Consider the following 144,179-nt stretch of genomic DNA (forward strand, 5'->3'; position numbering starts at 1 on the left):
CTGTCGCGCAGCTCGCACACGCTGTGCGCGGCACCCGCGCATGCAGAGATTCCATCACTCCGCTGCACAATAGGATTCACCTGTTTGTTTAAAGCAGCCAACCACAGCCGAGCATACTAGGGAGTATGCTTCCTCTTCATTGTTCTGTTCTCCCTATATATGCTCAGCCTGCCCTCTTGATAGATTTATTATAAATCATTCTTCCTGGTAATGTACAGGTTATTAAGAATTTATATTAGTGTTAGGACCCTTGAGAAGTGGTCTGCCTTGGAGGGGCTCAAGGGCTTACGACACTTTGGCCAAAGAGTTAAACTAAAAGACCATTTTATTCAAAAGATATATATATATATATATATATATATATATATATATATATATATATAAAAAAGAGAGGAGAGAGCGCACACCCCATAGTGTAAAACCGTACATTTAATGTTGGGAAGGGGGGGAAGGGGGAAGAAAATTACTCACAAGGGTACAAGAATAAAAAGCGTTTTGTGAAATATCACCACCATCCGGTGTCCGTAGCAGGATCTACAGTCCAACAGCCTCACGAATAGAGGGGAGGTGATCCGTCAGGAATCCCAAGGTGCCTCGGATTTTCCACAGGTAACGTCCTAGGAGTTCCAGAGAATGTCTCCTACGCTGGATGGCCGCTCTGCTGTTTCGCGCTTGAACCGGCCTGTTCTTGTGCATAGGAAAAAAGGTGGAGAATGACCTCCCGTGATCCAAAACTAAATAATCACGTATAGGTATATAGGCAAGTATCTTAGCCACTGTCCAGGTGCAACAAGGGAAGTGGTCTCAATGCAGGTATATAATGATAATAAAGTAAGGGGTGGCTTCTTAGTATAAATAAACCAACCGGGGGCCCGATAGCAAATAGGAACTAGAGGTACATAGTAATGTGACCGCAGAAACCCCACTTGTAAGCTCAATACATGTCCCAAATAGATGCTGCCCATAGCCGGTTAGAAAACCTGCCACCTCAACAGCTGAGCTGTGTGAATGAACTAAACACCCGTAACCTGTAACATGCGGGTACACGGCTGCTGGAACCAGGAAAGCAGGGCGCTCCTGCGCAAGGTTCTAATGGATGCCTCTACCGCTCTGCTGTCTGGCAGTCGCACCAACTCCCCAGCCGGTCGATGGAGATGACGTCACGGGAACAATCAGCTGCGCTTAACTGGAGACCCGGCACACAGTGCACTCCGGCCTGTAGTTCGTCTAGGGCCTCGTCCAGGGAGCCAACAGCTGTGTTCTGACTGGGGATCCAGCATGCAGTGCGCTCCGGCACATAGATCGTCAGGATACCACCTCTGCTGAATAATGATGATCAGCACCTGCTAACATAATGAGACCTCTGTGTGCTCCATTCCGAGTTAATAAATAAGGTTGAAAAAATTAATGGTCACTACTCCCTTGTACGGACACAAGCTTGGTAAATTAAAAAATAAATTTTATTACAAAAAAAGACTGGACATCATGGACACCCCTTACCCTATAACTTTATTATCATTATATAGCTGCATTGATACCACTTCCCTTGTTGCACCTGGACAGTGCCTGTATACTTGCCTATATACCTATATGTGATTGTTTAGCATTGGAACACGAGAGGTCATTCTCCACTTTTTTTCCTGGATACAGACTGTTTTTCCGTTTGCTCATCATGTTTTTGTTCTAAAAGGTTTATTATTTTTTTTAAATTTTTGAATACTTGAATATTTGAAACTTTTTATATCTGATATTGTTCACTGCGGACTTATTATTATTTTTTTTGGCTACAACCACTTGAACAGGACTACTTAATCAAGCTTTTTTTGATATTATTTATTTATTCATTCATTTTTTGTAATATTATTTTCATTTATATACCATGGAAGAGTTTAATGAGGATGATAATGTTTTAGTAGATGATGATGACAGTACATATGTTTATTCTTGTGGGGATAATACTAGACGCTTCAAAAAAGCAGCACACCTTTTTGATGGGGTCTTAGATATTACATATGATGAACCGTCTGACTTGACACACCATTTTGTCAAATTAGAAAAACTTCTTGTTATGAATATAAGACACTGGTGGGATAGTACCTCACTAGAGAATTATATAAGATGTAATAGAATCCCTAGGGGATTGCGTGTTAAAAAGGTGCCTTCATTTGGTTTCTTGAGTAATAAATTTGAACAAATTGGGTTAAAATCCTTGACACTTGCTCAAAACAACTTATGGAGCTCATTATCCAACAGAAGACATCTGAAAAATCAAAGCTTATGGAAGAAATTGCAACTCTGCAAAAAAAATTAAAACCATTTTCCAAAATGGAACAATTTATTAAAAATTATAAAACCCTTTCTTCTAATGTACAATAAATTGAGGAAATTATTAGTGAGAAGAAACACTCTAAATTTGAGAGAGATCGCATTGACTATACCAAAAGCCAAATATATTGTTGGCAGACCACAAGCTACTAGAGAGTTTACTAGTTCAAGTACACCAAGGGGTAAACAGCAACAATCAAAAAAATGGTTTAAGAAAAATCCAAATAAATCTATCTTAAAGAACACCAGAATTGAGACTTCTAGTTTTGACTCAGATGTTTCTGACTATGAGACAAGATCTCAATCTGTGTCCTTTGATAGATTTACTGGCCATTCTAGAGATGACCGGGGAGCTACTAATTATGATGATAGAGCTTCAACTTTTCAACCAAGGGTTTCTAAATCATCTGGTCAACCCTCATCGGCTTTTTTACAGTCAAATCCCAAAGGCAGGGGAGAACATAAAGGTCACAGAGGAAACGACGAAAGCCGAGGCAGATCCAAGAGGAAGAAATATGAATGAACTCTCCTGACAATGTCATTAATTTATCAGGTGTAGATCTTTCCTTGGATCAACTGACGCTCTTAAATAAAGGATTAGGTTTTGCACCCACACAGAATTTCCATTTATTCCAAACTGTTATAGATCTCCAAAAATTTACACGTAAACTTTCTCTAAAGAAACTATTTGCTTCAAAAAATCGTTTATTGGGAACACAAACAAATACGGATTCTATTGAACTTGTACAGTCTGATTCTATATTTAATGAGAATTCACTAAATTTTCAAGAAAAATGTGTTATCTCTGATATGGATGCCTTTAACCACACATACTCGGCCTTTCTTTGGTTCCGTAGATTCTGGTTATCGGAAGAAGTCTATATTTTGCCCCAATTACAACAGGGGCCCTTCTATTACTACATTTGAATGTTTAGTTGAACGGGATCTGAAATTACTTTCACAGGGTTTTTCATATTCTAATACTAAATCTGGGAATTTGACTTACACTGAGGTACAACAAATTGACCAAATTAAGAAAAACTTAAACATCATGATTAGGAACGCGGATAAGGGGGGTGCCTTGGTGGTACTGTCTTCTAATCAATACAAACAGGAAGCACTTAGACAGTTACAGGGCCCCAACTTTTATCAGGTCCTTAAAGAGGATCCTACATCTCTGTACTCTTTCGAGTTGACTGAATTGTTATCTTTTGGGAGAATTCTCAATGTTATTAGTCTTAAGGAATATGAGTTTCTCAATTGTCCACATCCCGTGATTCCGGTATTCCACCATCTCCCAAAGATCCATAAATCGCTGGTCGATCCTCCGGGAAGACCAATAGTGGCGATTGTTGGATCTTTGGGAGATGGGTAATCGCGTATGTGGCCAAATTTCTACAGCCCCTGGTATTTCAACTTCCTTCCTATATTAGGGATACAGCGGACCTCATTCTCAATTTACAGGATCTTAAATGGCATAAGGAATATAGGTGGGTCACATTAGATTTGACCTCCCTATATTCAATTATCGATCACAATCACGGTCTTAAAGCTATACGACACTTTCTTGATTTATCCACTTTATCTATTTCACATTGCACTTTTTTACAAGAATCTATATTATTTTACTCACTCAAAACTATTTTCTATTTGATTCACGTTTTTATTTACAGAAATTGGGCACGGCTATGGGCACGAGTTTTGCACCGTCATATGCTAATTTGTTTATGGGTTTTTGGGAGTCACATTTTATTTATCACATCAACAATTCTTTTCGTCAATATATCGTCTTTTTTAAGAGATATATTGACGATCTGATTCTAATTTAGAAAGGGGATGAGCACTCTTTATTTTCTTTTGTTCATTATTTAAATACTAATGATTATAATATTAAATTCACTTTTGAGCACAATATTAATCACATTCATTATTTAGATTTGACCCTGTACATTGACAGTGATATGAATATCCAGACTGATATTTATCGGAAAGAGAATTCCAGGAAAATGCTTCTCAATGCACGGAGTTGTCATCCCCGTTCATTGATTAGGAATATTCCTGGATCTCAATTTATGAGATTGAAGAGACTTTGCTCTAATAATGATATTTTTCTATCAAGGTCCAAAGAAATGTTTGACAGATTTTTGGCCAGGGGCTATTCTACAAAGGACATAGAGGCAGTCTTTGTTAGAGCTGATTCTATGGACAGGGATGTTCTCATTCGGAAGACTGGATCTAGGTCCAAAACATCAAAGATGTCATCATATAATGTTACACAGAGTCCATTCTTTATAACTACCTATAGTTCACAATCATCTCAAATTTCAAAGATTATATCCAAACATTGGCATACACTTTTGTTGGATGAAGATATTGGCACTTTATTGGAAAATGGACCTAGATTCACTTTTCGTAGGGCTAAGACTTTGGCCTCCCACCTATTACCAAGTCTTTTTGACTCTAATTCAGGTTGTCCTAACATTACAACTAAACCAAAGGGTTTTTATAGTTGTGCCAACTGCTCTATGTGTCAGTATGCATTAACTGCAAAATTTATAACTTATGCGAATGGTATTAAAAAGTATTATATTAAAAATGTTCTGAACTGTAACACAATTTTCGTTGTGTATGTTCTCTTATGTGCATGTGGCCACAGATATGTGGGCTGCACTATTAGACCTCTTACACTTCGTATAGCTGAACATACATGTTTAATTAGAAAGAAAGATCTTGTCCATCCAGTGTCCAGACACTTCTGCCAATGCCCTAAGGGGGGCATTGGAAATTTTTCCTTTTCTGCCATTGAACATGTACCCCGTCACCCCAGGGGTGGTAATAGGGAGAATATATTAAACAAAAAGGAGATGTACTGGATATACACTCTCAGCACTCTCCATCCCCTTGGAATCAATTTGGATTGGGAGTTGAAACATTTTCTACATGATTGAGGGAATGGAGAGTGCTGAATTTTGTATTATAACATTATGTAAATATTGATGATGTATATGTTTTTTCTATTGGATTGTCGTTTCATTCAGGTTATGTGTTACTACATATATTTTGTTATTATTATTATTTATTTTATATTATAATATATTGGTTTTCATTATCATTATTTTGCTTCCATGATTAATTGTTCATTCATTTATTAATAGTGCTTGACATCATGATCTTTGTTTTTAACTTTTTGTTTTTTTATTGTGTGTTTTTTTTATATGGATATATATGCATATGGTTGACCTTTTCTGTGAAGACTAGTCAGTGTTAATGTGTCACCAATTACATATGTTTCTACTCTAATGTGATTATTTGTATCTGCTGAGTCTGATTTGTAGCCATCCAATCAGATCTTGGCCGCTTCTATATAGATGTGTCTGCTATCAGGAAAATGTACTCTTTGATAAAGTCCCATGTCGGGATGAAACGCGTCAGAGTGGTCTTATCCATGATGTCCAGTCTTTTTTTGTAATAAAATTTATTTTTTAATTTACCAAGCTTGTGTCGGTACAAGGGAGTAGTGACCATTCATTTTTTCTACCTTTTTCTTGTGCATACGTGATGACGTAATGTCCGTGCGTAATGCGTGATGACGCTCCCGGACGCGTTTCGTCGCCCGTGTGCGACAAAACGTGTCAGAGAGCATCATCACGCATCACGCACGGACATTACGTCATCACGTATGCGCAAGAACAGGCCAGTCCGAGCGCGAAACAGCAGAGCGGCCATCCAGCGTAGGAGACATTCTCTGGAACTCCTAGGACGTTACCTGTGGAAAATCCGAGGCACCTTGGAATCCATCTCTTGCAGTCCCCAGGATAAGGGGAGAAATCCCTGCTTGATAGTCTCTTTCTCCTTCTTCCTGATAGATTTCAGTCTCAGGCCAGAAGTATATTAAACAGGATCACTTTATTCTTTATGCACACGACACAGCAGTCAATCAACAGCATATAGGGCCTGCACCCTTAGAATGTTCCTGGATGTACACTCCCAGCCAGTGGGCACCAGGAGCAGTCCTACCTTTTCCCTTACTCTCTGGTAGCGTAAGGGGAACAGTCTCCCACCGCTCCCCTAAGGGAGGGCACACAGTATGCAGAGCCCTGCACACTGCTCAAGGGTAGACTATGCCTCTCTTAAGGTAGAGGTAGACTGATTAAATTGCGGAAGTGCAGCCCCTGAAGTACAGATCCAGCAGGAACCAGACTCTTGCCCGATTGGACACCAGGCCTGATTACACTACCTTCTCTGTAACTCACTGAGCTGCAGAGGTGTGGGGAAAACCCATGATTACTCCTAGCAACCAGCTCTTACCAGGGATTACTGACAGGAGGAGCCCAAACCCAACCAGGGCTACATATCCTACGTAATTACTTTGATAGTGTCACAAATGTTATTGCACAATTTAATAATTGTCATTTAGCTTGCATTTAATATAACAATGTAGGTGTTATGTCATTTTCAAAATACTGTACATATTAATATGAGATTCTTAGTTTGTAAGCACTTCCTTGTTTATGTTTATTTGTTTTTCTGTGGCTTAATGTGTATTTAGTGGTAATTTTTTCTTTTGTCTTTGATGGACTTGAGTTGTACGTGTTTGTGTATGTATGAAAAGGTTTCCCCTGTGTGTGTGTTATGCGAAGTAATGTCCTCTGGGGATATTTACAGCAGCAGACATGGAATGGTCACTGTGTTGAATTGAATATACATTGATCACATCTCTAGATTGATATGCAATGATATTATTGGTTTCGCAGACCTCAGACCTCTTGATAATTGTGTACGTTTTATACACTAGCTTTAAGACTTTCTTCACTAATGTCACACTTGGAAAATTTGGAAAATGTATCTTAACTGAGGTAAGTAGAAATAGTCATGTTAGTCCAGTTGCGGTTGTGCAGAGTAAATGAATACTACAGTATTAGGTGATACCTTTTTTTATTTGGACTAACAATTGATATTACAGTATAAGACAAGCTTTCGAGAGTTTTCTCTCTTCGTCAGGTTTACATATTCTGATTTACCAACTGAGCAAAATCAAGATTTTATTTAAGGGCCTATCATTATGAAGACTACATTATTTTGGATACATAGGGATTTGTGGTATTTAAAGTTGACTTCTTTAAACATTGTTGTGGAGAAAATGCATTGGATATAAGGACATCAATTTTCTTAAACACATTATATAATGCGTACATACACTTGCATGTGCAATCTTTTGACTGCTATTATGAATTTCATGGACAATGTCTTACTTGACACCTTTAAGGGTGTTCATCAAATCATTAAAGTTACTGGCGATGTTCATGTATAAATAGGTCCATGGCGGTACTTTACATATTTGGCTGTGTAGTTTGTGTGTTATCACTCACAGGTTCCGTTTTATTTTAGATTATCTTCTCAAGTGCCTTGTATATGTGAGAATGACGGATTTATATATGGGGATTTGCTTGATGAAATCTGCACTACCACATCAATAATCTTAAAAAATATAATAACAATTTTACAACAAAAGACAGGGGTTATTTAGTAAATAACCAAGTAATTACTATTATTATTGAAGTATTTAAACGTTATACTTATTACCATATATGTTTTGTCAATTTGATGTAGCATTGGGAACCCCAGTCTTTTGTTGTATACATTTGCCACACTCAGTAGCACTCATTTTGGCATAAATATATGTTCATGATGTGGTGGGTGTAGGAGTTTGAGCTAGCTGGGAATGTGTGTGTAATAACAATTGTAACAACAATAACAATAATAATAATAATAATAATAATAATAATAATATTGTAACATATTAAAACCCTCAAATTGAAATATAACATTACTTTACATATAGTGTATAATTTTAAGGTTGCTTTTTACAGGAATCATGTTTTGTTAGTGTTTTTTGGAAACATTATTAAAGTCAAACATTGTACTCTATTACTGTACAATGGTCATGTCATACTTATGTAGCCCTGGTAAGAAATGGGGCTATATGCCTTTCCTCCTGCTGGTATAAGTCCTGGTAATGGCAGGCTGCCAGTAGTTAACATGGGTTTTCCCCACATCAAGCCTTGCTCTGAGTGGTGGAAGTAGGTCACCTGACCCTGTGTGGAAGGCATAGATACAGGGGTGGTACCTGCTGATGTCATGAGGGGTAGGGCTGTCTCTATTTAGTGTGCCTGTTCCTGTCAGTGACAGTTGAGTACAGGTTCAGTCTGTTCATTTAGTGTCAGAGTGAGAAGTGCATGAAGTGCACAGCTGGAGGAGGAGAACTGGCAGGCCCTGTTTAGAGCTGCTAGAACTATAGGGAGCTATAGGTGGACCAATACCTCTCACCCTGCATAGGGTGTGAGGGAAGAGCTAGCCCCACCCTGGGTGCCCATGACCTGGGGTGGTGGCAGGGAACCAAGAGACCAACCTGAAGGAGAGCAGTTTGAGGAGAGAGACCAACTGTATCTGCCTGTGTTCCTGCTGCTATTCTGCTGTGCGGTGTGAATAAAGAGCTGCTGCTTCTTCTAAGTAAGAGACTGTGTGAGACTGAAATCTCTCGTCCCTGATTGGGGGACTCTCTGGAAGGATTTCACCCTAGGCTCCTAGGGCTTACCAGAGATGGAAGTGCTGCACCATTAAGTGAGATGGAGGCATTCACCCCAGTAACCTGGTCCTGTTATCCCCCATACCATCGTGGGAGACTCAGGCCCTCCTGTTGCCAGCAGGTATGCACTACATACATACACGTAGCCAGACCCTAGTACAGAGGGGGGGGCCCGATCTGCGATTGGCCCCGGGACGAGGGGCTACACTTACATGACAAAAACATGCACATTATGATATCATTACATTAGCTTTTTATATATATATATATTGACTATGGACTGTATCAATAGTGTGATATAGAACCTAATTACATAAAAAATAAACATATAGGGCATGCGCATATGTACATTTATAATTGACCCTATACAGTGGTGCAATCAGAAACTCTGATGGGGGATGCAGTGTTTACCTTGCCCCCCCCATCGACGTAATATTGTCATGTGATGCAGCATCATCATGAGGTCACTGGATCACATGGCGGCATGTTGCCATGGCAATGCGTCATCATGTGATGTCACTGTGTCACGTGGAGGTGCATTATCAAGGCAACGCATCACCATGATGACGCAATGTAACATGACGCCAATGAGGAGAGCTGCTCTGTTACAGAGGCCTTCTTCTCCCCCAGCAATCAGTTAATAGTGTGCAGTGAATCTGTAAGTGCAATACCAATTCTTGGGGGGTGCAAATCCCCCTCACACTCCCCCCCTGGATGCACTGCTGACCCTTTATGGGGCTATGGAGCATTATGTGAAATCATGGACCATGATTGAGCCATTGTCCTATATTTGTTGCTGATACCCTTAATGTAGCTATTATACAATATGTATGTATGTCCTATCACATTAAATGTGAAATATGTAATTGCGTTTTCAGCATTGGATAGTTTTTGGTGGTGTAACAGTGTTTCCCCCACCCCCTGGGAGATTCTGCCATTACATGGTGTGTGGTGCATACCTTCTGGCTTACAATAGATCTGAGACTCCGTTGATGTTGTTGGGGAGAACAGGACAGGTTTCTGGGGTACATTACAGTTGTCTATTCATGGGTACACAGCGCCTCCATCTACTGCAGGCTCCAGATACATGGAGGCAATATCCCACAGAAGAACATTCTCCTTTCCCCCCAGTAAGAGTACATACTAGGCAGGAGGTATAGATAACTGGGACAGGTTTATTGGTCCTCTGCTGACACAGTATCACAGGCTACTGTCCAATACAGTTCACTGCAGGTCTTCAAATTCCAGATGGTCCCTGGAACTCCACTCTGGGCCAAGGGCACCGGAAGAACTCCTTGCTGTTCCCTGCCCCTATTGCAGGGACAGGGGAAAGGTATTCACTAACTCTCCCCCAAGGGGAAGAGGGACAGGGGGTGCTATTGCACAGCAATCCTGCATGATATCTGTCTCGCTCAACGGTAGAGACCCTGCTCAATTTGGGTGGTGCAACCCCTTAAATACAGTGGGAGGACGGTACAAGGTCTGAACCCATGATTGGGCAGAACTCAGGCCTTGTCCCACCTCCTCTCCTGTCACTCAAGGGAGCTGCCTCTCTAGGGAAGTTGGTCCTGACACTGCCTGCTCTTACCAGGGCTTGCATGTCAGGGAGGGCAAACTGGTAGCCAAACCAGGCATGGCTACAGTAGCAATACATAATATACTGTAGGCATTGCAAAGTGTCACATATAATCTCAGTATATGACTGACTTTTGCAAAAACAGGTGATATTTTAACACATTTTTTTTTTACCTTGTCTATTTATAGGTTGACTTATTTGCACAGTATCAAAAAGACCACCACCTTTAATTTGTTCTGGACGTGTGGTTTGCTCCATAAGATCAACTTTCAGTTTAAAAGGCTCTATAACAGATGGTCCACTTTCAGTTTTTTGGCCATCTTTTCGGCTCTTTCGCTCTCATTTTTTTCTTTATTCCAGTGGTTTTTTTAGATAGAATGCTACGTTGTTCAACTCATTAAGCATTAAGTTTAGTTTGAACGGTTCTCGAAATATTATTTTTGGCTTGTGTAGAAGTTTTATTTGCATTTTCTCCAAATAGTTTCGAGTGATGAAAAGCAAACTGTAAAATTCTTGTAGATACAAGAAAATATTGAGTTTTGGAGAAGGCCACATTTGTAATATTACTATATTGTTTTGTAAAGTTTTATTGCCTTACAATTCATTGTGTATGATTAAATGTCTGCAAATAAAGTAAAGAAGTACACTTCAGTGTACTTATATCAGAAAAATATCACATAGATCAATCTTTCGGTCCCACTTTCAGACCTTTATCAAGATATGATATGATTAAAAGTTTGGACATTTTCATATAGATTTATGCACATATTTGTCTTATTTTGTCCATTTTAAATAAATAATGTTTATGCATTGTAATGTTAATATTATAATGTTACATATATTTCACTGTAATAACATGAATTTGTCTAATTCAATGTGAGGAGTCAATATTTAGAATACATAAAAATATATCTAGAAGGGTTATTAGACAGATATTCTATGTATTTTTGTTTGTTCTAAGCATTATATGTTATGATTTAAACTGCAGAGCAATGCATGTGTATTTTGGATTAACATGAATTACCTCTTAGATGAGGACCCACCTTAAAACACTGCTGCTTAATAAGGCATATGAGTAGCTCCGTGGCTAATACTATACACCTGATACATAAATCTTGCCCCCTTTCAGAAGCACTTACCAGAACGCCCTCCTACTGTCTCTGTATGTTCCTCCTACCAATTAGATTGTAAGCTCTTCAGAGCAAGGACTCCTTTTCCTAAATGTTACTTTTATGTCTGAAGCACTTAATCCCATGATCTGTTATTTGTGTTATTTGTTATTTATATGTTTGTCACGTGTATTATTACTGTGAACCTCTATGTACATTAATGGCGCTATATAAGTAAAGACATACATACATACATACATACATACATACATACATACATACATGTCTAGTTTTGGTTTGGATAGCGTATTCTTTCTTTGACTTAACAGTGTTTCTTCGCCTACTTGTCCAAAAGGTTCAAGAATGTTTGCCTTTTGCTCTAATTGACTGGATACGTCTTTTTTCTCCATTGGTACATCATTTGCAAATGATATCTCAAGCCTTGGACTGTTAGACTTGTATGGTCTTCCTGTAAAGCTATTGCCAGCCTCATTATTGCACTGGGTGCTAAATGCAGGATCATTTGCATATGTATATTTCCTTGTTGTCTGGTAGTTATTACTTGTTTCAGTTTCTTCTGTATGTGCGTTGCTAGTTAACTCTACTGGACACTGACTACTAATGTGACCATCTGTGGAATCTTGCTTTGGAAAGACTGTTGCAAAATGTGATATCATATACACCATGATACTTTGATCACGTTTAACATTTGAGATGACACATCTTCTTCTGATTATTTTGAAAAATATGTGTCCCACTGGTCACAAGTGAGTTATACTATAATTGCGTTTCATGATTTGGTTGCTCCCTATGAGAATGATTACTTTGAACAATGCTTACAATAGACTTCTGAACAGTGGGTTTATGTAGCAGTGATACATTTGTTCCACTTACAGATTGAGAAGGTTTTTTGACACATATAAGGGTTGAGCATGTGCTGATTATAATGTTGGATTGCTGATGAGACATTATCTGCCATTGCATACATCTTTTGAGGTGGAACTGTATCATTGTTGTTGTAATTGTATGATTATTGAGAAGGTCTGAAATTGCTCATACCTGATTTGGAAAGTGTTTGTGTCTGCTGCTGAAGAAAGGGACTACGGTAGGCATTTAATAGGATCTGTACCACTATAAAACACCAAATTTGTTCCAGCATCCCTGAGGAAGTGACATTGCATTGTGAAATGCGTAGGGTGGAGGGCTAATGGAGGAGTAGTTTGGAGGTTTCCCAGCTGCGAATTGTGATGTCATCCTGAGAGGCTGGGCTGTGTACTCGATCGACAAGGAGAAGTCAACAGAGCATCTGCAGCAAGCAAAATAACTGGCGAGGACTCCACAGAAAGAATGAAATACATTTGGTTACCTGGCTCTTGACCGGGCAATTTCTTAAATCCCCACCGCTGAGCAGAATTCCCAGGAACTATCTACGCTGGGTTTGAATTCACAAATCATTTCCCTTTATTGGGATATATACATTTGGTGTTTTATAATTGTCCAGCGCTATAGAAGAACATTTATGCTAGTATATCAATTTCTGATTTCCCCACAAAATCAGCTGACTTTTTAGGCAACTGACAGACATACAATTTTTATTGTTGGACATTGTAATATATGTGCGCATATAATTTTTGTATTAATCACTTTCTGCACTTGCTATAATTAGCGCTTTTTCACTAATCTCTACCCCATTTAATAGGAGCTACTTGTTGTTGTGATATGTATGATATGCTACAGTATTTGGCTTCTGGCATTGCTTTGCAGTATATTGTCACTCGGTCATCCATTCATTATTATTTATTTATAAAATATTTTACCAGGAAGTAATACATTGAGAGTTACCTCTCGTTTTCAAGTATGTCCTGGACACAGAGTTAAGACAAACAATACATGTTTACAAATACAGTTACGTAATGAGCAGGGTATACATTATATGCAAGACATTGCATGCACAGTTAAAGATAATTTATGTTATGGGCGTAGGAAACAGTTACAGACCAGATTAAAATGTGTGACAGCCTTAGATTTGAAAGAACTTAGACTGGTGGTGGATGTAAGAGTCTCTGGTAGATTGTTCCAGTTTTGGGGTGCACGGTAAGAGAAGGAGGAGCGGATACTTTGTTGAGCCTTGGGACCATGAACAGTCTTTTGGAGTCTGATCTCAGATGATAGGTGCTGCATGTGGTATGGGTGAGGAGCTTGTTCAGGTAGCTGGGTAGCTTGCCCATAAAGAATTTGAAGCCAAGACAGGAAAGGTGAACTTTGCGCCTAGACTCGAGTGATGACCAATCTAGTTCATTGAGCATTTCGCAGTGATGTGTGTTATAGTTGCATTGGAGAACAAAACGACAAATTGAATTGTAGAGGGTGTCAAGTTTGCTAAGGTGGGTTTGAGGTGCTGAGCCATATACTATGTCTCCATAGTCAATAAGTGGCATTAGCATCTGCTGTGCGATACGTTTTCTGACCAGGAGACTTAGGGAGGATTTGTTCCTGTAAAGTACCCCCAGTTTGGCATAGGTCTTGGTTGTCAGGGTATCAATGTGCATCCCGAATGTTAAGTGGGAGTCAAACCATATGCCCAGGTATTTAAAACTAGTAACAGGAGTTAGGGTGGTGTTAGTGTTGGTTCTAATCTGGAGCTCAGTCGCTGGAAGCTTTAAAAATTTAGTCTTGGTCCCAAATACCTTGGTTACAGTCTTGTCAGTGTTTAAAAACAGTTTGTTTTGGGAAATCCAGTTTTCGAGTCTCAAAAAGTCAGACTGAAGTATGTGTTGAGGGTCAGAGAGGCTATGGCTGTGTGCATATAGGATTGTGTCATCTGCATACATGTGTATTGAGGCTTCCTTACAAGCTGTGGGAAGATCATTGATGAACACTGAGAAGAGTAGGGGCCCCAGAACAGAGCCTTGCGGGACACCACAGGTGATATCCAAGGGGTTGGAGTTAGAGCCAGAGATGGACACATGTTGGGATCTACCTGATAGGTAGGACTGAAACCAGTTTAAAGCATGCTTCCCTATTCCAAAGCTCTGTAATTTGTTAAGCAGGATAGCATGATCAACAGTATCAAAAGCCTTTGCAAAATCTAGGAATACTGCACCAGTGAGTTGACCCCGTTCCATTCCACACTGGATTTCATTGCAAACTTTTAGCAGGGTAGTTACGGTAGAGTGTTTGGGGCAAAAGCCAGATTGGAATTGGCTAGGGAAATTTGTCTTGTTATAGTAATCGCTTAATTGGGAGTGGACACATTTTTCCATGACTTTGGATAGGATTGGGAGAAGGGAGATTGGCCTGTAATTTGAGACAGTGTTTTTGTCCCCACTTTTGAAGATTGGGACAACTCTGGCAGCTTTCAAGGTCTTAGGGATATGGCATGCAGACAGGATAGAGTTGACTATGGAAGCAATTGGTTTGCAATTGCTGGAGCACCAAGTCTTAGGAACCTAGATTGTAGAAAGTCAGGTCCACACTGGCTGCTTAGTTTTAATTTGAGAAGCACTTGTGTAATCTCCTCTTCGGATACTGGGCCAAATTGAAAATTGTGGGCAGTGTTGGGAGGGGGTGGGGCTATAGGGGTACTCCCAGGATGAGATTCAGGTTTGTGGTTTGGGTTGCATTTCACTAATAAGTTAGTAGCACACCCCACAAAGTAATCATTGAATGCATTTGCAATGTTGGTGGGGTTTGTCAGAGTAATATCTCCCTTAGTGATATTACTTGGCTATTGATGGTTAGAAGGCTGGAATATGTTGTTGATAACTTTCCAGACGTTAGCTGGGTTTGATGTGTTCTGGAGGTGATTGTCAGAGTAATATTGTGCTTTTGCATGCCTTGTTTGCCTTGTGCACGTGTTCCGCAGGCATCTGTAGTGATTGAGATCCTTGGTAGTTCCAGTTATTTTGTGGCTTTTCCACAAGGCATCCCTGAACTGGTAGCGTGCTATAAGGTTAGGTGTAACCCATGGAAGGTGGGCACCCCGTACCCTTATTCTGCGTAGTGGAGCATGGGTATCACAGAGTTTTAAGAACTCGTATTGGAAATAGTCGAGCGCAGAATCAGGGTCGGGAATAAATCGATTCTGTGCCAAGGGCAGTTGATAAGGTCAGCCAGAAACTGTTGTGGGTTAAAGTTTCTAAATGTTCTAGTGAGGAGAACTTTAGGGCTTGGTTGGGGCGGTTTAATTTTCCTTACACAGTACACTATTGCATGGTCACTGAAAATGTCAGGAAGGATGCCAGAGGATTGGATTCTGCTGGGATTTGAGGAGATAATCCAGTCAAGCAAGGAATGGTTGTGCGATTTCAGGTTTGTTCATGTGGGTTGGGAAATGAGTTGTGATAGGTTAAGCGACTTGATTTGTGTGGATTTTGTGGTTTTTAAGGTCAAGCCAATTGAAGTTGAAATCCCCAAGAACTAGCAGCTCACTCTTCTCATTCAGAGAGGAAATGGAGCCAAGAAACTGGGTGATATCAGTCAGAGATTGTAGAGGGCCTTTAGGGGGGCGGTAGATGCCAGCTAGCAAAATGGGCTTAGAAAAGGGGAGGCAGACTCTGCCAACTAGGATTTAAAAAGAGGTTGGTCTTGGGGGGCAATTTAACAGTGTACATTGTAAGGTGTCTGCAATATAAAATAACAGCCCTCCTCCTCTCTTTGACCTATCTCTACTAGAAATGGAGTATCCATGCTTGCAAACTACTAATGTTAGGTTTGAGTGCTTTGATAAGCACAAAATAGCGTCACACTAATTAACCACTCACAATGCACAGAGCGATTCGCAGGTCTCTTATGTTTCATTAACACAGATATCTCTCCACAGCTTCATAATTGAGTTTAAATACAGTGACACTACATTTGTACAATGAATTGAAGTTAAGATTGCATTTACAACATGCAAGATAAATTATGTACAAGCACAGTAATGAGGCTATTGAAGTAAAAACCATGCATGTTCATGAAGGTGTGAACCCTAAATACAAGTTTTAGTAAATAGCCCCCACTGTCTCAATAAGGAAAAGGGTTTCAATTCTGGTATTAACCTATATTTATTCAATAGCTCACTGTAGTTATTAATCTGTATAACTCTCTAAGCATCATGACTTTTCACCAGGGTAAGTCTATTTCAGCGAATGTTACATTCATCATATCAATATCCAAATTGATATGCACTTCAACGAAAAAAACGTCATTTTAATAAAAGACGTTTTGTCTACCACAAAATCTGTTGGATTAATCCATATATTGAGTTTTTAGAAGCCAATAATACAGGCAGGGTTTCTTGTTTCAAACACACATCTACAGTACTTAGGTTACATACAATCACTGCAGTAATGTATGTTTATTTATACTAGATTAAAACATTGTTCTTATTTAGATCCAATCTACACATTGACAATGTCATTGTATAGTCATGTATATATTTCAGCAGTTTAGAATTAATTTAACAAAACAGAAACCCATATAACATTAACATTTCAGGCACGTTCAAAAATGTCATGTTCCCTTGTTCAGTCCTAGCTTGTTGCCCTTGTTTGTAATATTGAGAGATATTCAGTACACAAGACAATAAGAAATATAACATTTTAGTGTAGGTACCTGCTAAAAAGGGAGTTACCTTGATGCAACTAAATGACTCCTTTGTTAAAAAAGATAGAATCAAAAATATACAATGTAACTCACTTTCCCCCACCCGCTGGGAGATATGGCGACTACAGTGTGTGTGGTGCGTTACCTGTGACTCACAGGAGGGCCGAGCCGCACTGCTGGGAGCCTGGGATGTGTATGATCCGTCTGGTTACAGCGCCTCCACCTGCATGGGATCCTACTATGTTGGACAGGACCTAATACAATAATACACATACTGAATAATATAACAGTTTACTGTACTGTACTGTATGCATAAAACTAATAACAATAACACCACGATCACGCCAACTAAGCCTCGCAGGGCCATAACTCCACAATGTCCTCCAACCAATGTCCCCACTTGATGGGTTATACCCCCAACATATTGAAGGGTCCTTAGTCACCCAACCACCCTGGTGTCCCTAAGTAACAACCCACCCAAATGTGTGAGACAGCGTTGCCCACAAGAACTGATGGTGTATAGTTGGTACATTTGTAGTACCTGCCCAGGTGCTCCTACACCCAGGTATGGCCAGAAGATAAAACGGATCCACTGATCCCAGCGAAGTTGGCGCAGCCTCCGCATCTACGTAGGGTGGTATCCCGCGTGGATGGTTCCACCATGCAGATAGTCTCTGATATAGTGATCTGGTCCCAGACCACCAGATAGCCAGTTCGCCACCTCATCCTAGCTCTGTCACTCTCTCTCTGGTACTACAGGGGCTGTGTCCCTAACTGATGGGCTGTGTCCCTAACTGATGGGCTGGTCCCTGCAGCAACCACAAGCTGAGGGGAGTCGGGGCCTAGCTCGGGCATTTGGGGGGGGGGTGTCTCTGGCCATATGCAGGGGCAACAGACACCCTGCACTCACAACCTACCCTATTCCTGTCCCAGCTCCGACTGGCGTGGTCTCAGACCCGCCAAATGTATCAAAACCTGGTGCAGTGAATACGGCCACATGATTGGCTGCATTGCGACACATGATTGCATTCCCTTAGGCTGCTGGAAACTGTAGTTCCCCTGCAAAGTTCCTTGGCATTGGCCGCCATAACGTGGGCCAGACTGCGCATGCGCAAGCTATCTGCATGTGTGCGCGCATACTGTCATGGGGGCACCCTGCTACAGCAGCCCCAGAGCCTCCGGCGACCGGGTTGCCTGCCAAGCCTCCCTGCACCTACCGGCACCTGCCGGGTGTACCCGCGCCCCTCTGTTGCCAATCGGAAGGAAAGGAGCATAGGGAGCCCAGAGGGGGACCCAGGCTAGAATAATTTCAGTAATAAATTGCATGCCAATTTGGGAAGTAGTACATGGTTTTTCTATTTATTTTAGAATCAATACAATAATTTACACCTGCATATTTTGGCTCATGCTTGATTGGTTCCTGCCTATCCCACAACGGACCACCAACAAAATAGGAGAAAAACTTAGCCAAACTAACATGGATACAACATATTTGCATAACCTCCAGAAAACATGCCAGAGAAGCAGCAGTGGGAGGCATCATTAAAAAGAGATAAGAAATGTGTTAAAAAAAAAAAAAAAGATATATGTGCATGCCAATTAAACCCTTAGCAAGTCCTAATATATATAATTAGAAAGTTTAATAAAATATGTATTTTTAAGGTCAAATGTCTTAACCTGTGCAATGTGCACTAAGTGTTTCCAGAGACCAGCAAATCTGTGCAGTGGGGTCTGATTAATAGGGTTTACGCCTAGGTATGACACTGGACTCATACAAACACTATAAGAATGCTGATAAATGAGATCCTAATATACAAGAAGATTGATCGTTCTAATGGAATAATCAATTCATTACATATTGAAGGGCTCCAGAAAGAGGAGGGGACCTCAGTAATACTAAAAATGTGAGAACTGGGCTTGTTTTTGTTTGTAAGTGTTTTGCAAATTTTGCGTGCTTTAAAAAAAATTATATAAAAAAATGTCACCCTTTTTCCAACATTTGTATTTGATATTGATAGAAAAAAGAAGTCGCGCTAAAAGGCACATGTAGCTGTGTTTGCAAACGTTTGCGAACATTTAAAGAGGCAATCAAAGCGTTTAAAATTATTGTTCTTCATTTTTTTTTCATTTTTTTAATACTGGATAGAAGCAGGGGGTCTCCAGAGCCGAACCCCATTCATTTCCTCTCTGGGGACCCCCTTTTTCTGGAGATACTTACCTCTGTAGTGGGTGCTGATAGCCATTCCAGGGCTCCCATTATGGCTTCTTTTCAAAGCTCCCGAGCCCTGCGGGCCAATAGGTAGCTGTGACGTCATCCGGTGCGGCTTCCTATTGGACCATCTGATCAGGGGCTTTAAACAGAAGAAAACAGCAGAAAATTGCAGGAGATACTGGAACCCCCTTTGGAGGTAACTATCAATGAAAGCAGGGTGTCCCTTGAGCTGTAACTAATGGGGTTCAGCTCTGGAGACCCCCTGCTTCTAAACTGTATTAAAAAAATGGAAAGAAAAAAAATCAAAAAGTCTTGGATTGCTTCTTTAACATATCTCTAATAGCAAAGGCAAAGAAAATGAATGCATGCTTACGCACATACTGTATTCAGTTGAAAATAATTATAGGTTATTTTTTTTTAAATATTTCACTACATATATATATATTTCAAAATGATTATGAGACAAGTGAAGTAAGTTCTCAGAAAACAGAGTGTTGAAGTTGATGATAAGTACCAATGTACTCTATTGTACAGCCACATTATACAATAACATTCCTTTTTTTTAATGCATTACTGTACATATATGAGAAACAGGCAAAGCAGAAAGGGGCAAACACCATCATCTCGAACTGCTGAAGTAGTTCTATTTTAATTAAGTAATAAGCCTTGAAAAACAGGGCCCCAGCTGAATGAGTTGATTACTCCTCTGAATTTGGCCTTTAACCCAGCCAGAATACTAATTGCCAGGATGTGACCTGATTGGATATGATTATTATTATTATTACAGGTCAATGATATTTCATTAAGTTTTTACTTTATTATGTGGTAGGATGTTTTTGTTTTACTGGGCAATGCTCATCAATGAATTCATAGGCTTAAAATCAATCAGAAAGTTTTGTTATCAGTTGTATAAAACGTGTAGTTTATAATCAATAACGCTAAAAAATCCAGAATGCTGTAGCCACACAAAAGACATGTGTTTGATCTCACAGTCTCAAGCATCACTGCCTGCTGTGTGGAGAACTACTGTCTCTTACAATGAGCAGCAGTCTGTAATGACTAATCCAGATGTATTACATTTGATGTGAATATGCAGAGAAAATGAGTGGAAATAGCATTCTGTTCACCGATTTACATGAACGTTTATATTATTTAAACTCTTCAACAACAAAATCAGAAAACATAGCACAGGAAGAATTGAGCGGGAAAGAAGAAACTTGACTTTACCTGAGAGGTGTGAGCAGTTACAATACCAACAGTTAGTATAGTTACTTACATATCTTATTATAATTGTTCCATTAGCTATAGTGTTCCTAAAGCAGTGTAGATTCATTGCAGGGTATGATACTTTTTCTCAATGGGGCAAAATGATGAAATGAAAAAAAATATTGCGATTATTGGTATCTGTATTATTACGCATTAAATCGAGTAAAAAAAGACATCACAAATGTTAGTTGAGTATAGAGATTTCAAAGATATGAAAATGTTAACCACAGTCAATTCCTTTGACGCCCCATGGATACATTGATCTAACAAACAATATTAGAAAAGGAAATGCCCTACCTGATATAATAAGGAGAGCTTGTAAATGATGAAAGTAGCAGAGGGATCAGATATTATAGCTTCTCATTTAATTTATATTAATACGCTATTTCACTTTAAGGTGCAATCTCACATAGCCAGCCAGAAAACAATGTTTTGTAAAGACTGTATTCATTGGCTCATAAACAAATATATTGTAACAAAGAGTAAATTGCTTTCATTGTGTATTTTTTTTTAAAACTGACTCTCAGGGGTAACAGAATGGGAAAGTGTTTGTCAAAGAAGTGTTTTCTTCACTCTCATCCCACCCTGTCCTTATCAGAAAGCTAATATTGATAAAGAGAGGGTTGGAGAGAGGGACTGTACACACATTTAATAGGCATGTAGTGACATCACAAGAAAGGGAGTAACCAGAGGAAAGGAAACCCACCCCCTACCCCAAGTCTCATCTCCCCCTTTCTACACACTAACCCTAAGCATTTGTTTACCAATACACAAATGTAGCAGAATGTATTGCTCCCACTGATAATGTCCCATTATAACACAGAATGTCAGAGTTCTCATAGGATTCAATGGCAGTGATAACACAAAATATCCCACAGTGACCAATGGGAGCAATAACCTTTCCTGCAGCTGTACTGTAGATGTCAGATTTTTGTAAAAGGACATCAATAACCCAGATGTACCCTGTTAAACATGTGACTGCAAAGAGGACACGTTGGTCCGAGGAATCAGTGAAAAGAAAGGGGCGCTGTTTTTTTCTGGAAGAAAGGTAAACAATTACCATGGGAGTCAATCTTTATCTTTAAAAGATAATTGTAGGGCTGACGCTGGGGAAAAACAAAAGAAAAAAATGCATACTACAATTAAAAGAAAACTAGAAAAATATGCCAGCCTCAGCATTACAGGGCACAGGAAAAATAGTGAGTAGTACCTCACATCAAAAGAATGGGGAGGGTGGTGCAAGAAGCAGGCTGATGATAAGCACAGGGAGGAGAAAAGACGGCAATGTGGTATTCACCGTTTATAGTGTGTGCATATAGCTTCAACTGACTGCCGATGCTGTTAGGAGAAATCCACAATGGATACAACTTGTATTTGTTATTATATTGGTATCACACAATGAGGTGAAGGAGGAAGTACAGCAAACCCTTATAATTAACCCAGCATTATACGAACATCCAGATGTAGCCAGACTCAGTGTTCGCGCTGCCGAGGGAACTCTCCTGACAGCGGCATATCCCTACAGCGGGAAATCGCTCTGTAGGGTTCCCATTCTGAAGAATCGACCCCGCGCAGGCAGCTTCAGATTTTACAGTCCCAGGAGCCGCTGCGTGTAGCTATTCATCCCGCAGCTCCTGGGGCAGTAAATCTGGCTACATATGTAGTTTGCTTGCTCACTTCTTTATAGAGATATGTTAGCTGGACCTGCAAATGTCTGAAGAACCTGACCCAGGCAACATTCTTAAATGTAAAACCTGTGACCAGTGATGAAAAGCATATGTTAAATGTGTTGAATATGGCATACCAGCTATCAGAAACAGCAACCTGTTTCATCGAGTGGTGTAAGTGTGAATAGGCAGCAGTGTGGTTCTTGGTAATGGCACTGCTATTTCGTCCCAGTTATGGCAATAACTGGAGCCGGGACATTCATTATATAAGATTAGGAATCAGGCTGTGAATTTGCTCTAGCTGCAGTTTTTCAATGACAACTACATTACATATGACTTAATCAGTGATGTAGTGGCTTGCAGAATATAGGCACCAGATGAATGAATGCCAATACATTTTAACTAGGTGATTAATAACTTACCTGACATGACTTCAGGCTCAAGTGACATCATTTGAAATCAGCTCCCTGACACTTTTAATTGTTTTTGTGACCAATTTATTAATCATGTTGTTAAGCGCTACACTGAAAAATCTGGTGTTTCATAAAAAGTAAATGCTGTGTCATTTTAATTTCTGAAGTTTACCAAAAATATTAATGTTAACTGCTATAAATCTTTAATATCATGACCAAGTGCCCTGCTCTGTGCATTAACACCTCATTTTGCATGTGAGCTGTTACCCTTCTGGTTGTAGAAAAAGGGTAAAAAAAGGAAAATTGTGATCATACAAATAAAGAACAACATTGTGACGTGTTTATAAAAAAAACATTAATTTCAAATATAATTTTTTCAAAAGCATAGAAACAATTTCTGTCATATTTTTTTAATCATTACAGCAACTACTCAAAAATGTCCTATTTAGTAGAAATGTTATGTCATTTTCGTTAGTGAAATTCAAGATCAGTCTTATTTCTGCACCTTAACAATAACATTACTTCCATTCAAACAATTGTTACACTTTATCCAGCTAGGACAACTCTGATGCTGTAATCTAAGGCTGCGGCCATAGTGCATGCGACTGCGCGTGCGCGGCACCAACAAATTCATTAAGTGCACTAGTCTGGCCATACTGTGTGTTATGCAACTTGGAGGAGACAAATTAATCACGTGTCATATGACAAGTTTGAACCAATGAGGGCGAAGCTCAATTGTTCAGCCTGGTGATGTCACGGCCACTCCATTCCAAAGCATGCATCAACGGTGGACACAAATCAGTCAGCTACAGCAAGCGAATCTATTTCCAGGACTGTCGCGCGTACGCGCACTATGGACGCAGCGTAACACGTGATTCGTGTATGTCAACTGGTTTATGTAATTACAATGAGATGGCAATTTTTGGGATGAGTGTACCACAGAGGTGGACAACTCCACTCCTCAAGCGCTACCAACAGGTCTGGAGTTCGAACACTGAGCCACTGATTGAGCAACCTGTGCTGAAGCAAGGATATCCTGAAAACCTGACCAGTCTTCAAGATATTCTGAATAATATTTAAAATAAATACTTTTTCCAATGTCCCCTGATTACATGCCGTCTATCTAGTGAACATGATCAATGTGTGCCTGTCCTGCATTCATTCTTACCTACAGTAGTTTGACAGCAGAGGTTTCTAGTGCTTGATGTTTACAAACCTTTAGGGAGGAGACTACCATGACCAATAGGATATTAGTGACTTTACAAGTAATGTCTCAATTACTAGTACATATCTCACTGCCAGGAAGGCCAATGGGAAAGGCATTTTCTTAAACAGGAACCCCAACATCTGCACTAATAACAAGGTGCTCGTAATATAGGGACATTTTGATATAGAATACTTCTATTTTGTTTGTATAGTGCTGGCCATGCAAGTTACTCGCTGAATAGACAAAGCACGAAATACTGTAAGCTACGGCTATTTAGCACACATAAAAGTGAATGACTATACTAACTCACAAACTACTTCCAGTTAGTTTCTAGTTCCTTTCAATACAATAGAGTGAATAAGTTGTCATACATATGTACACCCAATGCTATTTAGCAGCACAACCCAACATTGCAAACATATAATTTATTGTTTAATAGTGTATATGTTTTTAATTAAAATGTGCAGTATTTAATTACATTGTACTTTGGAATATGTGAGTAACTCTTTACAATAACCAAACCTAATGCAGCACCTGCTCAATTTAAAATATGCAAATTAGCCATTTAAAAAAATGATTAGACTTAGTCCCCTTGGGCGTAATATAGCATATTTTGGAAAACACATAACCATATAATGAGAAATAACACACTATATTTTTATTGGACAAAATTGTGCTGACAGACTATATGGCCACACATTTTTGCATGTACTGTACAATTGAGTGACTGCCTACACTAATGGACAGATTACTGTATCTAAACTGTGATACGATTTACCACAAATTAAAGCCCATGAAAGTGAATAGTCCAAAAATCGAAAGTACTATGCTGCACACAACACTTTTAGTATCTTGCAATCAACACAGTTGAAGGTTCAAAATATAAAATCCTCAAACTTGGGAAGTCTATATTTCCCGAACCTGAACTGTGTGAGACAGTCCCTGTTCCCTTTTTTCCAGGTTGCGAGTTAGTATTATTTCTGCCTTGGATTCGAGTCCCTCCTGCCACTTCTGACTATCTGATGCTTCACCCTGTGACTTAGAGTGGTGGGTCAGTGGTCAGGCGGTGGGCATAGGATCATCCTCTTCAAATACTGCCCCCCCCCCCCAATAATATATTTGTGTATGTGTTCGTATATATACATACATATAAGTGACAAAAACCCTCCACCGTATAGCATAAAGCAAATGAAAAGAATCACTTGTGAGCACATTCACATGACTCAGACAGGTCTGCAACCCTACGTTTCACCGTTATCTCTTAGCACACAGCGCTTCCACTGCAGCCAGGGATTCTAGGAAATGACATGTAAATGAGCACACAGAGCCAACTTTTGCTTCAAGTCCATATTGACATGAACCCCTACAAGCTTATGCCTGCTGCATTACACAGCTTTTCAGCACAGCAAGGGTTAAGTGCATAGCCAGTACATACAGTATATCTATATGTAGCAGTGTTTCCCCCACCCTCTGGGAGATTTGCCACGCAACCAGGTGTGGTGCTGCTACCTGCTGGTTTACAGGATACTGAGTTGTCCGCCGGTGGTAGTGGGGACATCAGGACAGGATTCTGTGGTAGAACAGGATTCTGTGGTAGATGATGGATCTTTATCGTAGGGCTGCGCAAACTTTTTGAGCTGCGCCCAGGACTGCCAACAGAAATCGTGGGGCCCAGGACAAGCATTTTAAGCAGCCCCACCCCCTGTAGGTGGTATTGCGAGCCGCCCCCATTTCACATTTCATAAGCCCCTCTCTTCCACCCCTCTCTTCCCATGTATTTCTCTGCCTTCCGTCTCACCAAATCGCATGTATTTCTCTCCCCTGCATCTCACTCTTACTCCCTCTTATTCCCTCTTTTTCTCACTCACCCCGTCTCTCCTCCCCCTCTGTCAATTACCCAACACTAACTCATTCCCTCCCCCTCACACAATTCCCCACACAAGATATTTACCAAAAAACTTCCCACCTCCAATGCAAAAACTTTCCACCCCCAAATACATACAAAAAAAATCCCCACTCCCCAAATATATACAACCTCCCCCACCCCCCCAAATGCATACAAAAAACCCACCTACCCACTACATATAAAAAAAACAATACATATAACCCCATGTATATATATATATATACAGCATACGGACCAATCCAAAGACCAGTAAAGAGACAGCAAACTGCACGGGGTTAATATATATATATATATATATATATATATATATATATATATATATATATATATATATATATATAAACACTCCACTAGAAAATAATGCAGGTGATAATCCCATAAGGTAATAATAGGAAATACGACACCGTTGTTTAGATGAAATCACACGGGCAACACTCAAATATTAGGTCAAACATAGTATATTGGTGAAACAAAGACACCAAACTAACGTTTCGTTCCGTCAGAGGGACCGTTCTCAAGGTGGTGCACCACCTTGAGAAAGGTCCCTCTGGCGGACCGAAAAGTTGGTTTTGTGTCTTTGTTTCACCAATATACTCTTTTTGACCTAATATTTGAGTGTTGTCGTGTGATTTCATCTAAACAACGGTATCGTATTTCCTATATATATATGTTGCAGACCTGCCTAAGACATGCAGATGAGCATAAAGCTATATTTGCATATTTGCTTTCCTGTGGAGGGTTTTTGTCACTTTTTTTACTCACCATAACTTAACTCAGTATTATGGTTTAGTCTGTCCCATAGCCTCTCTTGCATTCCCAGTAAAATCAACCCCACACTGATGAGACCCATCAAGGTCGAAACAGCTGTCTGTGGGTGGTTTTCTGGGTATGCACCTTAACCCTGGCTGTGCTCAAAGCTGTGACCATGCAGCAAGCTTAAGCCTATAGGGAACCATGTTAAAAATGGTTATTGAGGCAAAAAGTGACACTGTGTGCTCATTTGCATGTCATTTCCCAGAATCCCTTGCTGCAGTGGAAGTGCTGTATGCTGGGTGATAATGGGGAAAGGCGGGGTTGCAGACCTGCCTAAGACATGCAGATGAGCATACAGCTATATTTGCATATATATATATATATATATATATATATATATATATATATATATATATATATATATATATATATATATATATATATATATATATATATATATATATATACACACACACACACACACAGTTGTGTGAAAAAGAAAGTACACCCTCTTTGAATTCCATGGTTTTACATATCAGGACATAATAACAATCATCTGTTCCTTAGCAGGTCTAAAAATTAGGTAAATACAACCTCAGATGAACAACAACACATGACATATTACACTGTGTCATGATTTATTTAACAAAAATAAAGACAAAATGGAGAAGCTATGTGTGAAAAACGAAGTACACCCTTACTGCTTCCATAGGAATTAAGATGCTAAGAAGCAGACAGATGCTGCTAATCAAATGCCTTTGATTAATTGATTACCAGCAAGTGTGACCACCTCTATAAAAGCCGAAGTTTTAGCAGTTTGCTGGTCTGGAGCATTCAGTTGTGTGTCCTGACAAGCAGGAAAGACATCAGCAATGATCTTAGAGAAGCAATTGTTGCTGCCCATCAATTTGGGAAGGGTTATAAGGCCATTTCCAAACAATTTAAAGTCCATCATTCTACAGTGAGAAAGATTATTCAAAAGTGGAAAATATTCAAGACAGTTGCCAATCTTCCCAGGAGTGGACGTCCCAGCATATTCACCCCAAGGTCAGACCGTGCAATGCTCAGAGAAATTGCAAAATACCCAAGAGTTACATATCAGACTCTATAGGCCTCAGTTAGCATGTTAAATGTTAAAGTTCATGACAGTACAATTAGAAAAAGACAGTACAATTAGAAAAAGTATGGTTTTTTTTGGAAGGGTTGCCAGGAGAAAGACTCTTCTCTCTAAAAATAACATGGCAGCACTGTTTAGGTTTGCAAAGTTGCATCTGAACAAGCCATAAGTCTTCTGGAAAATGTCCTTTGGACAAACGATACCAAAGTGGAGATGTTTGGCCATAATGCACAGCACCATGTTTGGTGAAAACCAAACACAGCATACCAGCACAAACACCTCATACCAACTGTCAAGCACGGTGGTGTAGGGATGATGATTTGGGCTTGTTTTGCAGCTACAGGACCTGGGAACCTTGCAATCAATCAGTCGACCATGAACTCCTCTATATACCAAAGTATTCTAGAGTCAAATGTAAGGCCATCTGTCCAACAGCTAAAGCTTGGCCAAAATTGGGTCATGCAACAGGACAATGATCCCAAACACACCAGCAAATCTACAACAGAATGGCTGAAAAAGAAAAGAATCAAGGTGTTGCAATGGTCCGGTCAAAGTCCAGACCTCAACCCGATTGAAATGCTATGGTGGGACCTTAAGAGAGCTGTACATAAACAAATGCCTGCAAACCTCAATGAACTGAAGCAATGTTGCAAAGAAGAGTGGGCCAAAATTCCTCCACAACGATGTGAGAGACTGATAAAGTCATACATAAAATGATTACTTCAAGTTATTGCTGCTAAAGGTGATTCTATATATATATGCAGTGGAAGCTCGGCTGCGTGGGACAGAGAAAGGAAGAGACTTATAGGCAGCTGAGCCGGGGCAGCAGGGCCTGGCCAGAGGTTGGGGGAAATATGCAGCGTCGGCCGGCCCCCCCAGCCAGAGGGCCTGGGACACCAATCCCAGCAGACCCCCCCTGTTGGCAGCCCTGGCTGCACCCCATGGCTGGGAGCCACAGCATTCACGCCCCCCTCTCCAATGACTCAGCCTCAAATGACGTTGCGGGTCATGTGACGCCACGTGACCTCGCCTTGTCATGGTGACGTGTGATGAAACATAACCTCGCAGCATCATTTGACACCACATTTCCATGGCAACGCATACCCGAAGACCCGGCAGAGAGCAGGTAAGTGAGTTACAGGGGCCTCACGCCTCACCCGGCATTTAATTTAAGTGCTGTGGGGAAGAGCACAGGGCCTTTGTAACCACCCTCGCCCCCCCATAGAAATTCTCCCACCCCCCTGGGGGGCACGCCCCCCAGTTTGTGCACTGCTGCTTTATCTCATTGTTGTCAGCACCTCCATCTCTTGCAGGCTCCAGGAATGTGAAGGCAATCCTTGCAGGAGAACATACACTACTCCCCACTGATAGATTGCACACCAGGCAGGAGTATAGTTGAACGGGAACACTTTATTCTCTCTCCTGTCCTCTGCATATACAGCATACAAGGGTATCTCCATTCACAATCAAATAGGTCTTCAACCTTAGGATGGTCACTGGACATCCACCCCTGGCCTAGGGCATCAAAGGCAGTCTTAACTCTTCCCTTACTCCCTAATAGAGTCAGAGGTAAGGTACTAACCCCCACTCCCCAAAGGTGAGGGGACAGAAGGTGCCAGAGCTCTGAAAACCTTGCTGTGGTACCTGTCTTTCTCAAGGGGGGAGAGACACACACTAAATTTAGGTGTGCAGCCCCTTATGTACAGGGGGGAATCCAAGGTCTTTGCCCAGGATTGGGCAGAACACAGGCCTTAGCCCGCCTCCTCCTCTCTCACTCAAGGGAACAGTTGCTGGTGGGGAAAAGCCAGGATTGGTCCTGACACTGCCTGCACTGTTACCAGGACTTGCATGTCAGGGAGGGTAGACTGGTAGCTAAAACCAGACATGGCTACATATATATTAAATGGGCACAAAAGTTCCTTTTATTAAATTATTATTATATTCTCCCATAGTTTATACAAACCCCAAAAACAAATCATATTTTTGGAAAATCAAAATGTTTTAGAACCAAGACAGGAATCCAAAAGACACATGTTTTTCTTACAACCTAAACTGATACCAAAGCAGTACAGGCATACCCCGGTTTAAGGACACTCACTTTAAGTACACTCGCGAGTAAGTACATATCTTTCAATAGGCAAACGGCAGCTCACGCATGCGCCTGTCAGCATGTTCTGAACAGCAATACCGGCTCCCTGCCTGTACCGAAGCTGTGCGCAAGCGGGGAGACTATAGAGCCTGTTACACATGTGTTATTTACATCAGTTATGCACGTATATGATGATTGCAGTACAGTATATGCATCGATAAGTGGGAAAAAGGTAGTGCTTCACTTTAAGTACATTTTCACTTTACATACATGCTCTGGTCCCATTGCGTATGTTAATGCGGGGTATGCCTGTATATATATTGGTGCTCAAACCTTCTTAATGAAAACTGCAGCCCACCGCCCACCAATACATTTTAGAATAAATGAAGACTTGAGGAGTTAGCTTGTGATTGATTGATTGATTGATTGATTGTGTGCTACCTTCCACTCATGGTTAAAGTGAATAGACCATGATGGGTTTTATTGCTTAGTACCAATAAATACATCTGAGCCCTAAATTAAAAGGGCGAACATTTAAGAGAGTAACATTTTCATCTAGAGCTTTAATTGCATTTTTGTCCAGTTTCATATAGTACATAAGGCATTTTATTTGCCAAGAAACGTGTTCATTTTCCTGCAAAGAATTGTTTGGAAGCATATTAAGGTTTTGCCCCTTAAAGTGTAAAATGCTAATTCTCAAAAAAAGACTGCCTAAGGGAAACAGTCCGAGGATGTCAAAACGTGTTGAAAGAGAAGTTGGATTAAATCACATCCAGGTTGACCATTTTTGGGGGCTCCTATTTTGGACACTGAAGGTTTAGTATATGGATTAGTCATTACCTTCACGTTTCCACAGTACTAACATCAAAGAAAAATAAACCTGGAAGCAAACTGAAGTCTAAATGGAGTGTAGAGATTTAAGGATCATGGGACATTTTTCTGAGTTTCTCTGGCAGGCCATAGCAGATCTGTTCAATTTCAGTAACAAAGTGCTCCACTCTGACTTTGTACTTTCTACTTTGTAGTTTTGCTTTTCTGCTCTGGGCACAGACGCTGTATAGATTTCTCACAATAACAGGATATTAAATTCCAGAACCTCCCCATCTTTAAAATAGCAGCACATTATGAACGCAACTCTTTCTTTTTAATGTGTACCGCTAGCAGAAATATTTTCTTACATGTGTTCAACATTTTTCATTGCTTTCCATCCTGTCAACAATTTCTGTGCATAGTTATTTGTATTTATTGCATACTTTTAAAGATTGGATTGCATATTTTGCAATAGCTCAGAGGCAAAAACATTTAGAAATGAACATCATGTAAATTCTATTTTTCTGAACTGTTTTGATAATTTTATGAACTTCTTTTAATTCCAGTTGGAGGCGCATGTCTCATGGATGTCTCTCATTCCTACAATTAGGTATCATCTGAATGGGGGAGTGTTAAAACTTTATGTGGTGTGGTTTCATCCTTAGAACTCTCAGGGGACCTTCACCCAATTACACTACAATGTGAATCAGTCCCTATAGAGGGAATATCTACTGTAATTATAATTTGGAGGAAGGGGAAGTTTGTACTTTTTGTTTTTAAACTTCCCGCTGTACTGCAGTTTATATCCCCTCTAGGGTAACTCTATCTAGTAAGATCAATAAGTTAATAATACAATCAGATGACAACTACACATTGCAGACTAAGTCATTACGGCTAGTAGCATTTCTTTACATCTTCTTTAATCCAAGATATGCTAATGCCTTCTTCAGTCTTAGCATACAATATTTCTCTATTTTTTATTAGATGAAGCAGATTTCTTTCATTCCTCTTCTATCCCAGCTCCAAAATCTCTCTACAAAGGCATCCATTTTTTGAACTCTTTAAAAGAGCCAACTAAATACAAAGGGGTGAGTTCTCTCCATTGTCCGGTGTTTTATTTATAATACGTATTCAGAAAGAATTTTTACTAAGACGGCATAATATTTTCTTTTTCTGCCCTAAATATTGACTGGTTAATGAGAACAATAGTGTGGAATCCTACATCGAGGTATAAACCCCCGATACATAAGTACTTGACATTTTGTGCATTAACATTTCTATATAATACCACTTGTGAGCATATTCACATGTATCAGACAGGTCTGCAACCCTTCTTTTCCTCATTATCTCTTAGCATACAGTGCTTCTACTGCAGCCAGGGATTCTGGGTAAAGACATGTAAATGAGTGTTACCTTATGCTTCTTATCCATATTCTTGTATAATATTAAAAGCTGATATACTAACACTGGTGTACAAATGGTAGATGAAGAACAACGATTGCAAAGGAAATGAGTGACTGCAAACCTACAGTACCCCAGAAACAATGTCTCTACTTTCCATCCGTGCATATATTTCACTATTCTATACTTGCATATATTGCCATTAAAGTTATCAAAACAATGCCTGTGCTAAAAATATGAAAAATAGGACAAGTATGATAAACTTTTCACCATTAGACAGTGAATGCAAGAAAGATCAATCAAACAAATTCGTTGTTCTGACATAATATAAACATACCAGATGAGATATCCTGCAACCCCTTAATGAAGGATTCAAATGACTTCATAACCTTCTTTTAATTTACTGAAGAACAAGCTGGCATATGTAATATTTCGGGCACAACCAGGCCCTTTATTCCGTATCTTGAAAAAGGGCCTAGTTGTGCCTTAAACGTTGTCTATGTCATCTTGTTCATCACTAAAAAAATAAATATCTGCAATGACTGTACTAACGTCTCATAAAGATATGGATCTACTGTAGTTTGGAAAAATTGGAAATCCATCAATTGTGATTCCTGTCTGACCTTACATTTTACTATGGAGGAAATATTGAATATTTAACAGAAATGTGGACTACAGTACACATACTTTTAGTATTTTGTTCTAAAATCTGAAGCGTGATTCTGCTCAGTTCACTATTAATTGTGCATGTCCAGTAGAGATGGGCAATTTTTTGGGGCAGATTTAGATCCGCAGCAGATCAGCCGATTCATTTGGTATGTTGATTTCAGCGGATCAATCTGAAAAAAGGCGATTCGCGTTTTGCAGATTTTTTTTATTATTATTACCAATACACTCTGCGGATTCCGTAAACCGTGGCTGAATTTGTAGATCCCAATCTGCGGATTCAGCAATCCGTTGGCAAATTCTTAATAATCTGCCAATTGAATGCTGAATCTGTGGCTTGGATTCTACAAATCCATTCACGGGTTGTATCCAATGGCGATTTTTGAAACCGCCCAAATCCGATTGTGGATTTTACACAGCAAAATGGATTTTGGGGATTACATCAGCAAAAATCAAGGAAACAAATTTGGGCGAATTCGCCCATCTCTAATGTTCAGTCGTTCCGCAAAGTTCAGTTACAAATTTGAATTCAGAAAACATTCTATGGGCCTTGTTTAAGTCAGTGGCAGTTTTCCTGTGAATGCGCTAGGATTGTATTGGAGGCTAATGTGTAAGTCCTATAGTTATGCGATATGTTACATTTGAATTCTTGAATATTTTTGGTAAATCACCATGAAAATGCAAAAATGTCCATTTACATATTTAAAAAAAATCAGCAGACGGCATTTTCACCATGAAAAAAAATTGTAAATCTAGTTTACAGGTAGTATTGAACAAAGCTATCCAGAAATGTGACAATTCTTGCAGTTCACATTGGCCAAAGTTAATACATTTTTATAGTATTTTATTTGGGTCTGATTTAATGTGCATATTCATATTATTATCTTTCATAACCAATCCATCTGGGTTGACTATGACTTTAATATGAACAAACACTTTGAACTAAACATAGAAAAAAATAGCTGTAACTAGACTATGCAAAAAAGTCACGCTTTCTTCAAAACATTTCTCACATGCCTTTGTCAGCATCAATAGTAAAACAAACATGTGACATTTATATATGCAATATTTACTGTTGGCATTGAAATGATAAATTGTGCAATGCGTGTCAATACTTCAGAACTTTTCTTGGGAAAGCATAAGTCTTAAAATTGGTTTCAGCTGAATTTTGAGAGGTGCCTCTCTCTTACCATAGACCTAAGCTAACTGCTTCATATATCTTCTCACAATGATCAAAGCAAATGCTACAGTTTGTCCTAGGGAGAGTAATATTAACAAGATGGATAGCAAACAGTCAGAGTTAAGATTAACAAAAAAACTGCATTCACTCTCAAATAAAGCTCATTCCCTTACAGCCTAATGTTCTTGCATGTAAAAACATCAGATAAAAACCTAGTAATACCACTGACACAGCACAACATCCTCCTCTGTTTGTTTATTTTAAAAATGTCTCCATGGACACTCATACAGTTTAGCCAATCTTCTTAAAATGTTCAAACAATGGTGCAATGGTTCTCTTAAGTGTATAAAAATAATATAACTTTATCTCCTCTGAGATCTGAATTCATTTGCGTTGCCTGAGGTTCAAAATTGAATTTAAAATATTGCAATTGCAAAGGAAATCTTTTGACCTTCTCACCTACTAATAGGGATCAGCAAAAGGCAAAACAAAAAGATCTACTTTTGAAATTCCGTTATCCCTTATATGATGTAAGATGTTTGTGCGCAAAATAACATCTGACTAAAACTAGGATAATTAGAGCAGATTGTTCAAATAAATGCATACGATTGTTTAATGAATTGGAAGTAGAGGAAAACAGGGTGGAAACATCAAATGTTTGTACTAGCTTTACTTTATAAAACACACCATTCTTCAAGATTTTTCTCCATTTCCTTGTGCATTTTTAAGGGCTTCAGGTGTGTTATGGCTAAACGCTACAATTTATTTATACAGTGCCTACATGGACCACCCAATGGTGTAACAAAAAGAGTTGGTTAGCATACCTTGTGGCTTATTTGCTTTATACTGCTGCTTTCAAATTGTATATTCTAGCTTTACCTTGTAAAATTACAGTCTTGACAGCTGTTGAAGGTACACATTAGTGGTTGCACTCCCCTGTGCCACATTTTTGAACTGAAGCATTTAAAAACGTATTTCTGGTATTAGTTTCAAAATACTATTGCTTTTTGCATTACGAAGAATAAAATAAAATGATGTCTTCTGAAGTTAGAAAAAAACACTTTTTTTTCAGTTCGAACAGGAAATGATGATGTACTGTAAGAGCAAGCATTATAACATGTTCAGATGATAATGCTTTTTGTCTGTACTGGCAGAAAATGCACTTTTAACATGTTTACAAAATAAAGCTATTGCAATAATATAAAAAATTCCCTGTTAAATGAGAAAAAAAACACGCTTGTAGCTCCCTATGCTGCTACATTGCAATACTTATGCTAAGTCTAATTGCGGTGTTTGTTCAGGTCAGGTTTTGTACTATATGTATCAGAAGAGAAAGATCAGAAGACACTTCGGAAAATGTATATTCATCAATAATCTCAAAATGACATGCCCACATATAAAGTAGTTAACAGATGGGTTTCCAATATTATTTTCTTCAGTTTAAACTAATGACAGGCACGTTTGCGGGTTCAAAAAACAAACAGCGGAGTTGGGTTTTAGATTAGTATTCTGAGTCAAACAGTTTGAAAATTCAAAGATCGATTCAAGCTCTGAGTCAAACTTCGGAACAAATTTTGTAATCCGAATAAAGTACGAGACAAAATCCAAGACGGGTTCCTCCTGGGATTCATTTTTTTGCGTTTTTTTTTTTTTTATAAAATGGTCAAACTTATAAAAAACTTTTGCAAATAGCACAAAGTTCAAAAACGTTTGAACACATTTGACATGTTTTTGGGAGTGTTTTTCATCATCGAGATTTGGCTCAATCAAAAGACAATTAAAAAAAAAACAAAAAAAAACACAAGTTTTAGCACCAAAGCCAGAACAGCAGTAAAAATGTAAAATGTTGTAATTCTGCAAGCAGTGGTGGAAGTCAAAGTATTGTAGTACTGGTTGACTTCATTTGTAAGCCTACAATCATTTTTTTAAGAACAGTTGATCCATTTTTAAAGCATCTCTTCTATCCTATTCAATATGTACTATGCCCTTTTTAACCATGCTAGACACGTGCAGAATTGAGGAGTCTGTCAAAGTCCATAATTAAGAAAAAAAAGCTTTGTCTAACTTCTTTCTGCCCTCCATGGGAAGACCAAATGACTTTCAATAATTAGAGACAGAGTGACGCAGTCTTGATTTATACATCCTGTGATAATACTGGAAACATTACCTAATTCAATAAGAAATGAGATCCAATAATCGAGATACACAGGGGGCTATGTACAAAAGTAAGAAAAAAAAGGACAAAATCCTAGAAATTGTTCTTCAAATTCTTGATTACATTCTGCCTGCTCTGACCGGCATTTGTGAAGGTGCTCCTTGTGCACAAACTGCAGCGTTAGCGCAGCCTGCGGCAGCTGACACTCCTAGCTGCAGAAACAGTATTTGCTTCACTGAAAAGGTGCGTGTTTAGGGGCATCTCTACTTTTGTCCTGGCACAGTAGTAAGAAAAAATACTTCACTAATTAATTAACGTTTGCACCTTTGTTGTGTCATTTTTTTACTGCCACGTTGTATCGTTATTTTACTGCCACCTTGGAGATGCCGGCAGTGTGTCAATATTCTTCAATTCTTTATTTTAGCATTAATCTTGCTAAGTAGGTTAATTACCAAGCAATGCCTATACTTTTGGATAACATTTTCAGAGAATACATATTTAACAGACTTATTTAAGTTTACAAACAATGTGTGTGTGTGTGTGTGTGTATGTGTGTGTGTGTGTGTGTGTGTGTGTCTCACTGTCTGTGTGTGTGTGTGTCTCACTGTCTCACTGCCTCTGTGTGTGTGTGTGTGTCTCACTGTCTCTGTGTGTGTGTGTCTCACGGTCTCTGTGTGTGTGTGTGTCTCACTGTCTCTGTGTGTGTGTGTGTCTCACTGTTTCTGTGTGTGTGTGTCTCACTGTCTCTCTGTGTGTGTGTGTGTGTGTGTGTGTGTGTGTGTGTGTGTGTGTGTGTGTGTGTGTGTGTGTGTGTGTGTGTGTGTGTGTGTGTGTGTGTGTGTGTGTGTGTGTGTGTGTGTGTGTGTGTGTGTGTGTGTGTGTGTGTGTGTAGAGGGGGACTGTGTGTATGTACAATTTCCTTTTAATAAACTTTTAGTAAAAGCAAAATAATATAGACAATCATGCTGATAAAAATCAATATGACTACAAAAGTGTACCTTTTTTATGAAATTTTAAATAAAAAGCCTACATTTAGCCTATAATAGTAATAATCTCCTCAAAACAGGGTATTACTGGCCAATAATGTCCTGTTCTGGGATTATTACTTAAGTATCACATTATTCACTAATTAATTGTTTAGCACATTTTATATTTGCTCTGGAGCTACTATATATATATATATATATATATATATATATATATATATATTTATATATATATATATATATATATATATATATACACACACAGTGGTCGACAAACCAACTCGCCCGCACGCCAGGGTCGAGTGGATATTGGCCACAGGCGATCCGTCATGGACGCCTAATCAACATGCGCTTTTTTACGCATATTTCCCTGCAATTTGAGCTCTTGCGCGCCTAAAGTTTGAAAAGCCAACCACCTGATTGGCTGCGGCTTCCTCTCCCTCCTCCTTCCTCCTCCATCTGTGACTGCGCGATGCCTTCAGGAGCTGAAGGTGCGCCTTCTCCCTCACAGGTCCCGCGCTCTCACAGCTCAGCCAGTCCCACATCACCGCCGCCAGTCCCACCTCACTGCTGCCAGTCCCACCGCACCGCCGCCAGTCCCAACGCACCACCGCCATTTCCACCTCACCGCTGCCCTTCCCACCACAACGCCGCCAATCGCACTGCACCACCGAGCTGCCTGTCCCACCGCAAGACAGGGGGGGGGGGGAGGGGAGAGGTAAGTGGCTGTTCTTCAAACTTTACATTTTCTCCTTTACTAGTCTTCTTGGGCACTGCCACATAGATGAAGGGAGGAGGGGTGTGCTAGAGCACATGCACCCAGTCAGTCAGCCACCCAGACTAGTCACACACACACACTCAAGTCTTATTAGGAATTTATTCAATTTTTTAAAAGTAGGGGTGGGGCTAGGTTTTTGTGTGATTTGTCGACCACTGTATCTCTAGATATATAGATACAGACAGATACAGTATAACTGGACTAACACGGCTATTTCTGTTTTTATGTAAATAAATATATATATATTACCTGTATATTTGTATACTGTATATTATTTTATTTTTAAAATGTTTTACCAGGAAGTAGTACATTGAGAGTTACGATGGCAAATATTACATGGTTACAAATACATACTTACATAAGTGAACAGGGTATACATTATATACAGTACAAGACATTGCATACACAGTTAAAGATATATATAGTATAGGCATATGTAACAGTTACATACCAGATTAAAATGTGAGACAGCTTTAGTTTTTAAAGAACTTAGACCAGTTTTGGGGTGAACGGTAAGAGAAGTAGGAGCGGCCGGATACTTTGCTGAACCTTGGGACCATGAACAGTCTTTTGGAGTCCGATCTCAGATGATAAGTGCTGCATGTGGTAGGGGTGAGGAGCTTGTTCAGATAGATGGGTAGCTTGCCCACTTAGTATTTGAAGCCAAGACAGGAAAGGTGAACTTTGCGCCTAGACTCGAGTGATGACCAATCTAGTTCTTTGAGCATTTTGCAGTGATGTGTGTTGTAGTTGCATTGGAGAACAAATGGCGTATTGAATTGTAGAGGGTATCAAGTTTGCTAAGGTGGGTTTGGGTGCCGAGCCGTGTACTATGTCCATTAGCGCACAAGGGAGCTGACATAAGGAAAAGGAGGGCTGTGTTCTTAGAGCAAGACAAAAGTGGACCAGACCTCTATGCCTGGACCCTCAAGCAGACACCTACTGGGACACCATTGCCCTGAAGGGCCACCTGCGTTAAGACACTCATCCAGCGAGGAACCAAGTTGTTGCAGATTGAAGTAAACATCTCTTCCCTATCTGACGACACACACACCAGCTGAGGCTCCAGAGACAGCTCCTTGTGAGAGAGAGAGAGATCTGCCTCTTCGATCGGCTCGACTGTTGTGTATTGGTGCAGTGCTGATGTGCTGTAGTGGTAACATGTCCCTAACATGCCATACTTTAACTATCTAATTTGATGTACGTGAGATACTCACCTGCTGTCACATATTCAATATATATTTTAATACTACACTATGAGGTTTTGCGCTGTTTTTTCTTTTGTTTTCAATTGACATTTGCATCTGCTTTGTGATACGCATTCTCACCAGCAGATTTAGGGAGGATTTGTTCCTATAAAGTACACCTAGTTTGACATAGAGTTTAGATGTCAGGGTATCAATGTGCATCCCAAATGTTAAATGGGAGTAAAAGCATATGCCCAAGTATTTAAAACTAGTAACAAGAGTTTGGGTGGTATTAGCGTTGGTTCTGATCTGGAGCTCAGTCATTTGAAGCTTTAAAAATGTAGCCTTGGTCCCAAATACCATTGTTACAGTCTTGTCAGTGTTTAAAAACAGTTTGTTTTGGGAAATCCAATTTTCAAGTCTCAAAAGTCAGATTGAAGTATGTGTTCAAGGTCGGAGAGGCTGTGTGCATATAAGATTCTGTCATCTGCATACTGTACATGTGTATTGAAACTTCCTTACAAGCTGTAGGAAGATCATTGATGAACACTGAGAAGAGTAGGGGCCCCAGAACAGAGCCTTGCGGGAACCACAAGTGATATCCCAGGGGTTAGAGTTAGAGCCTGAGATAGACACATGTTGTGATCTATCTGATTGGTAGAAATGAAACCAGTTTAAAGCATGCTTCCCTATTCCAGAGTACTGGAGTTTGTTTAGCAAGATAACATGATCTACAGTATCAAAAGCCTTTTGCAAAATCTAGGATTATTGCACCAGTGAGTTGTCCCAGATCCATTCCACACTGCTCTCATTGCAAATGTTTAGCATGGTAGTTACAGTGGAGGGTTTGAGGCGAAAGCCAGATTGGAATTGGCTAGGGAAATTTGTCTTGGTTTAGTAATCACTTAATTGGGAGTGAACACCTTTTTCCATGACTTTAGATAGTATTAGGAGAAGTGAGATTGGCCTGTAGTTTGAGACAGTGTTTTTGTCCCCACTTTTGAAGATTGGGACAACTCTGGCAGTTTTCCAGGTCTTAGGGATATGGCATGCAGACAGAATAGAGTTGACTATGGAAGCAATTGGTTTGGCAATGGCTGGGGCACCAAGTCTTAGAAGCTTAGATTGCAGTAAGTCACGTCCAAATTGGCTGCTTAGTTTTAATTTTAGTACCGCTTGTGTAATCTCCTCTTCCTATACTCGGACACATTGAAAATTGTGAGCAGTGTTGAGAGAGGGTGGGGCTATAGGGGTACTCTCAGAATGAGGTTCGTTTGGGGTTTGGGTTGCGTTTCGCTAATAAGTTAGTAGCACACCCCACAAAGTATTCATTGAATGCATTTGCAATGTCAGTGGGATTTGTCAGAGTAATTTCTTCCTTAGTGATATTGCTTGGTTTTTGATGGCAAGCAAGCTGGAATATATTATTGATAACCTTCCAGAAGTTAGCTGGGTTTGATGTATTCTGGCAAAGATTGTTAGAGATAGAGAAAGAGAAAAACAGATATCTGTGTTTATTGACAGATATCAGCCATTGACAATGCTACACATTTATCATTTATTTAGTATAACTAAATATTTTGCTTATTATTGCATGCATAATTAAAATACTTTTATCATATATGATCAATAAGTATTGTCGTTGTCAATATGGTTTCAAATAATTTTTAGTTAATGGTAACACTAATTAACCACTCACAATGCACTTAGTGATTTGCAGGTCACGTCTGTTCCATTTAAACTGATTCCCTACACAGGCTTGTAATTAAGATTGCTTGTGGTCACACTACCTTCCTGCAATCAATTAAAGGTAAAATTGCATTTATAAAGTGCAAGTTAAATTAGGGACAAGTGTAGTGATTAGGCCATTTAAGTAAAAAGCATGCGTCAGGTGTGAATACTAAAAAGCAGTTTAAGTAAATAGCCCCCACAATCTCCACAGCTTTCCCTATAAATTATTGCTACGTTTTCATGAATTATAATAAGGACGTAAGCATTCTGGGAAATTATTTACTAGTATTATTTATCAGATTTGTCGAAGAACAAAATCAATTTTATTTCAATTGGGAGTGGGGCTGATTTGATAAATGGGGTGTAATTTTAGCATTGATTTTTCATGTAGTAGACTTTGATAAAAAGCCAACATTGGTGAGCGGTCCTGGGTAAATTTAAATAAGCTTCCTGGCTATAAAACGTGGGCAAAATGGGAGTGCAAATACTTCACCAGGTTTATCAAATGAAAAAAAAACATTGATTTTAGTGGGGGGGGGGGAAATCTTGCTTAATTTTTCTGCCCCAGTTTTACGCTCGGGAGACGTTGACAAATTAACCCCTGTGTTCCCTGAAGTGTAAATATGTGCTTCATGCATTTGACCTGCATAAGAGGATGTTTTCTGTTTTATACAAAACTTGATCTATTTTGGGAACGCCCCACTGTTTCTCTAAAATTGGCTCATAGGACAAAGATAATTTCCATATACTAGAACACATGTACTAGCAGTTTTTATGACTTACCTTGGTATTAGAAAATCAGTGCATGCCACTGTATATAGTATTTTATGTTACTTTCTTCTTTTTTTTTTTTTATAAAAAAATAACTTTAGATTTTATGTTTGGTTAGTTACCATTGATACCAAGAAACTGGACCATTGTACCATGAAAAAAAACAATCGTAGTGTTTACTTAAAAAAAAAAAAAAAAAAATTATAAATCTAGTGGACATCGGCTCTTTTAGCTAATAAGATAAATCATATGTACAGTATGCAGTTAAAGAAAGACATAGGAAGTCATTCCCTAAACTGCATAGGGGCACTGTGGAATGGAAACTGTCAATGAGAGTTTCCATGCCATAGTATCCCAATCTGTATTGTCGCAGTTTAATGAATAACCTCCATAGAGTTGGCCAATGAAAGCAAATAAATTGGAGCTTGATAGTCAGGCCACGTCTGCTTTTCTTAACATTTTTCATCCCATTATAAGTCATGTTTATAAAACATGATTGGAGTATAAAATTGCTAAATGAACTTGTAATGTCACATTCAGATTCAGCTGTTGCAGTTTGTTTTTGTTACAATGTTTCGGTTTGCAGGCAGCACAGCTGTTTTCGATGTCATCAGCTCTTGGAGAGCTGCTTCTTTTGCGTTTGGCTTGTACTCAACAAGATAACAGATAAATGATGTCTCTGTGACACTTTGCACATGCCATACTCAAAAGTATGTAGAAGCACATTTGTTTAAAAGTACGCATAGAAATGGGATTCTATGGGCTGGAAAAAAATAAAGATTGTATTATTAAGAAAAATTGTACTTTATTTAATATTGCACTTTTCTCCCAATGAAACTCAAAGTGACTCACAACGACAGTATAGGGAACGGTACACAGCACGTAGGAATTTTTACAGACACAGTCCCTGCCCAGATGAGCTTACAATCTATGTGTTTTTGGTGCCTGAGGAACAGGGAGACAAAATTACTTGTCCAAGGTCACAAGGAGCTGACACCAGGTATTGAACCAGGGTCCTGAGTAAAATGCAGTGTCACTGACTTTACTGACTCCACTGAACCACTATAGATCACTTTCACTGAGATCTATGTATTATGGATGAATAGTATGCATTTTTTTTTAACATCCCTCCCCCAGACTAGAAATAGTAATGTTTTCTATCAGAACGGATAAATCAAAGCATTTCATACACTGTCCTAGTGCTGGAATCCCCCATTAGGCGTACTACTGATGCCACAATAATTACATTTAACTTTTTTTAAGAAGGTGATTAACTCACTAAAGCATTTTTACTATAGTAGAAGTACAAAGACAAAGAACACCAGTATTTATATGTTTACATTGCCACCACCATCAAGATGTTGCAGTGAAGACTGAATAAGCATAAGAAAAATTAGTATGGTGCTGCTCTTAGTACAAAACCATGGTCTGTCCTTAAAGACTTACACACTAACAACTGCACACAGTTGTGACACCTGTACATTGACAAACTGATCACAACATATACTTACATACAATGACTCTCCTGCACTCACATACTAATACACCAATTCCTGAACACACCTCATACACAGGAACAGACTCCTACATTAACACTCTAACCACTGCACGCAGATATGAACACACACTCTAGGCTCTCAAACACAGACCTCTGCAGGAGTGGTACAGGGACCACTGACCCAGAGCAGAGGCATTCCAGGCACAGGAGGTAAAAGAAGCCCAGTGCCAGGGATACTGTAGGTGTCCTGTAGGAGGTAGAGAAAGTTGAGTGCCTAGGAGACAAGGGCAGGAGGAGGAAGCCTGTAGTTACTTGAGGCAGCGTCTGCACAGAAACCCCATAATCTATTGTGGCCTAAGCCATAACTGGTATGGGACAAAAGCATGTTGAACAAGGGCCATATGCATCACGTGACGGTATGGTTAATTGCACTCATTCCTGCATTAACGCCCATTCAAGGCACTGAAAGTTAATGCCGGAATCATGGTTTGTGGTAGGGATGTGGGCAACTCTCCAAAATGCTGATGCAACAATTTTAGCTTTTTGATTTTCTTTCACATTTTTGCAATACGTTTCATTAAGCCTCAAAGGGCTAATAATGTCGCAAAATGTGCATGGTTCTCAAACTCTTGCAAACGTTTTACACATCTCTAGTTTGGGGGTTTGTTTGCAACCGATACTATCTCATTTTCCATGGCATACAGTAAGTCAGGGCTGGCCAACTCCTGTCCTCAAGGGCCACCAACAGGTCAGGTTTTCAAGATATCCCTGCTTTAACACAGGTGGCTGAATCAGTGGCTCAGTCTTTGACTGTACCACCTGTGCTGAAGCAGGGATATCCTGAAAACCTGACCTGTTGGTGGCCCTTGAGGACTGGAGTTGGCCACCCGGGCACTACGTGATGGATAGATGAGGTAAAACATAAGGCATGCAGGCTTTATAAAAATTATAAGCATTAACTATATCTCTTGAAATGTGCGAACGTCTTCAAATGGGGTTATGTGGAAATAAAGTTTCTCTTTAAAAATGTCACATTTTCACAAAAGTTTTAATGAACGGTCAAAAATATCACTTCTCCAATCTGGCCAGAATTTAGCAAAGAATTGCAGTTCATAAAAGGTCATGTTACCCATACTCGGGGTCATGCGCCCTGCACTGACTCGTGAAACTTTCATGAATGTTTAATAGTTGTGAACATTTAATAGTTAGCAAATCCAAAAGTTATAAAACCTGTTGAACACAGAAAATGTACTTTTACACATGTTGAACTGATATATAAAACAAAAAATACCCAAAGTATAAAAGTAGGCCATGGCTTTTTATTTTTTATAAGTACACATGGGGTCCAAAGAAGCTCATGTGCAATTTTCTTGCTCTTTATGAAAGAATGTCTGGTAGTGACTAAAGCTAAATGATCCATATTTTTGAAAATTGTTTTTATTTGAAAGTGAATCATGGTCTGGAGGCTATTTAAAAAGCAAGAGCATTAAATACCACACACTTACCTGCTAATTAGAAGCCCTGTAACATACAATCACATCATTTATTTTAAGTGAGAGGAACGCTGGGATTAGGAACCAACTTTATTTGGGGGGTATTTCTTGTTTTACTGTCATTTTTTTTTTTTTAAACATTTCTCCTGTATTTTTGCCTGCTATTACGGTTAATGGAATGCATCACCAACCTGAATGCGGTGAGGTATTCTACATCTCCCACGGGAGTTTTCTGGGCCACCTGTCCAAGCAATATTTACATTAAATCCTTCACCAAGGCCAATTCCAACCTAAAAAACAGGAAAAGCACCACATAAAAAATAAATTATAATAGGAAAATATACAAACTACATGCTTCTGAGGAGATCAAACGGCATGTCAAGTCAGTTCAGCTTTGTTTGACAACTTTAGCTTTACTATGGTCCACAATCCCTGTGGACAATTTTGTAATCTCGTGTAATTTAAAGAGCCAGAGAAGGACGAGAAAATTAGGGGTAATCATGCAATGCAATTAGACCTGAATGTTACAAACAAAAAAAAAGACGGGGGGGGGGGGCTTTAAGAAATAAACCTAACCGCATCTGGGGCTCCACTGCCAGGGAAGAAGTTTCCTTCATCATAGCGGTGGAGGGAAATATACAGGATGCTGGGGTCAGCATAGAAAGTTTGCTGTGTACCGTTTCCATGGTGAACATCCTAAAGGTGAAGGCAAACACAGGACACATGCAAGAATGTTCAACCTAGCACAGAACATACAATAAACCCTACTCCTGAAATTAAGCTCGCTGAAGCCCCTTTGACTTTATTCCCTTGCATTTTCTTAGTCTTTCTTCCTTCTTCTTTTCACCTTTTATTTCGAGCAATCCTTTGCTTCCTGAGTTTTAAAGCAAATCACTGTTTAATGCACTTATTTTTTTTATTTATTTTTTAGACTAGCTTCTTAAAATCAGGAAACTAAAGCAAGCATGCCCTGGAGACTCCAGATGAGCAGTCATTGAGAAATCCCAGTCCTTTTGTACAATTAGATATTTATACACCAGCTCTTTGTACTTCTTGTCGCGGTGATGGAATCTAGCATCCTGTTTTATGGAGGCATTTTATGACTTATTAACTGCCAACAGTTCATAACCTTGAAAGCTTAATTAACTAGCCTCATTGGTCTCTCTAAAAAAAAAAAAAGACTAATATTTAAACTACAAACTAGTATTTTGTAAAAAGATCTAGGGCTAAGAAACAGGGAGCATTTTCCCAATTCTTGACAGAATAATAAACATAATTGTAGTCATTGATTTGCCAAGATTCACTACCAAGGTGAAAGGCTTTGCAACCAGCTGAGTAAATTGGCGTTCTAAAAGCATTCAGCTCAGTTAGCAGCCCCACAGCAGTTAGACTGACATCAAAAGGCAAGTCAGATGCAGAAAGAACTTCATACTTTATTTTTGCAAAATCATGACGGCAAAAGTTGAAGACATTGAAGTACAGTATGATTTCATTAGAATGGCAACTCTGCCATGGAAAATAGAGATTGCCATGATGTTCGCAATCAAAGGCAGATGGCTGAATTTGAGACACATAGGCAATCTTCCTTTATCCAAATTATTTTAACGCTTGTGATACAACTGAAATGTGTGATTGATTGGAAATAAAATGTAATAAAATACTTAATTAGGTTATTGTCTTAACTGGATACTTCTCAAGTGCTTTCTGACATGTTGTCTCAATATGGTAATTTGTTGTACAAATTTGAATTTGCAACAAAATTAGCACTTTTGCTGCTGAATATAAATTGAGAAAAAATGGTAAAGTTCACCCCTAAAAAATAACTAAAATGTGATATTTTGGAAAAATGTGGAAAGTTCGCTCATTCTCTAGCATTTCAAGAATCATTAAAGTTCACAAAATCATGAACCACATCTCTATTACAGTAGGTATATGTTCGCATAAAGCAGCAAGTACAGGTTCAAGTGTGTGCAGTTGCTTTACTGAAAAGTACATAGTGGATACATAATTTGAATAATAAAGTATCTTGTGTAAATGCATACAGTATATGAATGATATAATACAAAATATATGAAACACATTAGGTGTTTTAACAACTTCCGCTTTTCTGATTTCTAAACAATTAGCTACAATTAGTTCCCATAGCTAATTTTTAATAGCGAGTGATATTTAGGCAAGCAATTTATAAAGGGGAATTATTTGTCAACTTTATTTAAACATTTCTCCTAAACCCACTACCCTTTCTTCCATTTGCCAAGTTAATTGTATGTCCTTTATTATATCCAGTACTAAATATATTGATACGTAGATTAGTAGTATTGTAGTCGATACATTTAAATGTCACTTAGATGGAGTTAAAACTTTACACTCATATTTCTGTACGATCAGTGTTTGTAATATTTTATCAACGAATATAAGTCTAACTGGAGAATTCAGTTAGTACCTATCACTTCATGGCAGTATTTTTGGTCCAGGATATACAGTATTCCCTTCACGATTTCCAGTTGATGAATATATCAAATCTATTCTTTTTTATCTACACAACCTTTTGGTATTAGTAAATATAGTCTAGAATTATATTACCCACATAAACTCAAAGTTTTGGAATACATGTAATGGGATTTTGTTTTTACTAAATAAATGAACTTATTCCAATTTACAGATATATGTACCTATTATTTAACTGAATACATAATTTATTAATTAAAGGAGGATAAATAATGGCCACATTACAGTTTTACAACCTGTGCACATTATTACAAATGTCCTAAATGGAATTCCTGGCCTCCATATTTCCAATCAACCACGCTACCAACTTTATTTCCACTAATATCACATCTGACTGAAAAGGATTGTAAAATGGTAAAGGTACGACTTCAAAATAAGATTTAATTATGGGTTCTGAAGCAAACAACATTTAGACCATAAAGCTATATACTTCAAAAAACATTTAACATCGTTTGTCTTTAAATCTTTTATCACCTGCAAAAATTAATTAAGAGCAGATGTAACAGGTTAGGGTTTGATGCCAGGGTTCATTTCCTGTCTATGCTTTGTCAGACAACCTATTACACCTTTCGTGAACTGTAGGCAAAGCAAAAATGGTGCTCATAAATCAACATTTAGCTTTCCTCTAGCTGTGGATTGTACAGACCCTTTTATATTTTAAGGCAAGATTTGCATTCATTATTCATGAAATCTGTATAGACAACATGCCAAATGTCGTTGAAATTCAAATAAACCACTTGCAGGACAAATTATTACTTTATTGTTCAAGAATGCTTCAGATTGAAAGCACTCGCCCAAATCAACATCTAGCGTAAGGGAGTTTTCCAGAAATTGACGCAGATGACATGAAATCCTTCAAACACAGGGCGTATGAGTTTTTGGGGAAATAATACAGTATCGTTGTGGCACGTGGCATGATATAGGAAGATAAATTGATAACTGCCAATATAAGGGAAAGGAATTCATCTACTTCACCTAACAACTACAGCCAACACTAGTCCTGACCTGTTGGTAGATCTTGAGGTTTTAAGAATATCCCTGCTTCAGCACAGGTGGCTCAATCAGTGGCTCAGTCAAAGACTGAGCCACCTGTGCTGAAGCAGAGACTGATTGAGCCACCTGTGCTGCAGAGGGGATAGCCTGAAAATCTGACCGGTTGGTAACTCTTGAGGACTGGAGTTGGCTACCCCTGCTCTAGAGCTTTGCTTTCCATATGCATATTTAAAGGTGCAGTCCCACTTAGCACCAAAGTGAAATAATGGAATGAATATGTTAAAGCTGAGTTAACGACACATCTTTCACAAACAAAATCATACAAGTGTACAGTTGTATATAAACAATTTAAAAAATGTCTATTTTCCTTTATTACCTGGTAAAAGAAGTACTCTGAACAGAAGTATGTGGGGGATGGTAATCAGATTTTTCTATGCTCATTACATGTCTGATCACCAATTAGGTACAGACACGCAGAAATAAGGGCAGTAGAATCCACCCTTAACATTATGTCACAATGTGTACAAACATTGCCAGAACGCACTATTCAAAGTGATTTCAAAATACTTACATATTTTTATTTTTCTAAAGACATATATGAACTATTTAGTGCCTTTTACACATATCACTGCCATTAGGTCAATTTGGTCTTATGTGGTATGTTGTCAGGTTTAAGTGCGTTGAACCCTTTGACTGCTGGATTGGCCGTCGGGAGAGATCATGTGATCAAGGTGTTACTTCCTGTCAGATCCTGTTTCACCCCATGCAAAATGAGACTATGATGTATCTACTGCATCATGAGGCCCCTAGAGTGCCAGACCCCATGACGTACGAGCTAAGTCAAGAGGCACCTAAAGAGTTAACGAGGCATTCCAAGCGATAGATTTTTGTTAAAAAAAAAAAAAGTTTGAAGCAGGGGGTCTCCAAGGCTAAACCATATTGATTTCAGCTGTGGGTTCCCCCTGCTTCCCGAGATACTAACTCCCATAGAGGATTACCGGTAGCAGCACCAGCTGGACTAGTTGGGGTTATCGAAATGGCATCTAAAATGTCCCCCGTCACATGAGCCAATAGGAAGCCGTGATGTCATACCTTGTGGCTTCCTATTGGCCCGCATGCCCGAGACATTTAAAAAGCAGAGAGATACTGGCACCTCCCACTGAAGTAAATATCTCAGGAATCAGGGGGTCCTCAGAGTTGAAATCACCAACAACGCGGTTCAACTGCAAAGAACCCCTGCTTCAAACCAATTTTTTTTAATAACTCATACAGGTTTTGTGTTGCTTGATTAAGGTACTACGCTCGAGCATAAAAAAGAGGTTCATAATCAATTTTTGTACTTTTGTATTGTTATAACTTATTATAGGCTAAATTGGCCAACGTTCCAGCTGCCACGGTCAAGCAATATGGTGGGCTGTGGGCGTTGATAAGGTGTGCAAGATAGCCAGGCCATCTGAGTGGGTGAGGGGAGGTGTACAGGGTTGAGCAGGAGAGAGGGGCAAAAGGGTGGTCATGGCGTAGGGGCATCTGGGACAATCGACCGGTTGAGTGGCGGTGAGCAGGGGAAAGGCCAGTTCCTCTGTGCCCCAAGACTGGAATTTTCGCTCAGGGCCTACATTTCTCCTCTACCATCCTGCATTATCCTTGGCCCTTTTTCTGAGGTGCGGTCCATGCACCATGCAGTGTGGACCAAGCAGGGCACTGGGAAGAAATGCACTAATAACGTGGAGCTCTGTAACTTATCTGTGTACTGGGATTTTTAGGGGGGCAGCTGATTTCCATGCAGCAGGGCATTGGTGTCAGGGACCGGAAAGTGCATATGGACCAGTTCAGCAGTGTGTGAGTCACTGTTATTTAGCCTATAATAGTAATGTCTAAAAACAGGGCATTACTGGACAATAATGCCATGGCTGGGTTAATACCAATCAGGGCAATATTGGGCAGTAGTGTTACGTTCTGAGGGGATTATTACTTAATTTCAATAAACTGCTTGGCCACTATCACTTAAGATCTTTGGAAAAAATATATTGCATAAATGGCTACCTTTTTTTTTGCACAAAGATACAGTTTGCATGAAGAGGCGTTTAGGAGATGTACAGTAAATAGATCCCTTTACAACAGTGAGTATTCACCAGGCTTCTGTTTATGATGTGTTACAACCCCACACAAGGTGTGTCACAAACCATTAGAGAGACAGACAAAATTAAGAAGAATACGCAAAAATGGATCTATAAACGTAATCATCTACATTGAAAAGAAAATATTTACCGTAGAAAAATTAACAACAAAATGATTAGTTAGCATAATGCGTTTATAGAGAACCTTAGCAATATAGGAATAAGAGTGTCATTGGTATTTTAAAAATAAGAGACGGGTGCCATCATGTATAACTAGTTGAGAATATTGCTTTGCTACAACGTAGTGATTTAATGCATTTCCCTACAGCCTGTGGCACATGGGTTAAATGACGGCATCATAAAGGGCATAATGATCATGTTTATGGTCATCCTGATATGTGAATATGGGGAATCAATTAACCTTGTGCCTGTAGATTTGAATTAGTACATAAAAGTAGCACAAATAAATACACATAACTTATATACCACAAGTGTGGTGCTGGCCACTAATACGTACCAGATCTACAATCAATATTTTCCCTATATTTAGCTTCTCTCTCAAGTATTTGGCAGTAATTGCAACAGAATTAAAAAAGCAGAATCCCCTGTGGAACAAAGAAGAACATTAAATAAGAAAGCAAAGCAGTCAGGAAAATAGTTATAAATAATGCTCAGGGAATTTTGTAAATGCTATATGATCTATGAAGCTATAAATCTTCTTCTGGGAGTACCTCTAAAGTCTTTTCGGCCATCTGCTAATAATTACAGTGATATTCTTCAGGGACATGTACTGGGCAGGTGATTGCCACTAACCCTACTGTTTCTAGAGAGGCAATATTCTGTGGTACTTACATGGCTGTTGATTCTTCAGCATGATGACCTGGGGGCCTTACAACAGCAAAGCCATTATGTAAGAAGAAAATATCTTTGTGATATTTGATTAATATATATATATATATATATATATAAAGCAGAAAGTAGCCGTGTTAGTCCAGTTGCGATAGTGCAGAATAAATGAGTTCTTCAGTATTAGGTGATACCTTTTTTATTGGACTAACAATTTATGTCATAGGACAAGCTTTCGAGAGTTCTCCTCTCTTCTTCAGGTCAGCAATACTGATTTACATAGGAATCAATGCTAAAACAGTGTAGAGAAAAAAAAACAAAAAAAAAAAAACAGATATTTACTGTAGATAAGGTCGGGTGTTAAGTGTTTGAAGCCAAGGGACAGTGTCAAAGAAAAGTGGGGAGGGGAAGGGATGCTGGGGGGGGGGGATATCCAAACTTTCTCTCCCCCCCCCCCCCCAGCATCCCTTCCCCTCCCCACTTTTCTATATATATACACATGTAGAGGTATCAGTACCGTGTTAGCCGAGCTTCAATAATCAAAAAATAAATAGATGATACGGTATCATCTATTTATTTTTTGATTATTATTATATATATATATATATATATATATATATATATATATATATATATGTTCTGCAAAAAGCATATATGCAGAACTGGAATGTTTAATTTCTTCTATGATATAATCCTCGAATTATCAAAAACATTATTAATGATACATGCCTAGATTAATATAATTTACTGGGAAAATAGCTACCAATTCACCCGAACGTTGCTATTTTCCTCATTTCTGTAGTAGAGCTGACTCTACTCCATATCCTTCCTTGCTAACCTCGTCATGCGCTGTGATATAAATTGTTAATGTATTAACTCTCACAATGGCCCATATTTACTAAACAGTGCTTTTTGCATAAGAAACCTCCTGGCTCCAGAGAACACCTTTGACTAGGTTGTAACATAAGGTGTCTACTGGTCCTGGAAGTTATCTTATGGCATAGCACCGCTTAGGAGTATGGCCCATATCCCTTGGGAAGCTATCTCATTCACCAGCTGCCATTCCAGTGATGAAACATATTCTCATGTTTCCCTGGACCCTGTCTTCATTCAAAGTGCATACAAAACCACTTCTTGTTTGGCCACTTTTAGGTCAGCAGAAATAGTAACCTCCAAATCTATTTTATTTTACATAGTTACTATTTACATAGTTACTTAAGTTTCCCTTGTTTGTTTTTGTGGTCCATTTACGTTATACATTTTTGCATTTTGCCATAATGTGTATACATACATTTTATAATTTATTAGAAGCCAATCAGATATGGTATCTTGAATTACTAGGAAATGGCAAATGTTTGATTACCTAACAGCGACAATTCTCATCAAGAAATGCAAAGTCTCTGATCAATCTTTGGAAGCGTTTCACATAACACAACTTTCCCATGGTGAACTCAAGTTAGGAAACTCAATGCTTGCAAGTCATCATGACTCATAAATGGTATGTTATTTTGTTAACAAATCATCTGGTCAAGTAATGCACAAGTATCACGCAAATCCTTTTGGTCTAAACATCTAGCATAGAAGCTTGCCAGATTATTCCCTACTCAAAAAAACTCAAATGCCCTTGTGGGACTTTTATAAAAGAATTGTCTCACAGAGAAATATGATGTGGGAATAGCTCAGTATTGCTATAATGTAGGAAAAGTTGTACATTTTTATGTGTTGCTGAAAAAAATGTTGCTGTAAAAAGGAAATAACTATTTTCTTTCACCGCACAAATATGTTGCAAGGTGTTACACAGCACGGACTATGTAGTGAAGCACATTTGGACCAAAGAATTGTGTTTTTGCACAATTTTTTGGAGCGCAATTACACTAAATGTAAGAAATGATTTCTTCCATCTAAGGCCTGGGACATGGTGCAGGGAGCGGCGCTGGGCAGCGCTGACACTCATGCTCACCTGCTCACGCAGGAGATTTTTCTTGTCCCTGCATGAGCGTCAGCGAGCGCGCTTGTGTGCAGGGTGGGAGCCGGCGGGAGGTGGGCATGGGGGTGGGCTGGGAGGCGGGGCTAGGGCGCCACATTACGGCGCCAACGTCACGGACTGCCATTGGCTTCTGGCAGTCACGTGACCGGCCCTGCGCTTGCATGAGCGGCAAAATTTAAACTTGACTGTCTCCTGCATTTTCACACGCCTCCGCACGCCTGCGGAAGCGCCGCCTAAAGCAGCGCTGATAGGGATAATGTTTCCCCTCAGCACGGTCTTTTTGACCATGTCCGAGGCCTAATGCATACTGTTAGAAGCCAGTAAATTGATTCCAAATCTAACTGCTGCTTGCTGTGGGTATGCAGAGAGGTCTTTCTTCTGAAATGCTTGTTTGAACTGAACACCACGTGAGTGGGAATAACTTGAGTCCATTTTTAAGTTAGCCACATTGCCACACAATGTTGCACTTTTTTCCCTCCTCTTCTCCCCTTTATATATGGACCTGAGGACATTTGCGCTTTTTGTGTTTTTGCTTGTAATCAAGACCCCTGGAGACAGTCTTTCTTTTGGAGCTGCACTTGCACTTATGGTTGTACTTCTATTTTTTTAATGTTTTTAAGTCACTGCACATTTTTTTCACTCATTAGAATGTAAGCTCTTCGGATCAGGGACTCCTCTTCCGAAATGCTACTTTAATGTCTGAAGGACTTATTCCCATGACTTGTTATTTGTATTATTTGTTATTTATAGGATTGTCACGTGTATTACTACTGTGAAGCGCTCTGTACATTAATGGCGCTATATAAAGAAAGGCATACATACATACATACATACTGAAAGTGTTATTTGCGCTGAATTTTTTGCCCTTATTTGCAAGTTAAACTTGGCACATTTTTTTATGCAGATTGAGGAAAGAAAATATGATGCACAGGAAGGCACATAGTGCAAAAAAAGGAAAACAAAGAGAATGAACACAAACCAATAATTCATATATATTATCTTAAAATTAAATTAGAAGGGAGAAGTATTGGTCATCAAAATTATTATTGTTATTATTTTCATGTTATGCTTCCATTGCAGAGCAAATGGAGATTAAAATCCAAACAATTTTATGACATTGTCTACTGCATACACTAGACTCAGGATTTCAAAGATGACTTTCCTGCATTGATCTACTTGACAATTATAGGCCAGCAGCACTCACTTTTGTGCCAAATGGTTGCAATTAAAGAATACATTGGAATTACTGTACAGAATTCTTAGCTGAATGTCAATTTCTACTACTGTACATTTTTGAAACTTTGGCAAAGATGTCAGCAATAGCATTACAAAAAAGTGGTGTACTTTTCTCTAAAAACAGGTAAATTTGAATCTTTAAAATGAGCATTACACACTGAGGAATAACCATTTTAGGCCATGTGATTTTCATTAGAGGCTATGAAAGCAAAAGTGTGAAGATAAGATTCTGACTGCTGAATGGTTACAGGAGCAGCTCCACAGCTGCACATTTAACTCTCAAAGGAACCTTCTGAAGATGGAGAATGATGACAGCAGTGCAAAAAAGATCTTTGATAGCTTGGCATTTTTGGGGGCTTTGATGAGCAAACATGTGGCTTTAGAAACCAAACAAAGCAATAGGAAGCACATTTGCACGATGGGCATTGGTCAAAGTGATCTGTAAAAAATAAACAAAAAAATCATCAAATAGTCCAAAGTTTACCAAATATAGTATAACTAAAGTTTGTCACCCCAAACACATTTTCTTTGTTTCATTTCAACCTCTAGATCCCCACAACTTTTAGAGTAATTAAAGTTTCTTTTTGGGGTTGTATGAGTGTGGTAAACCATGACCGCAGTATTTTCCCGAGTAAGAATTTGCTTAGCATGCACTATGTGTGCATAACATTGGGTAACTTCTAAAGTGGTAAAGAATACCGTCTGCTTAAAAAGATATACAGTGTTACAATTGTAAATAAGCAGAAATCTATCATGGTCGCAAAAATATTGTATATCCTTTTTAAAACACAGGGCAATGTTAAAGTATTTTAATTTACTAAAGGCCAATGACAAGTTTTCTTCAAAGGTAGTTCCAATATAGATTTAGATTTTGCTAGCCATGCATAGTTGACCCATGGTTTTGCTCAAAGCAATTTGCAAAAAATGTTCTATTTCACCAACACAAGACTGGGAAATAATCTAATTTAAATATGCAACTCAGCTATTCTGTATATGCAAATAGGTTTGTTTTCCTGGTATCTCAGCCTTTCTCTATCCTCTACAAAACTCGGAGAAAATGTCACGACCACAGTTGGGACAGTGTTAAACATTTTTAGTTCCAAATTGCCTAACAACAGCAGTGTCCTATGTTGTGGAGTGTAGACTACTGTACTACAAATCTATGAAAACAATTACAATGATTCAGATGCCATTGTTAGTGATATGACATGAACTTGTTCCTACAATGTTAGAGAGAAGTGGAAAATAACAACCTTTGGCTTATATATTCACATTCACACACGTCATTCCATGCACAGCAAAATAATAGGAAACCGAGTGTTCATAACCATTCCCCAAGTAAATTACCTTGATAAAAATAAACTATACTATTACTGTTAATATTACACATTAAAAATGTCCAGAGACACTAAATGGGATTAAAGGCCACAGCATTAATTAAAACAATTGAACAAAATACCATAAAAACATACCTTTTAAAATCCGACATTGCTACCATAACTGATACCATATCGTCTGCCTTCCAGCCAGTAAAAATGTTTATTAAACCATTTTACCATTTAACAACTCCAAAAGTTAGTACAGATAGGAAGCACCTCGTAGTCAAACCCCAACACTACCTGTCCAAATCCCTAAAAATGTGGCAATAAAACCCAGAAGCATAACTGTAGTATACCTATGGCTAGCCCCCTTCATCCCACTGTTTCTTAGTTGACTTCAACAGTCCCCTGAAAATCAAGACATGCTCAATACCCTAATGTAAAGCATATTAAATATGTCTAACCCTATGTCAGGAAAATGAATAGATCACTTTTGTATTATACAGAAAAATGCATTTCATTTTGTCTGGAAAGGCCCTTGCCACTATAGTCCAAGAATTTTTTTTGACACTGCCTTATTGAACTTTCAGCAGCAACGCTTTAAAGGCTTAAAGCACCAAATTCTACCCACTTAAATCTAGGATAATCTTACAACATACAAAAGGTTGGAAAAAAACACAAAGTTGAGCAAAGTCCATCTTTGTGTTATAACAAATAGTCCTTAGGCACATATGTAAAAAGAAGATGGGGGGGGGGGAAGAAAAACAAAGAATATATAAAAATATTGTGTAGATATTAGTATAAGTTACAAAAAAATAGAAAATGGTAGGTACGGTATGCACTTGCAGTGTAAACTTGATGGTAGCATTAATGGTTAGTACTCCTTCTAGTTCATCTTCAGTCAATGACTGAGCAACTGATTGGATCAATTGTGCTGAAGCAGGGATATCCTTAAACTTGTTAGATCGTGTTAGATCGTGTTAGATCGTGTTGGGGACAAGCTCTATGTGTATTTATTTTCTAACTTATACTAACATAGCACACTACGGTATGTCCCTTATCCTGCAAAGTGTCATAGGGCAGACTACGTCCTATCGCATGAAAAGCCCCAATAAAGTCAATGAGATTTTTTCATGTGATAGCACGTCATCTATGCAATCACACCTTAGAGAATAGGGGTCTATATATTTGTTCTCATTTCTTCTCCATGTCTTTTTACCTATCACCTAATAACTATTTGTCATATCCATATATTCTAAAAGACTCTCTAGGTAAGTCTAAGATCATGCTGCAGAGGAAAAGATTTTGTGTACACTGTATTTTAATTTTAACCATCACATATGTTTATATTAATATTGATGTGTTTGCACTGATGATGTGCTAACTATTAATTGGGGGTATATGTATTAACCCCTACTAATATTTATTAACTGCTAACATTTACTGACTGATTTTATTCTAACATATACTTTATTATTATTATTATTATTATTATTATTATTATTATTATTATTATTATTTTGGTGTTTAAATATTTTGAGCATCATCTCACTTATTTCTTAATCCTCTTTATGTTATGTGTCAATTGCACAGTTTTAACCATGCCAGATAATTACCACCCACATTACATAGTTACATAGTAGATGAGGTTGAAAAAAGACATACAGTGCATCCATCAAGTTCACCTATGCTGAATTTCGACGACAGATACTTTATCCTATATTTGTACTTCCAGTATATTGATCCAGAGGAAGGCAAACAAAAAACCACAGTGAAATATCATCTAATGATATCTCACAATGGGAAACATAAATTCCTTCCTGACTCCAAATATTGGCAGATGACTCCATGGATCAACATCCTTTCTATGTTTACGTATTTGGTATATACCTGTATACCTTTCCTTTCTAAAAAGACGTTCAAACTTTTGAAGATATATATTATATCTGCCCTTACCGTCTCCATGGGTAATGAATTTCACATTTTAACTGCCCTTATTGTAAAGTATCCTTTCTTTTGTTGCTGGTGAAATTCCTTTCTTCCAACCTTATGGTATGCCCCAGAGTCCTTTGTACTGCCCGTGGGATGAATAATTCTTTTGAAAGCTCTTAGTATTGTCCTAGAATATATTTGTATATTGTTATCATATCCCTCCTAGACGCCTCTTTTCTAATGAACAAGAGATCAGGAGCGCACACATATCCAGGTGTATATAAAAAATAAAAAGACACATATAGTGCTATAACATTTTAAATTAAGTAAATTATTTAAAAAAAATAGATAGCTCACTCACTTATTCCGTGAGTGGTATTAGCAATATGATTGTGTAGAGTAACCAATTCGTGTATAAATCTTCAAAAACTCTTGTGATGTCCGCAAGAGCAAGGTGAGTAGGTATGGAGTGACAGAGGGAGGAGATTCCCACATATGAAAAATAGGGAGGACACGAAGATAGTGCAGGTTGCTTTTTAATAGATTCTGTAAAAAGTAATACATTTACAAGCATGCTGTGTATACAGGTGATGAGACCACCCAGGGTCAGAAATTAACCCCTGAGGAAGCTCTAGCAGAGCAAATCGAGTAGGATGAGCAACACAGACTTTTTGGAGACTACAAAGTGGTTGGTGGACTATTGTTGGTTTTCTGGCCAAGATTTGGTTCTTCTTTCCCTGGACATTACCATCTTCCCCTGTGGACAGCTGCCGCTGGTGGATTACCAGTGAAAGAGGGAGCGCTTTCTTTCTTCCATTGCCTGACCCTGGGTGGTCTCATCGCTTGTATACACAGCTTGCTTGGTGTGAAAGAAATATATATAGTTCCAGCTCAATGTTACATTGCTCTACAGTAAACATTGCAAAGCTGTTATACTTGATCAGACCAATAGACCATGCTTCATAGGCTGAATAACCCTAACATGGTAGTGTCGGTCATATGTTCATGGAAAGGACCAGGTTCCTTTAAAAAAAAATCCTGACCATGGGCATGACCTTATCAGCAAAACCAAGATGACCCCTCAATGCTTGTAACTATTGAAGTTTCAATTTGCTGAAATTCAAAGCCTCTCCCATTAAAACACAGAGTTTCTCCAATGGAGCTACAGGAAGTTAAAAAAAACAATAGCTTCTTAATCTATTCTACTGTATACCCAGAAAGATAATAAACCAAGCCAGGCCCTTAGTCTTGTTAGGTGCCAGTGGGACACTGCACTCCTTGGCTAAAATATGAAGCGTATCAAGCAGTCTAGCAAAGATATTGGTATCCTCTGGGTCCACAAAAAGAAAGTCATCCAGGTAATGAATGATAGTGTTACACCAAGTTTGTGTTCTTTTAAAAACAAAAGCTCAGGGCTACTTTACTTGTTAAATGTTATTGTTGGATTATGACTGAGAAAAACAGAAAAACAGTTGAGCTTGCCAAATGCTTACACATGCACGCATGATATGCAGAGCATGAAATAAATGCAACAAAGCCTTCAGTATGTTTGAATAACATGCTCATACACACATAAACAAGAAACACAACACAAGTCTTTTGAGGATCACACATGAATTAAGTGGAAATAGCCATGGATCACACAAGTATTTTTCGTGCCTCACTTCTAGAGAAATTGACGGTTATCCTCCGTTTTAGTCAAAATGAGGTAGGGTATACAATTCTCCACTTGGACAATTCATTAAAAAGAGCATATACGAGGTGCATGCTGGGAAGCAAGGAGCATGGAAGCTTGAACTGAGAGCTCTGTGCCTCACTCCCTGTTTTTCTAAAAAAACGAACAACAAAACTGGCAAGACTTGAATAAAAACACCACCTTATACTAACTAAACATCCAGGATGTCAAAAAAGATAGCTAAAACACCTAAAAAAAAGGGGCTCCCAGAGTATTTTGGCAGAGCTAAACCGAGCAGAGCCACGGCAGCAATGGCACCCACCTCCCGCACTGGATCAGAATCGGAGGAGGAGGGGGATACAGGGGAGGATCAGGGTCTTCTGCCGGTAAGACGCTGCGATTTTGAAAGACTATATACAGACTTAAAATCCATGTTGCAGGCTGAAATTAGAGCCCTGGGAAAGGAGGTAGGGAGCCTGGGTGCAAGAACGCAGGAGCTTGAAGTGAAGGTGGATGCTAACGCCAAGGTTGGCCTGCGCAATACAAAAAAGACAGCGGACCTGCAGGCGGAAATTAACGAATTAAAAGACAGACAAGAAGACGCAGAAAACCGCGACCGGCGCAACAATGTCCGCCTACGGGGCGTCCCAGAGACTGTGGGAGACTGTGAGGAGTTCGTGGCGCGGTGGCTCGCCCATATGTGCCCGGATTCCCCACAAGATAAACTGGGAATGGATAGATGCCATCGGGCGCTCCGGTCAAAGCCACAACCAACAGAACGACCGCGGGACATTATAGTGCGGCTCCATCACTATAAGACCAGGGAAGCGGTGCTGCAGCACGCAAGGAATGCACCCCTGAGAGAATTTGAGGGCACCAAAATTGCAGTATTCCAGGACATTGCCCCAATTACATTAGCCCGGAGAAGAGAGCTGTGGCCCATAACTAAATGCCTCAGGGATAAGGCCATCCGCTACCGTTGGCTATTTCCCTTCGGGCTGATGGTGATTAAAAATGGACGCCCACTCAGCATGAAAGCCCCTGGAGAAGGTGAGGCATTTCTGAAGAAGCTGGGGCTGCGGCTGACCCCCACGGGCTCCGAGACGGAAGAACCGGCCCCGGGCCCATCCTGGACCACGGTCGGAAGCACAGCTGATGAAGGGGCCACTCACGGAGGAGGAAACGTATAATTACTATGTTCCACCACAGTTTGAATTCTAATAAAGTTGACAGTTCGGTGTTCGAAAAATCAGGAAAACTACACCTTTGCCCTGGACTAATGTACTTCGCACCCCCCCCCCTAACAGAGCCGATGGATGTCGCATGCCCGTGACGTCAGGCGCCTGTTAAAAAATCTTTTGGACTCACCTCGTGGCGGTGGCATGGCTCTCAAGATGGCGGAGGCAGCACAGACGGCGTGGAACGCAGAACCTGGAAGGCGGGAGGATCGAGGTGAGTGGGAAGCCGTGCAGAGGATGCGTCTGCCTCAGCGAGTTGTCAAATCCAAGATGGCGTCCGGAGGAAATACGTCACCGGAAGGGGCGGGACCCGGAGCGGCCATCTTGGAGGTGGCGCGGAGCAGAGGAAACCCTGGCGGTGACGTCATTTTAAAGAGCCGGATGCAACAGCGCCGGCGACTGAGGGAGCGGCCACCGAGAGGAAGGGAGCAGTTGCGACCCCGGACACCTACACACAGGCCAGAAGGCCGGAAGGAGAAGGCGAGGGAGCATGGCGCAGGGCTCGACTGCACCGGAGGACATTAAAAGAAATTGTTGTGGTCTTGATGTATTGCGGAGCTAAGGGGGGGTAGAGGGGTGAGAGATCGGAAAGCCGGAGAGGCAGATAAGAAGGGCACGGGTAGCGCAGATAGGGGGGGTAATACAGAGGAGGGGAGGGAAAGTGAGGTGAGAAGGAAGGAGGGGGAAGGGTAATAGGGCGAGACAGGATGGGGTAAGTAGATTAAGTAGGTGGTTCAGGGCAAGTGGTTAGGATGAGAGGAGCAGTAGGTAGATGAGTTGGAGGAGGGATCAGAAAGGGGAGGAGTAGGGAGGAGAAGCAGAGAGGAGTAAGTAGGTTGCTGGGAAAGGAGGGGGAAGTGATATATTGGAAGGTAAGAGTACGTTAGCTTAAGAGAAGGATTTATGGAAGTGCTGGAGAGAGATAAGGGAAGGGGAAGAGATTAAATAGGCGAAAGTCAGAGGTGAGAAGGTAATGCACTCGCGGGAAGGTAGATGGGAGAGAGTGAGAATAGGAATGAGATCAAAAGGCCTCAGGTAAACAAAATACACTTGATTCCGGTGCAGTCAACTAACCAGATGCAGTTCGTCTCTATATGCGGTGGTCCCGCTCATTGAGGTCAACAGCCACTGAAAGTGGAGGGATACATAGGACCAGGCCAAGCAAAGGCCGGAGGCGCCACACAGAGACACAGAGGCGTGATTATTAGCTCCAATTAGGGGTACAAGGATAATGTATTACAAGGGGGAGAGGTAGGTTACCGTAAAGGGGAGTACGTAGGGCAAAGGAATGATCATAGGAAAGCATTGTTTGCTAGTTGTTGTTTGAAGATTTTATAGGAGGGAGGCCGGATAGCGGGGTTCGAGCCTGCTTTTCTTCCTGCATGGACCGACAGCCGGAGCGGGAAAGGACATCAACCCCAATGACCGGCAAAGTCCCTTGGGAGGGGATTCCAGTGAGGGAGGGAGGGGGGCAGGGGGGGAGGGAGTACCTGGCCGCCTACACTGAGTACCCAAGGGCGATGGTCTCACAGCCGGGGTACTGGTACCGAGGCTCTGAGACCACTGTTTATATGTGTTGTTTATGTCTGTCTGGATGTTCCCCCCCTCCCCTCATGTATCTTCCCCCCCATAGTGCACCAAACTACAGGAAGATGGAGAACTACAGATCCCCAGAAGCAGTTGGAGTATGCGGACCAACGAACGGCCCAGATGACCTCGCCAATGGAGCACACCTCTTCTGCAGACAAGGATGAGTAATGAACTAATAATGATTACACACAATGTCAAAGGGTTTAACAGCCCGGTTAAACGTAGAATCGCATTTAAAGAGTATAGCCGCCTGAAAGCCGATATACTTTTTCTACAAGAAACCCACTTTTCACACTCCAATCACCCGAAATATCTAGACAAAAACTACAGAAATTTTTATCTGGCCTCTATCAAGGCAAAGAAAAGAGGAGTGGCTATCTTAGTACACAATAAACTAGCGTTAGATATAAATAAACAATATGCGGACCCGGAAGGTTGTTATATCATCCTTACGGGGATGATACAAAGTCAACCTCTGACATTAGCGTCAGTCTACGCCCCATGCGAGACGAGCGCTACATTCTTTACACAGTTCTTTAATAAACTACACACTGTCGCGAAGGGACATATCTTCATAGCAGGCGATCTTAACCGCACACTAGACTCTGACCTGGACAGATGTACGAGACCTAACCCATCCCACAAACAGGACGTACTAACCATACATAAGGGTATGCAAGACTGTCAGCTAATTGATATCTGGTGGGAACAACATCCTAATGCACGGGAATATACCTTTTATTCCCACCCACACAATCGCTACAGTCGGATAGATTACCTCCTGGTATCCAATAGAGTGGTCCCAGTGGTAGGGCACACAAAGATCCATGGAATCTCGTGGTCCGACCATGCACCGGTAGAGCTGCGGTGCACATTAGACGCCTTAGACAGACCTGGAGCAAACTGGAAGCTCAACGAACTCCTCCTTTAATGCCCCGTAACTGCAAAAGAGATTGGTGAGCGAATCCAAGAATATTTTAAGGACAATAAAGGCAGTGTGTCGGCTCAATCCACCCTATGGGAGGCTCATAAGGCTACCATGAGAGGGGTGTTGATGACCATAGCAGGAAAATGAAAGAGAGCAAAAGAGGCGAAAGTAAAAGAGCTACGTGAGAAATTGGCACATCTCATTGCTCAACACAAAACGCACAAGGATAATTTGGTTTGGAAAGAACTGAGCGACACTAAAATTAAACTTAACCTGGTCCTGACCACTCAGGCCGAGAAGGAGTTGGCATGGTCAAAGCGCAGATTCTATGAGAAAGCCAACAAGCCAGATACCTTATTAGCCAATAAGCTCCGAAACAAGCTTCCAAATTACCGTATAGCATCCATCAAATCTCAGGGGGGGGACCTTACCTCCGATCCTCGACAAATAGTGGAGGTGTTTAAGAATTATTACGCCACACTATACGACGGAGATAAGGTCAGCCACACACAAAAGACCGCAGCAACTTTGAACAAATTCCTAAAAGAGGCAAATCTACCTACCTTGAGCAGAGAGGAGAGGGAGGCACTCCAGGGCGACTTCACCCTTGAGGAAGTAACGGAGGTAATGAAGTCCCTTAAACCCGCTAAAGCCCCTGGTCCAGACGGATTTTCAAATTTATATTATAAGAAATTTGTCAAGATTCTGGCTCCCCACTTGTTGTCCCTATTTAATGGGATTCTAGCAGGAGAGCCCCTCCCGGCGCAGATGCTCCAGGCGTCTATCTCTGTGATCCACAAACCCGGTAAGGACCCGGCAGACGTCAAGAGCTACCGGCCAATATCCCTGATCAATTCGGACACTAAAATCTTCTCAAAATTGTTAGCTAACAGGGTGGGCATTGTCCTTCCGGGGTTGATTCACCCGGATCAAGTAGGCTTTATTGAGGGCAGGCAGGCGGCAGACAATACTAGGCGGATTGTAGATTTGATTGATTTGGCAAAAAAGAAAAATATCCCGTCTATGTTGTTGAGTCTGGACGACGAAAAGGCCTTTGATAGGATTGACTGGCTCTTCCTCAGGGAGACGCTGGGGGCGTTTGGGTTCGGGGGGCGCCTCCTAGAGGCAATACTAGCCCTTTACAATGGTCCCACTGCAAGGGTGCGACACCAAGGGTTCCCCTCGGAGATATTCAACATCCGTAGCACCGTTAATATTTGCCCTCTGCATAGAACCGTTAGCGGCTCATATCAGAGCAAGCCCAGATATAACAGGGATAGATATAGGGGAGCAGCATCATAAAGTAGCGCTATACGCAGACGATGTAATCTTGACACTGTCAAAACCCCTCACCTCCTTGCCCAACGTCTTTGCGATCTTGGGAACTTTCAGCTTGGTGTCGGGGTTTAAAATTAACCAGGCCAAGTCGGAAGCGCTTAACATCAATCTACCCAAGCCGGTCGAAAAACTGATAGAGCTCAACTTCAATTTTAAATGGCAACCCTCCGCTATCAAATATTTAGGGGTATATATCACAAAGGACTACAATACACTATATAAAGCAAATTTCCCCAGAATAATGAAGAAACTGCAGGAAGATCTCAGGGTTTGGGCGGGCTATGGCATATCGTGGTTTGGGCGGATCAACAGTGTCAAAATGAACCTGCTGCCTAAACTATTATATCTGTTTCAAGCCCTCCCGATACCTCTTGTTAGGACTGAGGTCCTCACGCTGCAGGCTCGCATTATTCAATTTATTTGGAATAAAAAAAGCCCACGAATTGCGAAAAGCATACTGACAAAACCAGTAACAAGAGGAGGGTTAGCGGTACCTTGCTTGTTGGCATACCACAAGGCGGCACAATTATGCCAAATTGTCCAGTGGCACTCGAACCCAGCAAATAGAAGATGGGTGGCCCTAGAAACAGAATGCTGCGCGCCAGTAAAACTGCACGATCTGATTTGGCTTCCAAAACAGTGCAAGAAATCAATAGGGATGCCACTCTGTGCAATTGCGAACTCGCTAGCGGTCTGGGAGTCATCTAAATTTAAAGCTAAATTGACCACACAACAGTCGTTGATGACCCCCCTGGTGGGAAATCCGGATTTTGCTCCAGGGCTGTTAGGTGACAAATTTGTAAAATGGACGCAAGCGGGGTACTTACGATTAAAGGACCTGGAAGGAAGTAAATATATCAAGACGTTCGATATGATTAAGGATGAGAAAAAGCTACCCAACACAGAATTATTTAGATTCCTCCAGGTCAGGGCTTTCTATAATAAATTCCCGGTTCGCCCAGCACGAACTAATTTCGAACAGCTGTGTTCCAGAGAGACAGACACAAGAGGACTAATTTCTCGGATGTACAGGGAGGTAGTCTGTCCGAAGACTTCCGACGCCCCCCGACTGAAATACATGCGACAGTGGGAGACAGATTTAGGGGAGACACTAGAGGACGAGGAATGGGATCAGATATTACAGGCAGCTGCCAAGAGCTCAATCTGTGCCACGTTGAAGGAGAACGCATATAAAGTCCTAATGCTGTGGTACCATACCCCATTGAAATTATCTAAATTTATCAAGGGCTATTCCCCGCTCTGCCCAAAACAGTGTGGGGAAACGGCTGATTTAAAACATATGCTGTGGTCTTGCCCGAAAGTGGTCCCGATTTGGGAATCTATTAGGGATTGGCTAGAAAGAATCCTCAACTTGGAGGTCCCCCTGGACCCGTGGCTGTTCCTCGTGGGCAGACGGCCTCAGGACGTGTCTAACACGACACTCAAATTGGTTGCACATTTCGCAACCGCCACGAGGTGTGAGATCGCAGCAGTATGGAGACAACAGGAATTACCCACTATAGCCAAAATCAGGAACAGAATTTGGCATGTCTGCCAGATGGAACAGTTGACGAGTTGGATCAACGACTCTAGCTCCAAATTCCTAAACGTATGGGCCCCATGGCTGGCCCAAACAGACATCCCGGGGGTGGACGCCGCCACAATTTTGCACTAATATAGATAAATGCGTTCTCCTTGGACAGAGCAGACCAGACGGGATGATGACATAGCGACGGAGAACATGGAACCACTGGGATATCCACAACACACCCTAGCGTACACATAGAGCTAATAGCAGATCCTCCGCTCCGAGGCAGCAGCTACAGGTGCCCCCCACCCCCACCCACCCTTATGTGTCTCACCCCAGTCTAGTTTGTCCTGTCGTCTTAGTGAGGTGGTTTACGTGTGGTTCGTTACGTCTGTCTCATGTCTTGTCTACGTGTCACTGTTTTGATGACAAAATTGTGTATTCTGTAACGTATGCCAATAGGTGGTGATATCATGTATGCTCTGTAATACCAAATAAAAATGAGAGTTATAAAAAAAAAAAAGAGCATATACAACGTGACAAAGATAAAGGTGTGGACTATTATATCTGCAGCAGCATAACGCTACACTTTTACACTAATGCAACACAACAATGAACTTGTATAAAACTATTCAAGAAATGTTATACTAAATTCTGAGTTTAACCCCCAAATAGTACTCAATTTTATGCGTCTGTTTTATTTACTAGATATCCACACTAAGCTCAAAAGCTCCTCTATTTAATATGCTGTGGGGGCATTTTCATTGTTATCAAATGTGTAGGACTTAATGCTTTCCTTGCAAAACCGATAAAAATGTATTTTTATATATCCAAAAAGATAAGTCTAACTGCATGATGACACAAAATATATATTGGGTGCTTCTGTTTATAAGCCAAAGTAAACAGTCTTTTAATGGCATTTATATCCGAACTGACTTACTCCAGTACCTATTCCACCTATACTCTGTAAAGTAAAATCATAAATCACTGTTTAGTTCTGCCAGCAACAATATTAAAATACAACTTCTGATTGTATCGTTTTATTAGGTAGAATTAGTCAAATTTGACTGACACTAGTCGCATCTTTTTCAGTTTGGTATTGTAGCATGATGCACCATAATTCATTTTTTGAATGAATGATGGTGTATGATTTTACACAATCCCTTACTATTCTCCAACATGCGAATCCTCATGCAACTTGCTTCTGCTGCTTACTTCATGACATCTTCCTCTGATATGGTTCGAACACTGCTGTTGTGTAATGTTGCGTCACTGAGCCACCCCATAACTCAATTTTGTTTTGTTTTTAATTTTAAAAAAATGGCAAAAATAATTAATATAAATGTAAAAATTACAAAAAAATCAATTGTAGGAAGTTTCTTGTTTTTTTTACTATTGTGTTTCTAAAATCATCATGTGATTCAAGTTTGAAGCTACTTTGGCTTTTATTAAACTTTTTTTTTTAACTTTGTGCCTCACTTGAAATCTTTGAAAGCAGGCTCAAGACTTCCCTCTTTACCCATGCATTTGATCAATGAACCACAACATATCTTTGTTCTTTTTGATAACTCCAGGTAATGTGACAGTGATTGTGATGTATCAAGGCAAATTTGGATCAGAATTGATAGAAATTACATCATTTTCACTTGTGTCTATTTGCATCAATGTATCAAGGACTTTTGTCCAAATGTTGCACCATGTGTGTCATCTTTAGAATTGGGGAGTGACAATAGAAGGAATTAAGGAGGAGTTCCATGATGCATAGATTATAATGAGATGTGTCAAACTCTGTGTCTTTGTGCATCATTTACTGTATTTTCTTGTATTTACGTTAAAAAATCTGTCAGGTCTCAGGTTGCATAAAAAAATGTTTGCCTAGCAATTTACCGCAAATGTAAGGAACACTTTCAATGGAGCAATGTGTCAAAACAAATTCTATTTGCAGTTGTTTTTTTACATTGATACATATTCCCCTTTATTGTCCTGAATTTTCTCTCCCTGTGTTTTTATTTTTAGAGTAAACTGCGGCTTACATACAGTATATGATATACTTTGTTTATCTATCTCACTCTCTCCCTCTCTCCCGCTCTCCCGCTCCCCCTCTTATCCCTGCTCCTGACCACACACAGCTACCTACCTTCCTCTCTGATCCTTTCCCAAAGAACATGGAACAACTGCTTTTTTCAAGGTGCATTGTGCTCACGTGTGTGATGCAGTACTTTAAAAAAAAAAAAAAGTTATATTATAATGAATAAACTCTTTTTGTTTAGCAGTTTTGTTTGCTTTTACTATATATGCATATATATATTTAGTCAATTTAGCAAACCATTGTGTACCATACGAGAGCTGGGCCCCCACAAAACAGTAAACAAATTGAATTTAAATTATGCCTCTGGCTAGTAGACAACAGACACTGATAGTGAATGATGATGGCGGCAGGGGTGGTGGTGGTGATATGTTTATGGCATAGATAGCATAGCAGCCGAAGGGCAGCTAAAGGGTGTGAGCCGTTTGCTGATGTTAAAGCTGCTCTAATTCAATCTGAAACTCACAGCCCTTTTATCCCCTCTACCCAATTTTCCAACTCTATCTGTCCATGAAATGTCTGTGATTTGACTGTATAACCTCTGTTCTTTTAATGTAACAATGTATTGTTATAACTATGCCCAGGACATACTTGAAACTGAGAGGTAACTCTCAATGTATTTACTTCCTGGTAAAACATTTTTTATAAATAAAGTAGCACTGATTGCAGCTCAGACAGCAAGCTCAACAAGCAACAGCAGCTTAGCTTGTAAGCATCAGTCACACTCCCACTTCCCACTCTCATTTCTCTAACACCAAGCACTGTTATGTGCAAGAAGAAGTTTTTCACGGGGTAAAAATCTAAATAAAAGGTACATTAGAAGAATGGTCAAGAGTGTGAAACCTACAATTTAATGTCAAAAAGTGCAAAATTATGCACTTACAGTATGCTACAAAAAACAAAGACACAATACAGGCTTAATGGCACTTTAATTTCAAACGCTATTGAGGAAAGGAATTTTTGGAGTAATTCATTTAGGAGACTTAAAAGTAGGGAAGTCATGTAACAAAGCATTAGGGAGGAGCCAAGAGGATGCTAGGTTGTATAGGGAGTGGTATTAACCGCAGAAATTAAGAGGTAGTATGATGTCATTTTATAAATCATTGGTATGACCTCACCTAGAGTATTGTGCTCAGTTCTCGAGACCAAGACAGGCTACTAAAATGGGGCATAGTCTACATCATTAAATATATCTGGAAAAACTAAAGCATCGCAATATGTACAGCTTGTAGAAGAGAATGTAGAGCGGGATATGGTAGATACTTTCAATTATAAAGTGTTTAAACAAGGTACATATTTGAGAGAAAGAGGAGCACTACAATAAGAGGTCATGGTCTGAAGTTGGAGGATGACAGGCTCGGAAGAAATGTGAGGAAGTCCTACTTCATTGAAAGAGTGATGGACTCATAGGATAGCCTCCCAACAGAGGTAGTTAAAGCTAATATAATAAGGGAATTAAAAAATGCTTTGGATAGACATACAGTAAGGCTATGCTTAATATGAAAGAAATCAATGGATCAAATAGGGTCTAAGGTTTTACAATGGAGAGGAAATGGGCAGACTCAGTGGGACATGTAGTTATCAATGTTTCAATGCTTCTATGAGTGAGCGTGAGAACATAATAAAGTCCTGGTAAGAATTACAGAAGAAAATTAGCAAATATTATCTTAAGTGTGATAGTTGGGAATTATAATAATAGCTTTCCGAGTTGACACAATTGATGTAGTCTATTACTCAGTTGCGGCACAGCATGTTCTTTCTGCAATCGTATGCCTCATTAACTATGTTTTAGTCTCAAAATGGTAGTGTCATTTGTAGGATGGGATATTTCTGCAGGTACTTTGCTAATGTTAAAAAGTCCAACGTGTAAATCCACATCAATGAGTCCCTGCTTTGGTCATCGCAGAATATCTCTTTCTACAAGGAGTTTAGGGTTAATTGCAAGAATCATATCGGCATAAACGTCCAGGTTATGAGACACTAAAATAGCTATGGATATTCACACATATTTCTCATCCTCATATGGTTAATAATTATGGTTAATTATGGACTATATATCAAGTGCGACAAAAAGGTGTTGGTTTGCAAAAGTTTGGCAAATAGTTGGAATAGTTGCTGGAGTTTATTAAGCACAATTGAATGTAATTTTCGTCTTCCAGTTGTATGTTCTACTTAGTAGATTTTTTAATTACATTCAGATGATATGTAATACTGAATGTTTATACGCAGTACTGAATGCATACTCTTACAAGTGTTCCAACCCTTTTGCTGCCATAGGTGTAATACATTGTTTATAATTTAGACTCCGCTGCCACTGAATTAGGCATACCTGATGTACAGATGCAGCCACCAGTATCCGATCACTTGCCTGTGTAAAAACTAAGGCATCTTACAGTAAATGCCCCAACATGCCTCAACTTTTCTGTGAGATTCTGCTGCCAGACTAATGGCCCATTGGATTAACACAGCAGGGGTCCCTGCAGTCCCATTCAGTTTGAATGGTACTGCAGGGACCCCCTGCTGTGTTAATCCGATGGGCCATTAGTCTAGCTGCAGAAATCTCATAGAAATGTTGCAGTTTATTGGGAGATTGCCCCAGATTTTCCAAGGCAAGTGATCTAATACTGGTGGCTGCATCTGTAGTGTCAGCATGTCAAGTGGAAGGAACAATTATAAAGTCTAGTTAGCACAGGTGCAATATAATGATGACTAGTCACTTGGATATGTTGCAAGCGGAATGTCATGCTTTGTTTTCTGATAGTCTGTGCACAACAACAGCAATGTACTGGAACTACAGTATAGAATGAGAATTGCTATAGAGGAAGTGACATAATATTAAATGTAGAGATGGGTGAATTATTCACCAACATTCTAATACGCCGTGAATATGGCGTTTATTCCCAAATACAAATATTCAAGGATTGAGGGAAAAAAGGTTATTCACTTTGATTAAAAAATCCCACACCCTGGAATATGGGGTTTTCTGGATAGGAAGAGAAAGAGAGAGTCTTTTTTTTGCCCTATTAGCATATTTTCCAAGTATCTCAGGAGTGCCCATTTTTGCACACAGGTGTGTCTCCACGTATTGTCTAAAGGTGAGTTTGGGGTATATATATAGCAGTTCGGACTCTAATCACATAGGTATCTTCCTGTCTCTTCCCCCCCCCCCCCCTCAATATTACAGGTTCTGGGTGAATCAAATGTTTAGTACAAATACTGCAAACTAGAACAAGTAGCTTTCTTAAGTAACAGCCCTCTGGAACCACTGAATAAATGTTGTTATATATTTTTTTGCAAGACCTGTAGACCTGTAGACTTGTAGACCTGTGGAGTGCTGGTACTTTCTTATGAAAGCTGCTTGTTGTATTTTGTGATATTGTCTCCCTTCAAAGGGTGCACCTGAGGCATTTCCTTATTGCGTCCGATCTTGTGAATGCACCAAATTCCCTCAGATTCTAGTGAAAATAGTGGCTATCAGTGAAATTGCATACATTCGCACACATTTTTCAACAAAAAAAAAGCAAACGAATATTCATCGCCGTTGCGAACATTAACAAAACTTCTGCAAAATATTTGCGGGTTGAATGTTTATACATTTTGCCATCACCAGTCAAATGTATGATAGTAAAGGTTTTTATTATGACCATGGAGTGCTCAAATAATGCATAGCATTTACCCTAAATAGAAATACACAATTTCCAGGGGGGACGTGGTGGCTACAGACGTCCCGCTCTATCCCGCAAGACACTTAAATTAAGTGCCTGACCTTTGGTGATGCATCGCCATGGTAACCAACGTCAAATGATGCAGCGGGATCACGGCACATTACGTTGTCATCACATGACCCCGTGATGTCATTTGACGCCGGAGCCGAGGAGGAGAGGGGGCGCGAGGCACGAGGTAAGGAGGCAGGGGGGCACAAGTTAAAAACTTTGAGCACCCCCTGTTTTAAACTACAGATCCTCTTAGCAAAAAAGATGATGGTGTTTAATGATTTCAAATGAAAAAATGAAAATAATGAGATATTTTTTCAAATTTGTATCCTCGAAGACCATGTACTCCTCTCTGAGTATAGGAGTTTTACACCCGTTAGCATAATGTTCTGTTGGCAAACTATGCTACCAATTAAACATTGCTTATACTATGTAATTAATGCAATCATCAGTGTTTTGGATGGATAATATTCTATATTCTATACTTGAAAACGAGAGGTAACTCTCAATGTATTACTTTCTGGTAAAACATTTTCTATAAATAAATAAATAAATATGAGTTTTGTCCACACGTAAAATTTACTAGATAAACACTAAACATAATAATCACTATTGTAAGGATCAACAATGCACTTCTTGGAGAAAATTGAACAAACAATGCAACATACATGCATTTTTCTCAATAAAGCACATCACCTTAACATCAGCTAAAATCTCTAAGAAAAAAGGAAATTATACATATGTTCTCAGGTGCCAGTGTAGAGATGTGTTGTTTTTTTTTCAATTTCACAAAATGGGTGGCAATGTATGTATCGTTTTATTTATATAGTGCTGGGCTTTACAAAGTTTCAATACACTATAAATAAGGTACCAACAATGTCAACATAAAGCCAATGGAAACCCTACCTGAAGAGCTTACTTTCTAAGTAGTATGCCTGGAAGCTTACAGATACAGTATGAGTGTAAATGCATTACTGAAAGTGTAGTCAAGGAAGTGTGAGGATTCAGGGATCGTGGCGCCCGCGGCCCGGCCCCCCCTCATCTTCTTTACCTCCCGCTGCTCAGGTGCGTGCTCCTCGCTGGCACCACTTACCTCCTGCTGCTCCGGGGGTTCCCCGCCGTCCCCGGCGGTCTCTCGCTCCCGCTAGCTCTTCCCTCTCCCATACAACTGCTGTGTGTCCCGGCCGCACGCGTGAACAGCGCGCGCCGGGTGAAGATAATTTATTCACTGCTCTAGCAGTGAAACCACGCCCCCAGCAGATGAACAGGACTCCCTGCCAAAATAAGAGTTCTCACCTGCCTGCCAATCAAGTGGACCTATCCAAGATAGCTCCACGCACTCCTCCAGGTCTGCCTCCACTTCCGATTGGTCAGCCGCACTTTATATTGCCTGTCCTCCCACTCACTCATTGCTCGACATAGTTTCCACTTGGATTACTACTCTGGCATTCTCTCTCCCTTATTTCTCTCAGGTTACGACTTGGCTTGGCGGACGTCTATCTCTGGCTCTCGACCCCTGCTTGGACAAACAACCTTCTGGAATTCTCCAATCCCTGAGCTTGGCCAAACGGCAATGACGACGGCACTTCTTTACCGGTACTGGCAAGTATTGCTAGTTAACACCACCTGGCCTGGCAACGCCTAAAACACCACACTCCGGACACGCTCCTTTTGCTGCGAGTGCGTGCCCATATACGTTCCTCACCTCAGTAGAAGGGACGGGTCTGGTCTGCGGGCAGCACCGGCGTAACATTATGTTGAGCCCAAAAGATGCAGACCAGACAGATGTGGACTCTATGATGACAGCCATGTACCAACAAATCCAGGCCTTAACGGATCAAGTGGCTCTCCTCTCCCAACAGGTGCAGGACCTTTCTCTACAGGCACCACCTGCGGCTGCACCGCTGGCGCAGTCAGATTCTACTTCCACTTCATCCTCAGGTCCGAAGATTCCGGCTCCGAAACCCTACTCAGGGGATCCCCACGCTTGTCGTGGCTTTCTCAACCAATGTGAGATCCAGTTCGAGATGGCTCCGCAGCTGTATTCTACTGGTCGGAAAAAGGTAGCTTATGTGTACAGTCTGCTCACAGGTAATTGTGACGGGAGCTTTGTGACAGGCTATTAATAATACACCAAAAAATATATATATATAACTGGGTTGAACTGGTATGAGACTTAGATATGATAAAATATAATTTATTCCTTGATAAAGGTGAACACACAAGATATACAAATAACAGGCAAAATATAGACACTTACTTAAAAATTATGACAAGAAAGCCATCAGGAAACAGGATGGGCCATTTCTTCCATATTTCAGTTGACATCACAGCAAGACAGGCAGGTCATGAAGACACATGAAGGACATTTGAGTAAGGGGTGACTCTGACTTAAATACCATGTCAAACTCATCTCTTAACCCTAGATGCCGAAAAGGCTAGAAAAAGTCTTTGAAGCAGATTTTGGGCTTCCATTGTTTAGTGTGAAGTATCACACTTAAACTAGTCAGTTCCTGGGCTCAGCATAAACAATTAGGCAATTTAGCCTTTGATCACCAGGGTATGTAAATTCTAGCAGGATGTCCTTCCTGCTCATTACCATAACAGAGGGAGTCTGCAGTTTTCAGAACACATTCAAAATCCCATATACACTGTAAATAACTTCATAACTTCAGTTCAGTTTAACGTACTGGCACGCGAGACATATTAATACATTCCGTCATGCATGACGCTCCCAATGAGACTTAATATTACCGTGTAATACTAAAATCAAGAGAGATATTAATATATGTCTCTTAGAATCTGTTAAACCTCAGGTGTCTGTATTCGTTAGTTGGGGCTTGGTCCCACGAATACACGTACAGTATGTAACTCTTAGCATGTTCAGCCGAGGATATCTCATAATATTCTTATATTTTAATAAGGTCACTCATTCTGATCTCTCCTTGGGTAACCGCACCCCTGGCCCCCATCAATATATCTCTTTGAAGCAGGGACCCCTGGGTAGTGGACATTTGTCACCTGGTGTTAGATTTCACACCCAATGCCCCAGACCTCCTGAATCAGAGGCGTTTGTAAGTGTGAGTTATAACGCTCACAACCCACTCCAGCTTCCTAACCATTTGGTCGCTCTCCTGACCATTTGCATTTAGTAGGCAGGCATCTTTGAGGGTAATTTAAACAAAGGGCTAGAATCACTGTTTTAACATTAACCCTTTCCCTCCCGCAGCAACCCTAGTGTATGTGTGGGTGCAAACACTAGGATAACACAATACAGTTACACAGGGGAATAAGCATTTGGATATTGAAGCGAGGTAAAAACACATTACCGGACCTCAGTCCAGTTAACCCCTTGCTTCCCAGGTGAGGGTAGAGGGTGGACAATTGGGGTGTAACCCCTTTAATCCCGGGCCAAATCCTCCCCATCGTCACAGTAATGCACTGGCATGGGCCTCCCCGATCTGGGAACTGCGCCCCGATATTACTCGAGATTACGCAGCCTTCAGACGAGAATTTCGAAAGGTCTTCGATACCCCCGCATGACAAGAAACTGCTTCTGATTCCCTTCTGCAGCTTACACAGGGACGTCGGCCTGTGGCCAAATACGCCTTGGAATTCAGGACCATAGCAGCTGAAACTCGTTGGGGCCAGGAGGCCTTAGTCTCCGTCTTCTGGAAAGGCCTATCGGACTCCCTGAAGGATGAACTTGCTTCTCAACCCAGGCCAGGACTTCTGGAGGACCTCATCACCCTGGCCATTCGTATGGACCAGCGTCTCCAGGTACGCCGCGCTCAGCATCAGCAACACCGGTCTACATCTTTCTGTGCTCCTTTCTCCAGGTTCTCTACTACCTCGAGACCCGTCTTCTCCCCGCTGCCTGCGCTGGAAGCCCTAGAGCCTATGCAACTCGGAGTCCAGCACCCTCGGGCACCCTTACGACAATTTCGCTCAACCGGAGAGTCGTGCCATCATTGCGGATCTTCTGAGCAGCGTACCCGTGACTGTCCACCATCTCTGGGAAATGACCAAACCCAGTGAGTATGAAGGGGCTCTCCCTGGGTGCTAAATCTCATTGTCCCCGATCCAAAAGGGAACTCCCTAAAAAATTGACCATTCCCGTCTCGCTTTCTTGCCCTACCTTCCGCACCTCCACAGCAGCATTTATCGATTCCGGCACAGGAGGGAACTTCATGGATCAGACCTTCTCTGAACAAAATCAGATCCCACTCTCTAAGAAGAAGTCCCCCGTTGCCTTGGTCGGGATTGATAATCGGCCACTCACTCCGGCATATATCTCCTTGGAGAACAGACCAATCACCCTTTCTTCTCACTCCCACAAAGAGACCCTGGGCTTTGACGTGATTCATGCCCCGGGTACACCGGTCACGCTTGGCCTGCCCTGGTTGCAGAAGCACAATCCGCGCATCGATTGGGTATCCCCTAATCCCATTGTCTGGAGGTCAGAGGAATCTTCTTCGTCTACGGAACATCCGTTCCACCTACTAGCTAACACATCCAATCCTAAGAAGGAGTTACCTTCCCCTTACGCAGAATTTTTGGACGTTTTTAGCAAGACGCAATCTGAGCTCTTACCCCCTCATCGTTCCTACGATTGTCCGATTGACCTGGTACCTGGATACACCTTGTAAAAGTCCAAATCTTATCCCCTCTCATTGCCCGAGACAGAAGCCATGGATGAATATATTCGTGAGAACTTAAAGCAGGGCTTTATACGTCCTTCCAACTCTCCCGCAGGGGCTGGATTCTTCTTTGTCAAGAAGAAAGATGGTCCTCTCAGACCGTGTATTGATTACTGGGGCCTGAACCATATTACGGTGAAAAATTGTTATCCACTCCCACTCATCTCCGAACTCTTCGACAGACTTCAGGGGGCCAATCTCTTTACCAAACTTGACCTCCATGGGGCATACAATCTCATCCATATCCGAGAGGGCGAGGAATGGAAAACTGCCTTCAACACCCGTAGCGGGCACTACGAATACTTAGTGATGCAACGCACCTGCAGTTTTTCAGGACTTTATCAATGACATATTTCGGGATGTCATTAATCGCTTTGTAATTGTCTACCTGGATGACATCCTTATTTTTTCCCAAAACTTACAGGACCATATCATCCACACGAAGTTTGTGCTTTCGCGTCTCCGAGAGAACCGGTTGTTTGCCAAGATGGAGAAATGCCTTTTTCACCGGTCTACCACTTCCTTTCTTGGGTACATTATCTCCAACAGAGGCTTGGCCATGGACCCAGAGAAACTGAAAGCCGTAATGGATTGGCCACAACCCAATTCCCTCAAATCTATTCAGCGATTTTTAGGATTTTCCAACTACTACCGGAAATTTATTCGCAACTTTTCCACCATCATCGCTCCTATCACGGCACTGACCCAAAAAGGTGCAGATCCTGCATCTTGGTCACCCGATGCAGCCACGGCTTTCAAAGCGTTGAAACAAACCTTTGTCTCTGCTCCCATCCTTCGACATCCGAACACGAATTTTCCATTCACCCTAGAGGTTAATGCTTCTGACTTTGGGGCTGGTGCGGTTCTGTTTCAGAAATTTTCTCCCCAGGACAAACTTCACTCTTGCGGGTTTTTCTCTAAAAAGTTTTCTGCAGCGGAGAGAAATTATGACGTGGGCAATAGGGAGCTTTTGGCTGTCAAGCTGGCTCTTCAAGAATGGAGGCACCTTCTGGAGGGGTCAAAAGAGCCATTCACGATTCTCACGGACCATAAAAACCTGTTGTACATCGAGAATGCCCGCCACTTAGGTCCTCGCCAAGCCCGCTGGTCGTTATTCTTCTCCAGGTTTAATTTTATTCTGTCATATATTCCCGGCACAAAAAACATCAAGGCGGGTGCTCTCTCTAGACAATACACTTCTGAAGAGAGACCGGAAAAGACCACCGAGTCCATCCTTCCTAAACAAAGGATCCTAGCAGTTGCGGTGTTCAAGAATCTTGAGAAGATCATCAAATCACAAAAACATCTTCCGACTGGTCTTGAGGTTCCGAAAGACACTTTGTACGTAGAGCCCAAGTTCGTTCCTGAGATACTCGACTGGGGACATGCTGCCTGCTTGGCAGGACATCCAGGATTCAAGAAGACCTTGGATCTCATCCGTCGCACCTTCTGGTGGCCCAATATGGCCAAAACCATTCTCGAATTTACACGGTCCTGGCCGGTATGTGCATGTAACAAAATTCCTCATTAGAAACCTCAGGGCCTTCTCTTACCTTTACCTATTCCGTAGCGTTCCTGGTCACACATATCGATGGACTTTATTGTGGAGTTGCCTAGGTCGAATGGCATGAACACCATTCTTGTAGTAGTGGACCGGTTTTCCAAGATGGCACATTTTATCCCTCTCAAAGGATTACCCTCCTCACCCACCCTAGCTGATATTTTCTCCAAAGAGATTTTCCGGATCCATGTGATTCCTACATCCATCGTATCTGATCGGGGCTCTCAATTCGTCTCCAGATTCCGGAGGAATTTCACCAAGAGACTGGGCATCTCATCTTCCTTTTCTTCTGGATATCACCCTCAATCAACGAACAGACCGAGAGGGTTAATCAATCCCTCGATTAATACTTAAGGTGCTTCGTCTCTAACTCTCAGGATGATTGGGCAGAATTACTTATCTGGGCTGAGTATGCCTTTAATTCCTCCAGGAACGAGTCTACCCATGAGACTCCCTTCTTTATCAACTACGGATTCCATCTGGCTCACCTACCTATTTCTAAAATCTCCTCTGGAGTACCAGCCGTTGACGAGCACATCACTCTCCTACAGGACTCTTGGTCCAGAATTCAATCTGCACTGCAAAAAGCTTCCTTGACATCTAAAACCCAGGCTGATCGTCACCACCGACTGGCACCCAACTACAAACCCGGGGACAAGGTTTGGCTATCTTGCAAGAACATCCATCTCAAGACTCCTTCCCCCAAATTGGCACCTAGGTTTCTGGGTCCTTTTTCCATCGTTGAACAGGTAAACCCGGTTTCCTTCCGACTTCAACTACCTCAAAGCATGAGAATCCCGAATGTGTTTCACACCTCGCTTCTCAAGCCCTTCATCTCCAGTAGCCTCTTTCCAGACCACACTTCAAAACCAGACCCTGTGATTGCACATGGTAATGAAGAGTACGAGGTCCAGGCTTTACTAGATTCCCGTCTTTCGAGACGTAAGGTCCACTTCTTGGTCCATTGGAAGGGTTTTGGACCTGAAGAGAGGTCGTGGATACCCCTTAAAGACATTCATGCCCCCGGACTCCTCAAACGCTTCCGAAAGAAGCTTCCATCCAAACCATGGAAGGATCGTCCTGAGGCCGACCCTGAGGGGGGGGGGTACTGTGAGGATTCAGGGATCGCGGCGCCCGCGGCCCAGCCCCCCCTCATCTTCTTTACCTCCTGCTGCTGAGGTGCATGCTCCTCGCTGGCACCACTTACCTCCTGCTGCTCTGGGGGTTCCCCGCCATCCCCGGTGGTTTCTCGCTCCTGCTAGCTCTTCCCTCTCCCATGCGGCTGCCGTGTGTCCCGGCCACGTGCGTGAACAGCGCGCGCCGGGTGAAGATAATTTATTCACTGCTCTAGAAGTGAAACCACGCCCCCAGCAGACGAACAGGTCTCCCTGCCAAAATAAGAGTTCTCACCTGCCTGCCAATCAAGTGGACCTATCCAAGAGAGCTCCACGCACTCCTCCTGGTCTGCCTCCACTTCCGATTGGTCAGCCGCACTTTATATTGCCTGTCCTCCCACTCACTCATTGCTCGACATAGTTTCCACTTGGATTACTACTCTGGTTACGACTTGGCTTGGCGGACGTCTATCTCTGGCTCTCGACCCCTGCTTGGACAAACGACCTTCCGGAATTCTCCAATCCCTGACCTTGGCTAAACGGCAACGATGATGGCACTTCTTTACCGGTACTGGCAAGTATTGCTAGCTAACACCACCTGGCCTGGCAACGCCTAAAACACCACACTCCGGACACGCTCCTTTTGCTGCAGGTGCGTGCCCATATACGTTCCTCACCTCAGTAGAAGGGATGGGTCTAGTCTGCGGGCAGCACCGGCGTAACAGGAAGTCAAGGGCATCTGGCATTTGTAGCAGAAGCATAGAACATTTAGTTGAGATGCTTCTTTTAAGAGGTAGATTTTCAGCAGGACTTTGGATGTGGAAGGTGAAGACACTTGATCAATATTGAGTGGAAGAGCGATCCATGAGTAGGGAGAGAATAGTGAAAACTGTTTTGGATGGGAGAGGGCTATAGCGGTAAAAGGTTCAAAGATCACCTTGGGTTGAGAGTAAGAAGCGATTTGGGGTGTAATGAGAGATCACGGTTGAGATATATGGAGTTATAGAGGAGTGCAAATAATTAAAATACATTTTGTACGTAAATTAGGAATCCAGCAGAGAGTCCAGGAGGTCAGAAACAGATACACATCTAGAAGAGATGGGGATGGTATGAGCAGCAGCATTTTGAATTGGTGGTAAAAGAGAAAGGTGTGAGGCAGCGAGTCCAGATAAAAGAATCTTACAGCAATCAATACGGGAGAGAACAAGGGCATACATTATTGTTTTAATGGTGGTGGAGCATAGGAAGGGACGAAATTGCTAAATTTAGTAACAATGTTTATATATGGGAAGAAGGAAAGGAAGGAGTCAAATGTAACACCTAGGCAGCTTGCTTGCGAACTGAATGTATGATAGTCTTATTGACTGAAATGGAGAAGGGAACAATGGGACCTAATTTGGGAGGGTATATGATGAGCTCTGTCTTAGTTATGTTATGTGTAAGGCAATGAAGGGCCATCCAGTTTGAGATTGCTAAAAGACACCTGTAATTTTTGACTGGACTACAGGTGTAAAGTCATGTGTAGATAAATATCATTGTGTGTCATCAGCATAGAGATGATGGTTGAATCAAAAGGAGTCAATGAGGTCACCCAGCAAGAGTGCATATAAAGAGAACAGTAAAGAACCTAAAACCAAGTCTTGATGTACACCTTCATCATTCCATGAAAATCAAGGAGAAGTTGGCATAAGAGACACAAAAGGAATGGAGAGAGATAAGATGAAAATCTGGAGATTGCAGAGCCATGGATACCAGGAGAGTGAAACATGTCTAAGGTTTCTTTCAGTCCCTGAGGGTGCCTTATGGCAGTTGACTGCTTAGTAAATATGATCCCTAAACCTGATTGTTGAAAAACTTATGCTTGTTATATCCTGTAAATAATTCTGAATTCGATTTCAGAATTCTGAAATAATAAATTATGCTGAAGATAGCAAAAATGTTTTCAAGTTTCATAAGGAAAAATGATAACCTGGTTATCTACATTTAGGTTCTCCTTCTAAGATATCGTTTGATATAAATAAAAAGAAAAATGTGTTATTTTTGTAAGCAATTTGTAGATGAATAATGAATAGGATGCCATGTCAAGCATGCCCACAGCTGTGCTAATGACTCCATTCTTTACATGAACATTTTACCCTGAGATTATAATATGTATGGGCAGAGATTCAATATGAAGTCATGCATAAGACAGAGCTGGTTAGTATAAATGACAAATTACACTTTGTAAGATATTTTATATCGGTTTTACATTTAATCATTTGAGAACTTTCAAAGGTTTTCATTATTTTTAAAAAATAATTTGATTATTTACTTTTTTTTTTAACCAGGAAATGTATATAGAAATACATTGTCTTTAAGTGACAGCTCAAAATAGTGCGTACAATCTGAAAATATGGCGGCAAACCACTTCTTTGAAGTCAGTAATGGAGGCCACTGTATCATTTTTGGCTAATGTATTTTATTAACCTTCAATATTTAGCGACTAATTTTCACTGACTGGCTGCCAACATGGAAAGCCTAACTTTATAAACTGTAATTACATATCTTTACAAGGAAATTACCTTTTTGTACCCAACTACACAAATATACTGTAGAGTTGAATAACAAATGGAAGAATTGATTTCTCAATCCACTTGATGGAAACACAATCTTTAGTAGTAGCAAACAGGCACTCATATTTCAGTCAAATGTATTATTTATTCCATATTACAGTAGGTGATGTTAGTCATAAGGAAACATCAAACTGCTAGTTGGCATGTCAACTACTTTTGGTAGTCTTCCATATTTCATGATATTTCATGTTCCATACATACACATTACATTGTGCAAACTGTATTAGTTGATTCTATAGCCAAAGTGACATTAAAACAGAAAAACAGCTAAACATTTTAATTTGAGATATAACTCAAACATGTATTCTGCAAGATGAAGACTCAAACATATCTAGTGGCTTCAATAGATGAACAGCATGAATGGTATACCCGGATCTAGTTAACATACCAAATAAAATGTCAAAGTTCTGTCAAGTCTGCAGCTTCTATAAACTGTTTAGACTGGGAGTACGCTGGTCATACACATTAACCTTTACAGATCATATAGGAAAGATAAAAACAGTAGGAAAGAAGAATATGCTGTAGTCAGTTTTAATGTTTTGGGGGGGGGGTTTAATTTTGGGTCATTACTCTTTTAGTCAACAATATCCCTCTTCCTCACAACTTGCACATTCATTATTTATGTTTCCTATTCTTGGGTGGTATACACATTTTACTGTATATGCTCTATTCAATACAACAAAGTAAAATAAAATAATAAAGAAAGTGTTTGCATTGGATTTTGATATAATATTTCTAAATGAAGTAGGTGTGCACTTATTTAATTTTGTAAAATGGATAAGATCGTAATCCTTAATTCACAGATAACACTATATTCCCTAACTAAACAGTAATGTTCTTTGGATTGCCACACCTTACTGACCATCTTCCCACTCCATAACCCTCATTAGACCTTTCAGCCCAAGAATAACAGTATTTCACTCTATACTTCTTCCCTCATTTTCCCACACACAATGAAACCCAGACCTCACCTTTAGCTCTCCTGAGGCCACTTTGGAAGCCAGTTCGATGACACAGCCAACGGCCATGCGTGCAGCTCCGGACGAATGCAGCTCATTCCAAATGGTGTCACTGTCCACCTGAGCAAACAGTCAAGAAAGGAAAAAAAGAGAAAGTATAAGAGAAAACAAATCTTTGAGGGAGGGCTGGCAGGGTGACAGCCAATGTACAATAACATTAGTCTTCCGTCTTGGCCAGCTGAAAGGCCCTTCTGGACATGTCTTTGCTTATACTTTTTCTTTACACAGACTTCTCCAATGGAAACACATTCCTGTCATGCCTCATTGCTATTGCCTGTTTAGATTTCCCATTACAAACAGCATTACATAGGCCAGAACTGGCATACTCACAAGCTCATCAGATACAAGCCCACAGTAGTAGATGTAATATTAGGCATGAGTTATAATTTTAACCTGTACTTTAAAGTGCCAGAACAACCCAAAAAATGAATAAAGTATAGCACACAATCAAAATGTTATTACACAATAATAAGCAAGCTGAATGTTTATTTTCTTTAAGTTATGCTATGTAGTTGACAGAATGGTTTAAACAAATCACATCTTCAGAAATTAAAAACAGTTAGATTTTTTTGTTCTTGTTGCTTACTGTATAACATAAGATGCTTTTTAAAATCTGGCACATACTGTAAGTAATATTCATGACTTTTATTCCAAAGGAACTTGTGTACTGTACTTCCCAGTCACCTTAAGGCCTTGGATATAGTGCAGGCGCGTGCACGACGGAGCGCCTGGCATTTGAGCAATCCACGGATTTTGGATTTTTGCTGACACACGTGACGGGAAGGCGTCAAATCCGCATAAAGAAACATGTCGCTCTCCGAGAACCTGAAATTGCTATAACTGATCGACAGTACATATTTAAAAACTAAAATATTTGATGGTCGAGAAACAAACGTCCATGAAATTAAACAACAGCGTGAAACACTTGGGGAATTTGGCCGTTTGTACCATGAACTTTGTAAGCATGACTGGAATTTTTTGGAGTACATGAGAATGACAATATCTAATTTTTCTCGCACCATTCATGCAGAAGACTGGCTCATGCTTACTTTGAGGTTAGTTGTACTACTATTATTGTGCATCATGTACCAAAATCTTCTTTTTATCTTCTTTCACCTTCTTCTATTGTCTTCTGTTATTCTTTTCTTCTATCTTCTTTTCTTTCTTTCCATTTCCCATGTTAAATCCAGCAATGGAAGTTGCCTCGTTGTCTTCTTGAGCTAAAATGAGATGAAACAGGCCTTTCATAAGGCCTGTGATGTCACATTTTACGGTCAGATGGTACAGCTCCAATCCGATTGAACGCTGTATCATCTGACTGGCTTTTTTTTTTTTTAAAGATGTGACTTCATCTCCTAGGGAGTTACATCACATTCTTAAAACTACATGGCTGATATCACATGGTATTACAGCCAATGGGATTGAAGACACCTGTACAAGTGCTGTCACATCCTTTTAAACAAATGGAACGTATCACATGGTACAGGAACCAATGGGATTGTCTTCAATCCCATTGGCTGTAATACCATGTGATATCAGCCATGTGGTTTTAAGAATGTGACGTACCTCCCTTGGAGATGATATGCCAATCAATGGGTAGAGGGTGGGTATAGTGGGGCTGGGGTGGGTAGTAGACCTTCCAGGTGGGTAGCGGGGGATGTGGTTTAACCCCTTAATTACTATAGTGGATATTAACTGCTAATGTCATTAAGGGGTTAGGGGCCATTAGATTGTATGTTCTTTTGTACTTTTGCTGCCAACGGAAGACACGGACCTAGAGTATGCTGACAAGGATTCTCTTCACGATGGCAGGTGTAAGTACAAAGTTTTATTTAGTTTATTTATGCTGCCTGGCAATGTTTGATTTTGAATGGGCAAAATAGCTATTATCCATATCTGGATAATAGTAATTTTGCCTATTCCTGTACTGTATGTGTTGTTTTGTTGGAGGTAGAGAAGGTGGGCAGTATGGTTGTTGTGTTTTTCAATGTTTATTGTGGGTAGTGAGGATGGGTGAAGTTGGCCTTTGGCCCTTGGTGTTGTTTATACCTACTGGGTTGGCAGTGGTAGGGGTTAACCCCTTCAATAACTTAGCGTTATTAACGCTAAGGTAATGAAGGGGTTAACTTCACCCGCAACCCCCCCTCAAGGCCTAAACACCCACCAAGGGATAAATACCACCTTCACCCACATCCGCTTCCCACAATAAACATGGCATTGGTAGTACACATGGTAGTTTACCCCTTCACTGCCTTAGCGGTCAGCCGCTAAGGTAATGCAGTTGACTGTAAATCCATTTTTCATGCAACTGACTCATCCCGGGGGTCTCCGGAGCTGACATTAATGTGTATCAGCTCCGGAGACCCCCGGCATTATTCTGATGCGGGAAAAATGCATTTTGTTTTCTAAGTCCCACTCTCACCACCGCCTCTGAAGCTTCTCATCAGCTTCACGCCAACTTTTTCTGGTGAGAGGATTTTGGGAGTAATTTGCCTTTCTAGAACCGTGATTGGCCTTGATAAACTAATTGAGGCTAATAGAATAGCACAAGTTTCAAAACCTGCCGATTAGTGGCTTATCGCCGCTCACTTGGTGATGTGTTTTGGTTGGCAGCAAAAATTGACGATTCATCTCACTTATCGAGGCTTTCTGAATCGCTGTAGGCATTTATGGCCGATAACAGCTAAAAAGCCTCGATAAGTGGGTTATGAAGGCTACTAGAATGGCCATGAAGATGTTGATTCATGCGCACTTGGACCTGCGTCCCCTGAGCGTAACGGTTTAATTTTCTTTAGTTCTCTGTGGAAATAATCTCTTAAATTCTACCACTTTCCTTTTGCTAAGTCACTTAAAAATAAAAGACAACACACAGGTTAACATCAAATGGTAAATCGGTTTGCATTTAAAACATTTTTGCTACACAATTTTAGGCAATAGCACAAGCATTCTGCCATTAAAATTATACAACATTTTAGGCTACAGAACAAGCATACTGCCATTCAAATTAAACACAATTTTAGGCTATTGCACAAGCATTTGGCCATTACAATTATATGCAAATTTACTTCCTTGTAATGAACAATATTTCCCAATTTTCTCTCCACAATTTATTGTGCAGGTACCGTTCGTCGTATGCTTGCGCCGCTGATTCCACAAAGAATCTATTTTAAATACCTCTGAAATCAGTTGTTCTATTGTAGAATTATCCATAATGTAAAAGAAAGTACAACTCCACAGTAGAAACTACCAAAAGTAATGACTTGGGCAGTAACCGGGCAGAAAAGTTGAGCTTCGCTCTAATAGGTTCAAAACTGGTCACATGACGCGGCCATCACGTGACAAAAACAAATTTCTGTGTCTCCTGAAAATGCTGTCGCGCTTCATTGCGTGCGCGGTCGTGCACTCTATGGCCTGCCACATAGAGGTGCAGTCTATTGTTTGCGCCACGCGTGCCCTCTCACACAATACGGACGCGGCCTTACTCTTCTCAATCCCTGAAAAAAAAAAACATGCACAGGTCATTTGAGGAGAAGTTATTGTTAGACTCAAGTGATACAGAATATTATCATCATGATTAGAGATGGGTGAATTTTTCACCTGTATTTATATTCACTGCAAATATGGCATTTATCCACACACATAAATATTCGCAACTTAGTTTCAAAAAGTGACATTCATCACCACTACCACCAACATTCAATCTGAAAGGATATGCTAATAGGATATGTAAAGTATATTTAAATTACTTCAATATCATATATTCAAGATGTGCACCTATTTGTGCACAGGTGTCTCTCCACGTGATGTTTGAAGGTAGGTTTCAGGAGATATATATAGCACTTGATACTCAAGTAGACTAGAACCATTTTTTTCTCTCTTCAAATTTGAGGTTGAACTGAATGGGGAATGCTGGCAGCCAGAAAACAAGTGGAGTAAAGAATGAGCAAAGCAATGTGTTGGCTGGGATTTTACCTTAAAGTAATATCTGAAGATACTGTATCCCCTTCATGTGCTCCAAGGGGATTTCAAGCATAATCAAATGCAAATTAAATTAATCATCTGGGTATGGAACCTCACGATGTTATCCAATGCGAATTCAAGTGTATAGACTCAGGAAAAAGAAGATAGTAGCCATAATATAATAACGTTCCTAAAAATGTAAAAGATAGAAACAACTGTGGTAATACACTTACATATTCCACAGTAAATTCAAGCATGTAGAACGCAATGTTCAGGAGAACACGCTGCTCTGGAACTCCACTGCTTTTAAAATGTTATTTGCCCTATATCCATGTATTTTCAAATATACCTCTCTGCGTCACACTATTATAAGACAAGACCTGTTTAAGAAATGGTATACAACAATGAGTTTACTTGCCTAAGGATCGTTTGTTAATTTTTTTTTTTAATATGATTAGGTCTGTTCAATTTAAGTATATGTTTCTCCTCAATACGGACTTCATTGGGCAACAGAAATCAATCCAAGAAAAGGCATTTAAAGACGAAGACTAACTGTTAGTTATCACCCCGGAGGAAACAAATTGTGAAACGCGTTGGGTTGACCTTCGTGAGCCACCGTAGTTTCTTCATTTGGAACCATTTCCAAAAGTGTCGGCTTTTCATTCACACAGCTGAGCGGACCGCTCCTTATATACACCACTGCAGTACAGAAGGGAAACCATCCATGTAACCTGCCATACAAGGAGGGGACACAGGAAGTTGAAGGGAGCGGGCGATCGCCCGACATTCTGACATTCTGACCCGGCAGGCAGATGCCATTGAACCCCAGTACCTGCAGCAGATTGCTGGAGTTGCCTGATTTTCAAGAATTGTTTGTGAGTGCATAAACATATTTAATTCTATATTGTTTAAAATAAACGTTATTATGCCATGGATTTTAATCGATCTTTAATTAAGATGCAATGTGCTGGTATACTTCCCTATCGACTACAATAGGAGAAATTACCACACTGCAACAATCTCCAGTACAGAGACGACACTGCTTTAAAATTAAATATGCCTCAAATAATTGCATTATCGGAATTCTTTATAACCGTGATTATATCTGCTGTCTCTTCTCCCTTACATACATTATCTACTCGGTCCACGTGCCAAAAGATGTCCACCCTTTTACTGCTCCAGATTTCATAGAGGGACGTGGGAATCCCTCCTTTCAGGACTCCGGAAGCGGACTGATTAAATTCCTCTGGAAAATTTCATATCCGGAGGTTTTTGATTTTGATTTTTTCACTGGGACTGTTTGTATACATGTTTTCACTTATATTTTTTCTAGTGTGCATATTACAATTTTTGATTACACGTATATTTATAAATGTCATATTGTGTATTTCACAGACACACTGTGTAGGGTATAGAAACATAAATGGTGTATATAAGTGGGTAGTCAAACAAACTCAGAGACTATCTAAATAAGGACAGTAATTAAACTCATTATTTTGTGCAACCAGTGTCTCAGACACAATGTCACAATGTGACAAGTGATAAAGTATAATAAACCTCACAAAAAAGTTTGAAAGTCTGCTGCTTGTCAACATAGATGGCTCAACATCTCAGGGACAAGTATAAAAAGAAAAAAAGACGACTCTCATAGTGTAAAATTGTTGACAATATATGACAAAGTATGGTGGTAAGTATTGCACGTACAAAAAATATAATCTTTTAAACATGGCATGTTTAGGGTACATGTTACCACTACAGCATTCAGTTAAACCAGGGGTGAGCAAACTTTATATGCCGAGCCCCCCTTTTCATCCATGAAATTTCTCGGGCCCCCCCTGCCTGATGTAATCAAAATCACATGACGTCAGTGCACGTGAGCTGGTTCAGCCAATGAGGGCGAACCAGCGTTTTGACGCGGCCGCCACGCGTCTACAATCTCCTGCAGCCAAGTTCACAAATCGCTTGGGCTGAAGGCGTCCATGCAGGCAGTATACTAATATTGGATCACTGTTTATTTTATTGTTTGCTGGCATCTGATAATATGTTTTTTTCTGGTGCATAAAGGTAATCCATTTGAGGTGGCATTCATCCAACTCTTTGCTACATCCCTTCCCTCTCCCTTTTTTTCCCCTCCCCTTTTTCCTTCTCTCATTTGCTTTCCCCAGTGTCATCCACTCCTACCTACCAGTTTTAATATTATTTATTTATTCCCGTTTTAAATGTTGCCCAGGGATCAGGGACCACATAACCAAACTCAAGAGGGGTATTGATGAATCTCCCCTGCATATCAATACTCCCAAGAGACCCCCCTGACCCAAAGAATAACCCTCAGCCCCCAAAAACTCATCCACCCAAGCCCCTCAATTCTGACATCTCTGCCTGACCTTCATCCCTCCGTTTAGCCATCTTTCTCTCCCCCTTCCCCAATATGTCTCCCACCTCTCCATGTCTCTCTTTCTCTCCCCCTCCCCCCAATATGTCTCCCACCTCTCTATGTCTCTCTTTCTCTCCCCCTTCCCCCAATATGTGTCCCACCTCTCCATGTCTCTCTCTCACCCTCTCCCCAATATGTCTCCCACCTCTCCATGTCTCTTTTTCTCTCCCACTCCCCCCAATATGTGTCCCAACTCTCTATGTCCCTCTTTCTCTCCCCCTCCCCCAATATGTCTCCCACCTCTCCATGTCTCTCTCTCACTCTCCCCCCAATATGTCTCCCACCTCTCCATGTCTCTCTTTCTCTCCCCCTCCCCCAATATTTCTCCTACCTCTCCCTGTTATACACACACACACACTTACTTTCTCTGTGCAGCTGAAAACTGGGACAGGAGGAGGAGGGGCTGTCTGTGTGCAGGGAAGGCCCCGCCCTTGCTGCAGGCAGACATCACACAGAAGCAGCCTCAGCACGTAGCTTGAGCTTAGCCAAGCATGCACAGCTCTGCCCGCCCCCAGGCTTCCCTGTCTCTCTTTTTATCCTATTTTTGCTAATGAATTAATAAAAAGCATTTTTGTTTAGCACAGTCCAGCCTTCATTACTTTTTGCCTGCAGTGCCCGCTGATTCTCTGCGGAGAGGTATCTTGCTCAACTACATTCACAGCCTGGAGCACACCTATCCGGATGACTTCCTATATGGAGTAAGTGATTTTATTTCAACCTCCCAGGGGATATAGCCATTTATGCGGGGTTTATATGTATAGGGGTCCGTTTTTCCGTTTTTGGTGAAAAGATTAGCTCCAGTCAACCCTTTCCTCATCGCTAGGCTTATCCCTCAACTCGGGGTCAAGACAGGTTGTTTATAAGGTATATTACTACCCAGTTAACTCTTTTGCATCCGGATTTGAGCCACATCTACCATATGAACTATACTTCTTTGGAGTTATACTCTGCAGCACATGTTTGTTTTGGAGGGGCTCATCCTCCCCAATTGTTCTCTTCCCCACACGCAGCCTGCGCCCACCTAAATAATCTTGCGCCCCCCCCAGTTTACGTACCGCTGCACTAGACGACCGCCGCCGCTTTCTCCCGATCAAGTGAGTGTAGGCGTCCTCGAGTCCCAGTGTCCTCGTATCCGGAAGACCGCTACCAGATGTTGTCAGGTAATTTAAATGCAACACAATAAAGAACCGCTCAAAAAATAGTGATGCCTAAATAAACTGGTGATAAGGTGCTGCTTGAAGAAAGGACTGTTCCCAGTTCTTGAGTGAAAGATTTGTTCAGGGGAATCAGCGCACCTCCAAAATAAGAGATAGAGAAAAGCAAGATAGTAAAGCACGTCCTTGCAACTCTATATAGAATAGACCGGTGAGTTAAGCACCTACAGATTCAGTGGTCGTTATCCGGACATTTCACGATTTGTATTCCTAGGCATACCCAGGTCATGCTACATGATTTCTTCAAACTTTCCTGCGTTAAGAAGCGTGTTTTCTAGTGTTTTTACTAGTGCCGGCGCAGGCACATTTCTGGATTGGAATAGGTGTGACTGGTGTGATTGGCGGCATTCATGGCAGCATTCACGGAAGAATAACGAGTGAATGTTGCATGGAATACAACAGAGTTCACGAAAACGGCTCCGTGAAATGTTCGGATAATGGCCGCTGCATCTGTACGTGTAAGTGCCGGCACCAAGGCACATAAAGGTTTCTTTTTCACTCCTCCGCTTTCAAACGAATACAGATGAGCTCTAAAGCCTTTGTTGTTTAAAAAGTTCAACTTTTATGTAAAAGACAGGTTTACACTTACAGTACATAGATGGAATAAGTATTTCAAAGGGAACCTGCTACAAACGCATGAACTCTCTCCGTCGACCGCAATTGTCACCGTTCCCGCCGGCGTCCTGCGTCACTTCCAGTGATTCACTGCGCTCTCCAAACTGGTCCCCCGGCAACCCTACGCATTTCGAAGGGTGTTCCTTCTTCCTTAGGAGTTTGTATCATAAGTCTGTGTCCTGTTTCCCTTATGTACCCTGTTTACCACTACTCTATAAATAATTTTATTAATAATTTTACAGGTAGAATATACATTTCAGAAATGAATGTGAAAATATGCACAGCTAAAGACAGACACAATACAAATATTAAAAAAAGAACAACAAAAAAATGTACATAAGTAATGTGTATTGTTGTATTGGTTTCAAAAATCTGTATATTATGAAATTAACTTCATTAAAGAAAGAACATCAGCATGTTATTGCATAAATCAGGGACTAATCTCTTAATACTTGTATTGTGTCCATCTTTAGCTGTGCAAATCTTCTTGCTAACGTATTTGTCAATAGTGCCTGCGCTGGTAATCCTGTCTACTATACTCGGGCCCCGTCGGACGCAAAACAGTGGTGGTTCCTGGGCAACGAATCAGATGCCCTTGTGGTCTCTTCTATAACGGGAAGACTGTCAGAATGCTTAAAGAATGGATTGCCATGCACCGCACTACAATTAGGAAGGCATTGCTGAGCACCGCGGACCATCTGGATCTCAATTGTCTCCCTGTCGCTAGGCACTTTAAAGAACAGAGACATTCCCTTGACACATTGAGGTGTATGCCCATTTTGCAAGTTTCTGCTCCGACACTAGGTGTAGACAGGGGCAAGATTTTGCTGCAGCAAGGAGCAAGGCTCATTTTTGAACTTAGAACCATGGCTCCAGGTGGGCTGAACAAAGATCTGAAGCTGGGTTGTTTTTTGTAGTGTTATTTGCAGCCTAAGTTTTTTAGCATTCATATTTCAAATCATTATTTGTATTTTGTTCATGGCTCCCCCTTCCTGTGCCCATCACTTCCCTCACGTCTGTTCACTTTTTATCCATCAGCTGTTTTTTATCTTATTTATTTTTTGCTGCCATCCCCCATAGTATTATTTTGACCTACACTGTCTTTTAGTGTGGTTATAAGCATTGCACATGCGCTATAGTAGCATAGAGTAGAGTGGTTGCCATGGTATCAGTGGGACGCTGGGTTTGTGTTCATATTTAGACTCTGGTCCCTCCCCCTACCGTTCCCCTGACTGCACATATGCGACTGAAATCACAGTCACATCGTATACTCTGGGGTTAGCTCTTATTGGTGGGTTCTTGTGTGTGGTCGTAGTATTGTTTAGCCGATGACTGTCATACACCCATTGCCCTTCCCCTGTTCCCATGGTTCCATGGGGATGCTCGACTTGTGCGCCTGCGCGGTGGGCTATGTGCGTCATTTCCAAATGGCCTGTATGCGACACCTCTTATTTGTGTTTATGTTATGGCTTTCACCCGGCTGTTTCCATGACGCTGTTGGGACACTAGTGTTGCGTGCATGCGCAGTGAGTAATGCGCATCACATTGCGGTGCCTGCGGCTGGCATATGACCTCATAGCTGCTCTATTGGTCACCATTTGAATGCAGGTGGGTGGTTATTTGATTAAATGTTGGCATTGGTTCCTTTTGTATTGTACAGCTGATGTAGGTTAATTGGTGTCTGGTGATTGGTTAATTTTCTTTGTTGCTGTCTCTCATTACTGGATGTCCATCTGGTAACTCTCTCTCTCTCTCGTTGCAAACAGCTATCTTTGTGTAGCACTGCCGTTTGCCCAGGCCCTTTACGACACAGTCTTCAAGGGTTTAATTTGTAGAAAAGGGGGACAAACATGTGTATACACACAAGGGGCACACAGATCTCAACCTTCAGCGGTTTATTTTTCCATGTGACACTAAACATTTGAAACACCGTCACTTTAAGAACAAAAGAAATCATATAAGGCAACATCTACTCCTGTCAGGAGTCTAACTCACATGCATATCCCTATCTGCAATATTGGCTATCTGAGCCAGTTACCAACTTTAAATAACACACAGATAAAATTGAGTCCTTAACTGTCAGATGGCGTCCCAATAGATCCTCAGTTGCTGCAACACGTGGGGGGCATGTACCCCAAACTGGATCCTGGGGAGCAGCGTCCTTCCAGCCTCCAGGCTCTAAGAGAGAGAGTGAAGCAGCAAACCTCACTGCAATATATTCCTGTTCCTCAATTAGGAGAGCCGGTGAGGAAAACCAGAACCATTGTAATGTCTGGTATGGATTTCCTATCTACCAGCCTTAGTGACTGTGAATCTGTGGAGCAAATCAATTCCATACTAAGTGTCAGGGTCTCCTAGATCTCCTGTCTAGCCATAGTTCTTTCCTTGTCCACCGTGTGTGCTGCTGCTTTCTGTTTGCACTGGGTTCCTCTGTCTGTCTGCCTTCTTGTTGCTCCTCTCTCTGTCTTATAGTTCTGCTTCCTGTTTGTTCCCTTGCCTTTGTTTTGAATCAGACTCCTATGCACATGCTTCTGTCTATGATCCTGATCTGTTCCTGTACCAGTCCTGTATCTGATTCTGTTCATAGTAAAGGCCCTGCTGGTAATCTGGCTTGTCCCTGTTTGTTCCCTGGTCTCAGTCCCTGTTCCCTGGTCTCAGTCCCTGCTCCCCGGTCTCAGTCCCTGCTCCCCGGTCTCAGTCCCTGCTCCCCAGTCTCAGTCCCTGCTCCCAGACTTGTTCCTGCTCCCCTGTTCTGTTCCTGCTCACCTGTCCTGTTCCAGTCTCCTAGTTACCGACCTCTGCTTGCTACCTGACTACGCTATCTGCTGCCTGCCTCGGACCCCTGCTTGTCACCTGACTACGCTATCTGCCGCCTGCCTCGGACCTCTGATTTTGACTCCTACTTCTGCTGTTCTGGCCACTGAGATCCTACCCACCACAGGTGTCCCCCGTGACAGAAAACAAAGGCCACTTCTGGATCTCGCCGGAACAGATTCTCTGCCTTCCTGATTCAGCAGACCCCATCCGCTTGGAGGAAGATAAGTACTTTTTTTTTTGTTTTTTAGAAATCCCAGTTGGGATCCTGAAGGTTTTGTTGCTGCAGGTTTTTTTGTGCCACTTTCTCCCTGAGAAGAATTCCCTTTTAAAAAAAAAAAGCCTTCCCTGCAGTACCTGTTTTTGCCATTTTCAGACTTTCATTACCTGGCCAAGGATTGTCTCTGTATTGTGAGTGGGCCACTGCAGATTTTCAGACTCACATTTCTATTTAAGACGGTTACCTTGATTAACTGCTTACCTGGTTGGACCACTGCTGTTCACAGGGTTCCCATTTCAAAAGACAAGAGTTCTCCCATTATGTTGTTGCTGCATGCAGTGTTTTTTTCCTGCAGTCCTGCCTATGATTGGTTCTAAGGTTTTAGGTTTACCTGCAAGTTCCCCTGAAGTTTGTTTCTTTGCAACCTATGATATCCCTATGCCCGAGATCTAAAGTTTCAGATTTAACTGCAGGTTTCTCTGTCTGATATTCCTAAGCCTGATGACTAAAGTTTCAGATTTAACTGCATGTTTCTCTGTCTGATATCCCTATGCCTGAAGTCAAAAGTTTTGAATCTAACTGCAAGTTTTTCTGTAGTAGTTTCTTGCTGTCTATGATATTTCTATGCCTGATTTCTAAAGATTCAGATTTAACTGCAGGCTTTCTCTGTCTATATGATATCCCTACTCCTGATGTCTAAAAATTCAGATATAACTACAGGTTTCTCTGTTTATGTTTTTTCCTTGCATTTATGATATATGCAACTGATGCTAAGGTTTCAAAAGGTCAGCGCTCCTATCTTGTGTCTCTCTGTGTCTAATATTTCTGTTGTTCATTCTAATGATACTGCCTTAAAGACACATTTCCTCTTTACTGGTTTCTTGGGATGTTTGGTTTCCCCATGTCCGAAGCTATGGCTCCCACTCTGAAAACAGTCTTGAACAATAAATGTGAACACAGTACCACTGATTCTTCAGAACTTCTCAAAGCAAGGAAGAAGAAGAAAAGGAAAGGAGGTATTACTGTGGAAGTTGCAGAAGGAATTAAGCATGAACCTTTAAACTCAGGAGCATCTGCATTTGATGAAAGAGATATGCTGCAGCTTAAGTCAACTCACAGACTTATCCCAAGAATAGTGGAAGAAAAGAAAGATGTATTAAATGAAGGAAAAGATGCCCTAACTCAGACACTTCAATCTGCACGGAAAGAGATTGATTGTCTTCATGGACGTTTAGATAAAGAACAGGAAACCAAGGCTGCACTACAAAGCTGTCTAACCTCGGCAATTGCTAAGTGTGTTCTCCAGGAGAAAGAAAAAGATCAGTTGGAGAGGGAAAGGGTGATCCTTTCAAGTAAACTGGAGAAGGCATACGCTGATTCTGTCCATGACCAGAGTTTAATTGATCAAGCTTACTCAGCGCTGGAAACCTCTCAGAAGGAAGTTCACAGGCTTAATACAGAGCTTAAAGTCTCCCAGGAGCAGATTTGCTACTTCAAAAAAGAGATGGAAGTCATTCTGGAGGAGAGATGCTACTTGAAAACAGAGATACGTTCTATAAGATAGGACTTCGAAGGGTGGAAAAGTGAGTCTGAAACTACAAAACAAATGTACAAGACCCTCTCTGTCCAAGCCAGTGAAGGAGATAAAAGACTCCATGAATCAGAAGAGAAGAGACTATTGATAGAAGAAAAGTCAAGGATGCAATTGGCACTGGAAAAAGCAGAGGGTGACTGGGAAAAAGAAAAATATCAGTTGGAGAATGACAGGGTGATCTTGTCAAGTAAGCTGGAGGAGGCCTACGCTGATTCTGCCCAGTACCAGGCTTTCATGGCTCAAGTTGATGCAGCGCTGGAAGCATCTCAGAAAGAGGTTCACAGGCTTACTACAGAGCTGGAAGCCTCTAAGGAGAAGAGTTGCAAATTCAACACAGAACTATGTTCATTGAGAGAAATCTTCGAAGGGTTAAATATCAGTTTTGAAACTGTAACCCAAGAGTTCAAGAATCTCTATGTCCAAGCCAGTGAAGGAGATAAGAAACTCCATGAATTAGGAGAAGAGAAGAAACAGTTGGCCCGGGAAAAAAAAACGTGCAGACAGCACTGCAGGATGCAGATAGAGTGCTGCAACAAGAACGTGTCTCCCTGGAGTAGCGCACACAAGCAGAAAATATGCTACAGAGTCAGCTGCAAGAACTGCATACACATCTTCAGGACACGAAAGAGAAATGGGTTAATGCTGAGGAAAAGCAGCGAGTTCTGCAGGAAGAAAGTTTCCAGACTGCCTACAAAATAAAAATGCTGCAAGAGTATTTAAGTACCCTGTGTGTCCCTGTGACAGGGTAAATAAAAGCCACCAGCTATATGCCTGGCAGACATATGTTTAGTCAGCAGTGCAGCAGTGAATAGGTTAGCTTCAGCTGGGAAGCTCACGCAATTAGTTGGATCCCAACTGCCTAATCAAGGTGTGTTAAAAATCCCAGGATGTGCACACATATAGCCTAGCTGGTCAGGAGACAGGAGTGGAATACTGAACTAGATTACTTCTATAAGGTCTGTCTGAAGACCTTGTATACTGTCTGAAGCAGGGCAATACCCTGAAACTCTAGAGAGAGAACAGCTTGATTTGAGTTCTGTTTTGAAACGTACATGTGTTATAAACTGTTGTGTTTGTCATGCTGAAGAGAAGCTCTTTTGTTTGCCATGCTGAAGACAAGGAATTTTGTTTTGTCTGCTGAAGAAAAGCTATTTTTGTTTTGTGTGCTGTATATTTTTTAAGGCTAAATAAATAAGCCTTGTCAAGAAACCCGCGTGTGTAGTTGCATGTACGCTGCAACAGTCCCCAAAGAACAGCATGAGGAGCTGAAGGCCACACTGAGCATAACCAGAGCCTCGCTGGAGGAGGAGCTTAGAGCCCATGTAACCCTGTATGAGAAGGAGCACAAGGCGGTCCAGAGACTGAAGCTGGAGTTAGAGGAGCAGAGACACTGCTCCATCCTTAACAGCCAGTATACCCAAAAGAAAGAGACCTGGAAAAGGCAAGCTGCTGAGACCCTAGCAAAAGAATTTGCAGAGCTCCAAGACGTGATGAGGGATGCATGGAAGCAAGCTCAAAATGATCACAGTGAAGAGATGAAAGTCCTGAGAAGAGAATTGCAGGATGCACTAACCAGGGGCCTCTCGCTGAGTGGAAATTGCAACAACACCTAAAAATGAAAGAAGCTGAACTGACAACTGCATTGAGTGGGAAAAGAAGTGCAGAAGGACAGCTTCAAGAGCTGAAAACTCAAATAGCTGGTCTTAATGAGAATTTAAGTGATACCATAAAACGGCAGTCACAAAAAGAGACCATGAAGAGTGAACTTAATGTCCCCATTGACTTGTATGGAGAGTCTGATGCACCCATTCCTGAGGCCCATGTTCCGGATGTCCATGCCCCTGTGATTGAGTTGAATGTACCCATTGGGAAGTTCCTGATTCCAAAACTAAAAGAGATATGTTGGTCACATAAAGAGACCATGAAAAGTGAACTATATGTCCCCACTGATGCATGTGAAGAGCCTGATGTATCTGTTCCTGAGGCCCCTGCTATGACGTTAGACCAGCGGTGGGGAGCCTTTTTCTGCCAAGGGCCATTTGGATATTTATAACATCGTTCGCGGGCCATACAGACACAGACAGGCACACAGGCAGACACACAGGCAGACACACAGAGCATACAGACACACAGATTCCCCCCCCCCCTACTTCTGGTAGTTGCTGCTGCTGCTGGGGGGATCGTATAGGGCGGCTGCTGGGGTAAGTGCGGGGGGAACTGCTGGGGAAGTGTGGGGACTGCTGTGGGGGGAAGTACGGTGGCTGCTGGGGCTAGTACAGTGGCTGCTGGGGATCGTGTAGGGCTGCCGGCGCCTCACACCACCTCCTACCGACCGGGCGCGCGGCGGCCATTTAAAAAAAAAAATAGCATGACCCCGGTTATAGCAGTTGCCTTAGCAGGGCCAGACCAAATGATTTTGGGGGCCTTATACGGCCCTCGGGCCTGACTATCCCACCCCTGCGTTAGACGGATCCCTTGTGAAGTTCCTTGCTATGTCTAATGTACCTGATGCTGATGCCTACGCTCCTGTGATGAGGATAAATGCACCTCTCACAGATTTCCCATCAGCACTTGACGTACACATTAAGTTGGCCTTCCATCAAGTTTTCCCTGAAGAGCCTGGAGGGTTGTCCGGACTTGCTGATTCCTATGTTCCTGCGAAACATGGAGTGTTTTCCGAAGGCCATCATGAGTCGGCTTTCCATCAGGGACACCCCGCTAAACCAGGAGTGCCGTTAGGAGGATCTACTGGCTCCTCTGCTCTCTGTAAAGACAAGTGCACATTCTTCCATTTATCTACAAGTAGCTGATGCGTCCTCTGCTGAGCCTGTGACCTACTCTGCAAAGTCAAGCTTACTGCTTACTGATTCTCTGGCTTTTGGGTTGATGCATCCTGACATTCAACTGTTCCAAGAGAGAATTGAATTCCTCTGTCAGCATTCTGATGGACTTTTTCAGTCTGTACCTGTGGAGTACCCTCTGCCCGCTGACAAACCACCATAGGTGGGTCACCTTGAGTCCACTTTTCATCAAGGCCTCCGGGAAGAGCCTGGAGGATCGTCCGGAGAACACTCTCGAGAGGGGGGAGTAATGTCAGGGTCTCCTAGACCTCCTGCCTAGCCATAGTTCTTTCCTTGTCCACCGGGTGTGCTGCTGCTTTCTGTTTGCTCTGGGTTCCTCTGTCTGTCTGTCTTCTTGTTGCTCCTCTCTCTGTCTTATAGTTCTGCTTCCTGTTTGTTCCCTTGCCTTTGTTTTGAGTCAGACTCCTATGCATATGCTTCTGTCTCTGATCCTGATCTGTTCCTGTACCAGTCCTGTATCTGATTCTGCTCATAGTAAAGGCCCTTGCTGGTAATCTGGCTTGTCCCAGTTTGTTCCCTGGTCTTAGTCCGTGTTCCCTGGTCTCAGTCCCTGCTCCCCGGTCTCAGTCCCTGCTCCCAGACCTGTTCCTGCTCCCCTGTCCTGTTCCTGCTCACCTGTCCTGTTCCAGTCTCCTCATTGCTGACCTCTGCTTGCTACCTTACTACGCTATCTGCCGCCTGCCTCGGACCCCTGCTTGTCACCCGAGTATGCTATCTGCCGCCGGCCTCGGACCTCTGATTGTGATTCCTACTATGCTTCTGCTGTTCCGGCCACCGAGATCCTACCCGCCACAGGAGTTCCCCGTGACACTAAGTCTGCACTTTCTTCTATAAATCAGACAGAAAGCTGCCCACTATCCTGGGACTATGTCACAATATATAAATATGTCTCCCTGGGACTGCTTTGTAATGTTCCAGAAAAATAAGAGACAGAAAAAATGTGTATCTTGTTGCCTGATTCTTTACTGCTAAATAGGGTAGAGTTTTCATATTATCTAAAATCTCAGAAGCGCCTCCAATGTAACCCCTATTTAATGCCCTGTAGATAATAGAATACATATACTAGAGCGGGAGTTCATAGATGTGCAACCTGCTAAGAATTGGGGCTTGAGTCAGACAACAAATCTTGAAACGTCTCTCATACTGTAATTAATAATGCTTTATAAGTGGGGGATTCAAGTGAAGTGGCCATCAAATTTGGGTGGGCACACATTAGAATTACAGCACACTCATCACAGCAAATGTAGCACACTCACAAGTATAAAACAGTAACAATATCGCTGCGCTAATATCCCAGAGAGTCTCTATCACGGTAGCCTATTATACTAACTAATAGCTATTGTAGGCTTCAGTAGCGGATTTCCCATTAGGCCCGGGCCCAGGGCGGCAACATTTGGGAGCGGCAAAATTGTCCACCCGCATATATTTTGCCACTCTCTTGCGCCTATCGGACATAATGGGAAGTAATTTTATCTGTTGCAGCCGGCTCCTAACCTGCTACCCACCTCCTTTTGAACCGCAGCGTCAAATGACGCCGCGGATGTCTTCAATGTGCCATGGTAACGTGACGATGTGCAATGTCACATTGGTGACGTTCACGGCGTAATTTCACACTGCAGTTCAGAAGGAGGAGGGGGTGGCAGGTAAGGAGGGGAACGCAACAGCTGTGCCTAGGGGTGGCAGATTTTTAAATCAAACACTGTTTGGCACAGCGTTGGAGCTCATGTAATGTAACATATTGACAATAGTTGCAGGCCTGGTATATGGAGTGGTGTTGTTATCTGGACCCTTATAAAGGATACAAATGAGTTGTGGGAGTGATTCCCCAGGTGCTTCATTGCTTTATTACTCACAGCTCCGAAATCCCACTTGCATAGGTTCTCTCTCCAGTAGAATGTCACCCCTAGCTCTTGTCAGGTTCTAGTCTGCAGTACCCTAGCACATCCACCAAGGCTGCTGCTGTTATTGCTAGCTATCTCAAAGAACCTTCCAGACTCTGAAACCTGACACCTCAGCACCTGTCACATGCCTCCAGCCAGACCTATATAAACTCCCTTTCCTGTTCCTCCTTGCCTGTTTATACTGGTTCCTTGCTAGGTTCCTGTATTGGCTGCTGCTTCTTTTGCTGCTATTGCTATTTGCTGTTGCCCTGTTCCTCAGTCCCAGTCCTGTTACCGAGTCCCAGTCCTGTTCCTGTCTCCTTGTTGCCGGCCTTTGCTTGTGACCCCGACCATGATATCTGCCCCCTGCCTCTGACCCTGCTTGTGACCTTGACCCCGCTCCCTGCTGTTCCTGCCACTTGGATCCACTCCAACCATAGAGCAACCTTTGACAGAATAAACAGGACCTATCATGGATCCCGCCGGAGCAGACCAGAACCTGGCTCAGCAGCTTGCTTCCTTGCAACATGTCATGGCCGGCTTCCAGGAATAACAAGGACATTTTTACAACCATCTTGGCCGCTTGGAAAAACGTGCTATCACCGCAGAAGCTGAAGTTTGTGAACTATGTGCCACCATAACCGCTATGCCTGTTCAAAATGCTGTGCCTATGCAAACTGCTCCCCGTGTACCCTTCCCAGAAAAATTTGGAGGGAAACAATTCCGGGGTTTCCACAACCAATGCAAACTTCTATCTCAGCTAGAGCCCACCATCGCTAATACTGACAAAGCCAAGGTGGGACTAATTATAACCCTGCTCAAGGATGAGGCCCTTGCTTGGGTTTCCCCTATGTTAGAACAGGATAGACCACTGCTAAGGAACCTGGAGGGATTCATCGAAGCCATGAGTCTGATTTTTGATGACCCTAACATGGTGCTACCGCTGAAGCAACTCTGAACAACCTTCGTCAAGGAAGACGCTCGGCAGCAGAGTACGCCAGTTAGTTCTGCAGATGGGTTACCGATACTGACTGGAATGAGGCCACTCAGAGATATCATTTTTGTCAGGGTCTCTCTGAGCAAATTAAAGACAAACTGTCCCGGGTGGTGCCTCCAGAGGGGTTTGAGGAAATTGTCAGTTTATGCATTCAAATCGATCAAAGGTTTACTGAATGACAAATGACACAGATGCTAGCACCCCAAGACGTACAAGGGAGACTGAGTTGGAGCCCATGCAAGTAAACACATTGCAGGGACCAATTTAAACTGGAGAATGGAATAGACGCCGAACAGAATATCTCTGTTTGTATTGCGGAAATGAAGACACTATCTCGCCGATTGCCCGAATAAATCCAGGCGGTCTTCTTTCCAGAGGCTTAGGAGAAATCAGCTGCATGCTATTTCAAAGACTGTTTTCTCAGCTTCTCAAAGTAAAGATAACCCTCCTTCTCTACATCCACACCTCCTTGTGCCTACTATAATCAAGGAGGGAACACATTGATTTTCAACCTCAGTAATGGTTGACTCTGGCGGCAGGGAATTTTATGGACATAGAATTCGCCAAGGGCCACTTGGTAACTTTTATAGGCAAGGAATCACCAGAAAGGATGGAAGTGGTTGATGGTTCTCCTTTGAGCTCTGGACCTGTTACAAATGAAACAAGTAATTTAACAATAATCATAGAGCCCAATAATCAGGAGAAGGTTTTATTTAGTCTTATTCCTTCACCCTTTTTTCCGGTGATTCTGGGAATTCCATGGCTCATGATCCACAACCCACTAATTGACTGGAACACCAAGATACTCACGTTTCCCTGGGAGCACTGCCAGCTTGCCTGTCTACCTAAAACTCCTACACCAGAGTGTGTGGGAATACATAAGAATTCTTAGTCTCATGAAAGCCTACTGACAAATCCATACTCTGAGTTTTTGGATGTGTGTGACAAGAAGAATACGGATACGCTTCCCCCACATCGTTCTTACGACTGCCCCATTGAACTATTAAGGGTGCTGCCATTCCTTTCTGGAGAATCTATTCCCTCTTTAGAACTAGAATTGAAGGTTCTCAATGACTACCTGCAGGAGAACCTGTCGAAGGGTTTCATCCAAACCTCTACTTTCCCAGCAGGTGCTGCTCTCTTCTTAGAGGGAAAGAAAGACGGTTCTCTATGTCCTACATCGACTATCTGGAACTAAATACGATCACAGTGAAGAACAGGTATCTCTTACCTCTGATTCCAGAACTATTGGAAAGAATTCGGTCAGCCAAGATTAGATCGCCAAGGGTCGTATAATTTGGTCCACATCCGACCTATGGATGAGTGGAAGACAGCCTTCCAAACCCGTTATGGGCACTATGAATATCCCTACCACGCTATCTGCCACCTGGCTCTGACCTCTGCTTGTGACCCTGACCACGCTATTTGCCGCCTGCTCCAACCTCTGCTTGTGACTCCGACCACACTATCTGTCGCATGCTTCCGACCTCTGCTTGTGACCCTGACCACGCTCACTGCTGTTCCTGGCAATAAGAGACACAGGCACTCAGCAGTTCAGTAATGAAAAAATGTATTAAAGTACACAAATACTTGCACAAAAAGTACCTTTTTTTTCATTACTGAACTGCTGAGTGCCTGTGTCTCTTTACCTTTCAGGTATTATATGCTGTGTATTTTTATGACCTTAGCATATATATATAGTTATATTAATATTACTGCAAACATGGATTTTGCTCTGTTTGTAAGATACATAATTTGCATTTTTAAACTCCCTTACAGAAGGCGCTGTGGTATGCAGGTTCCCTTGACAGAACTCACACTCATAGCCAACATCCTTTAAGAGAGAGAGAAATTTGCTCCAAGTCTGACTCCTCCCAGTTGAAAACAGACAGTGCCAATGAATGGTCTTGGCAACACATATATCCTCAGGTCTAAGCTACAAGGAATCCCTTTCCTTGCCTTACTCATATATCACAGGAGGTAACTATTATAAAGTTGAGAACATTCATAAACCATGGTTGTATTTTTTACTCAACTGGCAGTACTGCAGATAAATTATAGCCTATTTGAGGGTAGCCAAACTGATATACTGACACATTGGCATGTTGCGCAACAAAATAATAAATGCTCATACTCAATGGTATGCTGTTTATAAAGTTAATAATGGTCTCCGCTTGACATTAAATAACAATCTTAGATTTAGTGTTTATGAAGTAAAGTTTACATTTCTTACATTTTTATAGGATCTATATCAAAGGTCTTATTTGCATTTTTTTAACAGATCCCCACCAGGGTGCATTTACAGTTACCATCAGTTCTCTGCTACTACCTAATAATGACATTGCATGTGAATATACTGTATTAGTGCATGCTATCTTTCTAGTAATGAGAATTTATAATAAATGCAATAATTTGGGTATAAAATATCTTACATACATACATACTGTACATACATACATATATACATACACACTGTACATAAATACATACATACAGTACACACATATTTTACTTTTTATCATAACAGACTTTTGAATAATACAGAAACATAGCAGAAAGGCTAAACTAACACAACTTAAAGTCACATAAATTAAATTTAAAAATGTTATGTAGTAGAAGAATCACTGTAAATCAGTCATTTGATTGTTCAGACAACCTTAAGAGGCTGATCCTATAAAGTCTGAAGCAAGTGTGATCGGTTGAGAACACTCACTTGGACTTGAATGGGAGTATTAGGCCAATCATTGTGCGATTGTCTGCTTCAGGCGTTATCCTCCCAGAAAGAATATTATTAAAGTGTAAGCAGCGATATGAGAAAGAGACACACATTTAGTATTTCCTGGAACACCCTGCAAGGCTCCCTGCCATACCAAAAGCCTCTGCTTCTAGGCTATTACTTCTGAAGAACAACTGCTTGACCATCAATTATCAATAAAAAGGTAGCATTGGTGCTTTAGAAATAGCTTGCTTTGTTTCACTGGATCATACAATAACCCCTCTGCTTTATTCATTTTTTAAAAGGCATGCCATCTGTCTGTAAGACCTGATCTATTAAGGAGTCTGCCAATGACACAATATTATGCAGTCTCAACAAAATCAGAAAGAAACAAAAAATGTTCTCCTACTCACTGTTAAATCAGTGATACGTTTGTTTCTTTCTAGAAAGGCAAACAATAGGCATTTTTCTGGAATTATCACTGCATTAACTAAATCTGGAAGGCAAATATTGACTCAAAATCATTGTATACAATTTGCTAGTGAAAGCAATAGCAATTTGATATATATTATTCCAAAACATTTCCAATAGTCCTCCTGTCATGAATGCCACACTTGTTTGCACAAGACGTGTGTATGTGCAAAGGGTTAAAACATCCAGTAATCCAGTTGACTCACTTGCCTTCCTGCAGGGCCCTTAAAATATGCAAAAACTCCCCCCAAAACCCTCACACTACACCCCAAATACGCTACCACCACCAAGAAAAATTTATGGTCTTACCCTCAGGAGTCCTTGGTCCCCGTTTTACTAGTAAAAGATGTAATTAACACAAACATTCAATGTATCAAAATGTTTTCAATTAGAGCCCAAAGACAGTATTTATTCAATTTTAGATTTAATATACGAAAAGTGAACAGTGCCTGTTTCCAGAAAATGAATTTTACAAAAATATACAATTTACAGTATAAATGCAGACAGTTTCATAAAATAAAATAATAAAACAGAGAACCTATAGTATCTGTTACCTATGAACAATAATAAATCTCTTCACAGACGTCTTGAAGTTGAAGATACGACTACTTTCGTGTTATGGATATAACACCCCTCTATGTTGAATTCTACAGATGAAACTGTCGGTTTTGGCCCAGATTCTGAGGAATTCCATGAACATGTTGGGGAAAATCCTCAGCATAGTCTATAGACGCTGTAATAGTCCATCGGATTAACACAGTGGGGGTTCCTGCGTTTGAATGGGACTCATGCTATGTGAATATTACCAGGCTGCGAGTCTCATTTAAATGCAGGGAGCCCCACTGTGTTAATCCGATGGGCCATTATAGCGTCTATGGACTATGCTGTGGAGTGTTTGCGAAATGCTCTTGGATTTTCCTCAGACACTGGTTAGTACAGTTTCATCTGTACTTTTGATACTGCAATTAAAAATATCACTTGTGAGCACATTCACATATTTCAGCCAGGTCGGCAACCCTGCTTTTCGCTATTTTCCCCTAGATACTGAAATAAATAGGTTTTGTGCTCAAAAAGTTGCCCCTGTGACAAGGACAGGCCAACCTTTTGTGAGTGTGTCTTATCTCCCATTAATCAATCAATATTTCATGACATTTAAGGCTGGGAGAATGATTTTAAACCCAAATTAATCTGAGAGTATAAAATACCCTATAACTCTAGCCACTAGAGTAATGCTACCCTCATCATTGCATTTGTATGATTTTACCAAAGGCGTTAGTACCACTTTTGCTAATGCAAATTTTACTTTTGAGGAGGGAACAAATATCAGAGATATTGTAAGGAATCGGGGAACATGTCCTTTGCAACATGTTCCCTCCTTACCTGTCGCTGCACAGAACTCCATTCTGGCACCCGTGCGTGCGCACCCCTTCCCCCGCCCCGCTCTGTTTACAGAGCGTTTGCGCACGTGCAGCTCTTCTATCCTGCCACAGAGCTTAGCTACGCCCCCTCGGAAGCGCCGCACTGATCTTGTGTGCGGTGCGCTCACGTGATGCTGTGCACCGCTCCCCAGCTGCGTGGCAAGATTGTCTAACGTCCACTTGTCTCCTGCAGTCTATCTTAGCCTCCGCAGAGGCCGCGCCTCCACTCCACCTCCCTGGCTATTGGTTCCTGTTCCTGGTATATACCCTGCTCTTACTTCCAAACTTTGCTGAGCATAACTAGTTGTAGCCTTGTGCTCCTGCTGTGCCTTGCTGCTGTCTTGTCTCTCTTGCAGTTTGGATTCTACGTGTACCGACCCGGCTTGACTTCTGAACCCCTCTGGACATCGACCCTGGTTTCCCTCGATGCTACGTACCTCTCCAACCCAGACCATGGCTATATGGACTTCTACGATTCTGACCTCTCCAACCCCAGACCACGGCTTAACGTACTTTGACAATTCTGACCTCTCCATCCCAAGACATTGGCAAGTATCAGGACTAACCCGCTCTCTCCAACCCAGACCCGGCTACGTTGACAATCCGCCTGTCAGGCACGCTTCTGCTGCTATGGGTGCGTGGTTCTATACTTCCCCACCTCAGTACCGGGGTCCTGTCTTGCTCGTGGGCAGCGCAAGCGTTACAGATATGCAACAGACACACCCTCACATTTGATATTGTTGCACATTTCTAATGAATTTTGCTCACCACATATATATATATATATATATATATATATATATATGTATATATATATATATATATGTATATATATATATATATATATATATATATATATATATATAAAATTAAAAATAAAAGTGCTAAAGAGACTTTTCAAATTAAATTAACAGTGATTATATTAATAACTAACAATTTCTAATACTCTAAATTCTAATGAATATCCTATAACCAAACAACAACTGTTACAATATTGTAATACAAAATGCAAAATAAATCAAGTGCCGAAGTGCTCATGAGCCAGTTCAGATTTTCAAGAACCTCTGAATTATAAAGAAACTCAAAAACATGATGAAATTCCAATAATTTAGTGGTCAGGCGAATGCCTTCAGTGGCTCCCATAGCTCTTTCACAGATGATGGCCCAAACTTCTAAATTATTTATGTGAAACAAGAAAAAAGAGAAGCAGACAGAGAGAGCCTCATAGCGTAAACCCATTTATCAAAAGTGTAAATATCATAGGTGTGTATTGTGCTTAAAATGTCAAAATGAAACAATTGCTTATCAATCTCAATTGAATCGCTTTCCGAAACCTGTATGTCCTCTTCAATGTTGATGGAGAGACATAATCTGCTGTTGCAGCTCCCGCAAGTTGACCAATGTGATGGAAGCTGAAGTGATATCATGATACAGACACAGGGGAACAAGAGAGCAAATCCCAATTGGCAGTCCTCCAACCCTCCTACGCATTTCATGGAGCACAAGTCCACTACATCAGGGATTGGATTTATTCTAAACCCCAATGGATTTATAGCCATAGATTCCTCCTCAATGGTTCCTTGCAAAAACATGAAATGAGACCCATGTCTATGTATAAACCATATATAACATTATATAACTAACAATATATTTATCACAAATATACATTACTTGAAATATGATTTTTATATAAATAGAAATGTTTTGATGAATAATATTGCATATTATACACACGGGCCACAATTCTGATATTCTAGTCCATTCTGATCCTATTGATCACATTGCTTGAGTGTATCTTTCTAGAAAGCATATTGCTGCATAGGAGTTAGCGCTAAGCGGAAGACGAGCCATGCGAGCAAACTGGAAGTGACCCAGCGTGGGGAGGGGAAACACGCCGAAAGAAATTCTGATCTGACTTTGATTTCAATATAGAAAAAACAACCAGGCGCGTACCTTGAGTCTAAAACAAAAGTGTGCTTACAATGTAGCAATCAAATCAACAACGGCTCTCTAGCAGATGCTTTGAGGCAACTTTAAGATCCCTTCTGCTTCGACCCCAATAAAGGGATAATCCAGAGCCCTTACAAAGATATGGGAACAAACAAGCATAGGGGGAGCATGGGATTAGAGAAGATACAGCACATCAAATAAAAACGATATAGTAGTGACAAAGGTCTTTTAAGTTGGGCAGGGGGCAAAAATAGAATACTAATGTACTTTCACGGCCATGTGTAAGCAAAGATAATAAATGGTATCTTGCTTTAGGCAGTTCTGGCCCCTCCCAACGTCAGTGCAAGCGAATCAGTGTGGTTTAAGAATATATATATAAATATATATACTCACACGGCCCAGTGTGAGTAGTTGCAGAGGGTTGGTAACTTTGGGGTTAAATTAGCCCCTCCACATCTGCTGGCCGCACAATAGGAACTGCCCTCAAGCTTGACGTCAGCATGGGACTCACTCCCCAGTCTCAGGCGTCAGGCAGGGTCTCTCCCCGGTGTTGTGGTGGAGGGGGAGGGGAACAAGTGAGGCACGATTTCAATGGAGTGGTTTAAAAATAACATTTATTAATTAAAATCCACATCAAAACTCACATACATAAAAGGTGAACCCCTGGCCTCCTCACGTAGTCCAGGATTGGGTATTAGCAGCTGTTTGCACCGTTCCCGCTTCCGGCAAGCAGGAGAAAGAAACTGTCCTGCTTGGCTGCAAAGGCTGCTCTGCGATCCGGCTACAGAAGCCTCCGTGGGTCTAAATCAACTAGTGTTTAGAGCAACGCGTTTCGCCGACTAAGCCTGAGGAAGCCGATTAGCTTCATTAGCGTCTCTAGCCCAACGGACATTTTTTGTTGTTTTATTAATATTTTATTTAATTGCATTAAATTTGTAATTTATCCTTTTGCCAATCTTTTCAGTGTTTTGTTTTTAGACTTTTGTTTTGTTATTTGAGTTGCACTATGATCTTTTTCTCTTGTCTTTTTTTGTTTTTGCCTTACATGTTTGTGTGTCTTTCTATGAGGCTTCGTTGAAGATTCCCCTCAGGATTGCCTGCCACTCGTATTGGACTTTACATTTGGTTGGATTTATATATTTTTATTTTGGAGGCGCCGGTTATTTGTATCTAGCGTTGTAGAGAGACACACACAATGCACCTGCTGGAGCAGACACCATTGTGTTTGAATTAGGCCAGCGCAACAAAGGTGCAGGGTGAACGCATTATTGCACACACAATAACACCTGCTACATCTGCACATAAACACAGTGTGTGTGTGTGTGTGTGTGTGTGTGTGTGCGTGCGTGCGTGTATGTGTGCGTGTGTGACAAAATTCCGAAATAACCATTGGCTCATAGTTACGGTTGCCCCTTACAGCCCTGTTCTGCTCTACTCAAAACTAGATTGTTTCCTGGATCAACGAAAGAATGGAAAAATGGGATTACAATGGTTGATGGGAATTTCCATTGAAAGCACAAAAAAGAAAAATCTGAAAAAGCAAATAATTAGTCTGCATCATATTGTGAACTAATTCTTCAACACATTACAGGCATCTCTGGCAGCAAAATGGTTAATTAATTTGGGATTTATGTTTTTTGCAAAGAATGTTATATATGGGAGAAGACAACTGACTTTTTTTGTTAAAGATGGTAGATGGTTAACTTTATGCTACTACTTTCTAATATTTTTCTGGGATCCCTTGAATAACATTGTTATTTTTTTTGGACTTCCCTTGTAGTTCCTTGGCCGAAGACTGTGTTCCTCCTACACATTTCCTGTCTGCACCATCCTAGGCGACTCCAATATCTTTTGTGAGGATTAATTCAGCTAAGCAAAAATACTCTGCTAGATCACAAAACTGTCACCCTGAAAATAGCTCACTAAGTTTATGACTATTCCATCCGAATATTAACTACTAAAGACACTACCAACATGAGAGACATTACTAGGGTTTAATGCTAGCACTGGAGTAAATTCCTGCTGAGTACTATTTTCATAAAATTATATTACAATTATTTTATTTATTTAACATTTCACGTATTTATCAGTGTTCAATGCATTTTTGTTTTCTTCACTGCTCTGAAATGATATTAAAGGAGCTTTACCTTTAAAAAAATATATATACACTGTATATATATTTATATATACATATTTCCCCCATAGGTGGGAATCAGGAGGTCCCCAGTGCTGAACTGTGTGATTTCAGTTCTGTGGACCCCTGCTCTCTCTTATACTTACCTCCAAAGGGGCTGCCAGTATCTCATATCTGTTTAAAGTTCCAGTATCATGTGGGCCAATAGGAAGTTTCAAGGAATGATGTCGTGGCTTTAAATTGGTACATAGGACATTTAAATAGACATTTTCCGTGCCCAGCCAAGGCTATTATCGGCAGCCCCTTTACATGTACGTTTCTTGCCAATCAGAGGGTCCTAGGAGCTTAAAATAATGCAGTCCAGCACCGGAGACCCCCAGCTTCCCACCTACTTCAAATATATATATATATATATATATATATATATATATATATATATATATATATATAACAAAAAAACAATATGAAGTAGCGCCGCTAAATAACCAGTTAATTATAAATATTAATTATAAATTACTAGTGGGAGAGACAATAGCTAATTGGATAGGCTTGAAGGGGCAGCTAGATAGGGCTAGTACACTATGATAAAACTTTTAAAATAAACAAATGGCAATGCAATCTCCTGACAAAAAACCCTAAAGGAAAAAATATAAAAAATCTAAAAAATGTATTTATTAATAAAAAATATATAGAAAAAATTGTCAAAAGATAAAAATATATAATAAAAAACCTTCAATACATAAAGTCCTGTTCCAGTGGAAATGTCCTTGGTTTCTTGCAGCCCGTTTCAAAGGGATCACCAGTCCCTAGTGATATCTGGAAAAAAGAACAAAAAAGAAACAGGCGCACACCTAGTGCATTACCACAATAAAAATGTATTGGATGAACATAAAATCTAACAAATGGCCACTCACAAGGATACAGCAAATAAAAGCATGTATGAGATAGGCTCTCATGTGCCTTGCAGCTCAATCACCAGCGTCCGTCCGCAATCAGTGGCGTCGTCACGTGGATCAGCCTCGCGAACCGGAACCGGAAGAGGGGTCTTTCACCTTCAGTGCTCCACCAAATCGGTCCCTCCGGGAAACAGGCACCCCAGATGTATAATAGTACAAGGTAGCAAGCCGGGAGAGCAGCACACGGGAGCCAAGAGTTCTCAGTCAACCTGCATCAGTGTTTGTGGGCAAATGGCGGCCGGACTCTAGCCACGCCCTACGCGTTTCGTCATCAAATGGCGACTTCTTCAGGGGATACCCTTCAAGCATATGTCCTTAGTATTTATAGGGAGGTTAACAGCAAGTAGCCAATAAAGCTTAATTGAATTTGAAGCAATCAATTAAATCAATTACACATATGTATAATTAGAACAAGTAAAATCAATTTCTAAATATTTTGAGGACCCCATCGATGTCCAAAGAGTAACATGCAAACTATATATTGAAACAACATAACTGATGTTCTGAATGTGCTTGATATTATTGATGATATGAATACAATTAATAAGTGGAATGTGACAGGCTGAATCAATAGACAAACAGCACTACAAGGTGCATAGTAATTAAATATAAGGATTAATTGCATTCAGACATTCTAGAGAGTATATTTGAATAGAACTATTTATATGTTTAGTAGAGTCAGGTCTATTGCACTTGATTATTAGTGACATCTCAACTAGGGAGAACACAAATGAATGAACCATAGTATATGGACAGCTATATAAATTAGCAATAAACATTTTCATTTAAATCAATGACACCCAACAAAATAGCAAGTAGTTACCTGGTATGTTATCAGGGTATTAACCCATTGCTTTTGGATCCATCTCATCTACTTCCTCTGACTCCCCACTGACATTCCAATAATGGGTTAATACCCTGATAACATACCAGGTAACTACTTGCTATTTTGTTGGGTGTCATTGATTTAAATGAAAATGTTTATTGCTAATTTATATAGCTGTCCATATACTATGGTTCATTCATTTGTGTTCTCCCTAGTTGAGATGTCACTAATAATCAAGTGCAATAGACCTGACTCTACTAAACATATAAATAGTTCTATTCAAATATACTCTCTAGAATGTCTGAATGCAATTAATCCTTATATTTAATTACTATGCACCTTGTGGTGCTGTTTGTCTATTGATTCAGCTTGTCATATTCCACTTATTAATTGTATTCACATCATCAATAATATCAAGCACATTCAGAACATCAGTTATGTTGTTTCAATATATAGTTTGCATGTTACTCTTTGGACATCGATGGGGTCCTCAAAATATTTAGAAATTGATTTTACTTGTTCTAATTATACATATGTGTAATTGATTCAATTGATTGCTTTAAATTCAATTAAGCTTTATTGGCTACTTGCTGTTAACCTCCCTATAAATACTAAGGACATATGCTTGAAGGGTACCCCTGAAGAAGTCGCCATTTGATGACGAAACGCGTAGGGCGTGGCTAGAGTCCGGCCGCCATTTGCCCACAAACACTGATGCAGGTTGACTGAGAACTCTTGGCTCCCGTGTGCTGCTCTCCCGGCTTGCTACCTTGTACTATTATACATCTGGGGTGCCTGTTTCCCGGAGGGACCGATTTGGTGGAGCACTGAAGGTGAAAGACCCCTCTTCCGGTTCCGGTTCGCGAGGCTGATCCACGTGACGACGCCACTGATTGCGGACGGACGCTGGTGACTGAGCTGCAAGGCACATGAGAGCCTATCTCATACATGCTTTTATTTGCTGTATCCTTGTGAGTGGCCATTTGTTAGATTTTATGTTCATCCAATACATTTTTATTGTGGTAATGCACTAGGTGTGCGCCTGTTTCTTTTTTGTTCTTTTTTCCATATATATATATATATATATAAATATAATCAAAAAATAAATAGATGATACCGTTCTGTGGCTAACGAAATGCTTTTATTTGTGCGAGCTTTCGAGATACACTGATCTCTTCTTCCGGCGATGTTACAATGAATGAAGCAAGGATAACTTAAAAACAGTGTCTCTTGGAATGTTATCTGTGCTTCTCCTTCCCCCGGTGTGGATGTGTTTTATGGCTAGAGGTGTCAAAGGGTAACTGAAAGCAAGTGAAGAAAGAGTGTGTATGTGTATCAGTGTGAATAAAAATGAATGGAGAGCCCACAGTATAAACAGTGCTCTACACAATTTTTATTCACACTGATACACATACACACTCTTTCTTCACTTGCTTTCAGTTACCCTTTGACACCTCTAGCCATAAAACACATCCACACCGGGGGAAGGAGAAGCACAGATAACATTCCAAGAGACACTGTTTTTAAGTTATCCTTGCTTCATTCATTGTAACATCGCCGGAAGAAGAGATCAGTGTATCTCGAAAGCTCGCACAAATAAAAGCATTTCGTTAGCCACAGAACGGTATCATCTATTTCTTTTTTGATTATTGAAGCTCGGCTAACACGGTACTGATACCTCTACATGAAAATATATATATACACTGATGAGACCCATCAAGGTTGAAACAGCTGTCTGTGGGTGGTTTTCTGGGTATGCACCTTAACCCTGGCTGTGCTCAAAGCTGTGACCATGCAGCAAGCTTAAGCCTATAGGGAACCATGTTAAAAATGGTTATTGAGGCAAAAAGTGACACTGTGTGCTCATTTGCATGTCATTTCCCAGAATCCCTTGCTGCAGTGGAAGTGCTGTATGCTGGGTGATAATGGGGAAAGGCGGGGTTGCAGACCTGCCTAAGACATGCAGATGAGCATACAGCTATATTTGCATATATATATATATATATATATATATATATATATATATATATATATATATATATATATATATATATATATATTATTTTTGTTGTGTTTTAAAAAATAAGAGTTTTTAAGAGGCTTTAAGTTGGAAAACTGATGTAGTCAAGTTCTGATTCTGTATTTTTATTTTATCAATTCAGAGGATTTGATGATTTGCATATGTGTACTTGGGAATGTTCTGCATTACTCTCAGACATATGACAGGGGTCTTTTTCTAACCAATGTGTAGGCAGACAACAATTAATTACTTTCCTTCTGGCAGTAAAGGATTCAAAAGATTGTTTTGCGAATGGAGGTTCAGACATGTACAGTATGTGGTCACTTGTGCATACAAACATATGTACACTCATGCATGTAGTCATAGACAAATAGGTTATACAGTACATGAACACATTTATGCATAAATACACACATACACTTAGAGGCCCAGAGCAAATTGACTATGTAACTGCACTGACACTTCCAGTTTACCCAGTTTCTTGAGTCTACCCAATATTTTGGGAGTCTCACTGTCATTCCAGGAGATGTAGCCAGTCTGGACCTTCAGGGCCCATCTGATGCTGGAGTCCATCTGGGATTTCTCCATATACCATATAGGGCAGCCTGCTCAATATACATATACATATACATTGTTAAACTGTTTAAAAAGTAGTCATTTAATTAAAGGTAAAGTAAAGGCAACATTTTTGTGTATGTGTAAAAAAATGTCTGGATAAATATGCTAAATATTTGGAGATTAATTCCATTGTAATCAATATGTTTGTTCAAAGATCCAAAAGCATCCAAAGGTTTAATTTAGTCAAATAAAAGGTATGCACCGGACTCCCAAGATAATATAGAGTGCCAGAAAACATAAACCTAATCTAATAAAAACTATATTTTTTCAGATGCATGAATTTAGTTCATTCAAAGTTTCCTGACAGAACATTTGAAGTTTCCAAACTTCCAGCACACTTAAGTCAGAAATTGGCAACAATATTAATTATAAAATTCTGCGGAGTTGCAGTTCATAGAACATGTGCTACTTGTACTGGAACATAACTTGAAATATTAATATGTATAATATAAATAATAATGTACATATTGATAATATGTATATCAGCCATTGGACAGAAATGCAATCCTTTCTTGTCCTAGGTTTAATACCTAAAAATATATAATCAAATCTATCAAGTGGTGTCGGACGCAACCACAGATATTCTTTGGGCTCAGTGTTTGTTTTACATTTTGTCCAAATCGAATACATTTTATTATTTGAAGTGAACCTTCCATATCTTAATTTGATAAAAGGCAAGTAGAAAACTAAGCAAAATAATAATCTGTGACAGGAAATGCATATCCAGTTAGTAAATGTCAAGAAACCTCTCCCTTGATTATTTACTTATTTAATTACATTTATTTAATATTTAAGTCAACAGCAACAGTCTGAGTTACAATGCATATTGGCCCATATTTACAGCACTAGGCCGTCTTCTGCCTTAAGACAATTTCTTACTTTGGAAGACGCCTTGCAGATTATTCATCACTAGATGTCTTATGGCAGAAGACTGCTTAGTAAATATGGTCTATTATGCTCATGTACAAAATACCCTTATACAAGTTTTCGGAATTCAAGTTTTCTTATGTTACTGGACTTTCGTAAAGAAATGAAATGCGTAAAATAATAGGCGAAACAAGTCTTTTAATCATCTGGCTGCCTTGGCTCAAAGAGGAAGCTGCACAGAATTATTTTCTTAGAAAATATACACTTTGATACAAAAATGGTAGACCTTGCAGAGACCTGAAAAGAATCAGTATTTGGATTTAAACTGTTGCTATAACACTAACATATGTGTGTATATGTAGCCACCTGTAAACAGCACAGGCTATACCGATCTCCCTTCTACTGTGGTAAGTCCTGTTAAGATCAGGCACCAGTAATCATCATGGGTTTTCCCCCTTCATAGCCCTGCCCTGAGTGGTAGATGCAGGCCTGGACTCTGCTGCAGGCGTGAGCAAGAGGGGAGGTTCTGCTGACATCACGAGAGGAGGGGCTAGCTCTATATTTAGCAGCCAACTCCTGTGAGTAGAGCTCTGTTCTGCTCTGTTCTGTTCTGTTCGGAGTAGTATGCCGAGAGTAGTAGTATGCCGAGAGTCTGCAGTGGGACATGTCTGAGTAGAGAGTCCTGCGGACCGGTCCAAGGAGTTGGAGGAGACCGCGATCTCACCTGCGCAGCCGTGCAGGAGCAGAGAGAGGAGCGGAGAGACTCAGCTCCTTTAGTAGAGTTGATAGCGTTATAGACCTGGTGGACCAATGCCCCTCACCCCTCTGCCTGGGGTGATGGGGAGAATCCAAGCCTCACTGTGAGGATAACCTCGGGGGTGGGCCGCGGGGTATTGAAGCCCTAGCCCGGACCATCCTGTTGGAGGAGAGACTTGGAGGGAAAGAGAGGGGGAGATATCTGTGTGGGAGGAGAGCGGAGTAATTTGCAAGGCTTTACTGTTGTTGTTGCTGCTGCTGGACGTCCCTACCTTTGGGAGTTGCTGAGCTGCCAATAAAGAGACTATCCTTTGTACAAAAGACTGTGTGTGAGTTGGAGGCTATTACCCTGGGACCGAAGGGGTTCTTCTATACAGGTCCTGTCCCATATTCCTGGTAGTATAGAAGATGGAGGCGCTGCACCACTAAGAGATCATGGAGGCTACCACCCCAGAAGCCCGGTCCTGGCTCCCCCATAACATCGCGGGAAGCTCAAGCCCTCCTGTTCCTCACAGGCATGCACCACACCAGATGTAATCTGCCCTCATGCACCCTAGACACCACCGTAGAGTCTGGGGGAAGGGGGGAAGCAGGGTTACATTTGGAGGCGCTGCTGAGAGATATGTTAGAACAGGACCGGCTTATAGCAAGGCGGAACAGGCAGAGTGAGATGCACTCACCGTGCAAGTGTTGGAGAAGGATGGGCGCAATTGCATATGCCGAGGGTAGTCAGGAGAACGCAGACTCTCGCACAGTACGCCTTGGGCGCCCATAGGAGGTGGCGTAGGAAGGGTGAATAGTTAGAGCTGACCGAGTCCCTTGAGGCAGGTAGCATGAGGCAACTGGGGGGGTCAGCCTGTTAACCAGTCCAGGGACCATGGCCCAGGGCCCACGCTATGAGTGGCCAAAAGCAGGAGACGCCCGTACCTAGAAAAGAGGTACCCTAACTATCACCCGCACACACGCACCACAGAACACTTGCATGGTAGACATCGAGTACAGTGCATGGAGGAGAGGAGTTCCTCTGAGCCTGGGGTACAAGCCACCTCAAGTTAGTAAGAAACAGAATGCAGAGCACACAGTTGGCAGTCAGTCAGTATTTAGGTACGAGATACCCGTTAGACACTGAGGATAGGGAACACGGACGTTTGGAGGACTCATCCAAGATGGCGTCCATCCCTACATGTGCTCCGCAGAGCAAGAACAGTGATCTAAAATGTCGGTTCCCGCCAAGCCTGGAGCAAGCACGTGCATCGTGCACAGAGACTATAAGGATAATGTGGCTGGAAATGTGTAATAATCTGGCGCCAAACCCGGATTCTTTGCAAGGGGAGCAGAGTGGCGCGAAAGCCGAAGGCCCACCCACCTGTGTCGTGACTGGTCAGAAAGCCAGGCCAAGTCACACTAAAGAAGAAAAGATCCCGCCTCTGGATTCCACCAGAGGGAGGGGACCCAAGGAGAGCCAATCAGGAGAGTCCTCCCCAGCGAAGGGAGGGACCGGAAGCCTGAGTGAAGAGCTTCACTTTTGTCTGGCATTCGAGGAGCAAGGAGCTGAAACACTGGGCTGTTCCAACCCTGAGCGAACCATGTCCGAGATGGATACTTCCATCTACCAATTACCAGGAGGCCTACTGGTAGTGGAGGTAGCTGAGCACGAATACATTCAGTGTTTTTGCGTTCAATGCGGGATACCGAGCGCGGTACCAAGCACCAAGGCCCGATGCTCTCAATGTGGCACGTTTTACCTTTGGCCGAATGAGCCGTGGCCTTTGTTCGGAACCCCGCGGGGTGCCTCTCCAGGAACATTGACGGAGGTGGCGGAAGGCAAAGAAAAGACTGCCCTGGTTCCCCATTATACCCAAGCAGGAGGAACCAAGGCTCAGCCCGCTATTGAACTGAGAGAGCTGGCAACAGAGAAGAGCGCGACCGCAGTGGAGGTACCAGAGTGAGACTACTTTGTACCTATACCCACTGGTTGTATCGCCGAAGAACCAGGTGACTCCCTAGCGGAGGAACCGATCGTGATTTCCTCAGAGGAAGAGGTTGGCGTGACATCGGTGGCGATGCGCCTACCGGCGAACCACCCCAAAGGCATCAAGAGAGAGCAGACAAGTCCGTAAACCATCCAATGGCGAGCGCTGGTGCGGCCGGAGGTCCATAAGAATCCCACCGCAGTGGTGACTCCCAGTGCGACGGAGACAGAGACGATCCTAGAGGAGCCCGATGTCATCAAAAAGCAGCGGATCGGTAAGGAGACTCCACCAGCCCCTTACACCCACCAGGCGCAGACCGCAACCCCGGCGAACAAGAAAGAGAGGCTTGAGGCCTACTTGTTCGATTGTTTACCGGATGCTCTGCCACGCCCCTGCAGGTCCTCGACACACTTCCGGTGCATGACCACGGAGCGGGTGGAGATTCTGCAGGCGATCCTGATGACGTCGTTTCCGGTTGCACCGGAAAGAGAAGGCCTGGAGGAGTGTTCTCCTCTCGAAGCATAGACTCAGCCATTGCCTCGGCTACCCTACAGAGTCAAGGCCCCTCCCGAGAAGCCAGAAGTATGGCAGAGAGTGCCTCTAAGAAAATGCTCATTGGGCGTGGTATCACCCGCTTGCTGGATAATGCCCTGGACGTTCCCCCTGCGCTGGCCCATAGCTCCACTGCCCCGGCCACTGCCCCTGCGCCATGATGGGTCGTGCCACCGGGACCTACCAGGGATAAGTTATGTAAATACCCCAAATACTCCAAGGACTTGCGGGATTGGGAGTTGAGTGATGAAGGGTCTGATGGGGAGATACCGTATTCGAGTGTTATACCTGTGCCTAACCCTGTGCCGTTTTCTCCTGCAGCTAGAGGGAGGGCCCATGGGTCTCACACTCCCGTAGAGGCTGGGTCTACCAGCAAAGTGGTGCACAAAATGAACCCCACTATGTATTATAATGCCAAGGAAAGGAGAGATTGCTCGAGATCTACTGATGCGGGTACGTCCGGTGTATCATAAACGGTAGAGTCTGATGTAGAACGCACTAGTCATTTCGCAGAGTACGAACACCGCGACAAATGGTGGGCGCCTTTGTTCACCGGATACCACGAGGGGATGGACCGCACACGGTTCTTATTAATTAAGAATGATGTAGTAGACCATTGGTGGGCGGATGGTTCTTTCACTCCGCAGGAGGTGGAGGATGAGTTAGATCACCGGTTTAGGGAGATAGAACAGAAACTGATTGTACCTCGAGGCCCCAGTATTCTGTATGATGAGGTAGCTCCAGAGGAGCCTGTATTTTGGGTACTGCCGAGCAGGGCAGGGCACCGCAAACTCACCAAGCTAAGTCGAGCTGACCGGGCCATAGTCGATAGATACCGGCAGTCACACGGGTATGAGTATCCCTATGTGCCTGAGCCCATCATGAGGGAAATTGAAGAGAACCGAGACAGTTGGCTCAGGGAGGCAGTCCAGGAATACCTTCGGACCAAGTTCGGTCAGGGAGGGTATCACAATGAGGATAAGATTAGTGAATTAGTACGCATATAGAGCATCGGTAGGTGTATATACATACACGGTGTTACATACAGGCCTGAGCATGGGCCGGTCCAATCGTTCGCTGTGACCGTCACGGATCATAATGGACGGCGGGTAAGAAAGCCTGATCCAAAGCACTATCTGTAGGGTTCTCCATGTTGGGAGTACCCGGGTTGTACTTGTACTAACTACCTCATTATGCCATGTATTATGACAATGGTGACAATTATGACAAAGTGTGCTGTTTCCCAGGTGGTTCGCCACAGGATGGGTCTGCTAGAACTAGGTCCAAGTGGGGACCATTGGATTCCACCATAGGGAGAGTGTAGCCCCCTGTAAACAGCACAGGCTATACCGATCTCCCTTCTACTGTGGTAAGTCCTGTTAAGATCAGGCACCAGTAATCATCATGGGTTTTCCCCCTTCATAGCCCTGCCCTGAGTGATAGATTCAGGCCTGGACTCTGCTGCAGGCGTGAGCAAGAGGGGAGGTTCTGCTGACATCACGAGAAGAGGGGCTAGCTCTATATTTAGCAGCCAACTCCTGTGAGTTCAGCTCTGTTCTGCTCTGTTCTGTTCTGTTCGGAGTAGTATGCCGAGAGTAGTAGTATGCCGAGAGTCTGCAGTGGGACATGTCTGAGTAGAGAGTCCTGCGGATCGGTCCAAGGAGTTGGAGGAGACCGCGGTCTCACCTGCACAGCCGTGCAGGAGCAGAGAGAGGAGTGGAGAGACTCAACACCTTTAGTAGAGCTGATAGAGTTATAGACCTGGTGGACCAATGCCCCTCACCCCTCTGCCTTTAGTGATGGGGAGAATACAAGCCCCACCGCGAGGATAACCTCGGGGGTGGGCCACGGGGTATTGAAACCCTAGCCCAGACCATCCTGTCGGAGGAGAGACTTGGAGGGAAGGAGAGGAGGAGATATCTGTGTGGGAGGAGAGCGGAGTAATTTGCAAGGCTTTACTGTTGTTATTGCTGCTGCTGGACGTCCCTACCTTTGGGAGTTGCTGAGCTGCCAATAAAGAGACTATCCTTTGCACAAAAGACTGTGTGTGAGTTGGAGGCTATTACCCTGGGACCGAAGGGATTCTTCTATACAGGTCCTGTCCCATATTCCTGGGAGTATAGAAGATGGAGGCGCTGCACCACTAAGAGATCATGGAGGCTACCACCCCAGAAGCCCGGTCCTGGCTCCCCCATAACATCGCGGGAAGCTCAGGCCCTTCTGTTCCTCACAGGTATGCACCACACCGCATGTAATCTGCCCTCATGCACCCTAGACACCACCGTAGAGTCTGGGGGAAGGGGGGAAGGGTTACATATATATATATAAATATATATATATATACATATACATATACATATACAAATGTATCTTTATTTTTAAACAGTTACATGCTATGGAGCATGTGCTCCCTTTTTGTGTGTATATATATATATATATATATAATATATATATATATATATATATATATATATATATATATATATATATATATATATATATATATATACTGTATATACACTAACAGTAACACTGCTAAATATTCTCAAACACTAACCAATAAAACCTTTACACCAGGCCTGCACAACTCCAGTCCTCCAGGGCCGCAAACAGGCCAGGTTTTCAGGATATCCCTACTTCAGCACAGCTGGCTCAATTAGTGGCTTACCCTTGTTCTCACGGGTCTGATGATTTTTCCTACATATTGTAGCTTGCAGGAACATTCCAGCAGGTAAACTACATGGTCTGTTCTGCAAGTCATAAATGTTTCTACATTGAAAACCTCACCCGTGACATTTGAATAAAGTTGAGTTTGATTAGGGGATTTGAACTGACATGCCTTACAGCTCTTACAGCCAAAGAAACCTTTTTTGTTGCTTAACCAACCACTCTCTTTGGTTTTTATTTCTCGTAATGCACTCGGGGCTAGTTTGTTTTTCAGATTGCTAGCCTTCCTGAATATCACATTAGGTCTTTCTGGAATATTCTGAATTTGATCACTCCTAAGAATGTCCCAATATTTATTTATTATATTCTTAATTTTTCCTGCATCTCTGTTATATCCTGTAAGGAATGCAAAGTCAAACTTGTTGTTAATATTAATATCCTTTTGTTTAGGTATCAATAAATCACTCCTCGTTAGTTTTTCTGCCTTGCCTTTCGCTGTGTCTATTATTCCCTTTTTATATTTTTTCTCCATAAATCTAAATCTAATGTAGCCATGTGTAAAATTGGTGTACATATCTCTTTCTCATGCTGGCAGTAAACCTGGTAAGTATGCAGGATTGCCAGTAGTCATCATGGAGGTTTGCCCTCAAACCCTGGTGAGGTGTCATATGTCCCAAAGGAAGTGACAACATGCTTGGTGTCCACCCTTAGTGACATCAGAGATGAGACCTGCTAGATCCAATGGAACCGGATATTTTAATACGTCTATGTTTTATGCTTAATACTGTATTCTAAGGTATGGATAAATTCCAGAGGAAATTTCTTTGGCCATAATGTAGCAGATGGCCCCAAGAGGCGCCCTAATGTCTAGGATTTGAGTGCTGTTCAAAGGGTCTTGTCACCCTCCCTGTTTACCTAAGGGCGGAGGAAGCTCAAACCAGAGCAGTTTTTAAGTGTTCCATTTAACACCTTCCAACAAAGGTTTTCCTGCCAGAACTCCAAATGATAGACTGGCTGGCATTCCTGATGCAAATGTGGGGCTTCAGAAATGAGACCCCAGAGTTCTACTGCACATGTTCCAACTAGCAGGGGGGCATGGGTCAGAATGCTTTCCCACGTTAGTGAGTGGCTGGAGGTAATTGAAAACCAATCCCTGTACTTAAGGTTATGGATAGGGCCACAAAAGGTATATAATCTGTGGTCAAGCCCTTATCCATTGTTCTTCATGTTGTTCATGTTTTGCAAGTTCTTCAAGTGTTCAGTCTGTTCTATACCATCTTGTTTGCTGAGAGAAACGCTATGCACTGTCTTCCTGCCAGAGGTCTTTTCATGCTTTTGGGTGTCTTGATGACTATGAAGAGTGCTGTATGAACTGCCAGTCCAGGTGTGACTGCTTCATCATTTCCATTTTACGTAAGTGTCTATATTTTGCCTGTTATTTGTACATATCTGTTGTGTTCACCTTTATCAAGGAATAAATTACATTTTATCATATCTAAGTCTCGTCCCAGTTCAAACCCAGGTATATATATATTTATATATAGTTTTGGTGTAAATTAAAGCCTGTCTCAAGCTACCGTGACACCCTCCCAGACACCTTAGCCACCACAAGGGGGGAGATGCCTTATTTTTGTGTGTGTTTGCAGAGGTGGGCTTATTCTGTGTGTGTCAATGTCACTATGTGTGTCGTGTGTGTGTCTGTCTCTGTCATTGTGTGTGTGTGTGTGTGTGTGTGTCAATGTCACTGTGTGTGTGTGTGTGTGTGTGTGTGTGTGTGTGTGTGTGTGTGTGTGTGTGTGTGTGTGTGTGTGTGTGTGTGTGTGTGTGTGTGTGTGTGTGTGTGTGTGTGTGTGTGTGTCTCTGTCACTGTCACTGTGTGTGTCTCTGTCACTGTCACTGTGTGTGTCTGGCACTGTCACTGTGTGTGTCTGGCACTGTCACTGTGTGTGTCTGGCACTGTCACTGTGTGTGACTGGCACTGTGTGTGACTGACACTGTGTGTGACTGGCACTGTGTGTGTGTCTCACTGTCACTGTGTGTGTGTGTGTCTCACTGTATCTGTGTATGTCTCACTGTCTCTGTGTGTGTCTCACTGTCTCTGTGTGTGTCTCACTGTCTCTGTGTGTGTGTCTCACTGTCTCGGTGTGTGTGTCTCACTGACTCTGTGTGTGTTTCTCACTGTCTCTGTGTGTGTGTCTCACTGTCTGTGTGTGTGTGTCTCACTCTCTCTGTGTGTGTGTCTCATTATCTCTGTGTGTGTGTGTCTCACTGTCTCTGTGTGTGTGTCTCACTGTCTCTGTGTGTGTGTGTCTCACTGTCTATGTGTGTGTGTGTGTCTCACTGTCTCTTTGTGTGTGTGTGTGTCTCACTGTCTCTGTGTGTGTTTCACTGTCTGTGTGTGTGTGTGTGTGTGTGTGTGTCTCACTGTCTGTGTGTGTGTGTCTCACTGTCTCATGGCCTCTCTGTGTGTGTGTGTGTGTGTGTGTGTGTGTCTCACTGTCTCTGTGTGTGTGTGTGTGTCTCACTGTCTCTGTGTGTGTCTCACTGTCCCTGTGTGTGTGTGTGTGTGTGTGTGTCTCACTGTCTCTGTGTGTGTCTCACTGTCTGTGTGTGTGTGTGTGTGTGTGTGTGTCTCACGGTCTGTGTGTGTGTGTGTGTGTGTCTCACTGTCTCTGTGTGTGTGTGTGTGTCTCACTGTCTCTGTGTGTGTGTGTGTGTGTGTGTGTGTGTCTCACTGTCTCTCTCTGTGTGTGTGTGTGTGTGTGTGTGTGTGTGTGTGTGTGTGTGTGTGTGTGTGTGTGTGTGTGTGTGTGTGTGTGTGTCACTGTCTCTGTGTGTGTGTGTGTGTGTGTGTGTGTGTGTGTGTGTGTGTGTGTGTGTGTGTGTGTGTGTGTGTGTGTGTGTGTTTGTGTGTGTGTGTGTGTGTGTGTCACTGTCTCTGTGTGTGTGTGTGTGTGTGTGTGTGTGTGTGTCTCACTGTCTCTCTCTCTGTGTGTGTGTCTCACTATCTCTGTGTGTGTGTGTGTGTGTGTGTGTGTCACTGTCTGTGTCACGGTCACTGTGTTTGTGTGTCACTGTCTGTGTGTGGCAGCAGCCACCTGAGGTGATTAAGGACCTGAGTATCACCAGGGCGGTGCGCGTAAGCAGCGCTCCGGGGGGAGCGGGAATAAGAGGAGTGGGGGGAGGGGGCACCTCACTACCGCCTCTCCTCCTCCCCACACCGGGCAGCAGTTGTGAAGGGTACCTGCTCCGATCCCCCCCTGCTCCGCCCCTGCCTTGTGCACTTACACGGCCCTCCTCCCCACACCGGGTAGGAGTTGCGGAGAAGGGCACCTGCTCCGATCCCCCCTGCTCAGATCCCCCCCCCTGCGCACTTACACAGTCCTCCTTCTCCCCACACCGAGCAGCAGTTGCAGAGGGCACCTGCTCCGATCCCCCCCGATCAAATTTCCCTCCCCCTGTGTGTGTCTGAGAGAGAGAGAGTGTGTGTGTGTCTGAGAGAGAGTGTGTGTGAGTTAGAGTGTGTGTGTGTCAGAGAGAGTGTGTGTGTGTGTGTGTCAGAGAGTGTGTGTGTGTGTGTGTGTGTGTGTGTGTGTGTGTGTGTGTGTGTGTGTGTGTGTGTGTGTGTGTGTGTGTGTGTGTGTGTGTGTGTGTGTGTGTCAGAGAGGGTGTGTGTGTGTGTGTGTCAGAGAGGGTGTGTGTGTCAGAGAGAGTGTGTGTCTGAGATAGAGTGTTTGTGTGTGTCTGAGAGAGAGAGAGTGTGTGTCAGAGAGAAAGAGTGTGTGTGTAGGAAGTGCCGTAGTTACAATCTGAAGACTTTGTATTTACAAAAGAGTTTTTATTTATTTGTGTGTCTGAGAGAGTGTGTGTGTCTGAGAGAGAGTGTGTGTCTGAGAGAGAGAGTGTGTGTCTGAGAGAGAGAGTGTGTGTCTGAGAGAGAGTGTGTGTGTCTGAGAGAGAGAGAGTGTGTGTGTCTGAGAGAGAGAGAGTGTGTGTGTCTGACAGTCTGGGTGAGAGTGGGTCTGACAGTCTGAGTGAGAGTGGGTCTGACAGTCTGAGTGAGAGTGGGTCTGACAGTCTGAGTGAGAGTGGGTCTGAGAGTGAGTGAGAGTGGGACTGAGTCTGTGAGTGTGTCTGAGAGTGAGTGAGAGTGGGTCTGAGAGTCTGTAAGTGGGTCTGAGAGTCTATGAGTGGTTTGAGAGTCTGAAAGTGAGAGTGGGTCTGAGAGTGAGAGTGGGTCTGAGAGTCTGAGAGTGAGAGTGGGTCTGAGAGTCTGTGAGTGGGTCTGAGAGTCTGTGAGTGGGTCTGAGAGTCTGTGAGTGGGTCTGACAGTCTGTGTGTGGGTCTGAGAGTCTGAGAGTGAGAGTGGGTCTGAGAGTCTTAGAGTGAGAGTGTGTCTGAGAGTCTGATAGTGAGAGTGGGTCTGAGAGTCTGAGCGAAAGAGTGGGTCTGAGAGTCTGATTTCCCTACCCCCTGCCCGATGTGTGTGTGTGTGTGTGTATTTGCGTGTGCACAGACACCAACCCACAGTCAGTCATAGTCATCCACCACCCAAGAGTCAGTCAGTCACCCAAAGAGAAGCAGTTCCAGCCATCACATTAGTGGTGAGTTCATTAAATGTTTGACCAAATATAGCAGGCTAATTTTTAAGTTGATAATTTTGGATGGCCCTCGAATGATTTTATAAATATCAAAATGGCCCTTGGCAGAAAAAAGGTTCCCCACCCCTGCTTTAAAGTATGTTTTGTTTTTACCATGTTGTTTTCTATGTATATTGTTAGATCAAGGAAATTGATCTGTTCATGATTCCATTCACTCGTGAATTTCAAATTACATGTATTCTTATTCATAGTGTTTAGGAAACTTTTCAGATCCTCTTCTCCCCCTCCCCAAATGAAAAACACGTCATCAATGTAACGGCGATAGAGGACAAGGTTCTCGCCAAGCTCACCTCCCAACCAAATGTTATCTTTTTCCCAATCCGCCATAAACAGATTGGCGTAGCTTGGCGCGAACCTCGTCCCCATCGCCGTCCCACATTTCTGTAAATAAAAAGTGTTCCCATACCAAAAATAATTGTGATCCAATATGAATTTGATGCTATCAATAATGAAATCAACTTGTGATTCAGGTATTGCCTCGTCTCCCTGTAAAACCCGCCTAACCGCTGCACATCCTTGTGTGTGCTGAATGATGGTATAAAACGACGCAACGTCACATGTTACCAATATAATGTGTTCTTCCCATTTGACATTACTCAAAAGATTAAGTATGTCTAGTGTGTCCCTTAGATATGCTTTTTGTTGTACAACATACTTCTGCAGGAAGACATCGATATACATTGAGAGATTCGCTGTGAGTGAGTCAATCCCCGAGACTATAGGTCTGCCTGGGGGATTGACTACACTCTTGTGCACCTTTGGGAGGAAATAGAAGATTGGCATCTTGGGTTTATCTTTATACAAGAACTCATATTCCTTTTCATCAAGTATGCCTACCTCTCTTCGCCTATCCAATAGGTGCTTCAGCTCCTCTGTGTATTTCTTAATAGGATTAGATAACAGTTTTGTGTATGTATCTGTGTCTTCAAGCAGTCTAAATGCCTCCCACTCATAGTCAGCCCGATCCATTAAGACCACTCCCCCCCCCCCTGTCTGCTTGTTTGATGACTAAATCCTTGCTGTATATTTGTTCTTTTAGAGCATCTTTTTCATTTTTAGTTAGATTCTCTATTTTTTTACTTTGTTGGTTATGATTATTTGTCAGACTTTCAAAGTCCTTCGTGATCATCTGGAAGAAAACTTCCAGATGATTACCAGTGGCACAATGGGGGTAAAAAGTGGACTTCAATTTTAGCCCTGTGTGAATGAACCTCTTTTCTTGTTTCACAACTGGTGCTACTTCTCTGTTTAAGTTAGGTTCAATGTTTCTACCTAGAAAATATCTTTTCACCGTTAATTTTCAAAGGAGGCGATTTGCATCAATATACAAATCGAAATTGCTATGCCCTTTCATTGGTGCAAAAGATAATCCTTTTGATATTACACTTTTTTGTGATTCAGATAATACAGTTTTACTAAGATTAAAGATATTCTCTGTATTTATCTTGTGATCCTTTTCGACACCCTTCCTTTTTCTTCTACCCCACTTTCCTCTGAGAGTCTTCCTCTTTTTGAGTTGCCATTTGCCTTCTCTGCGAGTGGGAGATGTTTGTTTTTAATGTCCCACAAAGTTGAAGAGCCCTCTGCCCCTAAAAAAGCATCAGAGCTATTTTGTTTTTGCTGATTCTGCTTTTTCTTTTCTGTCATCCCTCTCTCTAGAATCCAGGGAGTGGTTTCTACTTTTCTGTTTATGTATCCTATCTTCTTCTCTTTTCTCTTTTTTAAATTGATTGATAGGAGTATAGTTAGCTCTATCTCTGCTTCTGTTGGGCTCTTTTACGGATGAATGATGATTATCTCTATCTTCTCTACTTTTATAATGGTAATCCTGTCCTTCTCATTCTGTTGTTCCTCCTTGCTGTTTCTTATTATGATAACTGTTGTTTTCTCTATAGGTATTATTTTTGTGTTCATATTTTTGATATTTTTTATACGACCTATTTTTATTCCAACTTCTCTGTTCACCCTTCACTCTACGTAATTTTTTTGTTTTCATGTTATCAGTTTCTCTTTCCAGAGTGTCTAATTTCTTTTGTAATATAGTGTCTTTTTCTTTAAATTCTTTTGTGTTTTCTAAAGGGGTTAATTTCTCTTTTATCACATTTATTTCATCATCTAGCACTTTTAGATGTGCCTTTTGTTGGTTTATAATTAGATCAATCAATTCCTGGGAGCACCTATCTAACACCTCATTCCAATTTGTCAAAAAATCCTCGTCCTCTAAGTCAAACGAGGGTTTTTTGAGGATTCTCAACCCTCTTGGTATTTTTCCACAGTTCTTATACTGTTCTAAAAATATTACATCTAGCCATTTTTTTGTGTCCTTAATCATCAGTTTTTCTAATTTAATAAATTCATTCGTGATTATATTCTTTACATTTTCATCATTAATTTCTTCTTCCTCATCAGGTGTTTTATCAAAGTTAATCTTTCTTTGTAGTCTCTTTGAAAAGACATTCACACTGATCTCAGAGGTATCCATAACTTTAGCGTGCTGCCCACTCACCAGAAAAAAACAAGAGTGAATCGTGAAGGTGAATATTAAGGCGCGAACAACTAAAAGTGTATTAAAAAACGTGAATGTGTAAAACCAATATAAATCACATATATAAAGAATAATAAAATAGTGACAAATAAGTGAGTGAAAATCTAGTATCCCAGCTCAAACCCTCTGGTGGGACCTATCTTCACGGGTTCCAAGATGAAAAGGGTATTCTCAAGCAATCCAGGGGGAGCATATAAGGCAGAAAAGATAAACAAAATACAAAATATAAGTGCAGATGTTAGAAAATCTGAAGTAAGGCACGTTGTCTATTCTTGGCTCGTATGCCCAACTTACTCACAAGATGCAGATGAATAAAGAGGCGTTTGCAAGAAGGTCTGCTAACCGTGTATGATGTGTGCTGTCAGGAACCCCTTTCACTGGCACAATCGGTGTGACACGATATGGGAGAGATAGGAAAAAGCTACATAGTGCGATCAGACTGATAGACCAAATCTTTATGTAAAAAGTATATAAAATGTGCACTTACAATGTGCAAGTTAAAATCAGGCATATAACACTTAAATAAGTGAATTGAAGGGTCACCGCACTGCTCACCGCCTCCCTTAGTTCTTCCACTTCTCGTGGGCTGTTACTGAATCTTGTCTCTGCTCTTCTCGCGCCCGTTGGAGCGTGTGAAGTCACGGCTGCAGGGACGGTCTGGTACGGATTCTCTCCAGGACCAAAAAACACCACTCTACACGTTTCGCCCAGTTAGGAACTGTATCCGGCTTCGTCAGGAGTGTGTGTGCTAGTGAGGATGTACCTCCTATATATAACTCTTCATATTAATTACTAAATATAATTATATAATCAATCAGCATGGTAGTTATATCTAATCTAGTGAACAGGCATTGGATATCGTAATGGACACAGTGAACATATATGAAACAGCAAAGTCCCACAAAACATTAGAATGATCTGTGAACCGTCATTAGTAATTTAGAGTATATATAATCTCCTATTTCTAATGAGGAGAGGGAGAAATGTCATTACATGCTAATTTATGCATAATTTATATGAATAACAGAACATATGATAGTCTATAGATCAGTAATCTTTTTATCTGATAGAGATGGAGATAGTAGATCATATTATCAGAATTATATATATAAGGCTTATTCTACTACAGCCATATTACATATATGTAGAGAAGAGATATTATTCAAGAGTTATTCTAGCATTTATAGAAGGGGATACGGGGAATATTACTGGCAAGGAAATCAAAGGGGTAGAATCTCAATTTATAGCAAAAAGGATCTTGTAATATCCATATTGGCATATCAAGTTGCCAAATTTACATAAATCAGGGTAAATGTGTATTAACTGTGGGGATTTCCAGAGTAGGAAAGCACTTACTCTATAGATAACAGCTAGGCATATTTAATAGAGATGACATTTACATAAATTGAATATAATTAATTAAGCTGAATGAGCAGGTAAACAAAGGTAAAAGGCAGTGTCTCAACTATAATTTTCTCCTAACAGTGAAGTTGAATAAAGATACAAGTGTATTATGGTATATATATGTATACAATTAGTGTGAAAAAATATTTAGTAATGACGTTTTCACTCACAGAGGGAAAAAGAGGATCATCCTCTCAATCCAAATATCAATGATAATTAAGGTCATGATCAATGACAAACTCCAACAAAACATAAGTCATGGTAGAATAAACTGACAAAAGCACAAGCCTATTTGCAAACTAGATCTATACATTAAAGCGACATCTATAGCTAATAAAACTACACAGACATGATATTAATAATGTCAAAAAAAGAAGAACAAGGAGGGAGAAAAGGGAAGAAAAACAGGAGAACATGATTAGGTTTAGGCAGAATACTTGTATTATTACAGAAAAGGTGCAAGGTTAATTTCTGCATTTAAGCCCCTGGGGTAAGGGTTTTAAGACGGTGGATCCAAAAGGCCTCTCTTTTGTACACTTGTACATAAAGGTTTCTTTTATCCCAAAACATCAGCTTTCACCAAGATGTATGTATATATGTATATACTGGAACCTTATTGTAATAGAATAGAAATACAGGACATAGCACAGAATGTTCAAATTTTATCTTCTTAAAATACAAAGTATAAAAATGCACTCACATTTTACAAAATATAATCACGCATTTAGGATATAATATCCGCACCAACAGAACTCTGCTTCCACAATCTGTATGGCGTGTGACGCCTGCTCTCACGTGTCTGGAAGGGTCCTCAGGCTGGCTGGAGATCAAGCTGTATGCAGGCAGATGTCTTTGGATACGCCCACCTCTGACGTCGCTCCAAATCATCACGTCTCCAGGAGGCGCCTTCTAACAGCGTGGAATCAGGAAAGGTGGTGCAGACCGGTCTCGGCTAGTGTGTCCCTCTGCTAACCAATGCTGGATTACACTCTACGCGTTTCTCCTATGCAGGCGCTTGCTCACGCTGGCCACACACATTGCCGCAATGTGTTTCATCGTGGCTAGCATAAGCACGCCCACCTGCTCAGCGCCACCCTGGACGAGGCCTAATGCTAGGTAGAACTCAACTGTACTGCAGCTACTCCGTGACGTCACACTCGTGATGTCCTACTTTGCAACATGTGTTTCGCTTTTCCACCACGCTTCTTCAGGAGGGAAGTCTACCATTCTTTTCTCTTTAGTGAGTATTTATCCTCTGTGTAAACGGAGGCTCAACGCTGCATGAACCAATAGGAATATAGTATCCAGTGTTTGCCCAATCAGGTTGGGTCATCTCAGGTGATCAATATCACGGACATCAGCAGTGTAAACACCCAACATCTATCTCTTTCACTGGTCGCACTTTTTCTATTGGGATAGCGTATTCCAGAGCAAATATATATGTATATATATTACTACAGTATTGTAACACGACTAGTTCCCTGCTAATAGCATCAGAGCACCAATACTGGTATAAATAGAACCAAAATATGAGGGGCAGTATTGAGTATAGGACCAAAACCAATGATAAAATAGGATAAGAAATACCGGAGTAATGATAGGTCTTAAAGGGAAAAAATTGTGGGGTATCCACGGGACAAAGGGTTATACATCTGTCTTATCAAGGTACAGGCTCAAGTATATAGTGGTGTTGTGTTATATTTCTAAAAAGTACACTTATAAGGAATAGGCCCCCAAAATCACAAAATAGGGGTATGTAGTGTGTAGGATTGTGTGATCCATTAATGTGATCTGCCTCGAATGGTCAATACAGATCAGAGTATTACTTCTAGCTGTATCCCTGGATCCCCAAACACAGCCCGTAAAGGCTCTACAGCATTTTTAACATTTCCTACTGCACCGACACACTTTATTCGAGCAAATACCCGGTATGTACCTGGCAGATACCTGGAATGCGCCGCTCCTCACCTCTGACAAGCCCCGTTGCATTTGCCTTCCCAGCCTGGGTTCATGCCTGGCTGACGGGCGGCTGATCTGTTAAATGATAATGATTAGGATTTAATAGGCTGCAATGCTTCGCGTGTCTACCAGATGGCATAAATTCATGAATTGTAATGCAGTATATATATATATACTGTGCAGTATTGCAGCCAGCGGGAATAAAATGCTTCAATCCCTGCTTGGAAAATACCTCAATGCACTCGGGCAGAAAACAGTCATAAACCTCAATACACCCGGGTATACCCGAATTCGTGGGACTAGCCGAGCTCGAATAAAGTGTGTCGCCAGTGTATGTGTTCTAGGACTCACATTTTGAATTGTCTGTGTGTTTTACCTACGTACATTTTTCTGCAATTGCAGTTCATAAGGTAAATCACGCCACATGTCGAGCAATTCATAAAGTCTTTCATCTTAAATATCATTGCATTGGACGAATTGCAGAAAGTCTTTGTAATTCTCATATACTGAAAAGCCTTACATCTGGTACATGGATAATAACCTTGTGGGTTTTCTCCTAACCAGGTCTTCGATGGTTTAGATTGAAAGTGACTGTGTACAAGTCTGTCTTTGATATTTCTACTACATCTACACCCTATACTCGGCATATCCTGTAGGATTTTCCAAAGATCCATGTCCTCTAATAAAATAGGCCAATGTTTTAGAAGGATGTTTTTAGTTTCCTGCCAGTGACTACTGTAACTGCCAATAAATCTTATTGTATCATCCTTGTCTTTGGTGTTATTCTTTGAGAGTAATCTTGTCCTCTGTGATGTTAAGGCTCTGTATTTAGCCTTTTTGATTATCTTGTTACTATAGCCTCATTCACGGAATCTATTGGTCATATCTACTGATTGCCTTTTTTATTCTGCTGTTGATGAACCATTGCGCCTTAGCCTAAGAAATTGCCTTATCAGTATGTTATTTGTAATGTGCTTGGGATGATGGCTATTCGCCATTAGAATAGTATTGGTGGTGGTGCGTTTCCTATATATACTTGTCTCTAAAGACCCTTCCGGTGTTTTAGATAAACAGTAGTAATGTCCAGGAATTCTATTTTTTGTTCTACCTGTTTGGAAAGTTAGGTTTAGATTATGTTGGTTCGTATTCAGAATTTGAATGAATTCTTTCAAGATTTCTTCCGTTCCGTTCCACAACAGGAGAACATCGTCAATATATCTGACCCACATCTCTACATGTCCTGTGAATTTTTCCTGGGTCTCTACGAAGACCACCGTCTCATCCCACCAGCTAATATATAAATTGGCATATGTGGGAGCACAGGTGGTCCCCATTGTGGTTCCCTGTACTTGATGGTAGAGCTGATGGCTAAACAGGAAGTAGTTGTGGGTCAAAGTATAATCAAGAAGTCTCATAATGAATTCACTATGGAGTTTTGATTCCTCACCCCTTGCTCTCAAAAAAATGGGCAACCGCGTTCATCTCATAATTGTGTGGAATACTTGAATAGAGCCCCTCAACGTCTAGGCCCAACAAAAGGGTCTCTTAGTCCAGTACTAAATTTTCCAATTTCAATAGTATGTCTTTGGTATCCTGGACGTATGACGGGATGCTAAACACATAAGAACGCAAAAAGCAATCAAGGTAGACACTGACATAGGATGTCACATGATCCATTCCAGAGACGATAGGTCTTCCCAGAGGGGGTATAACCCACTTATGAAATTTGGGTAAAGGATAAAATGTCGCTGTTTGTGGACTTTTGAGTAGCATGAAGTCATATTGTTGTTTAGAAATCTGTTTTGACTGCAAACCTTCTGTCAGTATTTCTGTTAATTCCCTTAAAAATATACTAGTAGGGTTGGTTTTTTAAATGGTATAACACTTGTCGTCTGACAGTAAACAATTGCACTCGATAACATAATCACTTTGATCTAATACAACAACATTTTATTGCAAATTGGGAACAAATTATCTTGCACTGTTCATCACAATTAATGAAGTTATTAGTGGAGTTCAAAACCAAAAGGCTTGAATCCTTTAATTTGGAAATTGATACTCTACTGACAGACCTCAAAACATGGCAGAACAAACCAGATTTTGAACAACTAGAGAATAAATTAAAAAACAATATTGAAAAGTTAATGAAAGAGATCAAAGAAAGAAAGCAGAAAACATTTCTACGTGATGCTGACGATTTAAAGAAGGAAGGATATCTGGTTTTAAATCAAAATATCATTCCTTCTTTAAATCGTCAGCATCATGTAAACATTTTTTCTGCTTTCTTTCTTTGATCTCTTTAATTAACTTTTCAATATTGTTTTTTAATTTATTCTCTAGTTTTTCAAAATCTGGTTTGTTCTGCCACGTTTTGAGGTCTGTCAGTAGAGTATCAATAACTTAATTAATTGTGATGAACAGTGCAAGATAATTTGCTCCCAACTTGCAATAAAATTCGTATCAGAAATCTGGTGGGAAGGAGGCAATCTAACTCTGAGTCCTCTTGGGTCAAGTTCACATTTTAGATAATTCTCAAGACTAGCCACCTCTCACCGCATTTTGTCTGTCAAGATCGTGAAAATAAGTTTTTATGTCCTGTGCAGTTTGATCATCTTTTGTAATCAACATAGTAGAGAATACATTTAGAGCTTCACTATTCCAAGTTTCGAAGTCTTGTTTGCTATTTAGAAAACCAGTCATATTTAAAACCTTATAATTAGAGTGTTAGAGAAAGATGAAGGTGTGAGTATATTTACAAAAGGAGAGCAGTCTTATTCATCTGTTGCAATAGAAAGGAACTTAAACAGCAACTGATTTGTTTAATCATCCATCTACGTATATATCCAATATACCAAAAATCATCAGGAACACCCAGTGAGAGTGCACAATGTATTCAATCAATGGATCAATGTTATGGTCTCCTCCCCAATAGTAAAGTGGGGTATGGCAGACATGGGCGCATTTTCTTCTCCAAAGATAGAATTCACTACGGAAATGACAATTGTTCACTCCAGAGTTTGAATACCTACTGTATGTAGATAATGTTTTCTTTTTTGTTTTGTTTTTAACAAAGTTTTTCAAAAAATAGAAAATTAACATACTGTATATTAAATTCAATTTTCTTTTTAAAGTGCAAAAAATAAATACATCGAAAATAAAACAACGGAGGAGTATTTTTGCCACACAAAAAAAACAGCTAATAAAATTTGTACGGCCAAATTGGAAAATTGTGTTTGAATATTTTACCCTGAAAGTTTTTTTTAATATATATTGACACATTTTAAATGTAAAAAAAATTGAAAAAACAACCATAAAGCGAAATTTTGACTCATTCGTCCAAAGAGGACTGAAACAAAAGTTAATAATTGAATATGCTTTGTACATTTTGGTTACTTAATTATTGAATTCTGGATCAATATACTATAAGCATGGATATAGGATAAAGTATCTGTCGTCTATATTTAGCATAGGTTAACTTGATGGATGTCTTTTTTCAACCTCATCTACTATGTAGCTATGGTGCACTTTTTGTCAGTTAGTGATGTGCTGCTGCATACTTCTCAGAAACAGTTTAGTCTTTCAAGTGTTCTCTCATCTCTGATCAATCAGGAGTGGTTAGCACATGGTCTCCCAGTGGGGACAAGTGAAGATTGAATGGTATTCTCCATATAGGCCGTAGCATTTTTCTTTGGCTTGGTATCACCATTTCACCAGAGCAGCAAATGTACCATGATACCAGATACCAGATACCAGATCTTCAGTCAGAACTACAGTTCCATGCTAGCAGTAAATACAATTCAAAGAAGTCACATCAATCAATTGGGCGTTGACAGCTGTAGCTGAATTCACTGAATGTGTCACAGGCACTGTTGTAACTGAATTGCCATTGTGACATCTGTGACTTCTGTCTCATTTTATAATCAGATCAGTCTTTCCTTTTTGGTGTTTTTCCTTAACTCACTTAACTGCCAGGGAGGATAGCAACACATTGCAAAGCTAAGTGATCAACTTTTATCTTGAGCTACACTGTCTCCTCTTGTCAAACGCTGGTCAGAAATCACCTGATTGGCGGTTTCAAAGCATCTACTGTAGTTGTGAAATAGTAAAACTTATTTTAATGATTTATATATTTTCATCCCGCCGTACACATCTGCCAAAAAGCACATTTAAATTGCAGGGGGGGTTTATACCCTGCTACAACTCTAGCACTGGATAGGTGAAACCGAATTACCATAATCAGCATTCTTCAATAATCAAATGTACCTCTTGTACATGTAATATTACTAATTGCAAATACATGTTCACAAATATAGTTATGACACACATATTCCCAGCTAGCTCAAACTCCCACACCCACCACATCATGAATATATATTAATGTCAAAAAGAGTAAAGTAATAAGTATAAAGTTTAAATACTTCAATAATAATATTTACGTGGTTATTTAGTTAAAATATTATTATGTTATGTTGCAGATATTTCTTTCGTCTTTTCATGTCACTATTACTAAGGCAACTGTGTCCCATATGTTACATGTAGATCATTTGCCAGGAGGATGGAAAGACACACAGAATTTGATGCATGTCTTTATCCTTTTGTTTATTTTCTTCCTAGGTGGGTTTATTAATTCTCCACAAAATCATTGGTGTAGAAAGGGGAATATTGGTACAAATTGATACCTTTTTCATAAACAGATACTAAAACATGCAAATGAAAATGTCTCCCTTAGGTATTCATTCATTAAACAAAGAAAACTATTTAAACTCATTAAAAAAATTAGTAATAATGAAACATATTGTTACAAAATGAAAGGAATGTGTATGATTCATCACTGCTTAACAGGTAAGCAAAATAAAGGACATGTCCTACAGCCAGGGTGGGCAACCCTATCGCCATTCTCCACTTGTGGCGAATTGGCAGGTAAACTGTGGCGAACATTGCTGCCTTGACTCTCTCTGCGGCCCGCGACGGCCCCCTCAACCCCCCTCTCTCCTCTTCCTTGGTAGGGAACGAGCGCGCTCCAGCTGTGTAACATGCTCTCCTCCCTCCCTCACCCCCACCTGCTCCAACGTGTGCTCCATCCCCTCCGAGCCCGCTCCAGCGTGACCGCTGATGCGCACACCCCCCCCAGCTCGCTCCTGCGTGATGTGCTGCATGCCTGCCAGCCAGCCAGCCACCCGCGCCGCCCGCCATCCAAAAATGCCAGCCCGCCACCACTGCCGCCGGCCGCCACCACTGCCACCGCCGCTTCTTCCATCGGCGGTGCGCCGCAATCTGGTAGGCTTTGGGGGTGGAGGGGTGCAGGTGCTTGATGAGGGGGACTGCAGAAAGGGTGCTGGGGAGAGAATCAAGGGTCCTGGGGGGAGAATCAAGGTGCCGGGGGGGGGGGGAGAATCAAGGGTGCTGTGGGAGATGATGAGGGGGGTTAAATGAGATGGTGATGAGGGGGGTTAAATGAGATGTGATGAGGGGGGGTGAGGAGATGATGATGAGGAGGGTAGTGGTGGTGGCATGAGAGGATGAGGGGGAGTTGCGGTATGAGGGCCGTTCTATAGTGTGTGCGCTTGCTGCACCGTGTGCGCGCGTGGCAGTTATAGTTGGCTGAGGTTTGTCAGCCTTTCCATAATGGTGCCGCGCGCGCACGGCAGTGAGCGTGGGACCGGCCAACAAGGGGGAGAATGAGGAAAAGAAAGATTTCGCTACCACCGCTGAAATGTGTGTGTATGTACAATGTTAATAAATAATTTATTAAAGTATTTCTTTATTTATTTCAAACGTATTTATAACACACACACACACACAGTCACACAGTGCCTCACTAGCTCACAGCATACACAAAAAAGCATGCGTCACGTGCACGCGCGTTCGCACAGGCTCCAGCGCACACACTATAGAACGGCCCTGAGAAACAGTGTGTGTTTAAAATTTTCGCATGCGCAACATAATACCTCAATTTTTATATGATGTGGCTATTTTCACTTCTAATTCGCCACACCTGTGGCTATATTGAAAAATAGGTTACCCACCCCTGTCCTACAGTATCTAATAGTGTTCCCAACTGAATCTAAGTATAGGAGAGACGCTGATCCAGTAGTTTTTCAGGGACTCAATAAGCAAACACAGAAATGGTAAACGTCCTGCAAACCTGGATACAGTTTGCAAACCTATTAGTTAAGAAGCTCACATATGTTCTTCTCAAGATAAATGAGAGAAAAGAGAATGTGTTTTAATGAAACCCAGACTATGTACAGTATTTAGGATATGCCTCTGTTACTCGGAGAGCCAAAACGTTAAGATTTATACTGTGCATGTCTTGTTTCACGCAGAGTGTTGTTTTGACTCCACCACAGCTCCTCCTTTTATAATGTAAAGTTTCACTTTGCGTATATGCTCAGTTTGTTTTTTTAAAACTTGGCATTGGAAGTTTGCCATATTATTTTCTGATAAAAGTATCTTTCCCTGCTGTCTGCAGGCATTCCTGCGAGAGCAGAGTATGAAACTTAAACTTATGTAAAGCCATATCCTGTTTGCAAACATCACATTCCCTTCACTTCTCACTAATCTGGTCCTATAAGCGTGTTCACAGCTTGAGAGCCCATTCCTCATCTAAACAAATGCCATAAGCCCCTTTATACTTTTACAACCATGTCAAGAAATAATATTGACTGCCAATAGTGATGTGATTGGAGTTGCCTCTTCTAAGTTATAAAAGAAGCTCACAGTCTGTTATCAATTTCTCTAGAGTTGTCCAGGGAATTGTGGGTCGACTCAGATCCAAGTTATAAATGACAACTCAAAAGCTGCAGAAGCTTTTGAAGCTGAGAGCTGATGACGACATTAGCATGGAAGCCTGCTCCTCCTTGGGTTTTGAGCCTATCATGCAGAGAGAAAAGACGACTGGGAAATTATTTCAAGATTTCTCCACATAGCAAAGGTCATGCAGGCAGGAAAACACTCACTATTTTTAGTGATTTGTTTGGTTATGTTATGCTGCGGAATGATTTTCTGAGTCACTGAATAAATGCAGCTAGAATTGGCTTGCATGTAACTACAATAACTGGTACGTTTAAAAAAACAATGTCCTTAATGCAAAATGACAGAATATGGAAAAACAATAGGAATAAGTAAGCATTTTCCATAATTGTAAAGCTGACCTCCTTAATAATGGAACTATTGGCAATCCTTTCCCAGTCCTGTTTAGTGTTGGCAGTGTTAGTTCAGGTCAGTAGGGTTCAGTTGATTCTGCTAATGAAAGGGGGTAATTCTCCATCTAATCAGTGCATTCTCTTATCAGTGTAAGTACAGCTCTAGTAGGTGGAATGAACTGTCAAGGGCTACAGTACCTGTCTAGTCTAACTCTAAGGACTTTGTTCAGAAAAGTGTAAAAATTGCTAATTACCAATGACTGTAGTGAATTAGCACCTTAAGTCTGAGTATTGAATGATTAAGTATTTCTCTGATATCCAGTGTAAATTAATTGTGTTGACCAATGATATTTTGCTTTGTGATTTATTTGTGATATATTTTAGACAAAAATAAAACAAGATATAAAGGCGAAATAATATTTAAAACCAATGGACTTTTCCCCCCAGGACACCTGATGATTTATAAGGGATTTTCTTGTTAATAGACACTCTTCTTGGCAAAGTTCACAAACATATCTAGATCCCCAGCAATTCTGTGGCTCATCATGACCCCATGTTGTTGTCGGAAAGTCAACACAGCAACCGTACCACGTCATCCACCATGGAGGACACTCCCAAACACCAGCCGTCCCGGGGCGAACACCAATTTCTAACTGGACTATACCGTATGCCCAAACCTGATATTTTGGGCTCAGTCAATACCATAAACAACTGCCCCACCCAGCTGTGACAAACATAGCATAAATGCACTCCATATAATAGGGTTTTTTCTGATTATATATATATTATTTTATTATTATATATATATATATATACTGTATTTGTATTTTCTTAAATGAACAAACTTAATACAAAACACAAAAACACAACCATGGTAAACATGGGAGCATGGGTGGACTTGCTCTGCTTGGGCTACGAGGTGACTGGCTCCTCCTCTTCCTTCCTAGTCCTATCTTCCCCTTATAGCACACACCCCCTGACCTCAGACCCCTGCCCATGGGGATTAACCAATGCCCAGTAGGGCCCGCACCATACTGTCATGTGGCCCCAGCCTTATGTGCTAGGGGCAATTCTTTATATGTGGCTCAATTAGGATTAGCTCACTCCTGAATTTGAATTCATAAAAAATATATATTGGTTGTATTTGATTTAATCACATGATCTGGCTTAATGGTAACTAACATTCAAACAAAATGAAAACGTATTTTCAGTACCAAGTTATTATCACCCAGACAACCTTTAGCCTGAAGATCCTGCTAAACAAACCTTCTTTTTTAAAACAGTTAAAACATATTTTAACAGCTTCAATTATCCTTAAAAATGTTTTGCTCTATTTCCTATAACTAGTCTATTTTAATGAGAATATAATGGTTGGAAAAGGAATCCCAATCGCCACCAATTGTTAATTAGTACTGTCAAAGAAAAGGGGCATATTACACCAATATCTGTAATTAACTGGTTTTAATTAATGCCATATGCATTTACTTAATAATACCTATTAAAAGCCTTGTTTTCAAGAACGAAGCCAAGAAAAAGTTTTTAATCTTTACCAGCTCAAGCATAGAATGCTTACTTAGTTGGGAAAATCCTTAATGACAATGTTGTCTTTTCAAACTAGTCGGTTAGCATACATAAACACTGCAGACTGCCAGATACCAGTCAGAAACCAGTTTTTAACTCTAGATGAATCAGCATCTTTGCCTTGTAAGAACACCTGTTTTTAAAAATAATGTAATGCTTATTAACATTCTGTGTATGACTTTACAATAATTCTCCTATGTCATTTTAGAGTCTCACAGAAATGATGGATAAAGTAACTATGTTAAATATGAAACAAAAAAACTCTATCAGCTTTTCTAGAACTTTATAAGAGTCACACATATCATGCATTATGAAGTTTATTAAAGGATATCTGTTTACAAAATGTTGCATGCTTTGTCCCGGCCAAGGGACCACACAGTGTAAATCATGATACAGTACCAGGCAAGCACTGATATACAGTAAGTGTACCTTACCAGGGGGTATGTTTTCTCTCTACTGCAGGTTCTGCGGGCAGGAAGTATTGAACGTAAAGAGGAATAAAAAGGATATTGGGCTCCAAGGTTTTGACAAAAATAAAACAATAATAATTTCTATTGAACAGTCTTTAGGTCAAATAAACAGTGAGTTTTTCAATGCAGACAAATTCAATGGTATTAATTTTCCCCTCCTTTGATCCCCAGGCCTCTAACTTGAGGTGGTACTGATCTATTTTATCTGATGGATGGGATAATAAGCATATGGAGTTTGGCATAGCACATTAGGATTTAGGCATACATCTAGGGCATTCCCAAAAGTTCTTCAAACTCCTCCACAAGGATGTTTATTAGTTAAGATAGGTGAATTTGTTTAGCAGATTTGGATCTGAAGGGGATCGGCCGGTTCTTTTGGTCCACGGATTTCAGCGGATCAATCTGAAAAAGGGCGATTTGCATTATGTTGATTTTTTATAATTATTATCAATACACTCTGCGGATTCAGCAACCCGTGGACGGATTTGTAGAATCTTATCCACTGGTTGTATCCAATGGAGGTTTCTGATAGATTGAAACTGCCCATATATGTTTGCATATTTTACACTGCAAAATGGATTTTGGGGGTTACTGTAAATCAGCGAATGTCCGGGAAACAGATTTGGGCAGATTCACCATCTTTATTCATTAAGATTGTAGTACTACCTTGGTCACATGCATTACTTTCCCCTTCTGTGTCTAACTATTCCTTAACCGGATCAGCTACCATCTTATAATATACTGCAGTATTTACATCATAACATTAATAATAGAAACCTAAATAACTAAAACTGAAGAACTATAGAACTCAGGGAAAAAAAAACTCTCCGGTCAGGTGAACTGAGCTATTTAATAGAGGGCATATAACTCATCCCTTTACTCTCTGTACATCTCATATCCTACCAGGAGGGGCCTTGTTAGTATCACCCATAACCCATGTTGGCATCACAAGCTTAAACCTTAGTGACTCAGAGTGGTGGGAGGTCACATACATTTATTTTAAGTATATTACATTTAGCAATTTTGAAAGTTTATCATGTAAATGTCCTAAAACGTAACCTGAAATCTAGGGTGGTTTTTACTGATCTAATGTTTTTATTATTACTTCTGAGCCCTTTGCTAATTGGCCTCTTGTCATGGAAGGTGTATGCAACATTTGCCATCAAAACCCATTTACAGTACATTCCCATTTGTAATTGAAAACAATAGGACATTTTCAAGCTTTATACTATTATTACATAAAAATGCATCTGCTAGTAAAAATCCCTTAACATCGGCTGAATATATCATGTTTCTACTTTTTCCTGTATAAATGTATCCTCGTCCCAACACAAGTCAATAAAAGATGGTGAAATCACTCGAATTTCTCTCACAATTTTCGCAATGGCCCATTTGCTTTCATTTGGAGCTGTTCCTATAATTGCATTGACTAATTATTACTTCCCATCCATCGTGTCAAGTCCTACAATTCTCTACTGTCAGGGCATGGGAGAAAATCTGTACTGGTACTGTAGCAAGAGATGAACAAAACCTTTGTGCAAACTTGCATGTTAAGCAAAATTTGGAGATTCACAGCTGTTGAAAAAGTCATGAACATAAAAAATGTTGGCAAAAACCCTGACTGAAAATATATTTCTTAAGGAACACCCTGAAAAAAAGTTGGTTAGTATTGTTAAATACTGGACAACTTTGATGAATTTGGCAAATATTCCCTGAAATAAACTGAAAAGTGCAAATTTTACCCTGTGAATTGACATGTAGGGGCTTATTCTTGTAGCCTCAAATTTGTTATTGCAAATTGCACATTTTGGCATGTTCACAAGAAGCAGAATGAAATGTGTGAAAAAACAGTATTCTCTATGGCAAATCACATTTTCTAAACCGCTTGTATAAAATGTGACCAACAGCCCAATTTGGACGAGGAGTACGACTTCCTAACTAAACTCCATTTGTATATATGTCCCCCAAACCACCCTCCAAATAAATTAGGGAGAGACGTCTGTAATAAAAAAGGAGCACACCTGAGGTATTACAGATGCAGCGGCCGTTATTCGAACAAATCTCAAAATGGATTTCGAGATTTGTCCATGATCTGCACAAGTTTTGCCGGGGCAGACTATAATGGCCCATCGAATTAACACAGCAGGGGTCCATGCTTTGGGAGTCCTACCGGTGTCTGCCTTTCAGTAATAGATGCGCAGTAAGAGATAGGCTGAATCAGTCACTCTATGGCACGTTATATAGTGCCGGGCGCGTGCTGCGCCATGCGCGCGCACGGATTTTTAGTTGGCTGACGTTAGTCAGCCTTTCTATTGAAGGGCACAGCAGGGAGAAGGGAGCCGACAGACAGCGGCGAAGATGAAGAAATTCATCTATTCGAGCCGCTGCCTGCACTCAAATGTATGTATATGTGTGTATTTGTGTATGTATGTATGCATGTATGCGTGGATGTGTGTTTATATGGATGTGTGTTTATATGGATGTGTTTATATGGATGTGTGTGTGTGTGTGTGTGTGTGTGTGTGTGTGTGTGTGTGTGTGTGTGTGTGTGTGTGTGTGTGTGTGTGTGTGTGTGTGTGTGTGTGTGTGTGTGTGTGTGTGTGTGTGTGTGTGTGTGTGTGTGTGTGTGTGTGTGTGTGTGTGTGTGTATTGCAGAAATAAAAAAAAAAATATTTATTAAAGGTTATTTTTTCTTTAAAAATATCTATCTAGGACTTACATTCACTCACACAACCCATGCACACACATATACTCCCACATACATACACATACATACACATACACACACATAAACACATATATACATTACCTGCAGCTCCCGGCACTATATACAGGAAAAGCATGTGGCACGTGCACGCGCGTTCGCATTGGAACGCGCGGCCGCACGGCCGCATCCTGTATATAACAGCCCTAATTGTGCGCCTCTCACAGGCGATCGCGGGGTTTTTATTTAATTGTAAACATTACAGTAATGTTGCAGGGGGGCTCCGGAGCTGAACCGCATTGATTTCAAGTCCGGGGACACCCTGCTTCCCGAGATACAGACCATGTTATGGGGTGCCGGTATCTCCTATGCATTGAAATGTCCCGATCACGGGACGCAAGACTTTTCCATGCATAGGAGATACCGGCACCCCATAACGGGGCCTGTATCTCGGGATAAAAATAAGTAAAAAATCACATGAACTAAGACTCATAAATAAAATCATATATAAAGATAATAAATTCTGATTAGCATAGTCAGTATGTACACCATTGCTAGTTAATCCAATGGTATTATATTTATGGATCTACATTCAAAAAGTCGATCTTGTTTATAATGCATCAATGTATATTAATCTGTTTATACTATTGCCTATTGCTGATTTATATTTATGCTGAATATTATA

General features: G+C 41.1%; 1 long non-coding RNA gene across 2 annotated transcripts; it reads left to right on the forward strand.

The window, feature by feature from the left end:
* Positions 1 to 33,260: 33,260 nt before the first annotated feature.
* Positions 33,261 to 110,697, forward strand: LOC142487602 (uncharacterized). Of its 2 annotated transcripts, none has more exons than XR_012799264.1 (3): positions 33,261 to 33,302; positions 83,169 to 83,567; positions 109,437 to 110,697. It is a non-coding gene; the product is annotated as an uncharacterized LOC142487602 (long non-coding RNA). The 2 variants fall into 2 exon arrangements; XR_012799265.1 differs by lacking the exon at positions 109,437 to 110,697 and adding an exon at positions 86,931 to 87,218.
* The last annotated feature ends 33,482 nt before the right edge of the window (positions 110,698 to 144,179 follow it).

The sequence above is a fragment of the Ascaphus truei genome, chromosome 2, assembly GCF_040206685.1.
Source record: "Ascaphus truei isolate aAscTru1 chromosome 2, aAscTru1.hap1, whole genome shotgun sequence".
In the NCBI taxonomy this organism is placed as follows: domain Eukaryota; kingdom Metazoa; phylum Chordata; class Amphibia; order Anura; family Ascaphidae; genus Ascaphus; species Ascaphus truei.